The sequence below is a fragment of the Python bivittatus genome, unplaced genomic scaffold (assembly GCF_059951505.1).
Source record: "Python bivittatus isolate LINGU-HERP-01145 unplaced genomic scaffold, Pbiv_v1 ctg000330_np1212, whole genome shotgun sequence".
Lineage (NCBI taxonomy): Eukaryota > Metazoa > Chordata > Lepidosauria > Squamata > Pythonidae > Python > Python bivittatus.
In genome coordinates, this window is record NW_028277058.1 from 37,468,420 (window position 1) to 37,598,053 (window position 129,634).

Genomic DNA, 129,634 nt, shown 5'->3' on the forward strand with positions numbered 1-129,634 from the left:
ATCAATCAATAGATCTCATGCTGCTAATGAAAAGCGTCAGTGGCTGAGTAATTGCTGGTGCACCCCATAGACCCCTCTGCCTCTGAGCAAATTCTTCGGAGTGGTACCCTCCCTTGCTCCGAAAGGAAAAAAGAAATTGCTCCTTGGCCATCCTCACTTCTTTGAGCTGTGAGCATTTTCAAAGTAGTGCCACAGTTTATTTTACATAAGGCTCAGTGGAAACTGTGTGACTTGTTACATCTGCTTTCATTATAAATATTCAGTTAGCGTTTGTTAAAAGCACCAATAGCTATTCTAGGTAAGAAAGCAAGAAAACCCGTTTCCAGATCCCTGGGTGGTCTGGGGCAATTTGCTCTGTCTGACTGGTGTGAACTGGAAGAAACAGTACCAGATATATGAAACCTTATGCACTGAAGGTAAACTAGAAAAAGCTGAAAGAGTAAACTTAAAATGTCATATGAATTCTGAAATTCAGTGCACAATAGAAACCACAGCATTCCTTCGCCACACTAATGCAGAGATCAAAAACAGAATCTCTCAAATAATTTGAGACATTTTTGTTTCTTGTTAAAAAGATACAAACATTTGAATGGATATACATAATTCAAAGTTACTAATTTAAAAGGAAGTAGACCTTAGGCTTTCCTCTGAGTAAATATACTTAACATTATGCTGTTAAATATCCTAAAGAGTTGAAAAAAGTAACAATAGTGAAAGACAAAATGCACCCAAGGCAAATGAAAGCCCCTTTAGATTAAGATCACAATTTGCATATCATGGCCATCTGAAAAAGAAGGAAGTTTTACTGGCCTCCCTGAACACTGTTCACACTTTGATTAATTAATAGGGGACTATTGTCTTTCAGTTTTCAAGAACATTTTGTTATATACCTTTGCTGATCTAACTGATCTACAGTGTTGGACTAGGGCTGGGAAACTTCAAGTTCACCCTCAGTCAAGAAGACTTACTGGTCGTCCCTCTCTCAGCTCAACTACTCACACAAAGTTGAGTATGAGTTTATGTTGTGGGGACAAAATAAAAGGAGATTCCAGGTGTCTCCATTGGGGTTGAGGTCGGACATGACTGCACAACTGAAGCCCTGCCCCTTCTTTATGTATATTGCACAATATGGAAGCTGCTTTGAGAGCTCAAGGAATAAAGGTGGGATGTATAATGCAACCAATAAATAAAATTTAAAAGTCACCTCAAATGTTCACACAAGCACAGAGACAGGATTTATATTTAATAACAAACAAACCTAATAAATAACTAAATAAAAATAATGTATGCAATTACTACCATTTAAATAGTAATGTATCTCTGACTATAACAGGGAAAGCTGTAATGAAGTGTGAGAAAAATCAAATTCTCCCCCATCCCATGTCAGCTGGAAGTCAAAGCTTCCCATTTGTCTCACCCTACCATTGTTTACCTTAATAGCAATGAAGGCATATGATTCAATTATAGTAAGAACGGGCTCACCTAAAAAGACAGCAGGAAGAATGAAGAGTCTTCCACCCCAGCCCAAAATTAAATAACTAAAGACCTAACAGGAAGGGCCAACATTCCTTGAAGGCTTAATCAAATCATAAAAAGATTTCTTCCCCAAGGGGTCTACATTCCAATTAGACCAGGGTTCCTCAACCTTGGTAACTTTAAGACGGGTGGACTTCAACTCCCAGAATTCCCCAGCCAGCCTTGCTGGCTGGGGAATTCTGGGAGTTGAAGTCCACCCGTCTTAAAGTTGCCAAGGTTGAGGAATCCTGAATTAGACAACACCAGATAAGGCAAACACAGGAAACCCCAACTCAGTAGAGTGCCTGAGCTTAGAAAGCTCCCTTTTAAAAATCTAGTCAGTTTCACCAGAGAGCGCTCTCTCTTGGAATCCCGGCTAATTACTTTTTCTAAGAATTCCTAGAGGGCGGGCATTCCTTGCACCTTGGAACAATAGTATCTACCCTATAAAAGGAACTCCTGATGAAATCCTGAGCCCCCACAGCTGATTGTCTTGTGTGTCTGGCTCTTGGAAATAAAATCTTCTCTCTCCTTCAGGTAACTGCCTGGGTATTTCTGGCTCAGAGAGGAACCTCCTGAGCTTGCTTTCTAACAGAAGTGATCTTTATATCTGTTAGTTTGTGTCTATCCAGGGGCCGTTGGGCTGATCAGCGCAATGCAAAGTCCCTGCTCTTCATCTGATTATTTTCCTTAAACCAGATTTGAACTGAGCAGCCCTATACAAGATGGAGAATTGTCCGCTCAGGTACATCAAATAGCACAGGTCTTTTGGTGAAGTAGGACATCTGAGTATTCTAATGAGTCCTCTACTCTTTGAGGATGAAGAAGTCACTTCTGTAGTTCATAGCTTCATGATAACATAAAAATGAAGACAACATGGTTTCTTGTAGGGCCAAACTGCTAAAAGCTTTATAGGTCAAAATCACTACACTGAACTGTACCCAGCACCCTAGAGAAAACAAAATCCCAGCGTATTGCCATAATGAACTTTTGTGATCTACAACAGCAAGAGAGTGGACCAGTGTTTCTCTCAGAACAATAACAAGGGTAGTTCCAAGTGTCTAGTTTCAGAACAGATATTTCAATAAAAAGGAGGACCCCTAGTTATAATCAATATTGGATTTGTTCTACTTCTAAATTCCAAAATATATCAGACATTCTTGGGGCTTCATCTTATAAAGCTGTTTATGGGAAACTGGTTCAACAATAACAAGTTTTCAGAATGAGTGGGCTGTTTTCCAAAGGACTGCCATTTACTTCTAAAGGGCTTCTATTGCTTCCTCTGAAAATATTTGAATAGCTCAGGGCTTGGCACTCAGACAGATCTATTTGATTCTACTTTTTCCAGTGTTTGAGAACAGTACAACTGAAGCCACCATGCCTATCATGGAATACTTTACATTTTTCTTAAAGAGGACTGTGGTCTTTCATAGCCCCAGAAATGACATTCAGTGTTAGGAGGCATGAATAGGAATATTACATGGGTAAACATCTAGTATTCCAAATTTGCACTCAGACCAGCCTCACCTCTGGACATGCCTAAGAAAATGTTGGTATTTAAACTCAACCAACAGGTTCCATTTCTCCATACCAAACCAAACTAATTCATTTTTTTTTTAAAGACTCATCTTCATTCTTACATAATAGGAACATAAAGTTAATGATAGGAATATGTGCAAGTAAACTCTGGCTTTTTTGAAGGATAAAGGAGAGCTTGCAAGTCTTCAGGTGCTAAAAGCTGGAGAGGCTATAATTTTTATGACTAACATTAGTCCCTAAAATGAGTAAGAATCACCACATCATATATAATCATGCACTATCATCTGTGTGTAGGACACCCATTCTTTTATCACCCTTTAATTAGCCTGATTAAGAGAACAAAAAATGGATGGTTATCCAAGCTGTCTGAATGGTGCTCATTGGTACTAACTTGGATAAAGTGATATTAAATATACACTGCATGATTTTTAAACACAGTTTGTTGAGTAAAGCTAAGTTTAGACATCACAGTAATGTTTATACATATACATATTCAACCCACAATGGTTGGGTGCACACAACACAAACCATATTATGTCACAGTACACTGTGTGAACCCAAGCTATGTCTTTATCAATATTGCTGGATTGCTGTTTATGTAACATAAGATATTCAAAATTGTAGAATTTAAATACAGTCACTAATAATTACAGTGATAAGGATATAAAGAGCAACTCTGCTAAATTGGTAACAAAGCTCGTCTAATCTACCTCCTATACCAGACAACCAGCTCCTGTGGAAAGTAGTTCAACAACCATAACTGGTGGAACTGGGTTTGCAAAATATTCCATCCTGAAAGGTGATTGGCTATTTTATCATGAGAACCCAATCAGCTTAATTAATCCAATATACTATGACATAATTACCAAGGATTAATGTGTTGTGAAGCACATCCTTTGATTTTTGGAAATACATAGGCACCATTGATAAACCTTAAGCTCAGTAAATGTGAAGTTCTTATCAACATTAATATCAATCACAGACTTTCATTAGGTTTTTTTTTGTAATTTTCAATTACAGTTGTAAACAGCTATTCATGAGTTAATTTAACTGATACAGTTTATAGACATTTTGTTTCTCCTTCAATACACCAATGTACCATATGCAAAAAAAGACAAAATACACTTAAATGGAAAGTTTATTCCACTTCTTATCATATGAAGATACAAATATAAGATAAGCTACTCTTCAAATCAGGCTTGAAATTAATCTAGTAAAGGTTAGTTTACAGCCAAACATATGTATTTGTTCAACAGTAATATGACTGATTAAAGTAAGAACCCCCAATGGATTAGACTAAAATTTAATTGAGCCAACCATTATTTTTAGATTTTTTATCCTGTCATTATTATTTTTATAAATAACTCAAGGTGGCAAACATACCAATTCTCCTACCTCCTCCTATTTTCCCCACAACAACCACCCTGTGAAGTGAACTGGGCTGAGAGAGTGACTGGCCCAAGGTCACCCAGCTGGCTTTCACAGTTCCTAGCCTGGTGCCTTAACCACTAGACCAAACTGGCTGTTTTCTTCCCTACCAGGGCCCCTAGATGCCTTCAGAAAACTTAATAAAAGGTCGTAAATTCAAAAGCAAGCAAACCATGCTCAACAGTGTATGGCCACCGGTAACTAGTACTCCATTTCACTGGGGTTACATTATTTTCAAGAGGGTCAATTTCTTAAACAGCTGAACAGGCCCTTGATTTGGGTCCAGCTCCATCCATATCGTTCGCCTTGCAGCATTTTAGAAGCATTTTGCCAGTCTTTTTACTGCCCATAAAAGAGTGCACGCTGCCCTTAATCCAAATTAGTTTTAGGTTCTTTTAAGGCTGTTTTGGGTGTTGGCTGACTTCTGGCCTGAGTGAGAAATCACTGTTTCTGTGTCTCCATTTTGCAGTGCTAGCAGGTATTGCATTCAGTGGAATTTAGTCTTTGCAACCTTCACACCAATGAGAAAACTTTATTTTTATTTATCTACATCACATCTTTCATTCTGACAGTCTTTGTTTTCAATAGAAGAGAATATGTGTAGCTCAGGGTTGAACTGTGGAGTCCTTGGGGTTCTCTGAGCTTGGTTGTTTTCTTGCAAACGTTTCGTTACCTGGCTAGGTAACATCTTCAGTGCTTTTCTTCTCGGGCTACTTCTTGGGCTAAAAAGCAGGAGTCATCTACAACATACAGTGTGAGGACTATGTAGGACAGACAGGCAGAAGGCTAGCAGAGCACATCCACGAATACCAACTAGCAGTCAGAAGACATGATGAAAACTCCTTAATCTCACAACACATGGACAGACTCAACCATAGTTTCAACTGGGAAACTGTCAGCATCTTAGACCAAGCTAAATCCAAAAATATGAGGGAATTCCTGGAAGCTTGGTATTCTGACAAGGCAGCCATCAACAGGCACATAGAGATAAACAACATCTACACACTATTCAAAAGAGACAATAGAAAGGAAAACAAAAGACCAGAACATCTCCTCACTGGCAATCATCCCCTAGATGAGCAGAGATTAACACCAAGATTATCACTGGACATACAATCAGTAAACAATACCCTAATCAAAGAACTACCAGAAGGGGAAAAAATAAAACGAAACAAAACCCACACCCCCACCAACACTGGCAGGGCAGGCCACAGCACATAAATAGAGAGCAAACCCCATCCCATTTTAGCACTGAAGATGCTACCTAGCCGGGTAACGAAACTTTTGCAAGAAAACAACCAAGCTCAGAAAACTCCGAGGACTCCACAGTCTTTGTTTTGCATCTTCCCAATGTGATCATCTGCACATATTTACACCCATTGCTTCTAATCCTAAATATCCTTTTATTATTTACAGACGACTCAACAAATCGCCAACGTTGCAATAAACACGAGCGCAGGACAAGACGGAAGCACTACTCTACGCCCTGCATCCCCCTTTACAAAGATGGCGGCTACGGTCCTACTGTATCGCGTTAACATCCGCCCGACACAAAGATGGCTGACCCGCCTCCTCCAAGTTGAGGCGTAACGGTCGTTCGCGCGTTAGTACGCCGCTCTAGTAATCAGATCCTGTGCGTCGTCAGTGAAGTAGCAAATCGTGATTGGCAGAGAGGCGATCACGTGAGGCAATTGGGACTTTGTTGGCGGAAATAGTAGCGGGGTGAATAATAGCTGGGTGGAAGGTGAGTGTGAGGTCTTGCAGGAGAAGGAAAGTTTGGGGGGCTTTCCCCCCTTAGTCGTATTTTGCTTGTTGAAAAACAGTTCTGGAAGCAAAGGGGATCAGAAATGGGAATGAAGAAACGAGTACCTCTGAGCCCAAGCACAATGGAGGAAATTAGTTCAGATGAGTTTTCGCACAATGTTCCTGGTCTCCTCCCAGCTTTCCACTTCAAAACCCTCTAAAAGAGTCTTTTTGAGTTAGGAAAAGGAAAAATTGTGTTAACCTACTGCAGTTTATCTAAAGATGTCTTAATACTCTCTGACTGACTTTTATCCCGTTATTTGCTTCTGTGGGGCTGGAGAATTGTAATACTTCGAGGTAGTCCTTAATTTCCTACAATGCGGGCTTTCCTCCCGGAGGAAATGCTGTGTAGGGTTGTTTCTTTGTAATTTTACGATAAGCAGCCGCTCTGGGGATGGGGCTTTCAGTTTTAACAACAATGAAAGCTTTCGTGGTTCAAAGATTTTATGTCCTGCAAAATCTTTAAAAAAAAGAACCCTGCCAAGGAAAAGGGGTTTCCTTTTCCTACATAAAACTGCAGAGATTATATCTGCATATTGTGGTTAGCCAGAAATTAGGTTATTTGGTTGTCTGAGTGAGCTGTGTGAATCTAGCTAATTGTATTTTTTGAATAAACAAAACGTGGCTTTATTTCAAGTGCTTTTAAGTCACTTCAGTCATTCTAACTTTAAGCACAGTGTGAAAAATAGGTCACTAAACTAGAGGAAAACTCAAAGATTAGTATTTGTCATGCCTTTGTTTGAAATGTTAAAAATATTGTAATCAGCAGCTGACAGAATGACTAAAATTTTGCACTGATAATCACTGTTTCCATATATATCAGTCTGTTTCTGAGGTGAACGTCTTACTCAATTTAGGAACATGTACATTTGCTTCATTAGACAAGACTTACATAATTCATCTTGAAGAAATTTGTTAGACTTTTGTTTTTTAAAAGGGACACAGAAAGGGACATTAGTTTAACAGGCTCTAAAAGGGAGTTCTCAGCCTCCATTGGAAAATCAGGTTTTGTGTAGTGGTACAGAACCTGGATTCCCAAATTCAGTAATAGGAAGATATAGCTCACCTGATGTGGAAAGCTTTCCATCTTGTTCCGTGGTAATTCTTTTAGCAGGAAGAGCAAGTTTGAGTTGCCATAATAAAAACATCGATATAATTCAGTATAATGAAATAAAGACAAATGGACGTATTTGTGATATAGAAAAATGCTTTATCATAATGTTCCTTAAATGCTTTTCCTTGTTCCATTGTGATGCAATAATAATCTTCCCCTAGAAGGATGCAAGGCTGGGTTAATAAAGTGAGAAACAAAACAAATGTTGCTCTAAAAATTCCAACTACAACTTTCAAGACTTGCTGGCTTTTTAATATTGTTGAATTGGATTTCAGTTCTTCTTTTCCCATGTATATTTATTTATAGATTGAGTAGAAGACTGCTGCTTCTCTCTTTCTCTCTTTTTGGTCTTGTGCAAGTGAAACCATAAAAAAGGAAAGTCTGAATAAAAATTAGGCACGCTTCTTCTTGCCATCCATTTGTAGACTCAAAACAACTCCATACTATGAATCTTTGGCATGGAATCACTGAGGAAAAAGAAGCCAAGCATAGATTATGTTATGTTGTGCTACAACTGTAAATAAGTATACAGAGCTGAATTTGTTCAAATATACTAGAGACTGGGTATGGTTTCCCAGTGTTTGCATGCCAAGGAAGTGTGTTTATATGTAGCGAATCAAAATTATTTGCCATTTTTTCTTACAAAAATATGTACCCTGAAACCAAATAGAAGAAAGCAGAACGTAATTATGCAAACATAAACTACAGCAACTCAAACAATCTATAACATCATTTCAAATAGTACCTCTATAATCTGCCAAAATGTTTTTGGTTCAAAATTTACTTTCAGTTACGGAAAGAATCAAATTATATCTCTTAACAGATCAAATAATATTTATATAATAGAATCTACTATTGATTGTGTTCTTGTAATGAAGAATTTTGCCGTGCTACAAAATGCACTGATATCACTGAGAAGTCTTTGCAGCGGAGAGTAATTTTGTGGGGAGCTGCTCCCATGCCAAGTGAAAAAGGAAGTTCATCTGTTGAATGGCATTATGATCCAGTAGAGTATAATACAAGGAGAACAGACATGTTTTCTACAAACTAAATCTTCCAGAGCTAAAACAGAACCCCCCCCAAAATCAGTACTACTGTGTTCTTTGCACAATAGCCAGTGCCATAAATTACCTGTAACTGTAAAATATTTAATCTATTCAATATAGTTTGGTCTAGTGGTTAAGGCTCCAGGCTAGAAATCAGGAGACTGTGAGTTCTAGTCCCGCCCTAGGCATGAAAGCCGGCTGGATGACTTTGGGCCAGTCGCGCGCTCTCAGCCCAAATCACCTCACAGGGTTGTTGTGGGGAAAATAGGAGGAAGGAGTATTAGGTATGTTTGATACCTTGAGTTATTTATAAAAATAATAAAGGTGTGATAAAAAAAATCTAAAAAAAAAATTACAGATGACTCACATTGTATTAAATATTTTCTGTATTAAAATGGAATTGATGTGTTAACCTCTCTTAATAGGAGTTTGACTTCACAACCAAATTGTTAGATCTATAAAGGATGCAAGGACACTAACATTTCTTTTTTCTTTTTAATTAAATCCTATTCAATGTAGACTTATAATATGGAAATAGAATGCGCAAGCCAAGCTTTCCTGTTCGCCTAAGCAGCCTTTATGTCATAAAGGACCATTTCTCAGCCTGTTGATCTCTGGTCCTCTTGTTTTGGTTACTTAGTTGCTTCAACATTGAGTGAATTTATACCTAACCAGAGTTCCCCAATTTGGTGCCCTTCCAGCAAGCATGTATAGCATAAGTCATGGGCACCAGATGGGTAAGACTGATCCATTTTCCATCATTCCACTGATGGAGAGAATAAGGAAATGGTTGTGCTAGATCAGAGTTAGTGAATGTCAGCGATATTGTGTGAATGAAGAATTTTTCTTTCTTGCCAGCGTATTGAAAGAAGATTGTTTAGGGCATATTTTAGAGGCATGCAGTTCTTTGGACGACTTATGCATACTCTGAACAGTGTCACCCACTTGTTCTCAAACCCTTACCGGGTAAAGGAGGTACCTCTAGCAGAGTATACATCTCGGAAGCAGGTTAAACAAGACGATAGGATAGTCCTGTATGAAAACAGTTCAGCTCGATCTTGGGACTGTCTACTCATTAACCCTCAGAATCAAACTTCTGCCTTCCGGTAAGTAACTGAGATTTTTTTTTTTAAATTATTTTACCTTTTATCTGTTTGTATGGGGGTTGAGAGCAGAGAAATATGGAAGTTCTCAAGCTCTCTGGAAGAAGATCTGAATGATGGCTTGGAAGGCATGTAAAAGAAGGGAGATATGATTGCTTTTTGTTCCTGGTTGCTGTAGGTGGGTGAACTGGCTTTCTCCATAGCTGACACAGAAATGAAAAGGACTGGGTTTGTTCCTAACTGCTTGATAAAAGGTGGTTTGTTTTTTGCAAGCCTACAAAGAAATTAATAGTATGTGCTTTAGTGCTACTAGTTTCTTAGTGAGATACTACATAATTTTACAGGCTAATAACTTTGGGATTATGTACAAAGCTGGCAGTGATGAGAGAACATAATATTTTTCCTGTGCCTTAGGAGGGTTACATTTTGTGAAAGAATAAAGAATGAAAGTATTTTAACGTCCTGTTGCCATGCAATTTTCTCTTTATATTTGTGAATGATCTGTTCTGCTTCCTTGTTTCACATTCTTTTTATTTAGAATCAGCTTTTTGTAATTCAGTCTGTGTGGAACTGCCCTTGAAATAGATTGTGAGGTGCCTCAATTTCTCTCCTCTGAAATCTCAGGAGTTTGGGAGATTTTTTTCTCATTTTGTGGCAGATGCATTGACTGCCAGTTTATTTAAGCCATAGAAAGGCAGATTATAAAAGTTCTAAAACCATTTCCTTTGTAGGCTTTTTCAAGCTGACAGTGAAGCAAATGCAACTGAATATTTTGATCTGTACACGAAGCTGTTGCGTCCCTTTTATGAGAGCTATCACGATCCTTTGCCTCTGGAAACTTTGCAGCACCTGACAGACTGTTTTCGAAGTCACCCCAGTTGGTCACTAGCACACATAGCTGTAGAGACTGGACTTCTGGGAAGCTTCCGACACAATCTCATTCTGAGGTATGATGTGGGATAGAATTTTTGTGCCAAACTTATTTACATAGGCACAAAACCCCCAGACTTCATATATAGAGTAATCAAATCTGAGCTTACCAATAAAGGAAGAGATCTTAGGGTCATGGTGTATACCTTGGTGAAAATGTCAACCCAGCACACAACTACTGGGGGAAAAAAAGACAGATATCATGTTGGAATCATTGGGAAGGGAATTGAAAATACAACAGCCAATATATAAATCTGTAAAAAAAAAAAAAAAAAAAAGGAACTAAAATGTAAATAGTTAGAGCAGCTCCTCTACAAGGAAAAACTACAGTTTGATTTTTGTTTTTTCACTTAAGCAAAGATGGGTCAGCAGAGGTATGACAGAGTTGTATAAAACCATGCTTGGAGAGAGAAAAGTTTTTCTCCCTCTCTTTTAACCTTAAAACTCAGGCTCATCCATTATAACTAAATATATAGAGATTCAAACCTAATAAAAAGAAGTATAAATTGACTTAAAACATATAATTAAAATGTGGAATTTGCTACCATGAGTTGCACTGATGGCCACCAATTCAGATGGTCTTAAAAAGGGAGGGAACATATTGACACAAGAATGGGCTTTCAGTGATTACTAGGTTTGATGGCTGTTCGCTATCTTCATCACCATGGACAGCGCACCCTTCAATGCCAACTGCTAAGAAACAATGGTGGAAAAGGCTTCTGTCCTCCTGTCCATGCCTGTTAACTTCCTGAATGCATATGGTTGGGCAGCATGTGATAGAGAATGCTGGACCGGATGAACTAATGACTTGATTGAGTAGTTCCCTTCTTTGTCTTTGGTACAGACTGTTGTATGAACTAGTTGGCTGTGATTTATTCAAGAAACTATGTCCAAATCAACAGTAGTTTAGCATGACGTATGAACCCAGTTGTTATAAGCTCATTTAAGCCAAACTTTAAGCTCATATATTTTACTTTTTTTTTAGTGAAATGAAATAAGGTAGCCCAGAAAATGTAGCAAATTGCCTGTTTGAACAAATCCCCTAATATGTTACACTGATACATGGTAATAAATATATTAAAACAGTACATTATACTATTATCTGAATACAAATCTGAGTTACTGTAGAACAGGGTTTCAAACAATTGAAGTAAGATCTAAAAATTGCTCAGAAAAGTTACAAGTTCCCAATTGTTGATTGATTGCAGATTAATCAGAAATCTACCAGTAAATAAAAATGTGTCTTCTGCCTATGTGTGGTTCAGGATATTTCAACAACAAAGTTCTAGAGTCTGTTGTATTTTAGCTCTTAAATAAAAAGACTAGAATTTTTAAAGGATCTTTCTATCCTATTGAGTTGTAGTGGAAGCACAAATGCTTTACAAATGCACAGCAATTAATTTTGTAATATGCCCTGTATTATAATAAATAGAAGAGCAGCAGCATAAAAAAATCAAGTAATGCCACAGCTTTTGAAAGAAATCAGTTGGGTAGGCTCGCTGGTTTTGTACCTATGTGTCTGACTGCATACACAGCATTACTCTATCTTTGTTGTTTTAGCTGCATAAATAGCAACAGTTCTGACAATGAATGCACCCCGCTTCACTTAGCCTGCCAAAAAGGTGACCTTGAATGTCTGAAGGAGCTGCTGGAGGAGTGCCATGCCCATCTTGATCTTACAGACAAAAACGGAGAAACTGTCTTCCACTATGCTGTTCGAGGAAGCAACCCAAAGATTATAGAGGTGAAGGTTTAAAAGAGTTTCCTGCTTGCAGGAGAGAAGCATAAGGTAGAATGAAATGGTATACAATCTAAGAAAGAGGGAAATGGAGCTTTCCAAATGTGGAAGAGCTGAAACTGGGCTGTTCTACTCTTCTTCCCGATGTAACCTTGTTCGTAATTTGATAAAGTACAGCAGAACTGCAAAATATGAGATGCACGACCCTGTTCTTGTCTTGAATTGTTCTGTACAGGGAGAGTGAAATTGTTTTGGGGGAGTGACCATGAGGGAAGGAAATGCTTAACTCTTTTTCTTGCCCACAACCTCTTTAATACTTCTCAATCTATCTGAACCACAGGAGAAGAAGTTTGCATAGAGAAAATGTTTAATTTTTGCCTCACCTGTCCAATGTCCCCTCCTGTCCATCAGTTCTGTTTTCAAGTGCTCCCCAATCCCCAAATTCCCATGATGGGCTTAAGGGTCTGTTTGTAGAAATAATGTGCCATTCTGAACACTGAAGAAAAGTAAGTAGTAACTGTTTTAGATGATGAGAAGCGTTTGATGATTTGCAGTGGAGTTCTGTTTTTTCAGATATAACATGAATTTCATATAGGACCAACATTTAGGTCTGATATGGTCAACAAACAGTTCATTTAAAGCTAAAGTGCTTAAAAATAGATATCAGATATATTTGAACCAAAGATGTCCATCAATATTTGCAATTACAATAAATCCTTTACTAGTAGTAAGATAGAATAAATGAAAATTAAGTTTATTTTGCAAAATAAATATATTTGCAGGTGATGCACTAGTAATACTTTTATAATCATCATTACACTTTAGGAGACTTTTCTATCCTATTTTTAGATGGATAATGGAATACACAGTAAAAGAAAATATTTATTTAGCATTAAAGTGGAAACTTGGAAAATGAAGTATTTATATAAACCATGAAGGAGAAACCAGTTTAGCATTTAGAAACTACAAATGTTCTTAGAATAGCAATCATCTGTAAAATTTTGAATTATTATATGAAGAGATTTATAGAATATATAAAATAATGGGCAAAAATATAACATGAAAAGGATAATAATGCTTACATACCTAAGAAGAATATACTACCAGACTGTTTCCAGAACTGCAAACATACCAGTGTATCCTACTGTAAAGAATGCATATTAGTTGATTCATTCCCTTCTTAAAAATTGGTGACATCCTTATCGAGATAAATGCTTTCTCTTGCTTACATTTCAAAAGGTTTGAAATGACTATGAGTAATTCTAAAGCATTCCCTTGGATAAAGATAAAATGCTGACTGGGAAATTTGGGAGAACACATCTTGAAGGAGGAGGCTGCTTCAGAGTTGAAAATCACAAAAATTGTTTAATTGTTCAGCTCCTGGGCAAGAAACCAACTGCTGCTTTGGACCATCTGAATGATGAAGGGCAGAGCGCATTGCACCTGGCCTGCCAGCTGGGCAAAGAAGATGCAGTCTTCTCTCTTCTTAAGGTTCATGCCAAGTGCAATAACTTGGGAGCGCTGGGCTATCCTATCCACACTGCTATGAAGCATTCTCAGAAAAGGTAACTTTACTAGCTTTGTCAAGATCAGAATATAAGGAATTCTGTAAATAGAAACACTCTATATGCTATCCAGCTGTACTGCATATGCTCTCATTCCCCTTCACATTAGGGTCAGGTGAGGTATATCTTTATTCAAGTAACCTAAGTCATCTATGTGATATTGCTTCCAGATCATGCTTGCTTCCCCAGGCTTGTAATTCAGGCTTGCCTGATTTTTTTGAAGCTGGTCTTGATTTGATTCCCCAATGTAGACTGCATATTGAACTAATGGTGATTTAAAATACTACTTGTATTCATCATGTACTTGGCCGGACACTTTCAGATTCCATCAACTAAGACCTTAGAGAAGGAATGCTGTGCTAAAAACAAGGAACAGAATATCACTGCCTTCTCCAAACTACCATAGGTCCTGAAGAAAGAAAAATTATTCCCCATTCCCACTCAGTGCAAAAGGGAAATAAAATATATGGCTTTTATCCCTCTCCACCTCCAAATCCATGTTTTATTTCCTGCTGAGGGCATTTGTCTAAAACCTGAGTGATTCCTGTGAAAGCTTCAAAACCATCAAACCAGCTTTTCCACTGAAATATCTGGTAGGCCAACTGAAATCACAGAGCCAAGATTCAGAGTGAGACAAGAGTTACAAATAGGGAAATGGACTGTCTACAAGCTCAGCAGAGTACATCTTTGCCAAGAAAACAGCTTTTCTCTGGTTTCAAAGCCAGGAAAAATCCGAAGCCCTCCAATCCAGCCAAAGTCATGCAATTGCATACTTCCAGAATTGGTTTCAAACTGGAAAAAGTTGTTGCATGGAAGTGTCCTCAAAATATACATCTTTCACACAGACAAAACTGGCAGGAATTTGTCTGAATTAAAACTGGTGCTTTGTAGGATGCTAATCTTGTACCCATGTTTGTACTTCTGAATGTTGCTGCATGGTGGCAGAACACCCAAGAGTCCTGGGAGTGTCCCTTCACAGTTAAATAGGTGGAGAAATGCCACTGTTGCCTTAAAAGACTGCTGTATAACATGCCAGCTGAGGGGGAAGGGGCAGGGAGGAGTGAGATGTGCCAAAGAGCACCTATTGTGCACAGCCCCATCAGTTGGGTCACAGGAGTGGAGGGGGGGTGTTGTCTCCACAGGAAACATATTTAAATATGTCTATGGTCCCAAAGGTTTCAGCAAAACTCTTTAAGATGGTCAATGGGCTCCAGGAGATTGTGGCAGAAGACGTAGGCTGACAAAATCTGTGGGGCAAGCAGTGAAGATCCACGGTCAAGGTAACAGTGCAGCAGATGGTACAGGAAGGCAGGGAGGACAAGAAGAATCAGCACATGAGTGAGCATGAGTGATAACAATGCAGTGAAATCAGAGAATATAATTCAAAAGCATGGTATTACAGGGTTGCTTAACTATATTATGGAATTGGCTATACCGCATTCCCACCTATAGTCTTAGGGCTCATAATGTACCTTGTGTGCTTGCTGCTGGACCTTTGGAAATAATTCCATTCGTACTGAAAATGCAAATATTTATAAAGCTGCCCAGGACATCCTTGTTGCATTTTTTGTTTACTTCTGCTTCTTTTTTCTTCCAGGTGTGCAGAAATCCTCCTTGATAAAGAAATCAACCAGATTCAGTTTCTGGACCCACGATACGGTGGTACACCCCTTCACTGGGCCAGAAATGCAGAGGTGAGAAAGTAGAATATCATTGGAGATGACAGAACATTTATTTTTAATTTTGCTTTTATTAACTGGGAACCTTCTTTTCCTGGGAATTCCTGTGGGTAGAAGCTCTTTTCCCCATTCCATTGCTAACTTTCCATTATATACAATCTTGATGGGTTCTGGGTCATTAATATCTGTGTAGAACCAGGAGACTTGCAAACATTTCCCCCCTGCCATTGTGTGAAGCAGCATTTGTTGAATTTCAGCCTTAAGAATCCTCCTTCCAAAGCAGCCTCAATGACTGGACTTGCAGAAGAAAACTTGCAACCAAGATGTGCATAGAGTTATGCTTAGAAGTACAAGAGAATTCTTGAGATCCTTTAACAGTGAAAACAAATACAAGTGTTCAGTGATCCTGAGTGTGCTTTTTTACTTAAAAATATCAGTGCTCTGCTGAAAAAAATCAATGTCCATCTAAGTATGCAAGAATAGCATATTGAGCAGAAGTATCGGCAATTATATATATTACTATATATATAGTAGGAGTAACATCCCTCCTTCTGTATGGAACTCCTGTTCCTCCTTCTTCCTAACACCTATAGAGAGAGACATACCTAGTATTAACCATCCAAAAACCACAAATCAAATATACAATAATGCTTGCTTCAAACAAAAATGCTACTTGATAGAGAAAAAAAAGTACCCAAGAACGATAGCTTAAGAGAAGATTGTAGAACAGTCAGCTAAGAAATTTTTAAAAATTTGGCTATATTTTTCCCACTGAAGAAAATGAAAAATAATCTTTTTTAAAAAAAATAAAAGTGCCATTTTATGCAAGCGTTCCATCTTTTTATAAAAACTAAGAGGAATGATTGATTGATTTACCCTTGTAAGTCTTTTGATACTGATATGATACCTCAGTTTTCTTCTTGGGGTGAATTCTTGGAAATTTCAAACACAATGTATCTTAAAATTAAGCAAAATTGATATCTAAGCCAAGCCCATGAATTACTGAAAAAAAATCTCTTATGTTATAGACATCTCCTTGATTTCATGTCTCAGATAAGAAAGACTCAGTGCCTGGGTACACAGTTGCTAGAAACCATAAAGGGATTTGTTCATACCTGGGATGAACAAGATTGGACTGTTACAGGGCTGTTACAATTAATTTCCCTCTTCCTTCCCTCTATATCCTAGAAGGAATAGGAATATCCTATTCCTTCTAGGATATAGAGCTGGGAATTTCTACCAGCTCTATATCCTAGAAGGTTCATCACATTAAGGAACTCTATATTGGCAGACAATATAGAGCTTTTACTTCTATGAGGTTTTGGGGCATGCAAAAAGTTGTTATACAACTTGAATAGATGGAAGATAAAAGTGCATCTTCTAGAAAATCTGAGTGATTTAAAATCCATTGTGCAGACCCATGACTCCTGATTATTTAATTTAAGCAGTGATAAAATGAATTCCTTATCCACCCAGTTATATTGCTCAAACACAGGTGAAAGATCTGAAAAACGGGGAGTGGATTTTTGTTTTGAAGGATGGTGAGCTTTGTTCAATTCTGATAACCAAAACAAATTCCAAGGCATAGGATTTATTAAATGTATGTCTTTTGCATCAGAATTCAGTAGGCTAATCTCAGAATTCTGGTTAAAAAAGTAAAAGTAAAATTCATAGGTGTAAAACTGGTTAATTTGGTTGTCCAAGGGATAAGTACAGTGTCTTTGGTTCTTGTTGTCAGAAAGTGGCAGAAATAAGAAAGGTTGGGCTTCTGTGAAAAATTTTCAGAAAAGTGTTGCTATTGTCAACTCTGTTCTTCATTTTTACACACTAAACCCTATAAAACTAAGTATGAAGTGAAAAGTCAATGGAACATGCAAGAATAACTATTTTGTAGGTTGACTGAAATGCATTTCTGGATGCCTTTCTTCTTGTTATGTAAATAAGCCTAGATAGTAGTTTGGAGAGAAATTTTAATCTTACCAGTCGAAGTGCTATAAACTGACCACACTTTTGGAGATGATGGTGATGATGATGATTTATTAAATTTGTATACTGTCTGATTCCAATGACTCTGAGCAGTTTGCAGCTATGTGCTGGCATTTTTTTTCCTAAATGGATTATTCCACTAATGAGAATACAGGTAGTCCTCAAGTTACAATGGCAGTTGGGACTGCAATTTCTATCACTAAGAGATGCGGTCGTAAAGCACAATGACACATGACTATATTGCTTAGCAATGGCAATCCTGGCAGTCCCCGCTGCTGTTGTTAACCAAATCCCACCAGTTGTTAGCTGAGGACCCACCCCGATCCAAGCCATTCCTGGCTTGGTCCCTCTCAGCCCTGAGCCTTGGTAAGGTAAGGGACTGCCTCCTATTCAACTCCTCCCACCTGCCTATCTCCCCCTATCTCTGCCCTTTCCCCTGTGGGCCTTGCTGGCCTTGCTGTCCCCAACTGACCTTTGCCATCATCCTGCCGCTACTGACAAGGTGTGCCTGGCCTGGCCCTTCAAAAGGCAGCTGCTAGCTGCACCCAGCCTTCTTCTGGAGGCCGTGCCCACCTCTTATCCAAATTATGTGCAGCCTTCTCGCGAGGTTCTGGAGGGCATGCGCATGAAATAAGAACTTCTTCCATGTACCTGCCTTCCAAAACCTCATGAGAAGGCCACAGGCAATTTGGACAAGGCCATGCATGATTTGGACAAGGGGTGAGTGCTGCCTCAGGAAGAAGGCCTGGTGCCGCCAGTAGCTGCCCTGTGAAGGGCATGGCTGGGCGCACCTTGTTGGCAGCAGCAGGAAGAAGACAGTGAAGGTCAGCTGGGGGTGGCAGGGCCAGCAAGCATAGAGCAGCCAAAAGGGCAGAGATGGGGGAGATAGGTGGATGGGGGGACTTGAAGCAGCCCTGCAGTTGTAAGTGCGAGCAGGCTGCCAGGTGCCTGAATTTTGATCACATGACTGTGGGGGCACTGCAGTGGCCATAACTTCAGGGACTGGGCATAACTACCATTCATTCAGTGTGGCCATAAGTTTGAATGGTTGCTGAATGAATGGTCGTAACTCAAGGACTCCTTGTATAGGTGAATGGTCTGGTAACTACTAGATGAAATTTCTGTAATGTACTACAAATATTTAAAAGGACTGTTGGACCAACCTATGATCTTTGTCTCATCATGAAAAATATCATAGAAGAAGCTTTTGGAAGAAAAGAAGGGCACATGCTGCAATTCCTATTCGTGATTTCTCCCCTTATGGCTTTAGATGACCCGGTTGCTTATTGAGTTTGGCTGTGAAGTGAACATCCTCAGTGCAACAGGAGAATCAGCCCTTCATATTGCTGTGAGGCGTGGGCGTTTTGATTGCACAATGGTTTTGTTGACACATGGAGCTATGCCTAATACTAAAGAGAAGGATGGCAACACACCACTTCACCTGGCCATGCAGGTGGGCCTTTCATCATTTGGATATTTTTTCTAGCAGATGGGATATTGGGAGAGGAGCTTTCTTTCTAAAATGCAGAGAGCAGACATGTGCACAAGGTAATTCTGGAAGAACTTTGAATCTTTTGCAGTAGAAAGCCTAAATTTCTTACTCCCAGTTTTCTAGCAGTAGAAGTAACATGTTTAATCAATCCAATACTCTTTTATATTTGTTTATCTCATCACCGCCATTCTAATCTAGGTAAACCAGCTATTCTCCCCAAAGAAGGTTGGAATTCCTGACCTGTTTGGGATGGATAAGCCAGTTGTCAGTTTGTAGTGTGGCTGCTGGAGAGGAAAGTCTATATCTAGTCCTCCCCAATTTATTTGGCTTCTGAAGGGCCATAAAGACCTGGCTATTCAAGAGGGCTTTTGAGGATGTGGAAGTTTAGCCTACCTCCCCAGGGATGGCACTGTCATATGATGTTGATGAGAATAACGCAGTGTTTTTAACCCAATGTTTGATATTCTTTAAGCAGCTTTAGACCTACAGGAACTAGTGACATAGAAGCACAAACAAACAAACAAACAAACAAGATGGTAAAATGGGCGAGCATTTCAGTGTAGCCTAGTAAACTATGGATGGAGAGAACTAGGATAATGTGCTTCCATTAACAAGTTCCTTTCTTCCCAATAGCAAGATCACATAGAAATGATCAAGGCCCTTATTGTGTTTGGAGCAGATGTGGATATCCCCAATGATTTAGGGGAGACACCTGGCTTGGTGGCAGCCAGGACAAGCAAAGGTAAGAGGAACTTGTAGATAGAAGAAGGGGGATGGGAGGGTCAATCTTGGTCTACTCAACTGGATTCTGCTAACATTGTGAACAGAATCCATGTGTACATAAGCTGTGGATTTTGGGGTTGGGGCATAGATCTGTACTTCCCAGTGAAGGTCTGCTGTGGAATGGAGGTTTAGAATCATAGACAAGTCACCAACAGTGGAGGGGAGATGTAAGAATCAGGCCCTAGAGCTACCTCAGTGAGTTATTAAAATTGCTCTCTATTGCCCGTAGCAAGCATATTTACCTGTCTTTCAGATACAAGCTCTTCCCAGGTACGTGAAATTGGTGACATAATTTTTATTTATTTTAATAATTTTCTATCTAATGCATGTGATTCCTGCCTCACCCATGCAAGGTGCCAACCGGAAAGTTCTTTTAGATCTGCTGCAAATGATAGGGATTGAACGCTGCCATCCACCTGGCATACCTACCTCATCATCATCCACTTCCATCTTCCCAGAAAGACCACCAGCCCCACGGAGTTCTGGCCTAGGTAACATACGACCTAGCTCTGTGCCTTTCTTTCCTTTCACTCTCTTGGACCACTTCACATCTTAGGATTTCCAATATGGGATTGCACTTAGAATAAGAATTCTTATGTGTAAATGAATGCCAGTGTACACATCCATGTTGCCACAATCATCATTCCTGATGATTACAGGTTTTTCAATACTGTGTGGATGTGCAAGAAAACTGGTCATTGCATTGGAGCAATCAGGCAACCAATCTTGTCACTACCTACCATGTTCTATGGTAATCTACCCTGTGATACATCCAGAGACTTTTCCTTCATGTTCTTACAGCTATAGAAGAGATAGATTAATAAGTAGCTCTTGAGCTAGCAGATAGGATTGCTATATTCAATAGGAACAAGGCTCTTATAAGCATTGCATACAGGGAAGGATTTGGCAGGCATGACTTCCTGTCACTGATTATGGTGACTCTGGAAAGGTATGCCTGTCACATCACTTCCTTCTGTGCAATGCCTTAAGAACCTTGAAATCTATTGAATCTGGCCACTGCAGTAACCAAGAGAATACATCTTAAACTTTTAGTTCTAAACTGTGTCTGTTCTATCCTGAAAATTAGAAATTTTATGTTTTGTTTGTTGCTCTGTGTCTTTCTAGAATTCCAAGACATCATCCATGTTTCAGCAGCTCTTGGCAACTTGCTAAAGAAACCAGATGTGGTGGACTCTGCCCCTCAGAAGAGCAGAAAGTAAGCAAGTAGAGTCAGTGAAAGTTACACTGGTGGTCTAGATCTCCCTGCACTGAGAGGATCCAGTAAAGATGCACTGAATTCCTGGAAAGAAAGGATCCATGTCTACTTTTTCTTTTCTGTGGCTCAAATGTACTCTCAGGAACAATTATTTTTGTACATTAGATACATAATGTATATAAACATTAAGCTATCTCCCTGAGGCATCTGAATGTGAAGAACAAGGCAGAGCTATTTCTGGGGTTGACACTTCCCTTCTTTTCTCTTTTCCCCTTCTCTAGCCTGGACCGCCTCCTGAGTCTGGACGGTGGGGGTGTCCGGGGCATTGTGCTCATCCAGTTTCTCATCGCTATAGAGAAAGCTGCAGGGCGTCCCATCAGAGAGCTCTTTGACTGGGTGGCGGGGACTAGTACAGGGGGAATTTTGGCCCTGTCCATTGTACATGGTAAGGAGTGACGTGAACAGCAAATATTCCCATGTGAATAAGGAAGCCTGGGATGGGAATGGTCACTGAACTGGGAAGAAAATGGGGGATTGCTCTTCATAAAACCTGATCAGAATTGGGCTCCAGTTTTCTTGTCAAACCACCTAAATCCTTCTCATTGCTGTGTTTGTTTTACAATTTTGCTAGATTTATAAATAAGCAAGCTCAGTTATTTTCTAGTTAATTTTTATTTCTGATCTTTGGGCAGGTAATTAACATGCATTCAGCCTAGAAGAGGGCTAGAGATGGTTTTTTATTGATTAGGTGCAAAAGATCCAAGAGTTCCTGATCCAGAAATTGAGATTCAATGTAATGCTTCCATTCCTGGAGTTAGATAGAGTGCAACCCTAGTTTACCTTATGTTACCTCCACCTTAGATAATGTGTCATTCAGATATTTTTTTGGATTGGTCTGCCCATCAGACAATTCTTCAATTATTCTTTACCTCCCTTCATCAGAAGCTCCTATATTTAATCATGTAATTAAACCATTTAGTCCTCCTGGTCTGTATTCTAAATGACCAAGTATTTTTCTAGTTTTTCTACCAATATTCCTCTAACAAAGAGTAACAGAGATTGAATCTGGGATCTCCTGCATCCAAAGCATGCAGTATATGGATCTTTTACACATTTCCATGCAGAATGGCTCACGTTTTCATTGCACTTTTGCATCTGGCATAGCTTCATGTATTCCTTCCTGCTATTGAAACATTCTTTTCTGATGTCCCCTCTTCTATCACACATTTGGTGATTCCACACATTGCACAAAACATGGGTTTCCATGCTTCTACCAAGATGTTTAGATAATTTCCTGCCTGTTTCTATCAGTTGGATTGGATCTGAAGGGGTTCTCCAGGAAACCAATAATTCCGTTCTTCTTCTCAGAGAAGCCCATGGACTACATGCGCTGTGCATATTTTCGCATGAAAGATGAGGTCTTTCGAGGGTCGCGGCCCTATGAATCTGAGTGTCTTGAGAATTTCCTGAAGAAGGAGTTTGGAGAGCATACCAAAATGACAGATATCAAGAGTCCCAAGTAAGTCAAAATGAAAACTATTGGGAGGGCTTTCTGAATTCCAACCCCTACGTTTTAGTATTTAGCTCTGCTGGCCATCTATTTACCTCCTCTAGGTTTCTGTGAACACAAATCCAAGGCGTGACCTTAAGGTACATAGCTTAAACTCTTGCTTAATCAAAGTAGGCTTGGGATCTCATCAGTACCTAAACAGTAGATTGCCTGGCAAAATTATAATAGCACCTTGTGATTTATAGAAGAACGATAACATACAGACAAAGCTGTCTTAGTTTCAATGATCCATCTTTCTTACAGTTGCCTACTTGGTTTGGTAATGAGGCCATATTCTCCAGTAAAAGTATTTTTCAGCAGGTACTACCTGATCTCCTTTAACTAGGGGGTTGAGTCAGTCACCTTCTGCCTGCAGGGGATAAGTATTGCTACTGGGCTATGGTCTCTGTCTTACAATGAAGTTGAAATTTTGTCTGGCTTAACCTTTTACAGGGTCATGTTGACAGCAACACTGAGTGACCGACAACCTGCTGAGCTCCACTTGTTCAGGAATTACAATCCGCCAGAACGAAGAAACAAATCTCGTTTCAGGATGATAGGCTCATTTCAAGCAATGACCAGGCCAGAAGGTAAAATTCTCACAGGACAGGCACTGTTGTGCTGTGGGGGGGGGAGTGGTGAGAGGTAGGGGGAACCTGTGTGGGGCACATAATTCTCCTTATTCACCACCTTGTAAGGAATTGGACCAAACAGAATAGTTGTGCACTTAGCATATATCATATTTGGAATGAGTATGTACTACATATCCTAAATAAGATTGAAAAATGTCACTTTCCCATAATCTTCTGCTTATAACAAAGTAAAGACTGGTTGTATATGCAGCCGTATTTCTCTCCCATCACAAGGATAATTTCTGTGTAGGAAAAAAGACATTTGGAGCAGCCCTAAGGCTAAAAACATGGTGTTAGACAACTTTGCTAAATATTATAAAGGAAGATACGTTTATGAAGATTCTCAGTCATCCAGGTGGAATTGTCTGGAGGTTGAGTCATGGCAGTTGGACTTCTTTTCTTTTTGGTTAGAGATGTTTTGCTACTTGTCCAAGCAGCTTCTTGGACAAGTAGCGAAATGTCTCTAACCAAAAAGAAAGGAAGTCCAGTTGCCATGACTCAACCTCCTGACTATTATAAAGGAAGCATGCATGGAGCCATCAGTGTCATTGTCTCCTATTCACCTGCATTTGGGTTGCCAGCAATTTTGGGGTAATATTTGTTATGCACCATAATGTTTTAGAGTGTACTTTTTATTTTTTGTTCTTCGTTGGATCTGTTGGCTTCACCACTACCTCCAAACCTTTCCTTGAATTGGAATTTCTTTTGTTTTTTCCATTTCAGAGACAGGCAGATAGCTAGATAGTCTCTCTGTGTTGTGTATTATAATATTGATATACATTATTCTTGCTGACAAAATAGTCACTGCTTTTTGTTTCCTCCTCATAGATCAACTGGTATGGCAGGCTGCCCGCTGCAGTGGAGCTGCTCCAACATATTTTCGGCCCAGAGGACGGTTTCTAGACGGAGGGCTGCTAGCCAACAATCCCACTTTGGATGCCATAACTGAGATCAATGAATACAACAAGTCTTTAATCCAGAAAGTACGGGTTCATTCTGCAAGAATATTTGTTAAAGACATGCTCTAATTTGCAGTGCAATCTTCTAAAATGTCCCAAGAGTGAACCCATTTTTTTTGTCCAGAGACAGTATTTTCTCTTAAAAGGACCAGTTAGGTTTCTAAAGAATTAAGAGAGTGATGGATGTCCTGGGTGGCTAAAAGGTGAAATGTTTCAGTTGGTTTTGTTGCTGTTTAGCTGTGGGGCAAGGGGGGCATAAAGTAGCACTGCTGGAAATGAGGTGTTTTGCTGCCTAATTTGGCAATATAATATGTGGGTGCCCCAGATCACAAATGGGATCTAAAAGTAACTAGCAAACAGCATAATCAGAACATTTTCATAAAATCCCCTCAAAGTAAGCTGCATCAACCAATTTCTAATAGAAGCCACATCATATAGCCAGCACTTTAGTTTTATTGCTCTTTCTCTTTCTTGCTGTTTTAATATTTAATATTTAATCCAAGAAGGGAAAGATGATAAGGAGGCAACACTAAAATTGGTATTTCAAATTAAAAGCCTGTGCACCCTCAATTTCTGGCAAAAACATAATGGAGAGAGGGACATTTTTTTAATTGGAAAAGCATTCCAGAACCAAGGTACCAGCATAAGACCCTGTTGTATTTGTGCTCTGATAGGATTTCTGTATGAAAGCAAACAGTTCTCAAGGATACTTGATCCTAAGCCCTTAGGGCTTTTTCACACTATAAGGTGAGAATTATATGCTTTGATCTGTGATACATGGCATGAAACCTTGGTTGCTGCAGTTTGGAGCAACTGGAGTTTCAAAAATGTCTGCAAAGCTAGCCAGAGAATTTTGCAGTAATCTGCTCAGCTAGTAACTGAAGCATGGATTGTCATAATCAAGTCTGACTTTTCTACAAAAGATGTGTTGGCAAGGACCATCATATGGTCTCAGGGAAAGGAATGGTCTCCTTAAGGTTTACCAAGAAGGAAGTCTTATAAAGTTCAGTGGGATTTGCATTTTCTTTTAAAAATGGCAAGGCGACACAAATATCAAACAGTGATTTGCAACTAAATAGGTTCAAGCTTTGTGAAAATTTTTGCTGGAATAAATGTATAGGACTTCAAGGAGCTATTTAACTACCAGTCAGTTTTGTGAACAGGTTAAACAACTCATTTGCTAAATCTCCATACCTTTTTGAAGAATGGAAAGGAACAACCAGAATAATATTCCAAACACCTATTTCACATGAACTATGTATATGCCTCTTTAGTGCAAAATTCAAGCAAAATATGAGAACTCCTGCCCCCTTCATCCTTGGAGATTTGAAGTAATTGCTTATTTTTCTTTCCACCAATCCAGGGTCAGGGTGACAAGGTGAAGAAGTTGGGAGTTGTTGTCTCTCTTGGAACCGGCAGAACACCAAAAGTTCCCGTGAGCTCTGTGGATGTCTTTCGTCCCTCCAACCCTTGGGAATTGGCCAAGACTGTCTATGGAGCTAAAGAACTGGGCAAACTGGTGGTGGACTGTGTGAGTATGAGATGGAGAACAGGGATCATGATGCCAGACTTAAGGCAAAGATTTCCACATTTTGGAAACAAAAGGAATGTTTTGGGTAGTTCATAATATAATAACAATTCAAAAGCCCAACAAATGTGAAGAAAATGCTGCCCCTGAAGTGATGCTGACGAATGTCAAGGGAGATAAATCCCCTTCAGTGTCGTCCAGTCTGATATTTGTGGCATTTGAGCCAAGAAGGAAAATAAATCTGATTATAGTGCATTTAGTGTGTGTGTGTGTGTGTGTGAGTGTGAGAGAGAGAGAGAGAGAGATGCTTATGAAACTCAGCTTCTTTCATACATAGGCCTCAATATTCTTACCTATTCTGGTCTTGGCTAATCTTACTGTCCTTTGAAATTAACATTGCTGCTTTCTGAGATATTTTTTGCTTCTTCCTCACTATGATTAGATGGATTATAAATTATGTAATGTAATAGAACGTTCATAAATATTTTATACTGCTTTCCAAACAGTCCATCTGATCCACAGGATCTATTCATTTTTTAGTTTCCTAACAGATTTCCTTGCTTTTTGTCCAACTGATGAAAGCTTTCCTCACATATTTTTAGAAATTTGGGAATATAATATTTGCGACCATTTTTATCAAGAAACAAATGCTCTCCTTTATTATGTGTAGATTTTTTTATTTTTTTCTTTTCTTTTTCTACCTTATTAAGTAGGAAATTCTTTCTACTTTAAGTCAAAGCCTGCTATAAAATTATTCATCTATTTCTCCAGCTTTCTTTTAAAACTCCAATAGCCAGGCAGCAAATCTTCAATGTAATACTAAATCTATTGTTTAACACCCCCTTGGCACCCCCCCCCAATAACAAACTATGCCCCCAATATATGATATATTGGATTTTCTTGGGCTTTTTCAAAATTAGAGTATTCATGGTTCTGTCTGAATCCAGTATGCAATTAAGTCCAGTTATAGCACTAGATGGTTAGCAGTTTTGTCTTACAGGAATTGGTAGGAAGCTAAAGCTAGCTCCCCCCTACGTATATGATCTCAGAAAATATAGTATATTTTCATGTAGCTTTAATATGGTTTCTTGCTACTTGATTCTTCCTTGTAAAACTATAAAGGACATGACCAAATCCTGAATGCAAATAATGTATGGTATCATCATCTGATTAGCCCACCGGTAACACAGTATAATCATTAACAATTGCTTTGTTAATCTAAAAGGAAGGTCTTTAAATTTTAGTCTCATTCTCAAGAAAGCTCTGCATTATCGTATGTTTCATATCCAAGTTTTCCTTAGAATTACATTATCCAAGGTGTGCTTGTGTAAACCTGCTTGTTTTTTCTTTTGAGTTTATTTTACTTGTGGTACTAGAAATTTGTTTTGTGGAAAAAATGGCGTACTGTGAGTAATGCTGTATTCATTTGTTTTATTTTTGCAGTGCACAGATGCAGATGGACCATGTGTTGACCGTGCAGTAGCCTGGTGTGAGATGATAGATGCCCATTATTTCAGGTATGTGCAATGTACAAATAGGGAGGCGGCCGGGGTCTTGGACGGGATCGCGCCCATGCAACCTCTCTTGCCACATCAGCCCCGACACTCCCCGTGGTTTACGGAGGAGTTGAGGGTGCTGAAGAGGGTCAAGAGATGTCTAGAGTGCTGCTGGAGGAAGACAAAGACCCAGTCCAACTGAACACAGGTTAGAGCCATTATCAAGGCCTACATTGTGGTGATAAGAGTGGCGAAGCACCAATACTTCTCCGCCCTTATCGCGTCCGCAGAGTGCCGCCCGGTGGCCCTGTTTGGGATTGCTAGATCCCTCCTTGGTAAAGGGGATCTAGTGATTCATTTGCAGGGCTGCCTGGAGGAATTTTCAGAGCATCTGCAGGACAAAATCGCTCAGATTTGTTCCAGGTTAGACTCTGAGCATGGGGCAGGGTCTGGGGAGATACCAGGGGATCGTTCTTACCCAGTTGTCTGGGAACAGTTCGATCCTGTTGTTCCTGAGGAAGTGGACAGGATCCTCCAGACTGTGAAGGCCACCACTTGCCATTTGGACCCATGCCCCTCCTGGCTGGTGAAAGCAGCTCGGGAGGTGGCATGTGGTTGGGTCCAGGTGATAGTTAATACATCCTTGCGAGAGGGAGTGTTTCCATCTGCCTTTCAAGAGGCGTTGGTGCACCCCCTCCTCAAGAAACCCTCCCTGGATCCTACCATACTGGACAATTTCCATCCAGTCTCCCACTTCCCCTTTTTGGGGAAGGTGGTTGAGAAAGTGTTGGCATCACAGCTCCAAAGGGTTCTGGAGGAAATGGATTATCTGGACCCTTTCCAGTCAGGTTTCAGGCCCAGTTATGGAACAGAAACGGCATTGGTCGCACTTATGGATGATCTCCAGTGGGAGCAGGATGGTGGAAGTGCAACCATCCTTGCTCTCCTTGATCTCTCAGAGGCTTTCGATACTGTCAACCACGGTATCCTGTTGGGACGACTCAGGGAATTGGGGGTGGGTGGCACGGTCTTGTGCTGGTTCGCCTCCTTTCTCCAGGGCCGATCCCAATAGGTGGTGATAGGGAGCGAGCGGTCCCATCCTCGGCCCCTCCTTTGTGGGGTGCCGCAGGGCTCGGTTCTCTCTCCGCTCCTTTTCAACATCTACATGAAACTGCTGGGTGAGATCATCCGCCATCATGGGATGAGGTATCATCAGTATGCTGATGATATGCAGCTATACATCTCCATCCCAGGTGAGGTAAGTGATGCCGTGACCACCCTTTCGCGGTGCCTGGAGGCTGTAAGGGTCTGGATGGGGAAAAACAGGCTTCAGCTGAACCCTGGTAAGACAGAGTGGCTGTGGGTTAATGGCTCCTCTGTATCCAGGACTTTGTCATCTTTGGTGCTGGATGGGGTAGCACTGCCCCAGACAGACCCAGTGCATAATTTGGGGGTCCTCCTGGACTCACGGCTCCTGCTTGAAGAGCAGATGGCAGCTGTGGTCAGGAGGGCCTTTGCACAACTTCGGGTTGTGCATCAGTTATGCCCTTTCCTGGATCAGGATGCCCTTCGAACAGTCACTCATGCCCTTGTTATTTCCCAGATAGATTACTGCAATGCACTCTACATGGGGCTACCCTTGAAGAGTATCCGGAAGCTACAGCTGATCCAGAATGCGGCTGTGTGGGCTATTTTTGGAGCCCCAAGAAGGACCCATATAACACCATTGTTCTGTGAGCCGCGTTGGGTACCAGTTTGCTTCTGGGTCCAATTCAAAGTGTTGGTTATCACCTTTAAAGCCCTACATGGCATGGGACCAGGTTACCTGAGGGACTGCCTCTTCCCCATGACTTCAACCTGTCCCACCTGATCACACAAAGGGGGCATGCTCCAGACCCCCTCAGCAAAAGAGCTCCAACTAGTGGGGTTCCAGAAGGCAGGCCTTCTCTGCTGTAGCCCCCGCCCTTTGGAATATCTTGCCCCCGGAGGTGAGATTGGTCCCCTCACTCCTGGCCTTCTGGAGGAATTTGAAGACCTGGCTCTGCCATCTGGCCTGGGGTGGGGAGGGAAGACATCAAGTGTGGGGATGGCTAGCCCCTGAGAGGCCTGGCGTTTGCTGTTCTGAACCATCAGGTTCCTAATAAATAAATAAATAAATAAATAAATAAATAAATAAATAAATAAATAAATAAATAGTCTAGTATAATACTGTGTCAGAAAAATCAGAGTTTGAACTTGTGAATGTAGTTTCAGAGTATGAGCCTATATAGTAAACAAGGATCACTAAATAGTGGCTCTATCAGTCACCATTAGCTGAGGGTAAAGCTGCTTCACAGCTGAAGATTATTATGCATTTTGGCAGCCTGTATAGGCAAAGGTAGGCAAGTTCTAAATCTCAATATATGCTGCTGAGCCTGTAGCTCAGCATCTTCATCATTGGTCTTGTTGGCAGAGGCTGTGGAGAATGACAGTTCAGCAACATTTCAAGAGTCACAAGTTCCCTGTCCTAATAAATAAACATAATAGTCATTTTCTAGGGTATTTTCTGCTTTTCAGGTGTTTATATAAGAGGCCCTCATAACTTTTTAATGGGGCAGGATTCAGCTGAGAAGGAGGGAAATATTACCCAATTATCCAGTGTCTGAGCTACAGTCAGCATGTTTGGTATGAAGTCAGGTTAGTTTTAGTTGAGTAGACAAGACTGTGAGACAGGATAATGCAAGGACAGGAAACAAAGTTTAGATGCGGCAATGGCTCAGTCCTTGCTGTAGAGAACTTCTCAGACTAAAAACTAGGGAAGAACTCAAATATGTATATGGAAGATGAAAATTGTATTGGCCTCTTCTGTCACTAGGTTCTATCAATGGTATCCAAAAAACATTGGGGGGCTTTTGGAATCTGGAACTGAATGTCCTATGATGCACGTGTTGCACCACATTGTTCTCAGTGTATTTTATTTTATTTTATTTTATTTTATTTTATTTTAATCAAATTTGTCACCGCCCATCTCATTGAACGACTCTGGGTGGTTTACAAAACAGTTAAAATCAATTAAAATTACAAAATTACAATAATAAATAGAAAATAAATAGATCCAAGAATAATTGGCAATCACTCAGGGAGCGTCATCGAGGCACTAGCGACCCCCAGGATTGGGTAAGGTTGTTACTACCCCACGCAAGCTGGCAGAGCCAGGTCTTTAATTCTTTCCAGAAGAAAAAGTATTTTGTTTTCTCTGTTGTGCTCTCCTCTGTTGAACACTTCTTTGCCCTACATTCCCATCTTCAGTTGCAGTATATAGACAAAGTGCTGCTCTTGTTAACACCTTCATGATGCCCACAGATTCAACCCACCTTTGGAGACAGATATAATGCTGGATGAGGTCAGCAATACAATCCTGGTAAACCTGCTCTGGGAAACTCAGATCTACATTTATCAACACTGGGATAAATTTGAGCAGTTGGTAGAGCAGCTTCTAATTCAATAAAGCTTTGTAAAGATTTTTGGTACAAATAATGCTTGCCTTGAGCTGTGGCTTGGATTATCAACGAGAAGTAGCAGATTCTGCTGGCCAGCAGCTTGCCCCTTGTCTTCGTACCAGAAAATCAAGTGGAAGAATTTGAGGATTGCTCCCATCAAAACATCCCTCAGCTGTTCTATATCCTGTGACTTACCTCCCACCCCCACCCCAACGTGCTGGTACAGCAGTAACCTTAAAGCAGTGTTGTCCAAACTTGGCCGCTTTAAGATGAGTGGACTTCAACTCCCAGAATTCCCCAGCCAGCCATGCTGGCTGGGGAATTCTGGGAGTTGAAGTCCACTCAAAGTGGCCAAGTTTGGACAACACTGCCTTAAAGGGTTTAGTAAATTTCACTTTCCTTGTAGATCAGAATTGGACTATTCCTGCTCCTGCCTGGAATCTAAGACTAGTTGTATGCTGTGGTTTAATTACTGTACCTTTGTATCTAAGGATATACATGAGGTTTTGAGTATTTTAAATTGCTCTTTTCTTCCTGTTTACAAGTCATGTCCTGAGTTTCTGCTATGTGGAAGCTGGAGATTTTTTTTTTTCCACTTGAGAAAACTTACCATTCCCTTTCAACATTATTGGTATTAGGCAAGCTCCTTTGCTCATTCTAGACCAAAGCTGTTCCTAAATATTTGTTCTCTTACTTCAGACTCCTTTTTTCTGACTTCTCCTACCCCTGAAGGAGTCATTTTGCTACAAAGGAGTTCTGGAAGAATGGAGGACAGGGGCTTCCTCCTAGGAGGCAGGGTCTCACAGCCTTTGACAGTCTTCCCAAACAAAGACATTTCTGAATAAGGATGAAAAATGTAGGTATGGGCACAGATCAAATTAAACTACGTTTATGAGGAGACCTTTGATTGACAGAGTCAATAGTCAGGCACATGTTTTCATGGTTGGTTTTTGTGTTTTCTCATACTCTCCCTTCTTATTGCATTACTTTTTCTTCCCATGAATGTTTATTTTTCTTGTTTTGTTTTGTTTAGGCAAAAAATTTAAGATGCTGCTTATTAATAAAAATGTACTGTTTTTCTAAGTTTTAGCTGACTTAATAGGATGCACTGGAATTGTTGAAAAATATCCTGATAAAGTGAAACTAACAGGAAATACTCCATTCCCCCATTGTTTTCATAAGCTATTTCAAATGAAAATTATGTTGATGTTAAAATGTCCATTTTTTTTTCAAAACTGACTATTAAAAACACTATTTTCTGAAATCTGATCATTCTCTGTTTTAACTCTTCACATTTAAGATGTCTTAATAGAAGTTGCAATCTCCTGTTATTCTCAACAGGCATCAATGGCAATGCTCTCTGGCTTGATTTTATTGCCAATTGAGCACCTCATTTAAAAACCCCAGAAAAACCTACCAACCCTTAAGTTGGTAGTTCAAGATGTGTAGGGTCAACTTTAGCAATTCATAGCCAATATATAGAAGACATCTGACAGAGGAAGGCTGCTCTGTATGGCATAAATGAATTTTTAAATAGTTCTGTGTTGTGACAATTGCTGTATGTAACCTAAAGAAAGATTAAGGGTTTTTCCCCCAAATAAATCCTTGTGAGTGGCTGTATACACGTGTCATCTTGCATTCAGTGAGCAAATGATAAAAGGGAGGTGACGATGAAAGCAGATGGGTGGGTGGGTGGGTGGGAGGTCATGAATGTAAGTGAAACGGAACAAAGCTGATACTAATACTTCTTCCCATTCCCTTCCATAGGTAAAAGGCAGGTGTCTTCAGTAGAGAGCTTCTCTCTATCCATTGTAGATACTTAACCAAACTACATGGGAAGGAAATTGGTTAATATGGTGCCTGAAAGGAAATAGGAACCCCTGAACTCAAGGGGACCAACTACAGAGTAACTGTGGATAGGTTTCCTTATGCTCACAACTGAATACAAAGACTTTATTGATTTATTTCTTTTTTGCAAACAAGGGAAAAACAGCTCAATATTGCAAAGAGTTTTTCCCGAATTTCCAACTGATCTTACATAGAATAAGTTGGATGAAGGTGATCCATCCCCAGCATAGCATCACCAATGCATATAGATCTGGGAATAAGAGCCATGGAACTCAGTGAGACACACATAGATTTGCTATGCACAACAGTATGTGTAAAATAGTAGCTTTGTTTTTTGTTTGTTTTTTTAAAATGTGTGCAGCTCTTCCTGTCTGCTACCCTGCGTACAAAGTTGGCAAGATGTAGGTGTTCCACTTCTACTTTCACTGCCCACATTCAAGTTAATAAGGAAGACCCACATTTTTAATAATCAAGATGCCTTTTGGAAAGGAACGTTTAGTACAAGATTCTACCAACATTCTTGGTATTTCTTACAAACAGTACAGCTGAATATTTCTAAATCTCACCAGCTGCAACCAGAATTGACTCATGGTCAAGAGAGATTAGAGGTGCTGACCCCCTTCCATTTTAAAAGCACTTAACTTCTATAACCAAAATTGCATGCCACTGTAAGCTATGCCAATATTATGCCAATATTACACCAGGGCCTTTTTTGGATCACTATGGGATAGAAAGAAATATGTTGTTGCTCTTTATTTGGGAGTAATACTGATCATGTGTTGATGACACGGGAACTAAAGAGGGAACTAATTGACATGTGACGCTGCATTCCATGTGACTTGGGCATGGTGTTTATCTAAAAAATAAAAATCCTAAGTCAATGGATAGAATAGTTCCCTTTTGTGTCCAATGTGGCATGTGCTTCCTGTGAAAATCTCAACCCAGCTGCATTAATTAACCTGTTGTCCTTAAATCCCTTTTACCTACTAAAGTCTAACGCTAATCCAATTGTGCCTAATCATTAGACCTTCCCCCTAGTAAGGTTTTTCCTTCAGTTTCTGTATGTATATGCAGATGGGGAACAATTTTATGAAAGGGTGCTAGCAATCAGTAGTCAATAATTAATAATGGTGGGCCTTTTGTTTGTGTGTGTTTTTTAGGGAGGGTTGGAGAGATGGTGTTCACACAGCAGCTCCAGAGAACCTTTAAGGAACTGGATTATCTGGACCTCTTTCAATTGGGATTCAGACCTGGGTACAGGACAAAATGGCATTGACTGCACTTCTGGCAGGAGTGGGATGGGGCTGGTGCACCCATCTTTGCTCCTCTTGATTTCAGCAGTTTTTGATACCATCAATCATGGCATCCTGCTGGATTGTCTCTTTGGAAATTGGGAGTGGACAGAAGTCATGCTGGTTCTCTTCCTTTGGGGCTTGTTCCAGTCAGTATTGATGGGGAAAAGGTCTAGACCATGGCCCCTGCTTTGCGGGATTCCACAGAGCTTGGCATTCTTTTCACTCCTGTTTAACTACATGAAGCCATGGAGTGAGGTATCATCAGTATGCTGATGATATCCAGCTTTATATCTCCACCTGTGGCCACTAAAGCGATGCTGTGGAGGTTGGGTCAGTGTATGGAGAGTGTGGGCGTTTTGATGGGGAAGAACAGGTTTCAGTTCAACCCTCAGAAGATTGGGTGGCTCTGTGTTCTAGGGTCTCTATGTTCCAGGGACTTTCTGTCTTTAGTTTTGGATAGGGCTGCACTACCCCAAACAGAACCAGGGTGCAATTTGGGGGTCCTCCATGACTCATGGCTCCTCATGGCTCCTGTTAGAGGAACTGGTGGCATCCATGTCCAGAAGGGCTTTTGCACAGCTTTGTGTTGTGAGCCAGTTGCACCTGTTCCTGAATTGGGAAGCTCTGCTCACAGTCACTCATGCCTTAGTCACTCCTGAATGAATGACTACAATGCACTTTACATAGGATTGTCCTTAAAGAACATCCAGAAACCACAGTTGGTTCAAAATGCAGCAGCGCAGACAGTTACATATGTTCCTTGATCAGCATATGTTGCACCTCTGCTCTGTGAGCTGCATTAGTTGCCAACACGCTTCCAGGTTCAATTCAAATTGCTGATAGTTACCTATAATGGTCTTCATGGCATGGTGCCAGATTATTTGAGTGTCTACCCATCCCATCCAATCTGACAGGAGCGATATGTTACGGGTCCTGTCTATTAGTGCCATCTGGCAAAACCCAGGAAGAGAGCCTTTTCTGTCGTGGTATCCACTCTTTTTGGAACATCATCCCTCTTGATATCAAATCAGCACCAACCCTTTGGCCCTTCATAAGCCCTTGAAGATGTGGCTATGTCAGCAGTCATGGGGGTCAGAATATATGGCAGAGCCCATGAGATGGTTACAGGTAGTCCTCAACTTATGACCATTTGTTTAGTGACCATCCAAAGTTATGATGGCACTGGAAAAAGTGACTTGTGACTGGTCCTTGCACTTATGACCATCGCAGTGTCCCTGCAGTCACATGATCAAAATTGGAAAGCTTGGCAATCAGCATGTATTTATGATGGTTGCAGCACCCTGGGGTCATGTGATCGCCATTTGTGTCCTTCCCAGCTGTTTTCTGACAAGCAAAATCAATGGGGAACCGTGTGATTCACTTAATGACCATGTGATTTGCTTAATGACCACAAAAATGTAAAATTGGGTGCAGTCACATGATGCCTTGCTGAATGATGAATTTCCTGGTCGCCATTGTGGTTGTAAGTCAAGGACTACCCTTATTTTGGATGTTGATGTTTACAGTTTATCACAGTTGCTAATTATATATATTTTTGTTAAGCTGCTGTTAGGTTGCATTTTTAAATTGTTGTTAGCTGCCCAGAGTCATGACGATGAGATGAGCATTGATATACATTTAAATAAATAAATGTCTTCTGGCCAGTGCGTGTACAGGCATACATATATGCTAATGCTTATACAAATATATCACATTAACACATTTGTTGAGGAAAAAATCACCAGGAATGGGAGATAGCAATCTTAGTTGACAAAGAAAGTGGATAATATACAGAATTTTTGTCTGTGTTTATGAACCCTTTTTTCTAAGGAGATTTGATAGAATTATTCATTAGGGTAAATAGCGTGTGTGTGTGTGTGTGTGTGTGTGTGTGTGTATGTATGTATGATATATATATTTGGGAGAAAATGAGTTAGAATTGAGGTTGACAATACTGCATCCATGGCAGCAAGGCATGTATATTACCATAAATTAAATTGCTGACTCACAAGATAAAAATAGCTGAAATTTTGTGGAATTGCTAAATCTTGTAAGATCTCTGTATCTTTCTCTATTCTTGGCTGGGTTTCAAATGGAAATGCATGACTTCCAGTGAACATGTTCATCTCTCCTCTCTGTTTTTAAATCTATCTGTTGCTTGTAACATAATGTACAAAATATTGCTAAAGTGTCCACTGCTGGAGGTTACTGATGGAGGCAGAATATAATTTAGAATCTGCTGTAGGGAAACCTAGAGTTAGCCTTTTGAAATTGGAGGCAGATTTTGACATGGAAATTTCTATGATTTTGAGATTCCACATTTTCAGAATTGTTTTCAACATCTGATGAACATTGGATTAATATATATATATACATGAAATTTGTTCATGCACATTTCCATGAGGCAGCAAATTAGACTGGGTTGATCAAGAGCTAGTGTGCAGAAAAGCCACAGTCTGAAGCAGACCTCAGCGCGCTTAAATTTCCTGGCACATGGCAAATGTGTTTAATTCTATATTGGGATTTATCCTCTCTGTCATGTGGGCAGTGCATTCTTTGGGACTTTCCCCATTGCTGAGTTGGAGTGGCCTTCACCCATCCCTAAGTCAGCAGAAAACTAGCCAGCATGAAACGCCATGTCCCCACTGTTGATCACCACCCTGCATCTGTTTCTTCTATTTCAAGTCACTGCAGTTGCTTGACTTCCCTCCAAGGTAATAGATGACAAAGCCTAAAAAATGTAATGCACCTTCAGGCTACCCTTGGATGATATCAGAATAAAAGGGAAAACATTAACATGGGAACAGCTAAGGGCAACATAAGCTTCTCTCACTCATGGGCTGAAGATGAGATAAAGAAAATGTCATAAGGACACAGCAGGAAAAATGTACAGTCCACATGTTTATTGCCTGGTTAGGTAGAAGTGGAAAAGAGCCCTTTGAACCAAACCAGAGATATGTTGTAGAAGGTGCTCAACCCCATTATAATTATTTCAGTCAAGAAGATAGTTTGATGGTACTGTGCTGTGCAAGAAACCATATATGGAAATTGGCAATACATAATTAAGCGTGAAGATCATATGATCCTCATGGCTGTCACAGGATTCCGCCCTATCTGGTATCTGGTTACACCTAAAGATCAAGTTCCAATAGCACAACGTGAGAATTAATTATTAAACTCCCTGGCAGTGTGTTCTTTTTCAAAGTGAGCCAGCATCTGTGTTGTATCCTGTACTTCTAGAAAAGTATCTTCCAGCTACAATCATAGAGCTGGATCCGTAGGTGTTCCTTAGGACTGCATATCTTCTCAAATATCTCAATTTCTGGAGAAGTGATTCTTGGGTCCTCTTAAAATATTAGCGGTATGGAGCAATCCTACAGATCGACAATCACTATCTATAAGGTGAGGCTTGGTTTTCTTTGTACCCTGGATTGTAACAGCCTCTCTTGATTGGCCAAGGGAGACATGTGGTTTAAGAAGATTTTCCTTAATAATGGATTCTGCAGGAGGTAAAAAGGAAGTAGAAAGGAGTTGTTAAAAGATAAATGGAGAAAAAATGTTTGATTATTAAAATCTGTGATCTAGATTGCTTGACAATATAGCTTTTGAGTGCTATAGTTTTAAAAACTTGAATTGACAGTTAATAATCTCTGTTTTAAGTTGTAATATATTTAGAATAACTGAAGATCTTAATTCTTTGAATCCCAATCTGTTTTAAGACAAATTTAATAGTATTGAAATAGTTTATTCACATTATATGCAGCAATTGTGTTTGTGCCCAGATAGTTTGTCCTACATTCTTGGATCATGCAGCCATTCATAGGGGTAGAGACATACATTGCAGCATTGATTCCTTAAAGGCCAGGTTCATACATCATGCTGAGACAGTCTGTATTTTGTTTGTTTTGGCTTAGAATATTATGTGAACTCCACTAATTGTGGTTTATTCAAGAAAGCTAACAAACCATGGCATTGCCCAGTGTGCGCATCTAGAAAAAGAATGAGCCATCTTTCTAGTTTTTTTAGGTGGCAGAGGCAGAATTTGGTCTCCTGCTTTCACTTTAACACAGACCTCAAATTAATGGGGGGATCCTGAATCAAGTGACCTGCATACTATCTGTGGATGGTGAGAAACATAGGTCAATGTATCTGAAGGGCTTTGGGTTGGGAAAGACTATTCTAGAGGAATTGGTTGAAGTCCTCAGTAGCTCAAGAACAACCCTTTCTAACTTGGCTCATCAAGATGGGTTGGCTTATGCTGCCTGATAGTTCTGTGAATTATAGCCCAGCCCATCTGGATGGAGATGCCTGTTGAGGAAGGCTGTTTTTGATCTTCAAGCCTGAAGAAGATTGGGAAGTGAGGGAAATGGTTGCAAAAGTCAAGGAGATGTTTTGAAATGGGCAATACTTAGAAATTAGCAGGTTGTTTCCAACTGGAACTGTAATAAAACTTTGGAGGACATCTGGTTTAATCTCATGCCCAGTGACATTTGGCCTAGCTAAGCTGAAAAACATTAGAAGCCAAGATATTCAGTTTAGAAGAAATGAGAAGGTAATCCAATATGCAGGGAAAACTGCTAGATGAAATTGAAACTATACTTGGCTGCACAGCACACACAAAGGTTGAAATCTTTTGCACACTTACCCAAGAGCACACTCATTGATTTGCAACGGGATTTACATCTAAGTAAACCTAGTGAGGCAGTGTTTGTGCAACATGTTGGCTCATGGTTAACTCTGCCCAAACATACTAGTACTTTCCTTATTGTTAGCAGAGAATGCTGCATATGGAGAGGTATAACTGAGGCTGATAACCTAAGCTACATCTTCTAGAGAAAGTGTACAAAAGTATTATGTACAAGCTTCAATTGATGAAAGCCATACTGGGCAGCAGAGATCAATAGCTATGGGCTCTTCTGGTAATGACCACAGCATATGGAAGATTGCAACTTGGAATGTAAGAAGAATAAATGTTGAAGTGCACAATGAAATGAAATGAAATGAAATGAAATGAAATGAAATGAAAATATGTTGTAAATTTGAAACTAAGGGAAAGGACAAGGATGTGATTAATTTAAATGAAGGTGGTCTGAGGTTGTGGAATGGAACCGATGAATACATACAGGGAAACAGAAGGTGTAGTTTTGATTAAGAATGAAAGGGCCCAAATTTATGTCAGAAAGTATGAATTTGTATTTTCTAGGTTGTTTAGGTAGACATGATAATCCCTCAGATTATGTTTAATTAGATCCAGTTGTTTCTGTCACTGAGCTAGAATAGCTCACTGCTTCATTGTTCCTGATGTCTTTTCCTATCAGCAAATTCAATTTTTTTCCATTTAAAAAAATTAGGGAAAATTAATTAAATAATTATTTTTAAATAATTAAAATGATTAAAAATGATTAGTATTAGGAAAACCATCATTAAATTTTAACAACCATCACCACTGAGTTTTTGGTACCATAATTACCTCCCATCATGTGGCTCTAGGCTAAAGCCAAGTAGGCACCGACTAAGGGGCGCCAAATTTTAGAGGGTGCCAAAATTGAAAAGACTTTTAAAACCACAATAAAAAAGTGAAAAGCATTAATGACACACTTTGAGCTAGCATGCCTGCTCAAGGGTTAAACATAATTTCACAGAATTGTTGTGTGCTGATATAATTAAAATTACTTACTGTGTAAATAGGGTTAATGTGAAAATGTTCGAAAAAAGAAAAAAAATGGTCAGGGCTGAAAATCGTAAGTGTAAAGCTCAAAAACTCAAAGAAAAAAAGAAATAAGAGGGTGCCTTTTTGAAATTCCTAACAAAATTGAAAGATAAGCCAAACCGTAGAAGGCACCATAATATGACTTTGCTTAGGGCGCCAAAATATCTAGAGCCAGCCCTGCCTCCCATTGTATTCTTGATAAGGAGGCTCATTTTGGAATTTTGTCCAGCTGTTTATTAGTGCTTTTAAGAAATCTTTAGCTTTTACAGGTAGTCCTTGTTTAGCAACTGCCTCGTTTAGTGACTGTTCATAGTTACGATGGTGATGAAAAAGTAACTTTGTGACCAGTCCTCGCATTTATGACCTTCGCAAGTCTGTAAAGCAAAGGAAAACTGAAGTAATATCGTGAAATTGTGATGTTTCACTTAGTGATCGCTTCACTTAATGACCAAGTTGCAAGTCCCAATTGTGGTTGCTAAACAAGGACTACCTGTACTATATGCCAGCTTTGAATCTTGCTCAAAGTTCACATACACAAAAAGAATATTGCAGCACTCCATACTTTTGCGTGGACTTGAAAAATCACCAAAATCTACACTCAGTACATGTTGAGTATATAAGGGCCTGTGGTTGGTTGGAGCAGATACTTTACATGCAGAATACCCCAGGATTACTTCTTCAACATGACCCTTTCCAGAAGTGTAGGGATAGCAATTTTTAGAATCTCCAGGCAGCATGGGAATGATCCTAACACACCTGAACATTGTAAGTCTCACAAAGGTTTACTGGACCAGATGACATATGGCCTGCTGTGATATAAGAATGTTTCTTACATGTGACTGAATGGAGCAGCTGAACACTATCTGCCATCCTCTCACATGATCACCTAGACACAAATTATACTTGGAAGGTGATAAACTTATCTGGGACAGCTTTGTGTTATCTGCTCCAAGTTTTTTTTTTTGCACATATGTAGAGCTCTCACGTGTGGGGGTGAGAAAGGAATTTGGCTAAGGAATTCGCAGTAAGACAAATTGTTGGAGCTGGAAAAACATAGTAGAAGATGATGGTTGGCAAACTAAGCTGTATTTAGGCAGTTCTGGCTGCTGAAGAATAGCCTGATCCAGGATGGACCAAAGACATCAAAGAGCTCCTGGGTTAAGGGAAGATTATCAAAGTTGGAGAAAGATGGTATGAAATGGGATCATATTAACTTAATGAACAATCCCCAAGGGAAAAAAGGAGAAGATCAATATTCTACGAGCCATGGAAGATAGCTAGCTAAGCATAATTAATGACCTTGATTAACTCTAAGGGGGAGATATAGTGTTATATCTACCCTCATTTTGCTTACACTGGGTACCATCATAACACCACCTTATATTGGCTGGCACCAATTTTCTTCCAAATCTGGGCCAGTAACTGCGGTCGAGGTATTTGCAGCACAACATACTTTTAAACCTTATGGATGGCCCACTTGATTAGTTGTCTAGAATATAGAAAATAATGCCTGAGCTACCAACAGTGTTTTCTTTAAAGAGACCCAGATGTTGTATGTATGTTTGTTTTTATTCTTCCTTCACCTGGATGGATAACAGAACATTCTGGAACAGTTTAATCCAGCTTTGGAGAAGTTGATATATCTGGGTAACAAGTATCTGCGGGCTTTTCATGGTAAGTGACAATGCTAGCTGTCTTCCTGCTTGCTTACAGTCTGAAGCCACCTTTCTGACCCTGTAGTACATCCACCCTGCTGATATTACAGAAGTCCTTGAACACCTGGCTGTCCTCCTGGACCTGGAGTAGGGTGGTTTGATAACCCAAAAGTTCTTTTTTGATGGTATATATTGTTCTCTCTTCTGCACTTGCATGATCTGTTTCATTATTTTTTATTGTTTCTTGCTTTTAAAATATAAGCCACCCATAATCATATGGAGTTGGGCAGCCATAACATAACATAACATAACATAACATAACATAACATAACATAACATAACATAACAACAACATAACATAACAACAACATAACATAACATAACATAACATAACATAACATAACATAACATAACATAACTGTATCAGTATGTCCTCAGTTCTGTAGAATTTCATATATGCACGAGACAGGAGGTGATCTTTCTCACCATGCATGGATAGAAAAGAATATCTGAGCAGGCAAATGCATCTGTATAATCAGATGCACCATAATTAGTACAGAGCATAACGTGTATAAGAATTGCACACCTTTGCATGCTCTACTTGTGGACAACATGAAACTAATGGAGTTTCCTGACTCTTTTCTTTGCCCAACAAATGTCAAAAGGTTTGCAGAGAGGCAGTCTGGGAGTTGACCTAAATCTTTGGCAAGGGAAAACCCAAGGAGAGAATTACTGAAAAATGCTTTAATAATAATTGAAGAATAATTCTGAGTAAAATGAATTTTAAAAAGAGAAAGGGAATTCCCAGCCAAAAATGCATTCTAATTTTCTTCCTTTAAAAAAAATTCTGTAGCATTATCTGAGGCCGCAGATGTATATTTTACAGCAATTCAAAAGATTGGAGAACAAGCTCTTCAGAGTTCTACTTCACAAGTTCTGGGTAAGACTTCTATCCAATCTCTCTTCTATTTGGCAATTTTATATGCCCCCCCCCCAATGATGGCACAACAGTTGTCAAGAGAAGTGTTTTTGCGCCTGTAAAAGTGCTGCATGCCCCTTTTGTACTTTTTGCGTGAAATAGGAAAAAAATGAAATTATGATATATGGGTTTGATGATTAGAAAAAATGAACATTATGTTGTAATCGCAGAGTAAGAGGTTAATTTAAATTTATACCTATAACTGTTGTAAAAGAAAATTGGAAGTCATTTCTTTATATGTCCTCCTTTCTTTTCTGCACTTTTGGCTTTGTTCTCTCTTTCCTTTTACGTCTTTTTCTCATCTTAAATATTAGTTTTTGTTAGTTTTTATCTTTCTTGCTTGAGATTTAATAAAGTTATTATAAAAAAATTACAATTGCTGCTTGCCAGCTTTCTTCAACTTTGTACTGTGCTAGATCGCAGCTCCCATTGTTTCCAGGCAGCTTGAACATACCTTTCAGAATTATGGAAGTTATAATCCAGCACACTTGGAATCAGTCTAAAGATAGATTGACAGGTTGGGAAAAGACTACAAGGCACCAAATATTAATCTAATTTTCCTATTACTGTATTTACTAAAAAGAGGACTTGTGGGTCCCCTCCCCCCCCCCAATTTATCTTTAAAACTGGAAGGTTGTGTTAGATTCACTGAGAATATGACAATGGAGGCTGATCATTTTTTTTTTATTTAATTTTCCTTTTTTAAGAAAAGCCATCTTAAGTTAAGGGTTGTTTTCCTTTCAGGTATATGCAGTAGTGCACAATATTTTTAGTCCTGCTGGTTACTATATAGATCGAGGTGTAGGCATTTTGAAAAAAATACAGTAACTAGAGGTCAGTATGGATTTGTTGAGAAAAAAAACCTTGCTATACTAATTTAATCTCATGTTTTGATCAGGAAATTTTCTTAAAAGATTGTGGGAATGCAGAATATATCTTGACTTCACCAAAGCATTGAATAGAGTACCCTGTGATATACTGATTACCAAGCTTGTTAAGTGTGAGCTGGATGGCATGACAGTAAAGTGGATATGTATCTGGCTCAAAGAGTGCTCACCGGTGGCTCCTTATTAAAGAGAGGTATCAAGTGATGTGCCCCAAGAATCTATCCTGGATCCTTGCTTTCAATATTTTAATAAATGATTTGGATGAGGAGGTGGAGGGAATGCTTTGTAAATGCCACAAGATTGGATGGGATAGCTGATACTTAGAAGAGAAAAATAAAATTCAGCATGACTGATAGATTGAAGAAATGAGATGAAGGTAAGGAATTAAATGTAAGAGAGATGTAGTTGCAAAGAAGACAAATGCCATTTTTGACTATCTCAACAGAAATATTATTTCCCACTTTTGGTCACCACACTTTAAGAACAATTCAGAGAAACTGGAACAGGTTCAGGGAAGGGCAAGGCCATCCCATGAAGAGAGACTGAATGACCTGTTAGGTATATTTAGTCTTTGAGAAAAGGCAAATTCTGTGATATTGCAAAAGGACTCTGATTTCCCCCTCCAGTTACACAATGGTGGCAAAATAAGGTCTTCCTCTCATGGGACGCAAGAGCTACTATGTATATTTATCCGCTCGTTGCCCATAATCAATGAAACCGTAATAGCTGGACTTTTGTTCCAGTATTAGATAACACTTTGCATGAGATGATACATGATTGTCACCTAGTGATAATAGCAATTTATATTATTGTATAATATAGGAGGCTAAATATACTACGTTTGTTAATCATTCCGTTGGGGTTTTTTAGAGTGCAAAGTTCTTTTGTGAGTTTATATCTAGCCATTGTTCCATCCTCTCTGACAACATACTCATGTTTTAAACTGATATGATTCAATCTATGCAAGAACTGTGTAGATGAGCTAGAATGTGAACTTGTGTATCCTGATTCAATATATCGATCAGTTTATTTCCTCCTCTGTGGTTCATGCATGTTCATTTATAACGCTAGTCTGACTCATTTCTGCTTTTATGTGCAAGTTTTTAAAGTTCCTTTTTTTAAAAAAAAAGTCAACTTAATTGTCTGACAAATTACATACATATTATATTTTATTTCTTAGTTTTCATTCATTTTTAAATATTTTTCTTAAAATCTGGGTTTTAAAAATGCATTTGGATATGTGTTTTGGGTTGAGAACTGCATTATGACATTTGGAGAAGTATGAAATCTAAGTAATAATTTACCTCCAGTCTGTACTCCAGGTAATGTAGATCAGATCAGTGTCCATTAGAAATCATGTAGAATTTTCAAGCATTGTTATTTCACGTTCAATAGTTCAAGCGTCTCCATTTGATGCCTTCCAAATGTGCTGGAACTGTGGCCGCCAATTTCCACTTGAGAATTCTGGGATTTACAATCTTACACCCAGTGCTGCAAAACTGGTTGATCCAAGGGTTCCTAATAGCAGAAAAGCAGTTAAAAAGCAATTTCTGAAAGTGATTAGAAAAGGAAGTATGCAAACCCAGTGTCCTTTCAAAGGCACTGACTGCAGTTTGAGCAAAAAGATGGTTGTTCCCTTGTTTCCCAGAGCTCTAAACCTGCAGGAGACCACTATCTTGCGGTCTCCTCACAAGAAGCAAATGCTTCATTTGTGGGCGATCTCAAGTTCTCTCCTTGTCGGGAGAGGGATTACGAAGAGTTGGTCTACTCGCTGACTCTTCATTCCGACGTGGTTGTCAGTTCTGCTTTTGGTGCAGCCATCTTCAGTTTGTCATTTCTGCCCCGGAAGTCAATAATATCACTTTTCCAATTCCTTCTTTTTGCCAACCCCCATGCTCGATACAACCACAATTCTTGATCAACAGTAAAATTTCAAAGCTTTTGGTATATATTTCAACATTATATTAACATCTTTAACATTTAAACATTTAGTATCTTTTTGGGATAGTGTATTAATGTATATTAGTAGAATTATAGGAAAATCTTTCCTCCCTTATGGACTTTTTGCGTAAAACAGAAAAAAATGAACTTATGATTTATGGTTTTGATGATTAGACAGGACAGATTATAGAAAGAAGAGAATTATGTTGTAACCATACAGTAAAAGATAAATTTATAACTGCTGTAAAGAATATTGGAAGCAACTTCTTTATATTTTCTTTATTTCTTTTCTATTTTTCTTTTACTTTTCCCCCCCTTTCTTGCATTTATAGCTTTCTCTTTTATTTTTTCTTTTTCTTTTCTTTTTCTTACATTATATTAGTTTGTATTAGTTTTTATCTTTCTTTTTAAAAATCTTTAATTATATATGAAAATCTAAATGCTACAAGCTGAATGTACATTGCAAAATAGGGAAGTGTAATTTTAAGCAGCATCAAAAGAAGCATCGTTTCCAAATCACTTTGAGTACTGTGTCCATTCTAACACCACCCAAATTTAGAAAGGATTCAGAGAACCTGAAACAAGTTCAAAGATGGGCAAAAAGGAAGATCAGGGGCAAGAACCTAAATCCTATGAGGAGGGAATGATGGTCCCAGCTTGTTCTCAGTGACCTGAGGTTGGCAGGGTATTGCACATCCAACTTCAAAAGGCTTTGGAGGAACTGGAAAATGGAAACAATGCCATGTAGAAGGGCCCCAGTGCATCCCACCTTTTGATTGGAAGATAGCTTATAGCATCATGATGAGTATCCATTCATATCTAACGTAAGTGTGAGAAAAGACTTGTTTATAATCAGCATCTTTCTTCCAAAATCAGCAAAGAGTCTTACCATACTTTAAAATAATCAATGTTTTAATCCCATGCTAAATCTTCATGCCCCCCTTAGTAGGTGCTACCTCCTATGCATCTCTAGCAAGTAGCCTTCAGGTTGGCTGCATGCCAGCTTTCTGTGCACCAGCTTTCTACAGCTTGGCACCCCCTGAATGTATTTGGAGGGACTACATCTCCTAGAATTCCCAGCCAGTGCCAGAAGAAAAATAATTAAATATGTTTTTTCTTTTCCTCCTTGAAGGTGAAATTTTGATACAGATGTCTGACACCCAAATGCATCTTAACCGCAACTTGGAAGTAGTTGTAAGTATCTTGGATATATCTCTAAGAACAGGAAGATGCAGGAGAGAACTGTGACAAAAAGTTCTGACAGTTATTGTTTTTAACATATTTTTCTGATGTCCTAAACAATAACAGAAAAAGAAGGATTTATTTTCTCTTGGTTGCTTGCTAATCAAATTTTACTTATAGGAAGGCATGGGGGGGGGGCGGGGAAGCATGCAGAGGCATATGTGCAAAGTTACGTAAGGTATCTGAATCACAGCTTGATTATGTATCTCCATCCTGTATACATACAGTAACTTCTCTCAACCTGGTTCCCTCCAGATATGTTGCATTTCAGCTCACATAATCCCCATCTAGCATGACTAATGGCCAAAGGTCAACAATTTATTAATAAAGTTTATTTTTTTAAAAAAGAGGAAATAATATTGGGTGTGAAAGGTTGAGCCTTATCTTCTTTTTATGATTTTATAAACCAGTCTAGCAGCCTTTCATGATGAGGAGTGGAAAATAAATGCTTTACATTCCTAACTAAATACATTTATGCTTTTTAATTTGCACAGAGCTTTGAGAGAGGTCACAACATGGCGTATGTAGAGATTCTCAGCCAACCACACACAGCATTGCCTGAATACAAAACTACACTCATATTCACATTTCCATCCAATATACCTCTAACATCCCTACGAATATTCTTTATTCATTTGTCCATAAATACATTCAGTAACCAAGGAGAATGCACACATCCTTGTCTTACTCATCACTCAGTGTTGTACTAGTGAGTGTTCCCTCACTTCAGTTTCATCCCAAATCATTTCATCACTGTATTCTTAATTCTATTCCCTTTGCTTGAGGCTCCTTTTTTAGTCCCTTTCACCCATTTCTATAACATTTTAAAATTATTTCCATCAAAATCACTCTGTGTATTCTGTGCCTGTTTTAACTGTAACTGTCCCTTGCTATCTTCCCTACATTCTTTGCAACTATTTTTATCTCTTTCTCATTCTGCAGCAATCATTGTCTTATATGCATTTTTTTTTATTTTACACAACCTCACTTCATCATTTCACCAAACATCCTTCTATACTTCCTATTAGCATAGCTCCAGATTCTTCTGTGGCCTTCTGTAACATAATTCTTTTCACTCTATTATAAGCAGCTTCCACATCATATTTCCTTACCTCCACTTTTCATTCAATCTGTTGGGAAATTAATTTATTTTCTGCTACTATTTCATACACGACTTGTACTTTCTCTTTTTGCAAACATTCTACTTTCCCTTTCATTTCTTTCACTTTTCTTCTATGTCCATTTTTGCCCAACATCTGCTCTTGGCTTTACTAAATAATGGCCCATCCCACATTCAGACCCTCTCACCTTGCATCCTTCACTAATTCCTCCCATGTATCATCATAAACAATCAAATCAGTCATGCTCTTGGATTTATTGCTTTGTTATATGTATGCATGAATAGATTTATGTTTAAGCCACATATTCAAAACAGATCTATTCACTGAACAATTGCATTCTCATTCATTTCTGTGTCTTCAAATGGACTCTCTCAACTTGTTCCCAAGCTAATTAATCTAACTTAATATTTTCCCCCTGGTTGGCATTCATTCAAAATTTTGCAGTTTTCACCAAAATCGATCCCTCATTATTCCATTATCATAATTCACATTATCATAATTGTAACATTTAAGAATCATCAGCCTATATGTTACTATTTCATATGCACCCACAATAGTCTACATCAGTGTTTCTCAATCTCAGCAACTTTCAGATGCGTGGACTTCAACTTCCAGAATTCCCCAGTCAGCTGGCTGGGGAATTTGAGGAGTTGAAGTCCACACATCTGAAAGTTGCTGAGATTGAGAAACCCTGGTCTAGATGATACCAAGTCATAGTTTCTGCCATGCAGCTGTTTCATTTGTAATTAAACCTAACCCTTCACTTTACTGGAGATATTCACCAGCTCAACTCCACAAGATCAGACAACCATCATTCAAATCTATTGCATCCTTCAACCTTTTCTTAATTTTACAAACACACCCCTATTTTTCTCCCATTTCATTCATTACATTATGCTGTTTACCATTTACTACTTTTACATTCCAAGTTCCAATCTTCCATATGCCTTGGCCATTATCAAAAATAGTGAACTCTGTCAACCATCATGGCATTGGTCAAACAAGGATTTCACCTAGGCTTTTTTGATAAGATAGAGGTGTCACCTAGGTTACTAGTCCTAGTCATACCTATGCTACATGCCACTTTTCCTGCTAATAGTTACGTTTTGACATGTTTTGGCCAAGGCATAATCAAGGCACAACCAGTTTTACCTGAAGTTCTGTTTTACATTATTCTATACAAGCTAGTCCCCTTCATGGATCACTGCCTTGTCGTGGCGAAGGGGCTTGTGTAACTCAGTGAAGCCATGAGCTATACCGTGCAGGGGCACCCAAGACGGACAGGTCATGACAGAGAGTTCTGACAAAATGTGGTCCACTGGAGAAGGAAATGGCAACCCACTCCAGTATCCTTGCCAAGAAAACCCCATGGACAATGTTAAAAGGCTAAAAGATATGACACCGGAAGATGAGCCCCTCAGGTCAGAAGGTGTCCAATATGCTACTGGGGAAGAGCGGAGGGCATTTCCAAGTAGCTCCAGAAAGAGTGAAGCGGCTGGGCCAAAGCCGAAAGGACGTTCAGCTGTGGATGTATCTGGAAGCGAAAAGAAGGTCCGATGCTGTAAAGAACAATATTGTATAGGTACCTGGAATGTAAGATCTATGAACCAAGGCAAGCTGGATGTGGTCAAACATGAGATGACAAGATTGAACGTCAACATCTTGGGAATCAGCGAATTGTAATGGACGGGAATGGGTGAATTTAATTCAGGTGACCATTATATCTACTACTGTGGCCAAGAAACCCTTAGAAGAAATGAAGTAGCCCTCATAGACAATAAGAGAGTGGGAAAGGCAGTAATGGGGTACAACCTCAAAAATGACAGAATGATCTCAGTGCGTATCCAAGGCAAACCATTCAACATCACAGTAATCCAAGTCTATGCCCCAACCACTGATGCCGAAGAAGCTGAAGTTGACCGGTTCTATGAAGACCTACAACACCTTCTAGAACTAGCACCAAAAAAAGATGTCCTTTTCATCATAGGGGATTGGAATCCTAAAGTAGGAAGTCAAGGAGTAATCGGAATAACAGGCAAGTTTGGCCTTGGAGCACAAAATGAAGCAGGGCAAAGGCTAATAGAGTTCTGTCAAGAGAACAAGCTAGTCATAGCAAACACTCTTTTCCAGCAACACAAGAGACGACTCTACACGTGGACATCGCCAGATGGTCAATACCGAAACCAGATTGATTACATACTTTGCAGCCAAAGATGGAGAAGCTCTATACAGACAGGAAAAAAAAAGACCAGGAGCTGACTGTGGCTCAGATCATGAGTTTCTTACTGCAATATTTAGGCTTAAATTGAAGAATGTAGGGAAAACCACTAGACCACTCAGGTATGACTTAGATCATATTCCTTGTGAGTACACAGTGAAGGTGATGAATAGATTTAGAGGATTAGATTTGGTAGACAGTGCCTGAAGAACTATGGACAGAGGTCTGTAACATTGTACAGGAGGCAGCAACTAAAACCATCCCAAGGAAAAAGAAATGCAAGAAAGCAAAATGGCTGTCTGATGAGGCTTTACAAATAGCTGTGGAAAGGAGGAATGTGAAAAGCAAGGGTGAAAGGGAAAGATATAAGCAACTGAATGCAAATTTCCAGAGAATAGCAAGGAGAGATAAGAAGGCCTTCTTAAATGAACAATGCAAAGAAATTGAGGAAAACAATAGAATGGGGAAGACTAGAGATCTCTTCAAGAAAATTGGAGATATCAAAGGAACATTTAGTGCAAAGATGGGCATGATAAAGGACAAAAAAGGCAGGGACCTAACAGAAGCAGAAGAGATTAAGAAGAGGTGGCAAGAATACACAGAAGAACTCTACAAGAAAGATCTTAATGTCCCTGATGTCCATGCTGGTGTGGTCACGGACCTTGAGCCAGTCATCCTAGAGAGTGAAGTCAAGTGGGCCTTAGGAAGCATTGCTAACAACAAAGCTAGTGGAGATGACAGTATTCCAGCTGAGTTATTTAAAATACTAAAAGATGATGCTGTTAAAGTGCTGCACTCAATATGCCAGCAAGTTTGGAAAACGCAACAGTGGCCACGGGATTGGAAAAGGTCAGTTTACGTTCCAATTCCAAAGAAGGGCAATGCCAAAGAATGCTCAAACTATCGCACAATTGCACTCATTTCACATGCTAGCAAGGTTATGCTCAAAATCCTACAAGCTAGGCTTCAGCAGTACGTGAACCGAGAACTACCGGATGTACAAGCTGGGTTTCAAAGAGGCAGAGGAACTAGAGATCAAATTGCCAACATTCGCTGGATCATGGAGAAGGCACGAGAGTTCCAGAAAAACATCTACTTCTGCTTCATTGACTATGCAAAGGCCTTTGATTGTGTGGATCACAACAAACTCTGGCAAATTCTTAAAGAGATGGGGGTACCAGACCATCTTACCTGTCTCCTGAGAAATCTGTATGCGGGCCAAGAAGCAACAGTTAGAACTGGTCACGGAACAACCGATTGGTTTAAAATAGGGAAAGGAGTATGACAAAGCTGTATACTGTCACCCTGCTTATTTAACCTATATGCAGAGTATATCATGAGAAATGCCAGGCTGGAAGAATCACAAGCTGGAATTAAGATTGCAGGGAGAATCATCAATAACCTCAGATATGCAGATGATACCACCCTAATGGCAGAAAGTGAAGAAGAACTAAAGAGCCTCTTGATGAGGGTGAAAGAGGAGAGTGCAAAAACTGGCTTGAAACTCAACATTAAAAAAACTAAGATCATGGCATCTGGACCCATCAATTCCTGGCAAATAGAAGGGGTAGAAATGGAAGCAGTAACAGACTTCATTTATTTGGGCTCCAAGATCACCTCAGACGGAGACTGCAGCCATGAAATTAAAAGACGCTTGCTCCTTGGGAGGAAAACTATGGCAAACCTAGATAGCATATTAAAAAGCAGAGACGTCACCTTGCCGACAAAGATCCGCATAGTCAAAGCTATGGTTTTTCCAGTAGTAATGTATGGCTGTGAGAGCTGGACCATAAAGAAGGCTGAGCGCCGAAGAATTGATGCCTTTGAACTGTGGTGCTGGAGAAGACTCTTAAGAGTCCCCGGGACTGCTAGGAGGTCAAACCAGTCAATCTTAAAGGAAATCAACCCTGATTGCTCATTGGAAGGATTGATAATGAAGCTCAAGCTCAGATACTTTGGTCACCTAATGCGAAGAGAGGACTCTTTGGAAAAGACCCTGATGCTGGGAAAGATTGAAGGCAAAAGGAGAAGAGGACAGCAGAGGATGAGATGGTTAGATAGCATCACTGAAGCAATGAGCATGAAACTGAGCAAACTCAGGGAGGCAGTGAAGGACAGGAAGGCCTGGCGCAATATGGTTTATGGGGTCACGAAGAGTCGGACACGACTTAACGACTGAACAACAACAACAACATACAAGCTAGTATCTCTAACCTAGAGGCTTCCTTGAAAGCCAACATACTCTACTGAAATGCACAAGAAAAATTGGGTGAATAATTTCTCCATATTTCTCCAAGTGAAGAAAAAAACTGTCTAACCATAAATCAAGAGCAGGAGCGTCCCTTTGTAGTAACAGCAGCAGTTACTGAAAAAGGCCCATGAGAATTCCCCCCTCCCCCATACCTTCCCTCAGGATTTAACTGGAAAGTAGGAAGCCAGGGAGACTGCAGGCAACTTAGGAGATGATTGTTCAAGAAACCCAGAACATTCACATACAACACTGCTGATTTTTGTAAGCAGCATTAATCATCAGCTGATTTTCAGTGCACTATATATGCTACTTGATCATAATTGCAGATGTGGCCTCCTATGTGTTGACTAATAATGGGAACTCAGGAAGTTGGACAGAAAGATGCTTGCTACATGACTCGTTTCAGGAGCTGGAGATGCCTGATATAATAGATAAAGTGTGTCCTCTACTACAGAATGATGTTCATCCCCATTTAATGCCCAGGTAAACTAGATGAGTAAGACATGATTTCTGACAATGTCTTATTTTTTTGAACAGGCAGAGACCTTCCATGTAGATTTGTTGCAGCACATGGAGAAAAACACCAAGCTGGATGTACAGTTCATTAATGTAAGAGTCAGACTGATCCTGGCCTGTTTTTTCTTATCTTCCTCTCCTTATTCTCTACTTGGCCACCACTGCAGATACTGTGTCCCTTGCATTATTCTTGTCTTTTACAAGCTGCTCCGTATACCTATTATAACAAACAAGCTATTGTTCATGAACCACATAGAGCATGCTCATCTGGGCACATAATGACTGGTGTTTGACATTAGATGCCCAGACAATCTAACCAGCCTTTATAGCTAGCACCATATTTATGCTACTTGTGCACATACTAATTGCTGCCATTAATTAATGACTGTGTGCAGGGATCTGGGGTATTTTTTCTTCTTGAGTCCAGAGTAAATATTTCATTTGTTTATTTTAAACATGTTCACTTGTAGGATAGTCGCCAACGATATGAGAAGGAATACCGGCGCAGAATAGCCAGCATAGATAAATGCATGATGGATCTGCGGAGAATGGAGAAGAGTCGAGAGAAGAATGCCTGGGAGATGAAGGTGGGAAGCAGGCTGGCTGGGTCTGGTGGGAAGCTGAGGAAGGCTAGAGTTGAGGGTCCAGCTGTGGCAAAAAACAGTGGAGTAATTCCAGAATGTTGGATTACTATGGAGAGATTTTGGTTTAAATCCCTACATCCATAAAGTGCCCAGGATGGATATATCCCTATAGGAAACTTTAGTGACTCCAAATTTCTTAGCCAAATTTGTTTCCTGAGGGTTTTTTTTTTCTTGGTTCTTTCTTTTAAAAAAATAAAAAGAAAGGATCTTCTTAGTTGCCCTGAGTTTTTTGGAGAAACGGTAGAATGCAAATGTATATTAATATGTATCTATATCTGTCTCCAATTTCCCATAAGGATGGTTCTTACATAATTTATACCAGAGGGATCCACAGGAGGGGTCCAAAAAATCAAGATGGTAGCTGCAACTGTATTATCATTTTTGTGTGTATGTTACTCGCAGTCACCATCTTGACTTTGGACACCTCCACTGTGGATACTACTGTGTCCTACCCTTGCAGGCTGTTCCCTATGAGGCAAAACATCAGGCAATGTAATGGACTGTGAGAATAACCTTGGGAGGCAGGAGGAAGACCCATAGCCTAGACAGTGGTCTGATAAACGAAATCTGAATCCAAAGGAGGGATGGGGTGGAGAAAGTGTCTCAGAAGGGGCCCTCCCTAATTCTCTGGAAAGCAAAAGCAAGGGAGGGGAAAGTGCTTTCAGACTTGCAAAATTCTGTTACTGTTACCCTACAATAAAGGTAGTGTTAGTACTCATGGTTTTGGTTTCCTGTCTGTCTGGACTACCTCAGAGGGCTGACATGCTGCTTCTTGATTTGTGTGACTTTTATTCCCAGTGGTTGCAAGGTATTTTTCAAAGCTCATTCTTGTAGGCCGAAAATGGAATTTGAGAACCAGTTGGTGTAGTGGTTAAGGCACCAGGCTAGAAACTGGGAGGCCATGAGTTCTTGTCCTGCCTTAGACACGAAGCCTGCTGGGTGATCTTGGGCCAGTCACTCTCTCCCAGCCCTAGGAAGGAGGCAAGGGCAAACCACTTCTGAAAAACCTGGCCAAGAAAACTGCAGGGACTAGTCTAGGTAGTCACCAGGAGTCAAGACTGACTTGAAGGCACCAAAAAAAAAAAAAATGGAATTAACCTTACATTGCAATGATTCAGTGACTGCTGTGTAGGCCCAGCCAACTGTAAGGACTCCAAACACCTGGGATCTGGAAGTGACATTCCCTATTTGACATGTTGACAGGGATCTTTTCTCTCCACCCCCTCTCTTTCCTTGACTCCAGGATAACATGATGCGCTTGAATACCGAGATGCAAGTTTTCATCACTGAGAGCCAACAGGCTGCTGAACTGGAGGAGAAGCGCCGGTATCGCTTCTTGGCTGAGAAGCAGCAGTTATTCTCCAATACCCTTCTCCAGTTCTACACCAAAGTAAGGAGCAGTGGAGGCAGATACAGCATGGGGAAGAGGTAGAGTCAACTGTGTGCATTGGCATAGCTTGGTTTTGATGGGAGCATTTATAGCCTGCCTTTCTGCCCCTAGGGCACGTGAGACTGCAACAGGGATGTTGCATGGGGATCAAAAAAGTCAAGATGACCGTAACCATGTCATCAATATACGCCCCCTTTTAATATCACCCTGCTCCTCCCTGGGAAACCTTTGCACACTTTAAAACAGTATTTCTCAACCTCAGCAACTTTAAGATAGGTGGACTTCAACTCCCAGAATTCTGGGAGTTGAAGTCCACACATCATAAAGTTGCTGAGGGTGTGAAATACGGTTTTAAAAGAACAAGCTTGCGTTTCAAATGTGTTCTTTTGGCCTGAGTCTGGGTTTGTTTTTGTTTTCATTTTAGAAAACGTACTTCTGTATCTTTTAAATCTTCTACAGCTTTTTACAATTACATTCAGCATGAAATCTCTTTTCTTAGCCTGGCTAAAACTGTGTGAAGTATGTCTCTTCCCTTTCTTCACACCATGTACAGTGGTACCTCGGTTCACGAACTTAATTCGTTCCACGATTCTGGTTGCGAACCGAATCAAATTTCCCCATAAGGTTCAGTGTAAATAAGGTTAATCCGTTCTGAACCATATGTTTTTTTTTTTTAACCACAAAAATATGAAACAAAGTACAGGCGATCTCACCTAGAGGAAGGCCCGACCACGTGTCAGAGCAGGGAAGATGGCCACAGGTCGTGTTCGTCACCCGATGCGGAGTTCACGAACAGAAGCAAACTTTTGCGAATGCTGCTGTTCGTGAACCGAACTGTTCGTGAACAGAAGCGTTCGTGAACTGAGGTATTATTGTAATGTTCTAAATTAATTTGCTTCTGTAGGCTCGGACCCTCATCCTGAACAAGGCACCACTGTGGAAAGAGGAATTGGAGGCCTCCCACAATCCTGTGCAGAATGTGCTCAACACCCCACCCAGCCAGAGACACTCATCTGGCCGCCTTACTCCTACTCACTTTGACAAAGTAAGAGAAAGTGGAGTAACACAGGAGCTCTGGGTAGGGAGGAGGCTTCAAATGAATGACCTTTGGGGTAGAATTAGCAAGGACTGGCGTTAACACCACACCACAACAATTTGGATAATTCCCAAAGCTCTGTATATGCATTTGCTTTTTGTGAACCTACTTTCGCTCCAGTTCTCTTCACCTACTGCAGATCAGAAGCACCTGGATCTGTTTTTATCCATATGCCAGCAAGTCTGCAATTCATAGACAGCACCGTCATCCAATTCACACTCAGTTCAGTTTAGCCAACAGAGGACAGAGCCTCTGTTGAATCAGCCAACTGGAGACTCAGCCAACCAGTGCTCATTCTGCCTACCTCAAACATGATGCTTGTCAAATTTATTGTCCTCCCTACTTTCTGTGTAATGATAAACAACAAAAAGTCAAACCAAAGCTTAAGGAAAGGCAAAAGGAGCTTCAAGCACTCATCTCTCCTGCAGTCCGTGAATTTGCCCCCATGCGTTTGGGTGCATATATTTTGTGAGTGCAGTTGGGCAGATTGCTTTGGGAACCTTTGTCTGCCTCAGTTCCTGCTGGCTTTTCATCACTGCCAGCAAACGGTGCACGGTGGCTTTCATATGACTACAACACCACTTCAAGGCTTATTCCCGGGCTTGCTGGGACTGAGAGAAACATGAACTGTGAAGTGGAGGTGGAGGTGGTGAGCCCAGTCAGAAATCAGGTGCCTTCGGATACTGGAAGAATGCACGTTCATATATGGTGGAAGTGAGAGGCGGTTGAAAGAAGTGCTGAGGAACCAGAATCTTTGAGGATTAACTAATCTTTTGCATCGGGAGACATGCACTGGCTGGAGACTTAAAAAGAAGGAGATAGCCCTTGAAGCCTTCATTGATCTTATGTGCGGTTTTATTGGCATATTTTAAGCTGATGGAAAGATGAAGACATCAAGCCAAATGATCGCTGGGCTAATCTAAATGCTTTGAATGTTTTAGATATAGAAAATAGAAAAGGTGGCTTGGGGAAAGCATGATACATGAAAGCATGATACATTATGGTTGGTGCTCTCAGAGGAGGGGACTATGGATGAATCTCTTGTGCAACTTGTATCCAGCAAGGAGGAAACACGCTTTAAAAGTTCATTTATGCTCTCCTGAAGTATCTACCCCTAGTGTGTAGACTCTGTAGCCTTCCAGATTTTGTTAGACTATTGCTTTTTTTCAGCTTCAACCAATATGGCCAGTGGTTAAGAATAATACTGTAGGAGTGCATGGTAACTCCACAGCATCTGAAAAACTAAAATCTACTAAGCCTAAATTGTTTTTGTAAGATATTAGATACAAAGCAAACACTTTTTTTTTTTTTTTTTGGTGAGAAATGAGGCTTTTCCTGCTTTTCAGTATCTTTTTAACCGCACAGATTGTTGCACAGGAACTCAGTTGACAGGAGACAGAAATATAAAGAAGTTAATTAGGCAGGTGTTATATGCATATTGCTCTGATAGCATACACATTTTATATTCATTTATAGTTTTTTCCATTGGGATGTGGTGGGAGGAGAGATATATAATGCATGCACCGAAATGCTGTTGATGCTCCTGGGCTTCATGACAGGTCTTCGTTCTTTCCCAAATATATATAATTTATAAATGTAGCTTTTAGACAAACAAATGGATTACCTTTCTGCACACAGAGCCCTGTTTATTATTAACTAGTAAGTTTACTATTGTACAAGCTCATTTTACTTAGATTATATTTAGACTACCAAGTAGCAACTGTTTCTACAGCAATAAAGGGGTGAGCAAAACCATTTTATAGTTTGTCACTTGGTGACACTGGATTGAGCCATATCCTAGTAGAGTTAGGAGTTTCCTGTACTGAGAGAAACAATAATATTCATATCCTGTTTCCTGATTGGTCCACCTTCTAAATCTTACTTACTATATATGACTGTGCATCCTGATTTTCTATCTTGTCATTTGTCTAAGGTTGTAGAATTGTTAGGAAAAAATGTAGGGAATTTATTTTCCCAGCACTAATGGAAAAGTGGGAACATTTGCAAGCATAAGGGAAATGGTGGGCCTGAACTTCCTAGCCCAGACTGACAGAAGATATGGCAATCGTGTGTGTAAGAGCGTATCAATTGCTGCAATGGGACTTGTCTTCTAGAACCCTTCACTCCTGCTCTCCTCCTTTTGGTACAGTTTCAGAGGCCTCCAAGTGATTTTGGTTCACTTATGGCAGGACAGAGCTCCAGCCTCTTCTCCCAGGAGACTCTACGGATGTTGCCAACCTCTCAGCCAGAAACAAAAAGGAAACCAATGCCAAGAACTCCTTCCGTTGGTAAGATTGTAAAGGAATAATGTAGGGACAGATTAAGAATCTCTGCTAAGACACATTTGCTAGAGATGCCTGTGACAAGTGAAACACGAATGTGTATGTTTATTCTGAGCAGTGCTAGAATTTGGGCTGAATCCTGAAAAAGCCATCTTCAGCCCCCCAGGGAGTTGTGACACATCTCTTGGGTCAGTCAGTGTGTCACAATGTAGATTACCTTACAGCATTATTGTGAGAATCAAATAAAACAGTTTGGGGTTATGTAAAAATGAATATAAATAAAGCAATTATGACAAATTAATTGTACTTACAGAGAGAGTAAGTACAGAACAGAGATCCAAAACAATTTTGCCCCAGGTGGCACACTTTGTGAATCAGTCAGTATGGAGTTTGGCTCACTTCGGTAGCGGCAGCGGGATCTTGTAGCGGCAGAATAACCTGACAAAGAGGTTTGGTCTCTTTGTTGTAAATTACAGGCTCAGCCTCCCCTGGCCTTTCTCGCTCCAGCTCCTTTGGAGAGCAAGCAGCACGAAGGACAGATGCTGCTGGTAAAGAGGGAAACAGCAGCAGTCTGCAGAGGGTGCAAGCAATTGTGTCTCATGTCGCGGGTTCAAACCAGACGCTTTTGCAATTCAGTGCTGGAGACGTGGTCACTGTGCTGATACCAGAAGCTCAGAACGGTTGGCTGTACGGCAAGGTGGAAGGTACATCAATGTAAGTCTGCTCAGATCTATTTCTGTCAAACGGGGTTGGACGGCAGACAGTGGGCCCTGCAAACTTTGATGCGGCTCCCAGATCTTCTCACAAGGTTGCCACCACACAGTGATTGGTAATGGGTCAGAAGGGTGAAATTATTAAAGGCATTTACATTGTTCATGCTTTATTTAAACAATTTGTGTTTTTGTATGGAAAACAGTGGTGACTCAAATGATGTAAAAAAAAATCCTGGAAATTTATATGATTAAAAAATTCCAAAAGCTTTGCTCAAAAGTTGTTCTTCTTGCCCTCTGTCAAGAAAAGACTAATTCAAAATTTTGTTTTAGAAATCATGTATGTAACACAGGTATAGATTTGTCATTTCAGCATTGCATAATAATGTAGTACATAAAGAAGAGGAATATCAGCTTTATTTATGTAATTCAGTTTTAATTAAATGTAAATTTACATCTCATTTGTCCTGGTTCCACATAAAAAGTGACTTCTGCCCTGTGCTTTTGATTTCAGGAGTGGCTGGTTTCCTGAAGCTTTTGTAAAGTCTTTTCAGGAGTCAACCTCCAGGTAATACAAACCTGAATTGTATCAGTGGTGAAGTTTAAGAGACACACTAAGTAAAGAAAACTTGGCTAATGAGCGTGAACGTATAGCCATCATATCTCATATCATGGGCTGCTGTATCACTTCAATCTGAAGTTGCCACGATGTTGAGTTGGCACAAAATGGAATTTGTAACTAAGCCCATTTCAGAAGCCAGCCTGTGCAAAGTAACATTCACTCCAGATTGAGACAAGACAGTAAGCCTCAAATTGTGGCTAAAATGTAGTGTGGGACAGGAGATAAACTGGAAAGGGTTTGACCAACATAGAGTATTATGGAACCTCAGCCTAATACTGGAAATGTCCAGGTTCAAATCTCCCCTCAGTCCTAAAACTCATTTCCAACTGCCAATTACTGCATATTAACTTAACTTACCCTACAAAACTTTTGTGATGATACAATAAGGGAGTAGGGGAAGGGAAATATGTATTTCACAATTAAGTGGCAGGATTTTTGGAGGTCAAGACTAAATAAAATAGCATGTTTACTCATTTCTCCCCTTTCTTGCTTAGAGGTTTCCCCCTGAGGAGCAGTCATAGTGTGGACAATCTTCTAGATCAGTCTACTTCTCCAGTGCCAGATAATTATTGGCAGAAATCCAGCAGGCCTCACTCTCCAGTCCCTTCTCCAGCTTTGGTGCGAGCAGGCAGCCTTCAAAACAGCAAAGTTAATGCTACAAGTCCCAGCATGGACTCCAAGGTAAAGGTTTATACTAATGAGTAGGTATTTGAGGAACTTATTCACAGATCAGTAGATTTGGATTGATGATAGCTTGCATCCTGAACCTGGCTTTCCAAATGGGTTCAGGAATGCATCCTGGTTGGAAACCCTGGCAGTTTTGGCCCCCGACACCAGGTTGGAGAAGCATATTCTACAGAGATCTTTCTAACATTGTTTGGTTGAAGAGCTGGCTCGTGTTCAGGTCATATGATTTTCTGTCTTTACTGAAAATGTGCTAGAACCAATTTAGCTGCAGCTGTACTGTAAGTAAGGTATCCACCACATGATTAGCCCTCTTTATTAGAACCACAAAAGTATAGAAAGAAAACCCAATCTGGGCAACATTTTTGAATTGGGCTAAGTAGAAGTGGGCGTTTTAGCAACCATTGTATTGTAAGAATTAGTCTCCTACTGTTTTCTTCTCCCTCCAGCAGCAAACAGCTCTGTGGGTAGCTTGGTGATGATTGTGGGGCTGAGTAGGGCAGGTATTGTGAGCAAGAATGTTCTCCCACCTGGGGACAAATAGCTTGTGACAGGAAACGTTTTCACTGTCCCTTCCTTGTGCTCTCCTACAGGAAGAAGCTGGTGGATAAGGCAGCCAGAACATTTCCTGAGCATCCCATATTAGCCTTCTTATTTGAGATCTTTAAATGTACAAGTAGAAATTAGGCCACATATCAGGGAATGGCGATGCATGTTTAATAGAGTTTGGTGTGTAAAAATAGTTATTCATCTATTGTACATGGCACGCCAGACTGTCCTGGAGTGAAAGTGGGGCAATAATGTAAGCATCCAGTACTTCCAGAATGTCAGGGCACAGCAAGCTATGCTTGATCATACCCCAAAGGCTGTAAAGTGGTATTACACCATATCCTTTTTTTAAATATTATTTTTATGGAAACTTAAAAAAAAAGAAAAGAAAAGCTAATACAAACTAATATAAAGTAAGGAAGAAAAAAGGAAAAGAAAGAAATCAAAGAGAAAGCAAGAAGTGCAAGAAAAGAAAGAAAAGTTGAAGAAAAATAGAAAAGAAAGAAAAAAGATACAAAGAAGGGGCTTCCAATATTCTTCCCAGCAGTTATAAGTACATTTATATTTTAACCTCTCTCTCTAAAGTTACATCATCATACTCTTCTTTCTATAACCTATCCTGTCTAATCATCAAAGCCGTAAATCACACGTTCGTTTTTTTTTCATTTTGTATGCAAAAAGTCCATAAGAAGTTTCCAGTCACCAATACATGTAGATAGTGTCCTTTCTCTAATCAAAGAAGTTAATTTGTCCATCTCAGCAAAATTTGTCAGTTTCACCAACCATTCCTCCATAGTGGGTAGTGCTGAATTTTTCCATCTCTGGTATTACACCAACTCCTCAGTTGTATGCCCGCCACTAAACTCCTAGACCAGGCTGAGGAGAGATACTGCTATGGGTATATGATATCCAATTAGATTATGGACCCCACAAATTGAGGCAAAGAGAATAACTGCCCTAAAGTAATACTTTTTAATATGAGCTCTTTATTGGGCCCATTGCACTGAGGACAATTAATATGGGCATTTATTGAAAATGCAATTAGTACTTGCAGGGAGAAACCCCCCCCCCCCCCCGCCCATCCCGCAAGAGTAGCAGGCCTGCGAGAAATGGGAAGGGGGAGTTTATTCATTACTCCTTGCTGTGGCCCAAAATGAAAATTACTTCCTTAAAGCTGCTGTTTGCATTAAGGGACAGGTCTTGCATGTTGTGTTCACAAAATTACACCTAGTCTGACCCCAAATGGTTAAGGAATTTCCCTTTTCATACTCAGTGAACTCTGTCTGTCATAGTGTCACCAGATAGCCATGGTCTCCCACAACTTCTCCAATTTCTCCTGATACATTATAGTCCCCGCTCTGAGGAAGTTTTCAATTTGACTTCTTTGGAGCTGCTGTTCTCTTCCTTTTTTTGTGTAGAAGCATAGTAAACCATCCTTCCTTGCTTTTCTCCAGTCCCCCCTCATCCATATCAATTTTGATCCCCTGCTCTCCTATCCCACCAGGAGAGTCTCAGTCACTTTTCTTTCACTTCTCAGGGTCCCTTCAGTTCTCTCCTCTTCTCCATGACATCCCAGCCTGATTTCTGGTGGCTCCGGGGCAGCAGCTCTTTCTGCTAACAGTAGGACCCTTGAGTGGTGAACATGGACTGGGATGGTGGTGGTGGGAACAGGCCAGCTGATGGAGATGTCTTCCTTGACTTTCTTTCTGGGTTGAGCACTTTGGGGTACCTCTTCCAAAGGGGTTTGATTTTTAAAAGAATGCTAGTGTTATGGTGGTCCCAGCCTCCAGAAATGAAAAGCAGTGTTGTGGTTTACTGTTTGCTGTGGACTGAGAATTAGACCATGTTCACATGAATGGTTTTAAAAAATGTACTTAAATGTTCTTTAACTCTGACATGAAGAAAGCAACATTTAAATTATAAATTTTACACTCCATTGTTGCTGTAAGCCACAGACAGTAGAAAGTATGTCAGTGGTCTAGAGATATTGCAGGAAGCATTCTCATCCTTTTGCCTTCAAGAAAATAGATAGCTTATGACTGGTTCCACTGCCTCTGACTTTGTAAATGGGCAACCCTACTCCACCTAGGACATGATCTTAAAATGCCCCCCAAAGTTTGGGGACTCACCTTTTCCTTTAAGAGAGGAGTTTGGATTGCCCACATTGGGAACTTTTCTACAGGACTAGCAAGTGCTGTAGGAAAGGCAGGCAGTTTTTCTTGGGGTCACAAGAGAGGGCCAGATCTGACCTAGCATGGCTGCGTCCTGGTCATCCTTCACACCTGCTGTTTAGAATTAAGCATCGATCCATGGATCTGAAGTCATACATTTAGAACCATGTGCAGTTTGATCCCATGAATATGCTCATCTGCTCATTAGGAGATTTCTGTGATTTCTTCAAATAACTTCATCTAGCTTGTATGATGGGAGGAGCACACCAGAGTTTTCTGTTACCATCTTAACATGTGTGATGGTCATCTTTCCTGCACATCATAGCAAATACATCTTAAAAGTGTGCAGGTTCTGAAAAAAGGATATTTCCTTTTATATTCCTTTTAAATATAAAGGAAATATTTATATTTCTTTATTCAGCTTTTTAGCCAAGGTATATCCATTAAAAGCCATGTTAGCAGCGAAGCTGGGAAACACTGCAGCTCTAAGAACCTGGATTCCTGTCACTCCTTTGACTGAACAAGGAGCAATTGGATTGAAGCTGCCCAGTCTTCTGGAGTGGGCAGCCATAATAAAATTTAATAATAATAATAATAAATTTTATAGATCCATACTTGTAAAGGATAACAACTATTACAGTACACACAACTGTACATTGCATAACATTGGAATAAACCCAAGAACATCCGTGCAGACATTGGAATAGCCATTACCAAAGTATCTAATGCTGTTCATGTGAACATAACCTTGGGTGTGATGAGTGTTATTGAAGTGTGTTTAGGCATCTCAACAAAGTGAAACAAGGAGGAAGTTGTTCACAGAACCAAATCTCTCCATGTGAAAAGCCAATATTTCTGGCTCACCTGTGTGGTATGTGAAACCATCATTAAGCTAGTCTGTCATTTTAAAAATACTGAGCCTGTGTGAAGTTTGCAGACAGTCCAGAAATTCCTGCCTTATTGTGTCCCATCCTCTTGTCCAGATGTCTTTCAAGGGGAAAGGGTCCTTGATGCCCTTGTAAGAACAACTGGTTTTTTTGTTTGTTTTTGCACACGATCAGCCAGATGCACACAACATAAGAACACGGATTGGGCAGGGGCATGTATGTGCAAGTAATTCGCATTATTTCCTTCTCCCATAGTGTGGGGAAATTTTTATTCCTCTGGGACCTGCACCAGCTTGGGGCAGGATATGATCCATTGATTCTTGTTCTCAGGATAGCAAGACATGAAGACAATTGAGAATAATCTTCAAAACTGTCTTTCAGGAACTGAGGAATAGAAGCTGTGATGATGTGGAGGTGGCCTTAGAAAATTCAAAGAGCAGTTTCCTTTCCCTTTAAAAAAAAGCTCTGAGAAAGGTGGCTGGTCCTACACTGGGGTTTAGCTGGACTGAGGATGCCTCTCTGGACTATATGTATGGTATGGAAGGAAGCAGCAGTGGGGGTTCATTTCCCGGATAGCAGGGAATGGTGATGGCTTGAGCAAAGTGCGTGATGAAACCACTCATTCCCGCCAGTCCAGGGGCAGAGTCATATTATAGGTCCCTTGAGCCAAAAATAGACTGGCCTCCTAGAAAAGCAGTTCTGGAGTTGTATGTGTGTATGTATTTGCTGTGTTCATTCCCTCGTCCTTTTCTCTCTTCTGAAAATTTATTAGGGAATTTCCTCCCAGCCTTACCATACTTTTGATTTATTGCAGAAGCCAGCAAGGTGGGATCATCCTCCAGAACTTTTCCCCAGGTACATTTTCTCTACCTTTGAGCCTGGTTCAGTACTGTCCATTTTTTCTTGAGTCATCTATTCGCAGGATACACTAAAGGCCATCTTTCTAGAGACAGTTTTCACTATTTTTATGCCTGTTTGATAACGGCATATCATGCAAGTAGCTAAAAAAAGTCTGCCTTCATTCTTTTGCAGATGCAATCACTTTAAAATAAGCCAGGATTTAAATCATTCTAAATGATCATTCATTTAGATTAATGTTGGTTTAATATCCTGGTTTGTTCCAAGAAAGGGAGGCATGGAGAGGCTGAGTAGACAATCAAAAGGCTTGTTCCGCTCACCCAGACTGCATCACTGTCCATTTAATAAAAATCATAGATCCATTCTGCAATGTTAATTTTTAAGAACTATTCCCAGTGCTTGACTGGTTCAACACATTTGAAAGTGAAGTAGCAGATGGGGTTATGATCCAAGCCAAGGTGCATAGGCCCCGAAGGCAGCCAAGAGGCAAAAAAATAAAATTAAAAATTAAAATTCCCACGTGTGTTTCTCTCCATATCTACCAACAACGTTGTATTAACAATAAGTGAAATATCTAACGGACTGTAAAGTTGAGTCCTTTAAGTAGAGCCACCAGCTCCAGAGTGCAAAAATCTGGAGGGCCATTAGATTGAAGCCAACTCTTTTCTGTAACTCTTTGCTGCCACCTAGTGTCTATCTAGATCTTTGGTAGCTGGAAGTGTCCATACAGGTGATTTGCTGCCTGAAATAGCTGCTTTAGCCTACCTAATGAGATTGCTGGCTCTGTCCCAGCCTTATAATACCACCAACATGTCACAATTATTTTGCCACAGGATCCAAATACTTCATGGAACCCCCCTCCCTGTTCATCCTGTTCTACTGAAGATCGCCCCCAAATTCCTTCTACTGCATAATGAAAGTGCCCTGCAAAACAACATCTAGCCCCATGTTCCACTCAGAGAGACCTCTTTAAAAATAAGTGTCCTAGGCACACCTTTCAGTCTTTTGGGACTGGGTTAAGACTTTTTTTTTAAATCCAGTTTCCTTAAATCAGGCTAAATGACTTAGCCTGCTGTATATTTTTATCTTCTGTCCTATTAAGGCTATGGTTTTGAAGATCACTTTAATACATTTAAATAAATGTATTGAAAGTATGAAAGTATGAAAGTATGAAAGTATGACAAGTATTAATTTATTGTATTTATTCACTGTCTTGGCTGCTGGATGAAGGGTACTGTACCATAGCTATAGGGTTGCCTTCTAAAAGATTTATATCTTGTGTTTTACACTCCATGGTAGGAATAGGCAAATGTACCATTGTTTTGTATATGTGTGCTATAATTTTATATTGCTGAGTGTTTTAAAAATGGCCACAGTCACTTTCCCCTGTTTCCCAAACAATTGTCATTCATTGTATGAATTGACACCTGCTTGGTAAGAACATAGTTTGATGGTAGATCATTCTCTAGTCTAAGAGCTTTGGGATGTTAAAAAGAGAGATGTTTAAATATACATCAGGAGAACCTGGACCTGTTATGAGCATTTCACAGCCACCTGGCTATAAATGCCACAGGAGTCTCCAGGAAGGCTGAGTCACTCGTACATTTCTTACACTTCAGTGCAGTGTTTTTCAAACTTGGCAACTTGAAGTTGTGACACATCTTTAGTGGTATCCTGGATAAAGGTCACAGACTAAAGTTATTTGTGAATAGCTTGCATTATCCCTTGTTTTACGATGGTTCCAATGATTGAATTTGTTTCATTTTCTTTTCATCCATTTAGAGGTACCAACCCATTTGCCACTGTCAAGCTGCGCCCAACAGTGACCAATGATCGATCAGCACCTGTCATCCGATGAAAATAATCTACAAATTTGCGTGGGTGGGTGGTGGCTCCAGGAACTGAAGAGGACACTCTTTCTTATTTCTCGGTATTATTTCTCCCAAAGTGGGCTCAGCTGAGCAGAGAACAGCTGTTGCCTCTTATTTCCTCCACTTGCTATGTCACAATGAACATAGGTCCCCAGGTTATTTTATCAAGTCACAATGGCAGGCATGGACAATCCAAGACCTGTTGCTCATCTTTTCTCCCTTCTCCTTCTCCTTCTCCTTGTCTCCAAAAATCACACAACTCAAATACAATAACAAATTGCCAAGCAACAAAGGAATTCTTTTCTGCCATTGGAGGGAGCATGTGGGAGTGACATTGGAAATGATGTGTCATCTATCTTGTCAGACTTGGATCTGCCCCAATATAGATCACAGCCATCTCCCCAAATAAAAATAAGAAGCTGTAGTTCCAGGTGCAGAAAGGTTGATATCTCTGTCTACAACCTGATGTTTTATATCTCTGCATTAAGTAAACTTTTTTCTCATTTCTAATGCATAGCCTGCCATTCAGTTTGCCCAGGTTCTGCTCTGTTGTCTAGGAATATCTGTGAGCAATTAAATATTTCCCAACCCCACCACACATTCCTTGTCTGTGGAGTCCCTGGTGCTCTCTGAGCTTGGTTGTTTGCTTGCAGACATTTCATTACCTGACTAGGTAACATCATCTGTGCCAGTGAGTGTGGGGTTTGCTCTCTGTTTATATACAGTAGCTTGCCCTGCCAGTCTTGGTGGAGGTGTGGTTTTTCTCCTTGGTAGTTCCTTGATTAGGGTACTGTTTTCTGCTTGAGTGTTGTCTGGTGTTAATCCCTGCTTATTTGGGTGTCAGCTGCTGGAGAGGATGTGTTCTGGTCTTTTTGTTTCCTTCTTAGCTTTTTTATTGTCTCTTGAATGGTGTGTAAATGTGGTTTATCTCTGTATTTCTATTGATGGCTGATTTGTCTGAATGCCAAGCTTTCAGGAATTCCCTACCTAGCATTTTTGGATTTAGCTTGGTCTAGGATGCTCAGTTTCCCAGCTGAAACTATGGTTGAGTTTGTCCATGTGTTGTGAGATTAAGGAGTTTTCATCATGTCTTCTGACTGCTAGTTGGTGTTCATGGGTGTGCTCTGCTAGTTTTCTGCCTGTCAGTCTTACACAGTGGCTGTTACAGTCCTTACACTCTATGTTGTAGATGACTCCTGTTCTTTCTTCTTGGGCTGCTGGGCCTTTTGGTTTACTTAAGATGTTTTGGAGGGCTTTAGTTGGTTTATATGCTATGGTGATACCATGTGGTTGTAATAGTCTATTGGTTGTTTCTGAGATGTTTCTGATGTATGGTAGTATACATCAAGCTTTTCATAGCTTGTGCTGGTTGTGCTGTAGCGGGCTGAGTGGTCAGGCACTTTGTGATAAAGTTGCGTGGGTATCCATTTTGTTGGAAGATGTTGAATAGGCAGTCTCTTTCCTTTTTCTGGTGTTCTGGGTTGCTGCAGTACATTTGTATTTGTTTGAATAATGTTCTTACACAGCTCCTCTTGTGGGAGGTTGGGTTTTTACTTTGGTAATGGAGCACTTGGTTAGTGTGAGGTTTTTTTCGATAGACTTGCATTTCTAATTTGCTGTCATTTCCTCTGCTGATGAGGATATCCAGGAAGAGTAGTGTGTTGTTGTTTTCTTCTTCAAAACAAACAACCAAGCTCAGAGAGCACCAAGGACTCCACAGTTCAACCCTGAGCTACATATATTCTCTTCTATTGGGAAATTCCTTGTCTTTGTATAGATTGTAATCACAAGAGTGTGGTGAATCCATAATTAATATAACCTGCAACATAGTTTTATGATCACATGATTCATTATGCGGGAGAGCTATGGTTGGACATTAGGGCATTTTAAATGTTATTTAAATTCAACTTGTTGGGTAGAGGGATTGATACGGAGCACCAGAGAAAATTGAGAAGTAAAATAATTTCAATCATGAAATGATGCAGATATTATCTTCCATATGTTTAGATTATCCACATGGGGGAAAATCAAGTTCTACAGATCATTATTTTTTTTCCTTTGGTGGAGTCAAACTTTATGGGAGAAAAAATTTACACTGGGAAAATGAAGATTAAACTTGTCTTTCTCCAGAGACATTGATCCAGTTACATTCTGATTCTTGCAGCTGTTTTTAGATAAAAATAAAAACAGAGGGAGATCAATCATATAATGCTTGCATACTATAACAATTGGCCTTCAGATGGAGAACAATATAATATTTCAGTTCCAGACACATTCTGTTAGATTCTGTCCCATTTTACAGCATGATTTTGTTCAGTTGTTTTATTGGGGTGCGGGCATGTTGTATGACAGTGATATTTTCCAATTTGGGAAGAGTAAAATACCCTTTTTTAATGCTTAAGGCTTTAAAAATAATTTGGAGACTATGCATGCAATTCTTGCCTACCCTGTAGATTTTCCTTTAAAAAGTGTGATAAATAATAAGACATTCTGTGCCTCCAGCAAAGCCATTATGACTAAAATTTACAGCCTGGTGTAGCTGCTGTGGCTAAAAGATTACCTGTCTCATTGAAGAAAATCCAGATGTCTATATGCAATATGAATTCATGTAGCATGCAGGTGTTAGTAGGATATACATCACATATAGGATACATTAGACCAAAAGCCGATGTTGCTTTTTGCTTTCTACTTGGTGGAAACTCTTGTTGCTCTGTAATGTGCAGAGGGGTTCTCAGAATGATTAGACAGGAAGAAGCTGTTCTCTTGCCTACTGATGAACCCCCTTGGGGAACAGCAAGTCCTACGTAGGTAAAATCTAGGACTTAAGAGAATCCAAGTACATTGTGGCTATAGATAAAATTACCTGTTTAAATGGTTTTATTCTGAAAAAAATGTTCATGTTTGCTCAGTGGTGACAAATCACCTACCCAACAATCTATATGGGAACAGTCCTGCCACTATGAAAGTGTTAGTGTGTGCAACTTTTTTCCTGTTTCATGCAATCTCTGCAGTTTGAAATCTTATTGTTGAAGATGATATGTATCCATCCATCCATCCATCCATCCATCCATCCATCCATCCATCCATCCACATGCCACAATCAAGAATTGGACTTGTTTTGATAAGAACTAGGAATAATTCTGGAATTATTATTAGAATTTTTTTCTGTAGATATCAACAAAAGAGTTTTTTTTTAAGTAAAGGTAAATGGATATAGTTTTTAAAAATCACATCTGACACTGGTTGCTGAATACCTAATTCATACATAGGAGACACAGGATGACAGGAGAAATATAGGAGGCATAGTCTAGATCAATGCACCCTAACCCTTCTTTTCTCTACCTCTATTATTTTGGGTTGTATGTTTTTTTTCAAGACAAATTAAGCCATGCTGATAGAATTAGTTCGGTCTTTCCCAATCCAGCACCCTCCCAAATTTGATACTGCAACTCGTATTTGCAAATCTCCTTAAGGATTAGCACAAGGGGAAATAACTGAGGGCATTTGATACCACCACCGTTTCCACTCCCCAACCCATTAGACCAATTTTACAAAGCAACCCACTCGCCCCAATGCAGCAGTTCCTCCAGCTGAACAGGGAGTGAATAGCCAATAATCTTCCTGCTGATGCCCCACCCCTCTGCTCCCACTTCCTCTGCTTGCTGGTCGGCAAATGGTCACGGGCCACCCTGAACCCTAATGCAAGGATTACAAAGGCAGTGTGTCAACTCCAGGGAGTGGGAGGAGAGCCAAGGAGCTGGGAAGAATGGGTTGGTGAGAGTTTCATCCAACGAGAAATTGGCTCACACCCAAGGGCCAAAGAGTTCTACTATCTCCAGTGCAAAATAGAAGTTTTGTTGTTGTAATTTTGCTCAGTGAAGCTGAAGGAACCTGGCTTGGCTGCTCAACCAGGGTGCTAGTGTGGGAATCCAATGGCTGTTAGACCTTTAAGATCACTTAAAGCCCCATGTGGAAGGATCCTGGCAAGATGCTGCAGAAGACGAATCCTTTCTGGGAGTGTGTCCTTCTAGTCAGTGCTGTGGACCTCCTGTCTATATGTTGCCGAGAGAACCCTGTTCCTTCTTAAGGCTGGAAATACTTTTATTTGGTTTATGTTTTTAAAGATACCCAGAGAACCAAAATTGTACAAACGCACAGGATAAAAATCTATTTGCTAAACCAGTACCTACATCTTACTAATGATTTTAATTTTGTCATAATTTAATCTTGGATTGCTGATTCAGGTTTTTCCATGCTTGTGTGAATGTAACCAACCCTGCTCCCTCCACACACACAAGGAAAGGTTGCTATGGTATAACTCCAAGGTTTGTTGGAATATGAAAAATGAGAGTACTGAGTTCCATGAAAAACTCAGTTGAAAATTCCACCCGATGTTAGCAAGGTGATATTTGAACAACATTTAATTAGCCATAATAATTTTAATGCCATAATGGAATCTTGGTATTTCTTTCAGAAAGAGGTGCCATATTCTCGCCATTGACTGAACAGAGCGGACTTCCAGTTTCCTTGTCTGGTGTTCAGTCTAATGGCCACCAGGTGGCAGCACCAGCTAGCAGCCAAAGGGGCTTGCAGGTGTTCAACTGTTTCCAGATCTCAGGCCTGAGCCCCATTGCTGGAGTGAATGAGTCGGCAATTGTATAATTCAGCCTCTAGAATATGGCCCTGAGTTGGTTCAGGCTCTTGACCGGTTGGCCTTTCTCTGCCGTTCAGTTAAAGTGCTACTCGCCCACGCCTCTCTGTGAAACAATGCTCACATCATATTTGCTCTCTCCCTCACTAATTCTTGTCCTGCTTCTGTTACATCAATCCCAAATCATTGCCAAGTACTGTTGTCATGACTGGTGTGAGTGTGCCACTGGTTATAGGCAAGAGAAGGGATGAGTTTTCTCCTCCAGTTTTGCTGCATCTTCCGTATGTCACCCACCAGCAGGGAAACATCCACCGTCACTGGAAATAGGAGAGTCTGACGTTAGGACAGGCTCAAACGCCTCATTGGGTATCTCCCAAGTTAAAATAATGTGAAATAAAGAAAGATATGGGAAGTCATTAGGGCAGAAATAGCTTCAGAGTAGAGAGACAGACAGACAGACACACACACACACACACACACACACACACACACTGCCACTTCTGTCTGTTGTTTCATTGCTCTGGACTTAAAAAATGTTTCAGCCCCTTTGGCTAGGTAACAGTTCTCACATATTTTTATTTTCCTTACTCTACAGTGCCACGTTGAGGCCACATTTTTTTTAAAAAAGGTAAATGGACTGATAGAGGATCTCTCTTCCAAGTGCTCTTATGATAGGATGGCCTTAGTGCTTTGACTTAAAATGGAAATATGTGTCCCTGCACAGAGCAAAATATTGATCTCATCTACGTATATAGATGTATGTCCCTAAATTATAAGCTTAGTCTTTCATAGTAAGTACAATCCTAACCAATAAATATCCATCCCTTCAGATCAGTAGCCTTCTTAATCCTCAGAAAAAATAGTTTTCCTACCTAGGTTAGCTTCCATTATTTACTCTCGCTCATCCAAAATCCTGCTGCAGAATTTCCACTGTTCTCTATTAATTACAAGCAGAGAAGGGGAAATGCTTGTTGGGAATTTCTCCCAACAAATTCATAGGTACTAAAAATGAAGCAAGTGAGACAAGAGGGAGCTTTGAAGTAGAGCACAAGAGACCCTCCAGTCCCATTGTCTGAAACTGCCCCTCCAGAAAGGATCAGGATCACCAGAACATCATCCCTTCAAGTTCTAGCTGGAGGAACAGCTCAGAAGTATTCTATGACTGAAGGGATTGAAAATTGCTAAAAGGTCCAGGAGCATCAGCTAAAGTGTATTTTCCCATTCTTCCATTATATTGGGACCACAATATCCAGATTGATAGTCCAGATGGGGAATACTCCTAATATATTCGCAATATGCTAGATTGGAAAAGACTGCAAGAGGGTCACCAAAGCTATTTTGATCTGAAATGTTGGTTGGAAACTGGAGAGCAGTGAATCTAAATTTTATTATCCAATATTTCAGAAATCACCACTTTCTCAAATGATGGTGCTCAGAAATGCTGTATTAGACACAGTGAGAAAATTAACCCAAATAATAAAGACCAAACTTGATTGGCAGCTGCTATTTTCTTCAAAGGAAATTGGATGAATGGATAGACAGACAGACAGACAGATGGCATTTACCTCCCTTTGCCCTCACTCTTGTCACACAAGCCTGTCCCTTGTCCATCCACCTGTATGGAGTTTGGTTTCTACTTCAGTTGTGCTGGGCAAAACACCTGTCAGTCACCTTTTAAACCTAGTTTAATTGAAAATATCCCTGGCCTTCATGGTCGGGGGTTGCTTGTTTTGATCAGGAAAGCTTGTTTTGCCTTCCCTCGAAAAGCCTGCATCTCAAGGCCTCATGTGGGCCTCCACATAAATGCCGCATTGTTTCAGGAGCTTGCATAGGTGGGAGGGAAGAGGGGAAGCAGAGAGAGACCTGTTGTGGCTCTTTTAGCCGATTAGCCTTATTAAGAGAAATTAAGCCCAGTCTGCAGGCTTGGAGAATCTCTCCAGGCTCCCTTCCCTACCTGCGCTCTTATTCCTTTTCTATGACAGGAATGTATAGATAAAGGAAGGGGGTGAAGGTGAGAATGAAGTTAAGAAGCTTAGCAGCTTAAAAGCCAAGACCTTTCACTTCTGGGAGGGTAGGCATTAAAAGTCCCTGGATCACTGGTGCCAGGAGTGCCAGTATGGATTTTTCTACAGTGATCTAACCTCACTCTCACTTACTTTTCCATTTACTTTTCCCTTTTAATATTGTCCCATAGAATCCTTTCATAATTATTTGCTTTAGGGATACAGTTTTCCCTCCTGTAGGGACAGCTGATTATTTGACTGATTGGTTATGTTCCATCAAGTTGGTGACAACTGTTAGCGACCACATAGATTTTCTCCTTGGTGATCTGTCCCTAACCTTCCAATAGTGTACCCACTGGAGCTGTAACTGAGTCCATCCACCGTGATGCTGTTCATCCTCTTCTCTTTCCTTCCACCTTTCCCAGTATTAGAGCCTTCTCTAGAGAGCTAGGTCTTTGCATAATGTGTCTGAAGTAGGATACTTTGAGCCTCATCATTTGTGCCTTGAGTGAGAAAGAGTTGATTTGTTTGATGATTCATTTGTTTGTTTTCTTGGCTGTCCACAATATTCTCAGGAATCTTCTCCAACACCAAAATTCAAAAGCCTCAATATCTTCCTATCCTACTTCTTCAAAGTCCGGCTTTTGCTTCCACAGAATGCTGGCTGGGGAATTCTGGGAGTTGAAGTCAACACATCTTAAAATTGCCAAGATTGAGAAACACTGGGATAGATTAACGAGCCTGCATGAGACACAAGCTAAGACAAAACAAACTGGGGAGGACTGGGGGCAGAACAGGACCGCCCCTCTGCCCCAGTCAGAACAGCCTCTTCTCTTGTTTTGGAAAGAGAAATATTGTTTTTGGAAAGAGATGAAGATTTTCCTCTTTCACCAGGCGTAAGGAACGCAGGTGGTTGCATAGGATATCACTGTACTTTGGGCCTGGTCATTGCTTTTTTGCTGAGCCTTTGTTAAATTTTATGGCTTTTAGGTTGATTTTATGGTTCTTATGCTTGGAGGCTTTGTTTATACTAATTGTTTTGAGCTGCCCAGGGTCTACGATTGGGGTGCCATGTTGAAAATAAATAATTATGCCTCTCCTAAGAAAAGGAAACAGGGAAAAATGATTCTCAGACTTAGCAGTCCTCAGAAGTCAAGCATGACTATTGTGCCTGAGGCTAAATTAAAAAAAAAAGAAACCTTAAATTTGTGACCTGTTTTATAAATTTCTCATGACCTCCTTTCATTAATGGTATCTTTAAGTGCATTTGCTTTTCTTCTAGCATAGCAAGGTGAATGTGAAATGAATGAAATAATGTGAAAGAATTTAAATTACCTGCTGGTAGAACCATTACTTTACTTATCTTTGCTTTAAACTTTAGTTAAATAGGGAAAATCAGACCAAAATTGTTTGGAACTATTGCTTTACTTATATTTAAGTTCTTCTAATTAAAGAGTGAGAGAAAATCAATCCAAGTCTAAAGTGGTTTGGAAGTAGAGTTGAGCATTGGAGTGATTATCTGATGCTTCCTGTAAATCAGGTAACAGATATGAGCTCCTTTGGCATTTCAACAGAGCTCTGAATTTGAGTTCCACATCCTGCTCATATTTCCATTTCTCTTACTCTGGGTTTGTAGCTTGCTGTTTCTTCTCAGTGCCATGCTATTTTATTGTATCTTATTAGCAGCACTAGTACAGCTTCATTATATTTCGTTAGTTTATCCTAGTCTGAACTCAAACCAGTCCCCCTCCTCAAGTCTTCTAGAGCAGAGAAACAGGATCCTTAAGTCTTTGGGCCTTCTCCTGCTTCCTCTTTTTGGAGAGAAAGCAAATTCCTCAGGGGATTCTGGCCCAGTTATACAAGATCTGTTCGTTCCTGTTGGCTGGGAAAGCCTCTTAAAAATAATGAAGTAGTTTCTTTCTGCTAAAGAAACTTCTGGTCCTTTAGCAATTTTACAGAATAAGCATCTGCTGACCCACATCCATGCCCTTTAAACAGCTTGGTCCTTGAGCTGCAGGTCAATCTGGAGGAGTCTGGCTAGAAGCCACTGTAGATTATCACTGCTGTTGGCCATTGAGACCTTGAGAGCCTAGGCTGAAGAAAAGCTTTTGCTGGCTAGGAAACTGTAAACAGAAGGCTTCTTCCAAGAGTTATATGGATATTGTCGTGGAGTGAACCCCTTAAAGAATTGTCCCATCCTTCCTCAAATTATACCTGGCAGAAAGAGGTGCTTCTCAAAGACTTTTTTCCCCTGGAAAGGAAAGGCACAGAGTATCCAGGTCTGTATATTTATATGGGCAACATTGTTTTATTTCATTGTATTTACTTAACTGTTGTCTTGTTAATTCTGATTTGTTGACTGATTATGTACCATCAAGCTGGTGTCAACTCTTAGTGACCTCACAGGTAGATTTTCTCCATGGTGATCTGTCCCTAACCTGGTCTTTCAGATCTTCCAGCGGTGCACTCACAGCCACTGTAACAGAGTCCATTCACCATGCTGGGCAATGGAAGATGTCCAACCTGTTTTCCTTAAGGACAAATACCGATCCGATACCTTAGTAAGCTGATCAATATGTGTCAGTAGAGACCAAGTTCATTTGCCTTAAAAGCTTTTAAATTGAGTTGCTGTTGCTTTATGAAACTTAGATAAAGAAAATAATTTAATAATAACTACCCCAAAATTGTTTTTTACACACTGTCTGCTGTATGGCTTCAGGTGCACAGCTTTCTAATTTCCTTGGAGTGTGAATGAATTAGTCCCCTGGCTTGTCGATTCTTGTGTATAGAAATGCATACAGAAATGTGTTGCTACTACTAACTCTGCAATATGCACATGTCACATTCATTTATTGATCTGAGAATAAATTCTGTTAACTCAGAGTCTATTCATTGTTAGGTCATGCCATCCTTTATCTATGCATATGTGCAAGCCAGCAGCAAAGAGAGGCGTACAAAGTATATAAAACTATAGGTTATGTGCCCGTCAGTCAGTCCTCTTGTTCTCAATTAAGTGAATCAATTAAGGTCACAATGAAGATGAGAATCTTCCTCTCCTACTTATTCAGGGATAATCTTTATTCTTTGGTAAGAAAGGATTTTATATTTTAGAATGTTTAGACATGTTGCATGGATGCATATATATAGACTTAAAGAAATAATGGTCTGAAAACAGTTTATGGCATTCATTTTAATGCTATTGTGAGTTTCTGAATGTCGTCTTTCCTGCTGTGTATTTACTCCATCGGTCTGTTAATTATTACATTTCTCTTTTCCTTCGTGGCTTACCTTTTGTTGCCTCTCCCTCTATTGACGTTCAGGCTGTAAGCTTCTTGAAACAAGGACGTACCTTCTAGGTTTTTTTCTTCTTCCTACCGTTTTCCTGCACGTGCAGGGTCTGCTTTTTTTTCCTGGGTCAACTGAATGTTGATCCGTTGGTTGCAACAGGAATTGACTGGCTGGCTTGTCGCCTGAGCCTGAAATCGTGGGCTGAGAGCGACTGGCCCAAAGTCGCCCAGCTGGCTTTCATGCCTAAGGTGGGACTAGAACTCACAGGCTTCTGGTTTCTAACCTGGAGCCTTAACCACTAGACCAAACCGGCTCTTGACTTGCCTTCTGGTTTATGTTTTACTATATGTATTGTACATCAATATAAATACATAACAGGTTTAGCAGTGAAAAAACTCGGTGTGTTGAATTTGAAGTTATTGAATCTATATGATTTACAACCTGAAAGAGAAGAGGTCTGTATGTTTGTGTGCACGTGTATTTCTGTTTAGCAGCGTCTTTAGAAAGATGATGTAGGGAAGCAACATAGCTCAGTAGTAGGACCTACACTGTTCCCAGGTAGTAAATGTTGAAAAAGATGATTGAGAAATAGATGGACAAATAGGTTGATGTTGTATAACGAGATCAACTCTTTCAAATGCAAGGGCTAATGATCCAGTTACTGTACTGCATTATGCCAGCATATGGAGCAGTCTCCCACAGTCTTATTTTTATTTATGTTTAATTGGCTTTAATTGTTTTGGATTTGTTTTTAACTGTTTTTTTAATGTACACTCACCCAGAGTCAAGTCTGTGAGATGGGTGGCTATATAAATTTGATAAATAAAATAATAAAAGAGCAAGGCTAATAGAAGTCCAGTGCAGGCATCCAGAAAGGAAGGCAACAACAACAGCAGCAACGAAAAGAACAGAGTCTAATGGCTGCTGCATTTGCTCTGCAGATACTGCATAGCACTGTTGAAAGAAGACTACGCTACGATAGGGTTTTGTCTTCAGGGTCAGCTGCGAAAGTATTGGAGCAACTTAATACTTAGAAGTGGCTGGGAATCAAGTTTGAAGATCTGAACATCAAATGACAAGAGAAAAGAAACCAAAGGCCATTTAAAATAGCTACTAATGGAGCCAGGCATATTTCTCAGGACCAACTTCCATGAGAGATAGGCCACCACTGAGAAGGTTCTATCTTTATTATTGCTAGTATTACTAATCTGATTTTTATTTATATTTTTTTGGTTTCTTGGTCTTTATATAGACCAGTGTTTCTCAACCTTGGTGGCTTTAAGATGGGTGGACTTCAACTCCCAGAATTCCCATGCCGGCTGGGGAATTCTGGGAGTTGAAGTCCACACATCTTAAAGTTGTCAAGGTTGAGAAACACTGGGCTAGCCTATCGCTTTTAAGCCTCTGTACTTAGCACTGGAAACATGACACAAAGCCAGCATTCTGTGAGTTACACAGTCCATTGGCCCACTTGTTAGTCTTCATGCCCGAGTAGAGGCAGGTATTCTCAGGAAAAGGTTCTGAAGGCTCCAAGAATTTTGGTTTGGGGTAATGATACACATATAAAGCTCCCTCAGCTGGAGTTCTTTGGAACTTCATATTGATAACCAGAGCATGAACAGCAAAAGGCTCAAGGTAAATATCTTTGAATTCAAGCCAGGACCCATTAACTGGACATGCTGTTACCTTGGTGATAGTGGCAGTGAAAGCTTGGAGGTCTGCTCTGTTCAATTTACATGACCTTTTACTGGTAAGGTCACTTGCATCTGCACATGCTATGGCACAGATGGACATGGTCAGAACACTGTTTGGAGGCTGAAGCCTATCATTAGCTCAGTGGATCTTTACCATCCATGACTATTAAGATTAGCCAGGGCTGAACTTTTAGTATGGACCTCTGAGATGACCAATGCATTTTCAAGGAGGAGTATGAATTTTACTGTCCTGAGGAAGACATTTGTAGAGACTAATTCAATCTTTCCCAATATTTGGTTTTAAAAAGTGAAATTTTAAAAATGAAAATTACCCCAAACAACAATGTCCGTGCTCTGCTTTTTTAAAGAATGACACCATCAATTAGTAATACTAATACCCAACTTATCTGGAGGACACCAGGTTGGAAAATACTGTTCTAAATTTAAGGGGCAAGAAATGATGCAGATAATCAGAAAGGAAGGGTGAAGCCCAAAGCAACTGATGGTCTGTTGGCTGTCTCTGCATTCTGCTCCTGTGACCATTCTTGTTTTGTCTTGGCTACAATCTGTGCTTTGCTTGCTTTCAGGTTCCTTCTCTTGTTTAGGCAATGGGCAGAGATGATGTGGAGCAAGGGCAACTGCCTGAGAAAATGAAGCCTCCGGATGGTGGCTGGGGCTGGATCATATTACTAGGCTGCTTCATCATCACTGGCTTTTCTTATGCTTTTCCAAAGGCAGTGAGCATTTATTTCAAGGACCTGATGCATGATTTCCATGTGGGATATAGTGATACCGCTTGGATCTCATCCATCATGCTGGCTATGCTGTATGGAACAGGTAAGAATTCCACAGATCCAGAAATGAAGCTATTTCCACATCTTTAGAACAAAATGTATACAACCACACTAATGCCATCAAACATTTAGCTATTTATTGGGAACGGCTATGCAAAAATCAACCCTCTCCATCTCTCTTCCCTCATTCCCATTCACAGGCCACTGCTACCACTACTTTAAGTTTTGCAGAGGCTTGTGATATCTACTGAGTTCTTTAAAAGCCTTCAATCCCAATATTTTTTTGGGGGGGGATGTTAAGGAAGAAAACCCCTAGATCCACCAATATGCAAATAAGTGAATGATTTTTTTTTTAAGGTTGAAAAGTTTATCTCTATTCATTCTATTCAGGACACACACACAAACAGTAAACCCCACAAGCTAAAAATAGCTTTCCCGACCCTGCCCTAGATCATGAGTCATGTTATGTTTTTAGCAACCACCCCAAGGGCTTCCTTGCATTTTTGAAAAGTCTAGCACAGAAGGCCTTATTCCAGGCCAAACATTAAAACAGCAAGACAACCTGCAGCCTTTGGCTTAACTGCCTGCGAGCCTCACCCTATTAAAAAAATCCTTTATGAGCGCTACATTCAGATCTATACCAAAAATAGGTTGTCCTTTCTGTGTAAGGAGAAAGAAAATGAAAGGGAAGACTATGTCAGCAAAATAAAGTGAGAAAGAAAAGGGGGTGACACAAGAAGAGTTTAGGTGGCTGTGCCCACCGTCACACGCAGTGCAGCTCCCAGCAGTTCTTCCTGTTGGAATTCAGCCCGTGACAACCAAAACTGACATTCTTTCTCACACTTTAAGTACACCCAAAGACAGGATAAGATACCATCCAGCATTCCAGGAAGCTCTGTAGCAAACAAGACACTTTGCAGCTCTTTCAAATCTCTTACTTTTTAATATTTTTAGCATAACCCTACATTTTAAAGCTTGCAGTTTTTCAGTCTTCCTGAATTGGGTGACCTCCAGTGATGTTAGTCTACAATGCCCAGACAGCAGGGACTTTAGCCATCTAGCAGCACCTGGTTAGGGAAAACTCTTATCCACACTCATTGCTAACTCATGAAAGCAACAATCTAACACCAGTTCCACAGCTAGCACTCCTGAAGCTATGTCATTTTTTTCTGCATATGCAAAGCTTACATTTCTCAGTCTCCACAGAAAACTTGTAAGTAGTGATGGCAAAGGTGCCTTCACCTACTCACAGTTCCAAGCCAGCTTAAGATCATTTGCCATTTGGCATCAGGAAGTTGCTGCAGTCGTGCATTCATTTTATATCATTCTGGCCCTGCCTCTTTTCTGATTTCTTGGATTCCCTGCAGGACCTGTGAGCAGCATTATGGTGAACCAGTTTGGATGTCGGCCTGTGATGCTTGCGGGGGGCCTCCTGGCTTCCTCTGGAATGATTCTGGCCTCCTTCACCACCAACATTATTGAACTGTATTTGTCTGCTGGAGTGCTGACAGGTTAGCATTTGCAACATGGGAAAAAGCTTTGTTGTGCAAGTCTACTTCAGAAAACAATAGGGGGCATGAAATTGCTGAGGCATTGTCAGGATGATGTTTAAAAATGCCCATGATACAAAAGTAGTCTTAAGCCCCTTTCCTGTTCTTTGTACCTATGTGAGTGTTGCTCTGATGTATGCTATAAAACGTGGCTCTAATATTTATACTTCAAATTCTATGCTTGAGTGAAGCTCATATATGCTCCTGCTGATTCTAAGTGGTACTATCTAAAGTAGAAATTGCTGCAAATAAGTGATGAAAGCAGGCATGGGGGACCTATGGCTCCCTAGATATTTCTGATATACAGCTGTCAGAAGGCCCACTTAGCACAGCCAGTGAGAAGTGATTCTGAGAATTGTAGTTCAGCAACATACAGTGGGCCATAGTTTTTTAATCCCTTGTGTTAAAGGACAACTTGCATAGATTAAGTTAGATTAAATAGCATATTTTTGTGGGGGCGGGGAGCTTCACTTCAAATACAGGGACCTTGAAACTTTCGCATCTGTTGAAAGCTGATGTCTTTCCATCAACTGCTAACTCCCTTTGCAATTTTTTCAGGGTTAGGAATGGCTCTCAATTTCCAGCCTTCTTTGATTATGTTAGGATCCTACTTTGACAAGCGTAGACCACTAGCCAATGGGCTAGCTGCAGCTGGAAGCCCAGTCTTCCTTTCAGCCCTATCTCCACTGGGTCAAGTCTTGCTGGAAAAGTTTGGCTGGCGAGGGGGATTCCTCATCATGGGGGGCCTCCTCCTAAATTGCTGCACGTGTGGAGCACTCATGAGGCCCTTGGCAATTGGCATTAAGAAGACAAGGGAAAAAGTCATGGACACATATGAAACTAAAGAGATGTTGCCAATGGGGGGAAGAGCAGAAGAGGTAGCCAGCACCATGGACAATGCTAAGAAATCCAAGAAACCCAAGAAGAAAAAGGCCAAGAAAATGAAAAAGTTATTAAATTTTTCTATCCTCAAAAGCCGGGGTTTTATCATTTACACCATTGCCAAGTTCATAATGGTTTTGGGCCTCTTTGTGCCCCCAATCCTACTGGTCAACTATGCCAAAGACATAGGAGTGCCTGACAAAGAGGCAGCATTTCTCTTGTCCATCATTGGCTTCATAGATATCTTTGCCCGTCCATCCTGTGGGATGCTTGCTGGGCTGAAGTGGATACGGCCCCATGTAACCTACTTGTTCAGTTTTGCCATGCTCTTCAATGGCCTGACTGATATCTTTAGTGCCAGGGCCAGCACCTATACATCGCTTGTCATCTTCTGTGTTTTCTTTGGTATTTCCTATGGAATGGTGGGAGCTCTGCAGTTTGAAGTGCTCATGACTATCATTGGATCACAGAAATTCTCCAGTGCAATCGGGCTTAGCTTGCTCATTGAGGCCCTTGCTGTACTCATTGGACCACCCTCGGCAGGTAAGTCTTACCACTTCTCTTTCGTAGAGTTTCTTTTGAAGTAGGGCATATCAAGGCTTAGTCCTATTTATTTATTTTATTTCTCACATTTATATAGCCACTCATCTCACAATAAAGGTGAGATTACAATAAAAAAAACTTTGACTCTAGGTGGCTTACAATAAAAAAATCATAAAATCCAAATGTTAAAAATATCAGCAATATTATTATTAACAAGATAGTGGAAAGAACTGATGTTAAAAACAATGCAGCCATCTCATCAACTCACCATTGCCTTGAGATCCCCAGACTTGCTGGCACAGCCATGTTTTAAGGGACCTCTGGAAGGATGTCAAGAGTGGGGCCAATCATACCTCAGGGGGGATGATGTTCCACAGGGTGGGTGCTATGGCAGAAAAGGCCTGCCTCCTGGGTCCCACCAGATGAAACTCTTTTGCAGACGGGACCCACAGCATACCTCTTCTGCCAGACCTGATGGGACAGGCAGATGTAATCAGGTGGAGGTGCTCCCTCAAATAGCCTGGCCCCATGCTATGAAGTGCTTTAAAGGTCAAAGCCAGCACCTTGAATTAGACCTGGAAGCAAACTGGCAACCAATGCAGCTTGTGGAGTAGAGGTGTAATGTGTACCATTCTAGGGGCACACATAACTGCCTGCACCACTGCATTTTGCACCAGCTGAAGCTTTTGGATACTTTTCAAGGGCACCCCCATGTAGAATGCATTACAATAGTCCATTTGGGAGGTGACCAGGGTATACATGACTGTGAGCAGAGCCTTCCGGTCCAGGAACACGTGCAACTGGCACACAACATGAAGCTGGGTAAAAGCCCTCCTAGCCACAACTGCCACCTGCTCTTTGATTTACCTTGTCATGCTCAGTCTTTAAGGTGATCATAAATGAGTGATGTTGAATGTGGGTGGAATGTCCATTCCATTAAGTAACCACCAGGAGCCTTAGTATACCTGTGGTTAGAAGGCAAACATTTGGGCCTTATTTTTTAATATTGTGTATTTCACCAGTTGACATGCTGCTGGGAATGAAGAGGATTATTGCCTAATATACCTAAAAGGCACCAGGTTGGAAAGCTGAGTTAGATCCTAGGAACTTGATGCTGGAACTTAGAAATGAAACCTGTGAATCTGAGCATATTCACAAATCAGTCCGAGTTAAATTCTGGCTAACTAAAGCAGAGTGGGCAATCTGCATTCCTCCAGCTCTTGCTGGACTGCAACTCTTATTAGCTATTAAGATTGTCCAGGTTCATGGATACTTTTCAACATTTTGAAGGTCCCATATAGTTCATCTCCACATTACAGAAATGACATAGTGATTCTATCTCTTCTATAGTGATTCCAGTGGAGCCACAGTCAGTAATTCTGTGACTGAACACGGGGATGTATGAAAAGGTGTATATGTGCATGTTTAAGTTCTATATTTCTAAAACAGCAAACTTCCAATTAATACAAGCTGCAAGTTCAAGCATCTTATATGACATCCATATGAAACTGTTGGAATCCATTATAATGCAACTATGCTATGCTTGGTTTCAAAATTGCAGGACGACTGGTGGATGCACTCAAGAAATATGAGATTATATTCTATCTGGCTGGCTCAGAAATTGTGTTGTCTGCTCTCTTCCTGGCTGTTGCTTCATACTGCTGCCTGAGCATGGAGAAAGAAACTACCTCTCAGCCAGAAAATCCTTCTGTAGTTGGAGGTAGCAGTGAAATGGAAGAAGCAGAAGCAGTTCTACAGGAAGCAAAGGATAGCCTTGACAATGACCAACATCTGACCCACAGTGCTGACAGTGTTGAGGTGACCGAGTGAATCATATTGCAAAATACAAAAATGTTGGACAGCCAAAAGGGGAGAATATAGCTCTGGTCCCAGATGGCTGCCGTATTGATCGCACAGAGAAAGGAGAATTTTAGCAATGTAGAGATCCATCTGGGGTAAACAGAGACACAGTGACATCAGCACATGGGATCTGATTTGCTTGAGGATATGAAAAGAATAAATCCTTGAATGGTATGAGGGCAGGGAGAGAATCCTGAGGAAGTTTTTTTAAAATATATATACATATAGTCAGAATGGTACTGTAAACAAAGTGATATGGAATCCAGACCATAGTATACCTCTCCCATGGATAAAGAATTGCATAATTCTCTTTGATATTCCATGGGTTTGCACTCATGCATAGATCAACACTGACATTAGCGACTGCTAATTCAACATAACATCTATCCATCTACCTCTACAGTTCTAGTGCTCAGCAAAACAAAACCATGTGATTATTCTAGCTTGTACATGTGTTTACTTGTAATATCAAAGAGGTAGGATGGAAGAATCCTCATAGCTAGGATTGAAGAAGGAACAGTGTTACAGGCTGGCAAGCAGTATGTTTCATTTTAAAAGTGTGACCTGATATCACATCCTCATTTACTGATAGTAAGAAGATGCTTGCATTTCTCTTGGTCAGCGTCAGCAGCTTTTATCCCTTCTAAATTAGCATTAGGTGACAGATGGGTTGGCCAGACTGTAAATTTTAGAATATGCCTGTTCAATAAACATGACAGGAAACTAGAAACAATTTTTAGCTATGCCTTGAATAGGAGATAGTCTAATGGTGCTACTGAAATTACAGTTTTTGTATGCCTAGTGCAAATATATCAGATATGCTATGGCTCAACACTCAAACCAAACTTGTAAACTGTGAGTGCCTATCTTTTGTGGGAAAGATCTGCTACTAGAAGCTAAGAAACAATCATCATCATCGTCATCATCTAGGTCCTCATTGGACTGTATTCAACTGTATGACCTAGGACTTGGGGGCAGAGGTTTAAAGCCAAAGTAAACGCACAAATTTATTACTCACAATTTGTCAACAGAGATCATAGGACTTGTATCCTAATATATTTTTAAAGTAGTAAAACTATAAGCATATGTGACCAGTATGTGACTGAAAGTCAAATTATGCCATAAATATTTATCTTATTAACAGGCCAAGTTTTTGTATGTGGTTAGCTTCCATTCTGCTGGAAAAATTAGTCTTGGGAGCTTTAAAAGCCTAAACACACCCAGAAGGATCCAATTTAAAAAAACACCTTATCTAATCCACGTGTTGCTCACATATTAAACCTATAAGTTATTTATACATATATGTATATTATACAGTCTCAGCTGTCTTAGATTAAGGGCCATGGACTGGCTAGGCTGAGATTTCTGTGGCTTTTGGGATGCGAATTTGGAAGACAAGAGATTTTTTTTTAAGTTTATTGTTTTTTATAGTTTGAATTTTATAGATGCTTTTAATGTGTTATTGCAGGCATTGTAGGACAGCCATGTTAGTCTATGTTTGCAAGAAATCAGGGGCATTGCCGCCTGGTAGCACCTTTTCCAACTAACAAATTATTAAAAGCCATAAGTTTTTGTGAGCTGCAGCTGAGTTCATCAGATGCACAGAACAGCAAGATTGATGTACTGTCAGGTCCAGAAATATTGGGACATCGACACAATTCTAACATCTTTGGCTCTATATACCACCACAATGGATTTGGAATGAAACAAACACAATGTGCCTTAACTGCAGACTGTCAGCTTTAATTTGAGGGTATGTACATCCAACTCAGGTGAACGGTGTAGGAATTACAACAGTTTGCATATGTGCCTCCCACTTGTTAAGGGACCAAAAGTAATGGGACAATTGGCTTCTCAGCTGTTCCATGGCCAGGTGTGTGATATTCCCTCAGTACCCCAATTACAATGTGCAGATAAAAGGCCCAGAGTTCATTTCAAGTGTGCTATTTGCATGTGGAATCTGTTGCTGTCAACTCTCAAGATGAGATCCAAAGAGCTGTCACTATCAGTGAAGCAAGCCATCATTAGGCTGAAGAAACAAAACAAACCCATCAGAGAGATAGCAAGAACATTAGGCGTGGCCAAAACAACTGTTTGGAACATTCTCAAAAAGAAGGAATGCACCGGTGAGCTCAGCAACACCAAAAGACCCGGGAGACAACGGAAAACAACTGTGGTGGATGACCGAAGAATTCGTTCCCTGGTGAAGAAAACACCCTTCACAACAGTTGGCCAGATCAAGAACACTCTCCAGGAGGTAGGTGTATGTGTGTCAAAGTCAACAATCAAAAGAAGACTTCACCAGAGTGAATACAGAGGGTTCACCACAAGATGTAAACCATTGGTGAGCCTCAAAAACAGGAAGGCCAGATTAGAGTTTGCCAAACGACATCTAAAAAAGCCTTCACAGTTCTGGAACAACATCCCATGGACAGATGAGACCAAGATCAACTTGTACCAGAGTGATGGGAAGAGAAGAGTATGGAGAAGGAAAGGAACTGCTCATGATCCTAAGCATATCACCTCATCAGTGAAGCATGGTGGTGGTAGTGTCATGGCGTGGGCATGTATGGCTGCCAATGGAACTGGTTCTCTTGTATTTATTGATGATGTGACTGCTGACAAAAGCAGCAGGATGAATTCTGCAGTGTTTCGGGCAATATTATCTGCTCACATTCAGCCAAATGCTGCAGAACTCATTGGACGGCGCTTCACAGTACAGATGGACAATGACCCAAAGCATTCTGCAAAAGCAACCAAAGAGTTTTTGAAGGGACAGAAGTGGAATGTTATGCAATGGCCAAGTCAGTCAACTGACCTGAATCCCATTGAGCATGAATTTCACTTGCTGAAGACAAAACTGAAGGGAAAATGCCCCAAGAACAAGCAGGAACTGAAGACAGTTGCAGTAGAGGCCTGGCAGAGCATCACCAGGGATGAAACCCAGCGTCTGGTGATGTCTATGCGTTCCAGACTTCAGGCTGTGATTGACTGCAATGGATTTGCAACCAAGTATTAAAAAGGGAAAGTTTGATGTATGATTATTATTCTATGCCATTACTTTTGGTCCCTTAACAAGTGGGAGGCACATATGCAAACTGTTGTAATTCCTACACCGTTCACCTGAGTTGGATGTACATACCCTCAAATTAAAGCTGACAGTCTGCAGTTAACACACATTGTGTTTGTTTCATTCCAAATCCATTGTGGTGGTGTATAGAGCCAAAGATGTTAGGATTGTGTCGATGTCCCAATATTTCTGGACCTGACTGTAGGATTTCAATTCAGACAAGGTGGGGGGGGGAAGGGGGAGACAGGTTGGTTGGTAGATGTTTCCTCCACCCCTCCCAGACACCCCCCCCCTCATATCTCTTCATTTCCTTCCTAATCCCTTTAACATTTCCCTGAGGGGGAATGCAGGAAGGAAGGAAGGAAACATGCAGGAAGGAAATGAAGAGATAGGGGTAGCATAGCACTGAATATTTTGAAGCCCAGTAACATTGTTCTGCTCAAGCAGAAATAGTTACGTGACCAAGGAGTTACCATGTGAGCTTATGACTACCCATAACATTAATCTAAATTCAACTGTAAGTATTTCCATATATTCTGAACAGTCAATATTATCCTTCTCCAATTTGCTGTCCTTCAGATTATAGCAATGCCAGTGCTGGCTGGAGGAGGATAGGAGTTGTAGCCCAACAGATTAGGAGTACAGTAGGCTGCACACATTTGATAATGACAGAACTCCAGAAAGCAACTTTCACATTCAAGCAAGGCAATGGGCATGGAAACTTTATATTTCCACTCTGATGGCCAGTCTTTTCTGTAACAATTCTGCACAGAAAGCAGGCAGCCTATTTTGCAGACGTAGAACTGCACTGAACCTACAAACACCATGTTGGATGTGGACCAAGGAGAGAAATTCACTTGGGAAAGTTGTTGCAGCTGCTTTTTGATCAGGCAGGCCCAGGATATGCCACCATAGCTATCTAAAGCCTTTCCAATATTGACACATCCAACGACAGTGCCTATCGGATACAACTCTTATTTTCTCATTCCTAGCACAATTGAGGGGTTCTGGGAACTCTACTGCAGTAGCTCTAGAAAGCTCTAGAAAAGTTGCTGATCAGGATGATAAGGGAAAGTCCACCTGGGTTTGTCAGTTTTGTGGTTTTGGTTTTCAGTTTTGGAGCATTTCCTTTTTGGAGCCAAATGACTCCTGCAATCTGGAAGCAATTTGAGTCTTCTGCCATTCATACTTTTTACTTATGGTGTAAGCCGAAAGATTAAGGAGACACAAACCTAATGCTTAAGTCAGAAGGAAAAAGAGCAGAAAGTTCATATTTTTATTAGTCATTCCATTTGACACATAAAATCCCACTAAGATCATCCTGACCCTAGCTTGGCTTTCTTTTGGTCATTCACAGAGAAAGAGACAACAGGAAGCAAAAACAAAAGCCACAGGGAAACATGCTTCTCGTAATGCTCTCATGTAGTTTTTCTTACCAGTTGGCACAAACTACACCAATTTAAGGAGGAACAAAAGCCCTTTTTCCTCAAAGGCAATGCTTTATAATCAGACTATTTTGTTTAAAAACTCAATGAGATTTTGAGCAGCTTTAACTTTGTGTTATACTAGTTGTGGGTGATGGGATTTGCATCTGGAGGGCAGGAGCCTGTGGAGACTGAGATATAGGATGGGGAGATTTCTTCACAGAATATTAGTGGCAGTGTCAAATTTGCACACCATTGATTAGCCATTATGTAATATGTCATATTAATGTTATTTCTGATAGATTGTCCCCATTGGCATAAATGTTATTTTGGACAATTTTTCTTCTTTTTGATTTTATTTCTGGCTTATTTTTGTAATTTTGAGTGTGTTTAGATCATGTCTGAATATTGTACTTATTCAATAAAATATAAAAGAGAGAAAGAATATTAGTGATTCCCCCCACTTCCTTTGACAGTTTATTTATCATTCACATTTCAATGGCTGCTGAATTGGTGACTTGAATGAGAAGGAGCAGGGGCACCAGGGGGATGCTCATAATAGTCCCTCTGTCCACAAAAGCAGCATTCAAAAGGGGAAAAATGTGTAGGTGTAATGAAAGTGCATTGTATGAATTAAGAACTTAATGCTTAAAATGGTTGTCTTATTGTTAACCTCAATAATCTTATGCCTCCCTTTTAAGCTACCATTTCCTCCTTCCTGGTACAAAGTCTCAAATTTCACAACTTGTTAATTATTGGATAAGGCTTGGTTTTAGAAAAGTTCATGCAACACAGCACCTATGCAAGAGAGCATATAAGGCTGGCTGAGTGGTCCTCAAAGAGTGTATTTGGTTACAGCCAATCATGACTCATTGCATATGAAGACCAGTGGGGCTGAGAATACAAAGAGAATGATAGTTCCATATGGAACTTGATGCTATGATTAAAATGTCCTTGCTTTTATTTCTAGCACCCACTGGTCTTCATCCTGACTTGATGTTACTAAGGATAACTCTGTCATTCAGACAGATTATCTTGGCCAATTCTCTTTAAATTATCATTCTAAGGCTGACCTTTCTGATTTCACCCAGTTTACCTTGCTTCTCCTTTTGTTTAATAAGGGCCACGGCAATGCAGAGCAGTCAACACCCTTAATGTTATATTCACCTGCTAGCAGCAATATCATTCAAGATTAAAAATGACAGAAAAGTGATAGAAAAAGAAAACCCTAAGAAATCAAATATTCAGCCATTTTTACATAAGGATACTAGGCTACTGAAGGAGAGAGAGAGAGAGAGAGAGAGAGAGAGAGAGAGAGAAAGAGCTGTACATTTAATCATAGTCCATCTGCACAGGAAGCCATGTTGGGGTGATGATTGAAGGCTACTTTCAAGTAGTCATTTCAATCCCACCAGCTCTTGATGAGGTCAGTGAGATTTTGAGAAAAGCACATTCAAAGGGACAAGGACGGAATATTTTTTGCATGATTTTGCATACATCATACCCAAATGCCCCTATTCAATACAGAATCTTGATTCCCTTGGGCTTGTACAAACAGAAGAGTCACTGTGGACAAGCTGTCTAGAGAAATAGAATTTATCAGTCTCTGCAGGGATTTTGCACCTTGCTAAATTCAGATGTTCAGGCATCATCAATGAGTTTCTCTCCATTTTCCTCCTCTTTTTTATTGCATTCTCTACTTCCACCACTTTCCTCTTCCTCCTCATCCTCTGCCCCATCTGTGAAGACATCCTTTTGGCCATAACTCAATGTAGTACGTGCTAGGTCCACTTCAATTGGGAAAACATCTGCATCCCTCAGCACAGCATAACAATCATCATAGTACTTGGAAAGTGTGGACACAAAACGCTGGAGCTGGAACACAATGTCTTGCACTGCAAGGGAGGGAAGTCAATGAATGAAGAGGAACAAAAATACACATTTTTGGAAATACACTCATGGAAAACTATTGCCTATTAATCCATACAGGACTGTATTATGAGAAATCCAGAATGCCTGAGTTCAGCCAGGCAATCTTAAAAAGTAATTTTAGATTAGAATAGAATCAAATAGGAGAGACCTCAGGTGAAGAAGTCATGACAGAAAAAAGCTTCAAGACTATATTATCTCATTCTTTTAATTTAGTCTTGTTAGGTATAATTAAATATAGGCTATATTATGGATGTTCTCCTCCCACGCATCCTTCAGTTCAAGCATTCTACCTTTTCACTCTTCAATTCTTTTTAAACTCTAAAGACTTACTCTACTTAAACTCTAAGAAGGATTCCCCTACTGACATCTCAAAGATGCCTTGCTAACCATTCACTAAGGTTTTCATAAAGCAGCCTTCATCTCACCCCCAGCCAACAGCCTAGGCTGCTAACTGCATATTTATCTGATCCAAGATCAAAGTGGTGTTTTCCATTTCTTCCCCACAAAAGTCTTACTTCATGCACAATATTTAGTATTTCAGTGGCAACCATGATGATGATGGAGCAGGGTCTGTAATCTGCCCAGACTCCTACTGACTGTATAATGCCTGAATGGTACTTCATAAAGTGAGACTGCTATAGGTATCTAAAAAAAAGTTCCCCAAATGACATGCAGCTCACACAGTACAGCAGAAACAAAAGTAGCAACCCCCTATTCTAACATCACCCCATATTATGGAAAGCTATTGGTGGATGTGTTTCCCAGTAGCAGGAAATCCACCAAACACTTTCCTTAATTTGTTTCACATTAAAACTGTAAGGATGACACCACTTGCTGACCGTGTTATTGAGACAGATTAGACCTCAGCTGTTGGGACAGAGCAAATTATTCCAGCATATTTTTGTGCCACATCAGACTGGAGGATAGCATGTTAAAGCAACTGTCTGGATAAATCCTAAGATACTCTGTAAAAGTTTTTAAACCCTCCACCCCCACACACACTGCATACAATCTTATTCTTTTAGCTTCATCTCAGAGAATATACTGCAGTACAAAAGCATTTTTCATCAGACACAGACTCTCCCCGGTATCCCTCTTTTCCCATACCCTCACGTGTTTCACAAAGATATCTGGATACCCACAGCCTATAGCCTAAGGTGTGTTTGTCTTCCTATGCAAGACAACATTCAAGTACTTTACAAATGGCTAAGCTGATAGTTTAGTCAAAAAAGTTCTCTTTTCATCCAGTACTCTTGTTTCTATGGAGCTTGATTCTTTTTCTTGATAGTTTTCATCTACAGATGTAGGTCACTCAACTTTTTTGGAGGTCATTTGGAAACAAGGCTTTGGATCTAAAGAAAAGGCAACTACACTTACCATGTTTCTGATCTAGCAGCTCCATCTTTTCCAGCACATCCTTCCTCATTTTGGCAAAACGTGAACGTGCCTCCTGGCGGCAGCGCAGGATTAAACGATATTCATAGTTCCCAGTTCCAACCCGGTAGAGAGGTTCTCCCATGGCCTACCAAAAATACTGTGTTACTATAGCAACCAATGGGGTAGATTGTGGAATATATATTTCAACTAAAGCTTCTTTCATGTATCCCAGCAAACTCTGAGCTCCTCACATGATGATACTGCATCTTTACTTGGCCAACAGCCAGACATTAAAGATAGCTTCTGAGGCAACTTTTGCTAAAGAAGGAGCAGATGCTTAGGACCCTGAGGGTAAGCAAACCAACACTTCAGACGATACTCATCACAAGGTCATCACATGGTAAATGAGGTCAAGGAACAAATCAGGATGACAGTCAGTTTTTCCATACCAAATTAATTGTGAATCTATTCCATAATTTTAGAAGCTTTAGTAAAAATCAGTATTGACAGAATATGTACAGCACTCCCTGGAGCTATTTGCTTGAAATGTTAATCTTGAATCTTAATCTTGAAACTTGAAACTTTAATCTTTGTAATTTGCATTAGCTATAATTTTGTTCAAATTCTTGTCATACACTTTTTCAAGAAAGAAGAAAAGTCCACTATGGGCTTGATCCTCAAAATTCCTCAAGAAAGCTTTTCTTTTGCTCAGACAAAAATAATGGCACACCAGATGCTCACCAAATGATTTGGCCTTTCCATCTATGCCTGAGAAAGGATGATGTGCTGGAGGATATAGTCATCATTAGGGGAAACAAAAAGCCACAAAATACATCTCTGTTTTGAGTCCACTAGGTATATTACCTACCCAGCTTCTACACAGTGGCAATCAAATGTTTGACCTCTTCAGTTGGACTCATTAATGCTTATACAATCTATGCTTGTGGGATGCAAATGAGTCAATCTCATGTTACTGCACTCAAAATTCCAGCCAGACCCAACACTTTTAGAAGGCATCAAGATGGGAAGGCTACCCTGCAGGGGGTGCCAGATGGAAATGATGGCTGACATCAAACAATTAATTACCAATCTCAATTTGAAATAAGTTATAATCTTAATTCTTAAGCACCTTTAAGAGTCAGGGAAAAGAGACATCAAGAAGGTTCATTTAGTAAGACTTGGCAACACAATGCAAGATCCAACACTGAACACTTTGATGAGAATGGACACAGGAGACTTCCCTGAATTGAAATCTTTGAAAACAGGCAACCATCTGAGTGTGTCTATAAACAAATCTGGGATCTCAGTGGAAATCTGACTGCATATGAGAACTTCTGTACTTACAATGCAGCTGTATTCTTCATCATCCATCTCTTTCACCTTAAGACAGTATGACTGAAAGGGAACAAACAGTGCACCGTGTTACCAGTTATAGAATGATAGCTAACCAGCCAGCTATAACAAAAACAAAAATAAAATGACTGTAGTCCATCCCATTAAATGCAGTAGTGTTATCCTGAATTGTTAGACATGTTATATACACATAAAATTAAAAAAGAAAGCAGAAAAGTTTGATGTTTGATCTGTTCAAATTCAGGCGAAGCATGGAGTAAAGAAAGACTGAAATTCTTTTGCAAGGAATATGTATTTTAAGCCCCGTGCTTTTCTAAAAGGAATAATTAAAACAAAAAGAACAGCTCACCAAATACTCAAACTTGACATCCAAATACTTCTTGATAGTTAGCCTGGTATCAGGAATTGCTTTGTTCAGGTAGGTGTTCAAGTCAGTCAACATCTGTAAGGAAATGCTGAGAGTGAAAAGTGAAGATAAAACAAAATAAAGCAGACAAGCTTTTGCACATGAGAAGGCTAGTAATCTCAAATTAACTAGTATATGATTTGTGGACATTTCTACCAGCTCTCAGAGTAGAGTCAAGCCATTTGATGCACAATAGATCAACCTTCTCATTATATGGACCTGATGATAGTCATATTTCTGAGCCAATCTGATAGACACTCTGAATACTAGTGCTGCTGTTGTTCCAGTCCAAAACAACACTATTTCTACCCTGCCATTTCCATATGCTGTCCTGTCACAACTCAAGGCAAGGCAGGCTAATGAACCTTATCTCAAGTTTGACATGTGAAAGTGTCTCGTCCTTAATTCTGACCTAGCTGGGAACGGACTGAGGAAGCCAATAAAGAAGTCATGTGGAAAGCCCCACAGATTAATAAGCAAAGAGTTGCAGATCACTGAACTAGTGTAGTCAGATGAAACCATCTCACATTCTTATGCCTTTTATCAAACCCTGTTTGCCCCTCCATTTTTGACCTCCCCAGAAACAGTAAACCTTTAGCATCTGCATCTAATTTTGTGTGAGTTAATAAGCAGAGAGAAAGAGGAGGGGGAATATATATAAGATAGCACAAAGAGCTAGAACACTATGCAAGACTACAAACACTGTTTGCTTTTGGCCGTCATCACTCTGTCACTACCACAATCTGCAGCCTACAACTATTTTTTCCCATGAGTCAACAGCCATTCAGAAGGAAAAGGTTCCCATCTATTACTTTGGGGGCTGACAGTGCTACACTGGAACTCTGTACCTCAGACACAGTGGTATAAAATTTGTCAACTCTCAAATGGATGTGTTAGCTACCTAGATTATCATACTAAAATGATAAACATAGTTCTTAACTAAGTATGTGTGTAAGAAACTCCATGTAATTTTTTATATAAAGAATTATTATTTTGAGCATAACAGACAAAACACATATTCTTACTGGTTTAATAGTTTTTAAAAGATGGATTCCAAATTTCTCAATACTGCGATGAGCATCAGCAAACTTCACAAATGCTTCACTGGCTGCTGGCTGAGGTTCTCGTACACCGATAACCGAAAAAACATCACCAAATGCTGGTCATCATCCAGCAAAAACATGCAATAGAAACTGGAGTCAAAATCACAGATGTATTTTCTGGTATATTATATTATTACTCAATAATTTTTCACCACTTCAGACAATGACTGATACCATGAGGATTATAGAACTTGAAAATGACATGTCAGGAGGACACCAGAATGCAAACAGTGGATTTAGACTTTATGCTGTCCCACTTTAAATCTCATTCTAGCCAGTAAGCCAGAAGATACTTCTCTAATAGTTTGCCCTAGATAATGGCTCACATATACCTGATACTAGCCGTGGGTGCAACCCCACAGACATTCTAGCCCAAATTTTGAGAACCAGTGGCCATATCTGGAATTTGGAAAGAATATTATGGCCATTCTCACAAATTTTTAAAATTAATTAATTTATTATTAAATTGATATGCTGCCCATCTCCCCCAAAGGGTGACTGCCATGATGGGTATGGCCAGTCATAAACCTGAGATTGCTCCCCACAATACTCTCTATTTCTTTAGTTTCCTTCTGTTTTTCTTCTAGGTAACTGAGTGTACTTCCAAAAGACCATTGCAGACTCTTATCATTTTTTTTTTTTTACACTTTCTATAAGTGCGTCTCAGACATGTGCAGGATGCAGAAGAATCTTGGAAATATAGATTATGTTTACTTGGCTTTTCATTTTGTACCATGCTAGCTTCCAATTTAATTTAATTTAATTTAATTTAATTTAATTTAATTTAATTTAATTTAATTACAATGAACAACAACAAAAAAAGGTGGAGCACACATTGGCATCTCCAATATCCCCTACAAGCTGCTACGTTATCTTTAAAGAGGATATGGCCATAATTGGAAATGTTCTATTTGTTTACCTCTGTGAGTCTGAGACAGTTCAAAGAAGGCTCTGAGAAGACACTTGGTATGTTCTGTCATCCCTAGGCAAAGGTGAAGGACAAGCATACTAGTAATTCAGTAAGTTCTTGTTTATGTAGGAGCTTCTGTTACTTTTCAGTCTACATTTTAACACTAAAACATATGTTTGGTAAAAGAAAACAAAGTCAAAATATGGCTGGGGACAAGTCAACATTGATACATTCCAAAAGTCTCATTCTGAGACTGTCTGCAGAAGTAACTGAGTGACAAAATTGTGCTGACCAAATGCAAATGTCATTCTTTGCTCTTCACTGGTCATGTTCTGTGCACAAATACACAAGTGACAGAGCTTCTGGGAATAGTTTGCTCCCCACAACTGAGGTATTCTTAGTAAACCAACCAAAAGCACCAACTCTTTGGATGCCCATCTGATGTAGGACAAGGAAATTTGCTTGTGGTTCTAGGGAAGGAATTCTATATACAGACCAAATAACTTGCCAGTGAGACTGAAAATAAATCATTCTGCAGATTTTACTGATGGTACACCATGTTATCAGTATCTTAAACAAACAATAGTGCTTCAAGATGCTTCTGTACAGTAAACAGGATAGAAGCAAGTGAATGGATAGTTCCACCAGTCACATATAATCCTGACCTCAGGGTCCACTTGTAGCTCCCAGATATTCTCTCCTTCTCTCTGCTACTGCTTGTTTCCTACTACTAGGAAACAGCTGAGAAACATTCACCCTAAAGTTCCTAAACTGTTATTGCACTAATCTGCAAGATAGCAGAAGGGAGAGACGATACAATCTCAATACATAGGAGGGGAGTTTTACTGTTTTTCAATTCTTGGGTGTTAACAGGGGTGGGGGAGACTTATACCATCTTCATAGCATCATCAGCCACTGTTGATACGATATAAAGCCTATCCTGATTATTGTTATTTTGGCACAATGATGGTTGAAATGTTCTTGAAGATGCTGTAAGTTGCTAGTGGGGAAATTAAGTCTGGGTGTTTGCATTAGAGCAGGGTTTCTCAACCTCAGCAACTTTAAGACGTATGGACTTCAACTCCCAGAATTCCTCACCCAGCTTGCTGGCTGGGGAATTCTGGGAGTTGAAGTCCACACATCTTAAAGTTGCTAAGGTTGAGAAAGCCTGCATTAGAGGATGTTTATATTAAAAAGCCAGTGGGTGGAAGAAGGCCTTGTAGATGTGAGAGGAAAGAGAGACAGTCCACATCTGCCCATCAAACATTCCAGATGCAAGTGGATCTAACTTGCCACTGCATGTATGCCATTAAGGGCTGAAAGCCTGCACATGTATACACAATGCACTTGTACAAATCAATTGATCTCCCAAGAAATCATCCTTGATATGAGCTGTGAGAAGGACAACATCTTTCCAGATTACAAAGAGAAAAAAGTATGATTACCTTTATATAGTTCTGCAGTCCTCTCCAGCTCTTCTAATCGCTTTACTAACCCATCTATAACAACAAAGATAAAGAGCAGGGGTTGATTACCACGGTGAATTATTTCAGGAACATAAAGTGTTATATCTGTTATTTCATGTCCTGCACTCTGGAATGATAGAGGACAGATCTTGACCTTCTTCTTTTTAGGTAGTTGCCATTGTATCTCCCTCAGTCTTCTCAAGGTTAAACAAGCCTAGCTTTTTCAATATCTTTTCATTGGCCTCAGTTTCTAATGCCCTGATTACCTTCATGTTGTGAATCTGTTTCAGTTTCTCTGAAAAGATTAGTGTCTGGAGCCAGACATAGTACTTGAGGTGGGATTTGACTGTAGCATAATAAAGTGGAACACTTATTTCCCATGATTTGGAATCTAATACTTCATTGATACAGCCTAAAAATGTTTTTACCTTTTTTGCAGCACCATCATATTGCTGACTCATATTAAATTTGCAATCAATTATTATGCCAAGATCTTTTACCAAGCCAGATATTCCTGTGCATTTGATATCTGATTCCTAAGTGAAGAATTTTGCATTTATCTCCTTTAAATTTCATTGTGTTATTTTTCAGTACATTTCTCTAGACAACCAACTTCGTTTTGAATTTTGTTTGCTCAGATATTATCACATCCAATTTTCCATAAATCTGATAAGTATTCTCTCCACCTCTTCATCCAGGTTCTTTAAAACCATACTGAAGAATAGAGGATATCCTCCACTTGAAAACCTCTTTTCAGTGTGATGAGGAACCACTGATGAGCACTCTGAGTATGATTTCCAAGCCAGCTGTGTATGCACTTAATTGTTGTGACAGCCAGCCTAAACTTAACTAGCCTATTAAACAGAATGTTATAGGATACTTTATGGAATTGTATCAAAAATATTGTATCAAAATATATTACATTTACAATATTGCATGATTTATTAAGGATGTCTTCTGACATAAACTGAGATATGGTTATTCCAAGAAAACCTAATTCTTGACAAATCCATTCTGATTTCTGCAAATTACATTGCTTTCAAAGTGTTTTTGAACCATCATCTTTATGATCTCCTCTAGAATATTCCAGGTATCAATGCAAGTTTGTAGTTCTCTGGGTTTCCTCACCCTCTCCTTTTTAAGGACAGGGAGATTTGCTTTCTTTTAGTGAATTGGGTCTTCATCTCTTCTCCAGGATTTCTCAAAGAGAATGCATCAAGTTTCAGTGAGACAATCAACTATTTCTACAGTGCCCTAGAATGCAATTTACCTGGTCCCATAGATTTAATCTCAAAGTAAAAAGGTATTTCTTGACTATCTCAATATCCAGATTCTTTCCCAGATCCCTTTCTATGGGTTGGATGACATAATGGGACTGGTAAAAAGCTTAAGCCCTATGTTGCCCAGGGATGTCATTTCTCCTGGCAGAGCCATGGTTTTATTCACTTGACACAGATATATGGAGAGGGTGGAAAGTCTGAGAGAGGTAACAGAGTTCATCATGAGACCCACAGATAAGCCTGGCAAACCAGCTTATATTTCTGAGCTGCAGTATAAGGAATGGCTACTGCCCCTGTCTTACAACTGGGGGGCTAGGACTGAGATATACTAGTCTGCCTGAGGAACACCCTAAAGAGGCGAGGCTTTGGTATTTAACAATTATACTACAGTGGCTCTCAACTCCACAGTTATGAGCCAAGTATAGACATCTCCAACTGGACAAGATTCAGGTTCAGGAGAATGTACACTTTGTACTTATGTGAGAATGCTTAATCCTTGATGATCCTTAGCTCAGCTAGCACAATGGCCAAACTGCTTCTTGTGTATTACTTACCATTGCAGAGGATAGCTCGGCTCAGCCCTAGGGCATCTGCTGTCCCTGAGCTCATGTTCTCTACCAGGCGGTGCTTCACTTTCTTTAGCACTGCATTCCAAGAAAGAGATATACAATCCATAAACAGCATTTTCCAACACACAGCGCAATGCCTGCATTTCACAAAATCAGGCTAATAAAAAAAAATCTTAAAGAGAGTCAAAGTCTTTCATACCAATGTCTAAGGTTTTCCCCTGCTTTGGATCTGCCTGGAGTTTGTTGTAATGAATTGTCACCTCTCCCTAGGAGACCAAAATCAAATATTATTAGTTTGTAATCAAGAGAAAGGGACTACTATTTGCAAAAAGCAGAAATCGACACTTTACATTCCAGCAATCCTTGAAGCCTCTCACCTTCACCACCTGTATCATTTTGGCTACTTCTACTTTGGTTTTTCCTTTGACTGACTTCCCATTCACACCTGTGATTTCATCACCAGCTGCCAACGTTCCATCAAGAGCTGCAGGAGTATTATCAAATACCTGAGGAGGAATACATGATGATGATGAAAGGAAGGAAAAAAAGCCAGAGAAAGTACCAGAGTATCCACGCACAATTGCTAATTTTCTTGCCACATTTGTTATTTATAAGAAGCCTTAATTCTCAGAAATATCATTGATAGCAACTTCATGATAACCTTGCTGCATATATGTACCATGTATGCAGAAGCTATGGAAAAGCTAATATTTTCTTGGTTGAAAAATGCCATTCTAGAGGAGATTTACTTGATATCCATTCCTCTATAATAAAAGCTGCTAGCTGACCTGAAGTGTTTTTAAGTCCAGAGATTTCAAACCAGTTAAATCACTGTTGTCCAAACTTGACCACTGTTGTCCAAACTTGACCATGCTGGCTGCGGAATTCTAGGAGTTGAAGTCCACTCATCTTAAAGTGGCCAAGTTTGGACAACACTGAGTTAAATGTTTTTCACTTTCCACAGTTCACTAACTATTTGGGATGCTTCCCATATCACACTTCATTAGGCATGGAAAGAAATTTTACTGCCACTTGTTCATAGTGTAACCTTTCGAAATCAGAATACAATCATAACTATGTCTGAATTCTCCCCCTACCCCCCATGTTTAACATCCATGGCAGGATTTCTTTTAAATTTTGAGATGACATATATAAGATTCAGTAAATTAAAAGTATCCTTCTTTTCCAGGCCATGAACTTAGCTTTTTAAGAAAAAGTGAAATGAACTAGACCAGATCAGAAAATACATGCAGTTCAGTTGCTTAGTCACATGCGATACATAGATTGACAGCCCATTAAAAAATAAACTATTTATTATGCCATAAGCCTTCATGTACTGTAGTCCACTTTTCTTTGTTACTGTTACTATTGTTGTTGCTATTGCTATAGACTACAAAGGCTGGATCTTCAGAAAATGTTCTCATAATCAAAACTCTGCTCTCGGGATGTTGCCACTGACTTGCACCAATTCCCTCTACCCCAAAGCCACTAAACAACTATTTTGGGAGATTGGAGGACCCTCTGGCACAATAAACGAGGTGGCAGCGATTGATAGCTTCTGCTGGATTGCAACCATTCATGGAATACACACTTCAGGCAGAACTTAATATTGCTGTGGGGGTTTTTTGCAACAGTGTTACTGTCTGAGTTCCAGTGTGTTTGACTGAGCACAGTGCAAACCTGTAAGGTTAAACCATACCATCATGCAATTTTTATTATTATTTTCTTCCTGAAAATATGTTTCTCTTCCGTAACACTAACCTGGACAATATACAGGCAGGGACAATATTGGGCTCCTCCACCTATACTGATCCCAATCAGATTCTGAGAGTCTTTCTTCAAGGTCACTGTTCCAGGTACTGTAGGAATCCCCCTAAAACAAACAGAGATAAAAACGCAAACATGAAACACCTGCCAATTGCAGTGAACCGCTCCTGCTTTCACCACCAAAGAGATATAGATATGAGAAACCAAGACTATGTCAGATGTTCATTTCCTAAATATCAAGGTTCAGACTAAAAAGACAAATGCAACAGAATGAAATACATATAAACTATATCTTTGTTTATCGTGATTAAAACATGCACATTATTTGCGGTAGCATAGCAGGTATCAAAACACCTTGCATGAATAAACCGTGGTCTCTTGATGGTATTTTTAGCCTCAAATTACCAGCCTTAATATAGCACTTCCAGATTTGCCAGCTGTAAATTTACAAAGTTCAACTTCTTTCATTCCATTGTCTTCCAAGTTTTAGCACAAATCACTGCTTCACTTTACGATTTTACTTCTAGGGCTTACACTCTTTTTAAAAATAAAAACTGATTGTTTTTCTTATGGGCAATAAAATTTGGCACTTTCAGACATGCATCACAACCTACTCCTGTAATTTTGGCAGTACAGTATATATCTATATCCTTAATGCAATTTATTATTTTTTCACCAAGTCCTCTTCAAATCTGTTGGATTCTGAATTCACAATCTATGTAATAAGACTGCCAGGAGAATATAAATTCAATCAAGCAAAAGCTGAAAAAGAGCAATCACAGAATAATAATAGAAATTAATGGGGACTGTATCTGTAATTGCCTAGTTTACATGTTTCTTTTCAGCCACTTAACCCAGGAAATACTGAAGCTGCCAGAATGGATTGCAAAAAAGTTGATTGGACAAATAAGGTCAACACTGAATTAGCACTAAATTGTTCTACACCCTGAAGTGGGAATTCTTTTATTATACTGGCAGTGAAAGTGAAATCACAGAAGAATGTTAATCATAGGTTATCATTTTAATATATCTATCCCTTCTCCAATTCAATTACTCATTCTGCTACTCTTGTAAAAGTAGAAATAAATAAGTAACACAACCTTATTAACTCCATCAGTGGCTGACAAAGAGATAAAGCAGCCAAATAACAAAGACACTGATTGCTTTGAAGACAGGATTGTAAATAAACAATGTAATAATCCCTCTTTCAGAAAACTAATTTCTGTACATGCATTAAAAGAAAGAAGAAAGCTATGGTAGGAGTGGAGCTTGATGTACGTGTTTAAACTTCTGAACTGTGGCCGCAAATTCCACTTTACTCACTTAAAAGAGGCATCTGAAGTAACAAAAGTTGTTTATTTGCATTTGCTTACTTCAGCTAAGTGTTCCATTTGTTAGGCGGAATAGCTTCTCTACCATTCTTGACATGCTGTCCTAACATCACGTTTGTCCCACATACAGTCGTGTGAAAAAGTAAGTACACCCCATTGAAATGTTTGACTTTTTCAACATATTTCAACATAGATATTTGATCTTCATTTCAACAATACTGATAAAGGAGATATAACAAATATCATGCACCATTCACATGTTGTAGTCCATTATGTAATTTAAATAAACATAAATACAAAATTTTCCATGTGGAAAAAGTAACTACACCCCTAGATTTATCACTACCTCCAAGATGTAATATTGATATGTCCACATATATTAAAAAGGAAAAACATGACATGGGGTATATTTACTTCTTCACATGACTGTACCTGCTACTGTCAGATTATCTCAAGATTATGGTGTAGCTGCTTGAAGCTCCCTCTTACTTACTGAGCATATTTGTAATTACTTATTTAAACAAAAGTAAGATGTATAGATTTCTAATATTTCATGTATGTACTAAATCAGAACTGATAGCCCCCCCCAAAAAAATTGGCTCCATGGTTGAACACAGACAACACTGTTCACAAAGGCCCAGAAGTGATTCAGAAGCAACACAAACACTTTGTGTGCAGGCATCCTTAGTCAAAAATTCTACAAATGTTTTAGTTTAGGGTTTTTTTGCTTATTTTCTTGCTCATCATGCATTTCCTGATCTTGTCGATGTTCTACAGCCTTAACAGTGAAGGAAGCCACAGAACCCAACAGTTTTATCAAAATGATGAAAACAATCTCATACTGTTGTGACAACAGCTCCACCCCTTATAAACATGCATCATGACATTACATTTATGGACCTAAGGGGCAGAGCTTGGATTTGCTTTTCCCCGCCCTTCCCTACAGAGGCCCATGTTTAGCAGTTACTGAGACCAAGATGCATAAATTCAGTCCAAATAAGAACTGCCTTTCCTTTACCCAGCTCCCAATATGTGTACAGTGGTACCTCGGGATACGAACGCCTCTACTAACGAACTTTTCGGGTTACGACCAGCTCCGGCCGCAAAAATTTACCTCGATGTGTGAACTCCGCCTCGGGGTACGGTCATTTTTCCGCCCTGACATGTGGTCCGTGGCCATTTTTCCGCCCGACAGGTGGTCCGCGGCCGTTTTCCTGCCCCGCCGCGTGGTGCCCGGCCATTTTCCCACCCTGCCGTGCAGCGCCCGGCCGTTTTCTCACCCCGCTGCGCGGCGCCCGGCCGTTTTCCCGCCCTGCCGCGCAGCGCCCGGCCATTTTCCCGCCGCGCCGTGCAGCGCCCGGCCATTTTCCCGCCCCTGATGCGTGGTCCACGGACGCCAGAATGGATTAACGGTAATTACGTTGAACCTTATGGGAAAATTTGCTTCGGGGTGCAACCAAATTCGGAGGGCGGAACGGATTAACTGGATTTACATTGAACCCTATGGGGAAATTTGCGTCGGGTTACAACCAACTCGAGATACGCCCAGAGTCACGGAACGGATTAAGTTCGTATCCCGAGGTACCACTGTACTTGAGGTATACAGTCTTGCAAGATTTTGACTTGACTTTTATAAAATGCTCTTCCCCAATCCAAATCAGAGAAAAAGGTCGTGTAAATGAATAAAGATCCAGAACTAAGGCATTTTGACTCAGCCCTAAATCTACTAGTATTTGGGTGTGTTTTGTTATTTTTTTTATTCTTGTTCCTTCTTTTTTTTTCTCAGTCAAGAAATTATTGTTGTGTGCTTTCTACACAATTCTAATTCCAGTTTCATTTTTCCCCGAAAGCAAATATAAAGATATACATATGTAAACTCATACACATTATTAGCAGAAAACATAGCGAAAAAGGAAAAAAAAATAACTTACAGCTTGTCTTCCTCAATGTCATAGTCCAAGTCTGCAAACATTGTTCTAAATTATCAGTGGCTTTGTGAAGATTCTGATTTCTCCAGACTACCTAAAAAGAAGAAAAAGGCCATCAATAGAGAGCATCAATCACCTCTTTTCATACGCTTACCAAAATCTTTATCTTTTCTAACTTCTATCTGCTGAACAGTAAGAAAAACTGTCTGCCTTCTCAGGTTATTATCATTAAACAATCTATGAAAGCTTATAATAAAATATGAAACATCTCACAAAACAATGTAAAGTTCCTAACTCTGAAACATTTACAGCTAAAAGAGTATAAATTATAACAAATGTTTGTAATAAATTAATTCATGGTGATTCAATTATTTGAAAATAGAAACAATGTGGCATGCATTAAGCATTAGGAATAATTTGTATTAGTCTCTCATTTTTATACATAGAGGTCTATACTCATGTAATTGAATGCATGGATATTGTGGACATGTTCATTGTTCAAGTGTGGACAAGTCAATGTACTTTTTGTATCTATAGTATATCAAATATTTTTCATGAATAAAGCATCAGACTAAAAATTCTAAATCAGATTCACTGTTCTATCTAACTTTGTACTGTCTGTTCTGGCTGGCAGCAGTTCCCAATGTTCAGCAGTCCTGATTTCCCAATCCTGCTTCTTGAACCTTTCAACTGGACACACTTCAAGTGGAGATGTCAAAGCTTAAGCCTGTTTTTTAGCTATCAGTATCATTTGTGCTAGCCACCCAACACATAACTCATGGGTAATAGCTGTAGCAATAGGTATTAGGTAACTGCATTCTCAAAAATGAATGCGATTTGTAATGAGGGAAATCTGCCACGAAAGTTCAAGTGTTTGCTTTGACAACTGTTATCTCTTATCTTCCTATTTGCCATCTCTTGGAGGTGTCATTATGACCTGTAACTCAAAAAGTCTGCAAAATATTGGGGGGGGGTGTTGTTTTTTACAAAGATAAAGGCCTAAAACAAAAAGCTTGGTGTCAGTTGCTTTCAATATCCACTTGATAAGTAAATACAAACCGGTGATAAAGCTTCTGAGAGCTGCAAATGGTCACCTATTGCTTTCTGAAAAAAAAGACGATGACAAAACAGTCTGGTATAATATATATAATGTGGTGTAAAGGTTAAGGTGCTGGATTAGAGCTGCAGAGATCCTGGTTCAAGACCACCCTCAGCCACAGATGCTCACTGGATAACTTTGAGCCAGTTGCTCTATTTCAGCCTAACCCACTTCAGGGAGTTTTGTGGAGAAAAACTGGAAGAGGCAGTGCTATGTATCCTGTCCTGAGCTTCTGGATGAAAGGCAAAATATAAATCTTATAAATAATGGTTAGAATGTTGAGCTTTGAGGACTGAAAAAGTTGGACTTAGATAGCACTGGGCTGCAGAGTTGACTTGGGCTTAAAATCGCTTGCAGACAGCCATTTTCACAGGGTGGTTGTTGCAAGACACTGATGGATGAATGAAAGGAACCCAGTCTTCTCTCTCTCCCCCCACCCCCACCCCCCAATTCATCAAAGCAGCAACGAAATATGCAACTCAGCAAGCTGGTCACATTTTCCCCATTCCCTCCAATCTTAGGAAAAGGAGTCACCTGTCCCTGAGGTAGGACTCTGGACCAGCAACGCTACCTGTTTTCAGTGGCAGGGCTGGGGAGAGGCCGGACCCCAACACACACACACACACACACACACCGTCCACGAATGTCAAGATTTACCGACGAAGCCGGGCGAAGAGATTACTGGGATGCGCTGCTCCCAGTAGGGACCTCCCCTTCCCTACAAAATCATCCCACCCTCCCTGGCCCCCTCCCAGAGGAAGAAGGACAACCCCTCCCCAGAGAAGCGGAGCCATTCAGCCACTGCCCCACCGGAAGCCTCTGCCTCGAGCTCCGCACCCACCTGCCCGTTTTCCCTTCCCGTCAGGACAGCGGGATCCGGAGGGTCTCCCACGTCACCGCCAGAGCTGCCCGGACACCTCCGTCCCCGCAGCGTGCATAGACCCGCCTCCTCCCACTCCGGGAGGCTTCGGGCTAGGGAAGGTACAAAAGGAGAATCACCTTAATAACGTCTCGCGATATTAAGCCTGGACGGCGCGATCTAGTGTTAGAAGAGAAGTGAGCCGCCTCGATACAGTAGTAAGATGCTCTCTTGACGTCACAAAGGCGGGGAGGGGGAGTGCGGGAGGAGGCCCCGTTTCGTTTAGTTAAGGTGGGCAGGTGGCGAGCGGGGCGCAGCGTTTTCAGCAAAACGGCAGAAAGTCGTAGAAGTACTTTCAGAGCCGGCAGACTTGTCGTAGCAGAAGCTTTCACGGGTCGGGGTCTGTTTCAGAGGTATAAATTGGCAAGTTGCTTAAACACTTAAAGCAGTGACCCGTTGGCGCGTGGGGTTAGAGATCCCATTATTTCCAGCCAAAGGAAGATGGGAGCATGCTGGCTGGGGAATGCTGGGAGTTGAAGTCCACATGTCTTAAAGTTGCCAAGTTTGAGAAACGCTGGTCTAACACATTTGAAGACACCAGGTTGGAAAAAGCGTTAGCTGGAAGAGGATAGAAGGAATGAAATGCAAGAACAATAACAGATGAGCTATGCTAACACTGGGAAGCTAATTACCATCTGTAATAAAAGGCAAATGCATTATTTTCTCTGTTCAAGCTCACCACATTTAAGGCAGTTAAAAGCAAAGAGAATGCGAGGGCTAGCCATATGACCCCACTCTTTATCTCTTCTCATCCTCACTTGGTTTAATACCCTGGCTAAGAGGCTCAAAGTTTGTTCATTAGGTTTAGTTCTAAATTAATAGAAGCAGAAACATGGTTTAGTTCTAAATTAATAGAAGCAGAAACATACTTTGGATTTAGGATTCTTTTTAAAAATGGACCAGTCTAAATACTTCATGTGTACTAGCAAATGACAAGATTTAACTATGTAGCACTGCTGGAATTTATGTACTGACAATATAATAAAACAAGTATACAGTGCTCTCCTTCAAGCGTGAGCTCTAGCTTGACAGACAAAACATTTTATAGATTTTTAGATTTTTACCTCTGCAAAAGAGTTCAAGTCTTAAAAGGAGGATTTGATTTAGCAAATCAAGAAAGAATCTTATTGCATCATGTGCCATTTTTTTTCCAGCTGCTGTTAAATGTCTGAAGAACCAAGAGTCTTCTGACCTGACTTTTGACATGAAGAAGAGAGACATTCTTTTATTTAAAAATGTGCCTGTGTGGGACATGACTTGGTTAACAATTGCTTCTCTTTCCCTTGCTGCTCTAGGTTTTAAGTGCACAGTTAAATGACATGAATGGGCATGCTGATCAAAGCATCTGAAGTGAAGCCACCCATGTTGAATGGGCAGCATGTCATGCGTAGGAAAGAGTTTGATGTTCATATCTGTGAAACAAGCAATAGATTCTTCCAAATAATTGAATTATGGTGAGGGACCTATTATAAACAACAGTACTGTGAGAGAAAAACCGCCATACATTAGAACTATATCTCCTTTGTATGCAGAGTTCCAAATTCAAGCCTTGATATCTTCTAGCTAAAAAAATCCAGTGGCAGGTGATGGAGAAGACCCCACCTGAAATCTGGGAGATGCCTTGGAGCTTCTGCAAATCAGAGTAGACTAAATGGATTAACCATTTCATCTGGAATGAAGTGTCATTAGGTACTTTGACTGGCTAGTTGGACATGTTTGCTACAGGAAATACTATGTCTGATGACTAGATAGGAAGACTGCATGCAGAGGATCAAAAGTTCCAGCTGAGCAACTCTCCAACTAAAAAGATCATGTGGCGGGGGATTGGGAAGGCCCCTTGCCTGAAGCCCTGAAGAACTGTAGAATGCCGTACTCAACATGGTGAATAAAATCTGCAGGAAACAGTTTACCATGTTTCCATCCCTGTTATTCTGGGAAACTCTTAAAAGACAAATTTGGCTGTTCCCTCAGATACTGTCTTCACAACAGTATCCCTCCTAAACACTGTATCTTCACATTGGGATGCAGTGTTATCGATCAGAATAAAGTTTCTCAACTTACTTCCCTCCAGAAATGTTGGGTTTAAACTCTAATAATCTCCAGCAAAGGCTAATGAGATTGGGAATTATTGGAGCTGAAACCCAATCCAGCTGGAGGGTCTTTAACTGGGAAAATGTGTATGGATAGGAAGCAGATCCTCTTGACTGTGCTTCCTTCTGCCAGCTGAGGGATTTTGTTTTTCCTAAACCCTGTCCCCAAAATAAGAGTGTCTGAGAGTGGAGATGGTAAGCTTTTCTTCATTGGACATTTTTAAGCAGAGACTGGATGCCTAACTCTCAGATAACGCTGCTGTTGCATTGTATATTAAACAGCGGATTGGAGTAGATTACCTTCAGAGTGTGAAAGCCTGTTGTGTCATGCTGAAGAGGAAGATTAGTTGTGGAGATTTCACAGGAAAGTTTGTCTTCAGATGGTGATCTTCTCAAGATACCAAGCTCTAAGATGTCAAAATAAAGTTTGAAATGCACAGTGTTAAATAACATCTGTAAAGTTTTAAAGGAATCTTCTAAATTACAGGGTAGATCGTTAAAAAAAACCTGCCTTTCCAGTAAAGCAATTTAAATATTTTTTCAGACACTGTTTATGGATATGAAGGATTTAATGAAGAATCAGAGTTCTCCAACCTACAAAAGCAAGTCTCTTCATTTCAGCAGAAAAGGTCTATGAATATGAAGCAGATCTGTACCACCCAGTGAGATGAGCCATGTGTACATTAGTATGTAGATAAAGTTGTATCATGCATGATGCTTTCCTCACACATCCTGTGTTCTCCTGGAATTACTCTGTACTCTTTTATAGGAAGTGTACATAAAAATAATAATAAAAATATCCTGAAAACCTTATTAGTGAATGTTGTTATTAGGCCAGCTCAAGTTAGTAAAATAGTGTACATAGCTTTATTATGCTCCTGAACTCTTCATCAGATAAATGGTAAGCAGAGTAAAGGTATGTGTAAGGAGAATAGCAGTAGGTCAACATTTAACTGCATTCTTAAAATATGGAAATAGGTTGCAGTCATTCAAATTCAGTTCAGGCAGGTGTCAAAATGACTTAGTTGTGCTTGTCCCAAGGACACTGAATGAAGAAGCAAAGATGCTTGATGGATTTAGATTGGCCTATGAAAATGAGATGGAAAGAACAGCACTGAGAATACATAGCTGCAAATTGTGGGTCTTGATTTGGAGAGAAGAATGTCGTAGAATTAGTAGATACACGCGCAGTTGCTTCTCTATAACATCCAAACCCACCTCCATAAAACAAGACCATCTGTAAGAGGGAAACCCATCCTGCAGGCCACCCTTAAGCTCTTAGGCATGGGCCCTAGAACTTTTTCAAAAGTTGCAGCTGATTTTTTTTTCCAAAAACCAAATAGTTTATCCATTTTCAAACAGACATACATAAAACACAATAAAATAAAAGCAATTTACCATGCACAAAAACAAAAGGAAAAAAGAACTTTATACATCAAGAAAATATATAAAAACAAGCAAACAAAACCCCTAATTGCAATAATATCCCAAGTTCACCTGATTTTGTAAATCTTTTTTTAAAAAAAGGAAACCACCAAGCTTTCAATGTTGAGCAAGCCTGTTCAAAAAATTTTCCCAAAGGGAGAGAGAACATGACATTTTTGGATTAACCAAATATATAATTTTGTCAAAAACTGCTAAATCACATATCTGTGAAATCCAGGATTTTATATCTGGAAATATAGTATTTTTCCATCCAAGGATTATCCTTTCTGCTATTGTTAGAGCACCAAAAACCCATCTTTAGTCAGAACATGCTGAACCCCAAATAGTATTTAATTCAGTACAATATACACATCTTTAAAATAAAAGTTTTCTCCATAATTATGTGTTATGGAGAAATGTATTATGTAACATTACTCCAAAAAGGGTGTAAAGCAGAATGTGAACATGCAGCCATTCAGTTGCAGCTGAATTTTAATTTTCGTAATAGCATAAGAGAAAATGCTTTGGTATGTACAGTGTATAGGTAGTCCTCATTTACTAACCACAACTGGGACCAGCAACTCTGTCACTAAGCAATGCGGTCATAAAGTGGAAAATCATGTGACCATGCCTGACCTAAAGCAGCAGATCATCAGTTCCAGTTGCGGTTGTTAAATGAATCACCGCAGGTTGTTAAGCATGACATCATGACTTCAAATGACTTGTGACTTCCTGCCGACTTCCCCACTGAACTTTGCTTGTCAGGAGCTGGCTGTGAAGATCACAAATGGCAATCATGTGACCTCGGGATGCCGTGACCATTATAAATGTGTGCCAGTTGCTAAACTCCTGAACTGTGATCATGTGATCGTGGGGACGCTGCTATGGCCACAACTTCAAGGACCAGTCCTTGTCTCGTTATTCAGTGCCATTGTAACTTCGAACAGTTGCTGAATGAGTTGTTGGTAAGCAAGCACTAGTTGTAATATATTAAACATATATTTAATGTAATGTTTGCCATGGGCCCATCAACTTTTTGGAGCTCAGCCCCCATTATGCAAGTTAAAGAACTAAGTTGGATCTCAACTTGAAAACATCTGCACATCCCTGAATGTCTAAGTAAATGGTAAAAAAAAGCACAAGAGCACCATCATGTGGTTAAGTGTCAAGATTGCTTTTCATTCATCTGATTACAAGGAGGAAAATATAAAATGTAAATCATAGTCATGCATAATTATTTTAATGTAGTAATTAATAGGATTATTGGTATGATTTTTTTTCTATTTATCACTTTAATAAAGGTCAGAAAAGCAGGCATTGGGCTGTTCAGCCTGTAACAGGTTCTACTGATGAGATTCAAATGGCATCTCTACAGTAGATTAATTCCTATCTAATTTAGTCCTTATCAAGGAGGAAGTAAACCCTGCAGGTACTTCTGGTAACTTTTCAATTAAAAATTAAACTCCATATGTATTGTGAATCTTTTGACAGGTCATATCTGACATATTTTCAGTAGCAATACCTTGACTGGGCTTGGACGTTAGGCAGGGTCAGGCCGAGTTAGCAGTTGGATGGGACATAATCAGGAAATACCAGAATTAGGGGCTGAATTGGGAGGTTGAAAATCATACTGGAAGAAGATAATGGCAAACCACTGTATTACTATGAACATGAAAATTGTGTGGATATATCCATGAAGTCACTAGGGGTCAAGCTTGACTCAAGGGCATTCTCTTTTTTAATGTGAAAAGGCTTTTGTAAGAGTAACTGAAATTATGCATTGATAAATGCTGACCACTATCAGTACAATTTATGCAAGTTATTAAGAATTACAGTATAGATCTAATAGATCAGCATAGGCAGTTCATACTAGTCTCAACGCTTGAGGCTCATTCGTATAATTGGCATCCTCAGAAAAAAACTCAAATGTGTGAAACGGAGGTATCTGAATCAGCATATGATGAAAAACCAGAGAAATGGTACACATGGTTGGTGCTAGAGATGTGAATATCCCTCTAAAGTGGGTATTTTGTTAGTGTCCCACTTGTTCACCTATTATTCCAATATATCTTTCTCTGTGTGTGAATTAAAAAAAAACAACTAGAAAATCATTTGCAATTTTCCATAATGGATCCAGTTTTGTATGCAAGTTTCCCAAATGAATGTAAATTCCGCACAGAACTTTTTACTAATATATGGAGCTTTGTAGTATCCTTATTTACTTATAATACACAAACTAAAAAAGAAAGAATTGCCCCAGCACACCTTTAAATTACAACTACTCCTAATGTAGTTTTGCAGTGGATTTCCCCTCAAGCAATCATTCTGGATAGCTTTATCTGAAAAATATAGTCCAATAATTGTTATTGGACAGAAAATGACAAATGCTCGCAAACAACTGCCAGTTCCTATCCAGAGACCGTCCCCTGGGAAGATCCTGCCATTTAAATCTATGGAAGATTTCTTCTACATCTCAATTCAGTGCAGACATTGTCGGGAAGTTGTCTAGGCTTACTCAGCAGAATCAGCCAGAGGATTCCTAGATGCAGGTGAACTGCCTTGCCACATCAGAAGTAAAATAATATAAATTGCCATGTAAAGGATAGGAGGCTGTGAAAGCATTATACATAAAATTTAAAATTATCTAAGTCTGTCAGTGGTCTCAGACAGGTGTATGACCTGTCCCCAGAGTTTTCTACTTGGAAAAGCCTCAATCTTTCTGCATACAAAACCTATAGGCTACCATTGAATTATGGCCTTATTTGTTTCAGCTGCAACAGTCATGAAAACATACACGATTTTAAGGCCTTGATATTTGTCTCAAATATTTGTGTGCTTGACTCCACTTTTTTATGTAACTTTTTCCTCGCTGGATTTCTTTTCATTATTTATTTTCCTAGTCTATTGATGTCAATCATCATCATCATCATCATCATCATCATCATCATCTGCCTATCCCAGGTCCTCGGGAAGGACTCGATAGGTGGATAAAAATGCCAAATCCAGTCTAAACATCTGGCTGACTGTGCGACCAAGCATAATAATGAATTAACACTTAATTCTGTCTAAATTTGTTGTAGTGCTTCCAGTTTTGTACCTGGAAATTTGGGGTGCATGCAGTTCGCTTCAAGGGTGTCCACTGGGTCAATATGGCAGCCATGACAGTGTGATCACACATAAAAAACAGGGAGAGTTTTGATCACCCCATCATGGTTATCATCTTAATTTTTTTTACCACGCCCTGTGGACACCCCTGGTTCACTTTTTCCTTCCAGTTACTGAAACTGTCACCAAACAGTTTATGCCAGTCTGATACTCTCCTAAAATTTGGAATTTTTAGTGTGTGATGTCAAATGATCTCTGGTCTGTGAATCCATAAGAAATGGTTGGACTCAGAACTTGGGGCAGAAGAACAATTTGAGAGCCAGCACTCCCTCAGGTATTTGTTTCCTAGGTATTTGTTAAGAGTGTTGTGAGTCAAAGAACAATATTTGTGGCTTCACAATATTTGTGGCTCACAAAACTGATGAATCTGAAACAGCCAGCACTCACTTTTGTTCCTTATAAATCAATGTGTCATATTTTCAACCCCCAAATGTAAAAAGTTTCTTGTTAAAAGCAGCTGTTATTCACAATAATGCCACTCTTTTATTTAATTAACAGGGGGAATATGTAGCTGATTAAAAAAAAAAAAATGATTTAGTCAAAAATTCCCCTCATAAAATAGGACCCCTACCCTGGGTTACCCCTTGCCACTTCCCGACTCTATTTCTGGTTAAAAATCCTGAGTTTAAGTAGGATGACCTCATGACCTGGCTGCCCCCAAGGGTCACTGATGAAAGCAGATGGAAGTTTCACAGTCAGGTCCCTTGTGTGTGAGCCTTTTGTTCAGGGGGGTGGAGTGCAATGGTTGGGGACAGTGCTGAATTGTTCAGAAGCATTGCTCTACCCATCATAATTTCCCTCTGTGGCTCCCACACCCATTTCATCCTTCATAGGAAGGAGGCAGCTTTTCTATCCATGCTAAGAAAGAAATTCCCTCTCTGTCCATGTAATTATAAATCATTTATCAAACTTGGGGTAGTTAGCTATGCCCCCAAGAAAGGTCCCAGAAGCTAAAATTTCTGCAGCTTTGTCCACCACCTTGAGCTTCATAATAAGACTCCCCCTTTTTGTTCTCCCACGTCTGTCTCTGAAGGAAATGAATCAGTGTGTGTTCTCATGACCAGGCTATTGCCAACCGTGGCATAGCTATGAATAAACTGAAGAGGGAACCTATAAACCAGCTTACATCAAACCACAGGTTCCTTCTCTGTCTATTGTAACTGAAAATAATTATTGTGTGCAATGATCGCATAGCATGGCCACTGAAAAATCAATCATTGATGGATAGTTTGCAAACATGCCACTCAGAAAGAAGAGTCACCTGGTTGGTAATAGCTGTATCATGTGAAGAAAATCAATAAGGGAAAAAACAATGATCTTATGCCAAGTCAAACCATTGATTGGTTCTCTAGGAAGCTACCACTCTTAACTTCACCAACTGTCTTCAAATAGAGAGTGGATAGACATGGACCACAGATACTTTGAGTTGAATTCCTGCAATGAACAAAAGGTTGAACTCAATAATCTAAATCATCCCTTCCAGCATTATGTTTCTATGAGAAGCTAAATGTAGAAAATGTTGATATGTATTTAATGCCATGACAAAATGATACATTTATAATTTGAAAATGTTTTGAAAAGAAAAAGGGAATAGCTGCTCAGTGTCTTCTGTCTGGAGTTACTTGTCTGAAAATATGCAACACCACAAAACAGCTTCCTTGAGGAGCCAATCTCCCCATTCCCCAGGTAACTGCCCATGTACATCAACAAAGGTGGAAGGAATCATCTTATTCCAACAAAATAATATGAGAGATTAAGAGCCTGCTGGTTTTTTTTTTTAAAAGCCTTTCTGAATTAATTCTAAATGTGCTCAGATGTGGAGGTACTTGCCATGATGACTGTCACCCTATTTACTCTCCTTCAAACCAAATTGATTGATTTTTTTTTCTCTGAAGAAACTAAAATGGTCTGCCTGTCCCATGGTTCTCCTCCCTCTGTTTGCTTTTCCCTACAGATTACCAACTGCACACTTCTATTTCTACTCCGCTGGCTATAGACTGTTACGTTGGTTCATAGAGAAATGGGAAGAGAAGGACTACTGGTATTTGCGTGCCAAGAACTGAATAAGGAGGAAGGCAGCCAGAGTCCAGGAGTGAACCTGCCCTTTTCCTGTTGCAATGTCCTAATCGGTGGACGTTCCTCTGGAGACATTTCTCTGGAGACAGACTTAAAGACAAAATAGCACTTTAATTCAATAGTGGGGAAAGGTTACTGTCTCTGTGCCAGTCAATTTTTCCCACTCCCAAATTTCTCTCCCTTGCCCCTCTAAGCCCCATGGCCCATCTATTTATTATTTTGCACATCCCATACTCTCTATTTTCACCCTTTCCTTGTAGCCAGGCATCCCTTGCAGTGTCCTCTGCTCATTTCTTCTCTCCATATGCACGGTCCCATCCATTCTATTCTCCACCTTCCCCCATGGTTTTTTTCATGGGCTCCACCACTATCCATTTTCAACCTATCACCAGCCAGAGTGGAAAATGTCCACTAACCAGGACGCTGGAGCAGGAAAAGGACAGGTTCATTCTGGACTCTGGTTGGCTTCTTTAGGCTGATTTGTCTGCTTCTCTTCCCACATCTCCCAAGGTAAAAAAATTTGAAATATACAAACATATGGGAACCCACCAAAGCAGAAACAGCCCCAAATAAGAGGGAGGGAGATTTTGCCGTAATTGTGCAATGTGTAGGATCCTTTAAAGGGGAAGAACTGCAACTGGCTAGCTGCTGAACAACCACCTCTCTTATTTCGCAATGAGGAGGGAAGTGAGTGAAATTAACTAATAGAGAGAAAGGGATAAGTAAACAACAAATTAAACAATATCACTCATTATTTTCTGGACATTGCAATGCAGAAAAATGGGGTTGCTGGATTTAAAGGTAAAGATACATTTCAAAATACTGTTAAAGTGGACTAGTGCAAATATACCTCCTTTTTTTCTCTAGCTAAAATAGCAGACCAGCTCTTCTTAGAAGTCTGGAGATATGTTGTCTCAGAAATAGGGATGGGCATGAAAGAAACTCAGGAAACAGTGCTCACTGTCAAAGGATGAGAGAGAAATGACTGTAGTGGATGCTGGTTATGACCAGAGGGAAAGGGACATATCCACAGCTCCCAACACCTTGTCAGCTGACCTCACCTCCAGGATAATGAGTGACAAAGCATTTTACACTTTTACGCTTAATTTTACACACCTTAAAGCTGTCATTGGGTTGTTTCAGCTTCAAGGGGGAAAGTTTACTTTAATATAGATACACCTAATGATGACTTAAGATCATTTCACTGATGGGCTTGGATGGAGATGATGGCAATGCAGGAGACTGGTGTTGTCAGGTCATTATTATGCCATGTTAAATCCAAGTGGGGACAAGGACAGATAGTTTAGGGTGAGAAAGAAGAGAATATTGCACTATTTTCAGTATTTGTGCTAAATGATCTTCACAGATCTGGGAATGAATTGCCAGGAATATCACAAACCTATTCTGGCAAACTTTTTTTTTTTTTGCCACATCCTCATGACACAGCCTTCATCTCATCCTGAACCCATATATGAGGAAGAGTAAAGTCATCTGTAGCTGTTCCAGTGTTCAGTAGTATTTTCCCATTTAAGTAGGCAACAAACTCTGATTTTTCATTGGATTGCAGTCTGATACATTTCATTGACTATCCTGATGAGCCCTAAAGAGTGGAATCACCCAACACATGTTGATCACTTGAAGCTGATACAAGCACATCCCACTCTTCCAGTACCTGAGCGCTGCCTTCCAGGACAGGTCTGTTTGAGCAGCAGGAGAGTCTTGGTCTTTCAAACTAGGCTTTCCCACTGAATCCACCAGATCACCATGCTGGCTCAGACCCGGGATCAGCCTGGGCATCAGTTGACTAACAGTGGTGGCAAGGGAAGTTGCACAATGAAACACAAGAATGAGACAGAGAGAGAAAAAGAAACTCTTCCTATGTCTGTCAGCTGTTGTTTAGGCTGTTTTTGAACCCAGGTTTAGTTCTCTTCTGAATAGCTTCTGAATGCACCTAAACAAAATACTTGGGCAAAAACAGAGCAAAACCTGACAGATGGCTGAACTTGCCAGTCTACCCACTTATTAAAACTCATCTCCCCACGATCCCAGCCCCATTACACTTTAAGGAGAGTGATTGGTGGATTTTTTCCCACCAGGTGATGAAATTTGTTGGAGAGGATGGAAAGACAGCTGAGGGAATCCACCAACCTTAATGTGGCCTGTACACCATAAATCAGGACAGCTCCATTTGCCAGTATCCTGTCTGTGGCAAGATAAGCATTGCCAGTGGGAGTAGTAAACGTTATGCAATTATAGTTTTCTGCTGGCTTAAGAGCTGATGGATAGCATTTTAACTTGGCTATGGAGAAGAGCCCAAGCAAAACTAAATTTCTGGGGTGAATTAACCAGAAGTGAGAGAAAGAGAATTGGGCTGAGTTAGCTAGCTCACAGAGAGAATTGGGGAAGAGATTGGAGTGAATATTGGACATAGAGAAATTGGGGGTGGGGGGTGGGGTGAACTGCTTGCAGACAGAGTTTGCTTTCTGTGAAACAGCTATGTTGTGCTTTGTACAAATATTTTGCTGGAATGGAAAACTAGAATCAAATGAATTCGTTTGTGTTTGGGGATTTCAGTCCTACTTCTACCTTGTAATCTGGCTCTTAGAGTATAGTTATGCTTTAGCCTCCCCAGCTTCCAGCTTCCTTCTGTGATGGTTGATGCCAATCCTGCCCTGCCCAGCTGCCACTTGGGAATGGAAGAGTCCCCAGATTTTGGGTGATAGCACAAGCAAACCTTCTTTAAATGTGGTTCTACGGGTTGCCAAACACATCAAGGTTAAATGGTTATTTATGGTCCTGGTATGATCGTGAATCACAGTTTGAACCAAGTAGAATGCCATGAGTTCCAACACAGCAAGGAATTCTTCTAGTTAGTTTAAAAAGCAGCAGTGGTATGTCCATCTTCTGGTAGCTGGAGTAAAGGAGGAACACAGGGAAGGCATAACTGGGAATTTTGCTGCTGCCTAATGTTAAACTAGGGTGGCTGGGCAGGCAGGTAGACAGTTTGTTGTCTTAAAAACCCTCTGCAAATGAAGAGGTCAGACCTTTGGCAAAAGTGGTCTGTCCCTGAGCAGATACTAGCAGGGAGACAGAAAGAAAGGGGCTCTGCTTCCATCTCCATCCTCACCCACATCTGCTTGCCGTTCTCTGCAGCTTATCCCCAAGGGTATGTGGCCCTCAACAGAAAAAGAATTCTCACTTCTTTTTGGTGGAATATTATTTCTGAGCGGGATAACTACAGAACTGTAATCTGCTATGGGGAGCCTAAGCAAAGGAATACATATTAGTTTTGAAGAAACCATAATCTCCTGGAGTGTGGGGAAAGCCAGTCAAGATCATGACAACTAAAACTGTGACTGATCTCTGGCACCCATACCCAGAAGCCAGGATTACCAGAAAAATAAAGGGGCAAAAATGGAAAGCTTTTCGATCTAGTGATGTGGGAAGCCAAGAGTTTTTGCTGCATTCTCAGAGTGATAGCCTTTCACTTCCTCTTGGGTTTTATGACTCTTTCTGCCTTCCTTCCTGAGCTTTCCATCTTAATTAAATAGAAAAAATATAAAAGATAGCTTCTTCCCTGCACCCTCTTCTATAATGGGGAAGCTACTGCACTGAGGATATGGGTACAAAAGAGCAAAAGGTCAGAGCTTAATTGCTGTATTGTACTCTCAATTGAACAACAGAAAATTTGTCATAAGGTCACCTAACAGTTGCTGTACCAAAGGGCTATGGAGAAAGACATTCCCTTAATCAAGCATGGTTTACTAGGCAGCCATATTTGGGCTGCAGAAATCAAACCACCACTAGATGCAGCAAAGTTTTCTCTATCTCTTTGTTGCCATCTAGTGGTCTTCAGAAATTTTACTGCCCAGATATGCTAAGCAAGGGTAAGCAACCCATGAACCCACTGCTGTATGTTTGTGCCCCTCCAAATTGCAGGAGAAGTGAAGAGGTGAGTGTGAGTAAGAGATTCTGTTTCTGACGTTGCAATTCTATGCTGCTTCAAGTGTTGCTTAGAGGAACATGTAGTTTCTAGTTGTACCCTAATGCCTAATAAGACTAGCAATGGTGTTTTCATTTTTTATATCAAATGAGCATGAAGTCAGTACTCTTCAGTGCACTTACAACCATTGAAGCACATCATAGCCGCCATCTTGCCTTCTCAACCATACCCTGCAGACATTCTTGTAAGCCGCTCTGAGCCTTACTGGACTGTCCACAGTTTGAAGAAATCTTGGACCTGCCATCAACAGCTTCATCAGGAGAACTCAAGTTCTAATATTTTGAGGGACAACATGCAAATCACAGAAACAATGGCAAAGGATTGAGAAAAGCTGACAGCTTTCCTCAGTTTGTGGCAACATATTTCTGAGATTTGCCAATCTCAGAAATCTCCCTATTTGCCAGTTTCATCCCACAATCTCATCTTTGCCTGTTTTGTTTTTCTTGGGTTAATAAATCCACAAGTTCTTTTGTCTTCTGAGTTTCTTAATGTTTGTTTGTTTGTTTGTTTAGGAAGGGTGTTCACATTTCCTGAAGGCTCATATTATATTATTTGTGAAAGAAAAACTATCCCAAAGACCTTACAGGTAGAAAATCATGGTGCAAAGTGCTTTTTGAAATACAGTCGCATGCAGTGTATAAGTATTGTTGGGTAGTGCCAAATATGACTACATATGTCCCTCGCACAAATCAATCTTGTGCCATTTTGAGAAACTTTAAAATATTTTATTTACTCAAGCAGTGACTAATAGCCTTCTTGGTACACCATTGTATCACAGCTCTCACATAATTCTTCATAAATTAAAAAAAACATCTAGTAATTGCTAGGCAACAGTTTGAAGTTTATCAAGAGCAATCTTTGCCAGGTTAACCTTACTTTGCTTCTTGATCTGGCAACATCTTTAACAGATTAGAGAATGCTTTAGATATAATATATTTTGATTTCAGCAAAGCATTTGACAAAGTATCCCAGTGACATTTTGATTAGCAAGCTAGTTAAGTGTGAACTGAACCATGATATGACAATTGAGTGGATATACAGAGGGGCCTAAAAATCGTATGCAAAGAGAGCTCATCAGTGGTTCCTCATGAAGCCAGAAAGAGTTTCTTAGGTGGCTGCCACAGGCTTCCATTTTGATCCCTCAGTAATATTATTAACAACCTGGACAAAGAGGTGAAGAGAGGACTTATCAGATTTGCAGACACAAAATTCTTCACTTGGGCAACAAAAATCAAATGCATTGGTATAGGTGTGTTGGAGGGGGGAATTACCCACCTGGGTAATATTACATACAAAAAATTATTGGAATAGTATTGGACTGCAAACTGAATATGAATCAGCAGGATGATGTAGTTGAAAAAAGGCAAATGCAATTTTAAACTGTAAGGATAGATAGTTTCTACATCATAGGGAGCAATGGTTTCACTTTATTCAACCTTGGTAAGATTCCATCTTGAGTATTTTGCCCTGTTCTGGGCATCAGATTTTATGAAAGTTTCAAATAAATAGGAACAGTTAAAGAGAAGAGCAATAAGGATAATCAGGGGACTAAGAACAAAATCCTATGAAGAGAGAATGAGGGAACTCAATATGCTTAGCCTTGAGAAGGGAAAATGAAAGGGGACATGATAGTGCTCTTCTAGTATCAGAACGGATGTCATACAGAAGGCCAAGACATGTTCCGAATAATCCCGGAGGGCAAGACATTGAATAAGGACATTTAAGTAACAGGAAGGCAAAATCCCACTGAATATTTGGAAAAAATCCCAACAGTAAGAGGTTTGACAGTGGGACCAATTACTGAGGGAAGTGATGGGTTCCCCTTCACTGGGTGTCTTCAAGCAAAAGCTGGACAGCCATCTGCCATGGACGCTTTCATTTGGAACAGAGGATTGGACTCAGTGGTTTAGATGGCCCCTTCCAAATCTAGGAAGTAAAAAACAGGCAAAACCTGAGGGACAAGCCCTCCTCTGCTTCAATTACAGCAATGTTCTACCATTTTATGGAGATGGTAAGTGTCTATATATCTGTTCTAAAAATAAATTATCTGAAATATTATGTCTATTCCCTTGTCTATTTGACCTCTTGGATTTATTATCTAAAAAGTAGAAAACAAGATAGGCCTGTTCTGTTCTGTGATGAGAGACTGTTGATGCAGGATGGATCTTTATTAATAGTGTAGATTTCTGTATTGCTCGGCAAGTCTCTAATCTTTCTTGGTCTGCCAGCAAGTTGTCCAAATCTTTTCACTTATCTGTTTATCTCATTTTCCCCATTTGTCATCACAAGGATCTCTCCTTTTGTTCCTTTTTTCACTCTACTGCTCCCTGTGATCTACTTGCCACTAATTTTGGAAGTTCACCCTTCCGCCTATGCACCTGTCCTTTTTCACTCATTTCCTTCATCTTCTTTCCTCCTCCTCCTCCTTCTGCTTCTTCTTCTTTTTTTTTTTAGTCTACATCTCTTGGTGTTTTTGCATGAATCAGTTTTGAAATCATGAGATCATTCTGTTTTTCAGCTTCAGTGTCGATGGGAACATCACATTAAGGAGCGTGGAGAAGTGACCGGGGGCCATTGGGGTGACACTGACACCCCCTTTCCTCTGCCCTCCCTATCCTTTTCCAACTGAGTATCAATGGAGGCCTTGTTGTCCAAAAGAGGAATGAGAGAAGCAAATAAAAAGGCGGAACATGTGATCTCATTGGCTTTATTTAGCCCTCCTGCCCGCCTTTCCTTATCCATCTACAGTCATCTAAATAAGAACTCGTAATCTGCCTTCTTTTTGCTCTGAAAATGAAAGGATGTCATTTTTAAAATTTGTTTAAATATTTGGGCAATGAAGGCATTTTTTATCCCATTCGTTAGCAAATTCCTGTTGAAACATGTATTTTTCATACCTCTGAGTTCATTATGTGATACCACTCAACCCAATAAATCAGAACCCTACTAACATTCTGATTCCTGAACAATAATGGGGAAACAATTCAAATGTACAGGCAGTCCCTGGGTTAAGAATGTCCGACTTATGGATAACTCATACTTACGAACGGGCTGCCTGTTACTAAAAATAGTGGACAGTGTTCTCCTTCCTTGAGCTGACAAACCGCTGAAACCACACAGTGTTTTCATGAACCGCTGAAGCCATGTGTTTTTTATATATAACCTGTATATTTCCTTACAGTCCCTGTATCTAATTAACATCTACTGCTAAGTGGAAGCAAAATCTTAAATAATATTCTGATAGTAAGGAAAATGTCACTCCATGTCAGATTTGCTCCATGCCCATCAGAGGACAAATATAACTTTATTACTACTCCAGATTTATTTCTGGCTAAACCAATCTTAGTAGGAAATGCATCACCAAATAAGAGGACATGAGGTTGCTAATTTGCATAACATTTGCTTGCATTTGTTTATTAAAAATAAATGGCTACTTTAGATGAGAAACACAATACATCTTACCAGATATGAGAGTATGGTCAGGATTAAAGTCAGGATTGATTCTTCCTTTAGAAAGGGTACACTGCTTTAGGCACATAGGGAAAGACAGCAAAGGACAGCAGGTCAGACAGGCCCCATTCCTGCAACCCTCCAAACCAGCCTGCCTACATGTCTGTCTCTACACTTTTCTTACTTGGAGTTAGGCATTTGGGGGTGGGGTGGAGGGGGAGAAGTAATGCTCCATGGCAGCCAGCCAGATGGATTAGAAACTCGCGTGCAGGTGGGCTGGGAGCAGGGCCAGGCACAGATGGAGACATGATAGTGCCTGCAGGTTCATCTACCTCAAACAGTGATTCCTCTAGTCCAATGTTTCTCAACCTTGTCAGGTGTAAGATGTGTGGACTTCAACTCCCAGAATTCCCCAGACAGCGTCCCAGGAATTCTGGGAGTTGAAGTCCACACATCTTACACTTGGCAAGGTTGAGAAACACTGGACTAGTCACACCTCATTGATGGCCAAGTTCAAAGTTCTTTTCTAATATGACTCTTTAATCTGGATTCTCTAAAGTGGATTTGGATGGGAGAGCCCCCAAATAGAGGAAAATGGTTCAGATGATGCTCTCATTTTACAATTCTTAAATTGGCAATTGTCTTCTTCAAGTGGTCACTCCAAATCCTGGAATAAACAGGAAGGAAAGAAGGGAAGTCACCTCTGGATATTTCAGACTGCTTGCTATTTCCTTATCAATATTTTCCACACAAACATACCTAAATAATAATCCATTCTGCATTCTTCATGGATATCAAAGTCTGGTAATGTCGATCTATTAATCTTGCATTTTTAAAAATGATTCGTAATTCTGAATGGCAGTAGACCAGTGGTGCATAATCTGCTACCCCAGGGCTGCATAAATCCTCCAAGATAGCCTTGGCTGTGGCTCTTACAGCCCTTCCAAAAGTTGCCACAAAGCAGAACAGTCATGGGAAATAACCAACAATTAATTTAGGGTTTTTTTTTCCTGTCCCCATATATTTATGGAGTTCCACTAACCAATATACTACTTAAGAGATTGAGTTTGTTCACAACAGAACCAACAGAAAAGGATATAGTTGAGATTTCTGATTGTACAGAGTAAACACAAATGTCAAATTCGAAGGGTTGAACAATAAGGTGTGATCTAGGCAGAAGCATCTGCAGGACTAAACGCTTTTGTCAAAATGACAAAAGGCGCATCACAACACCACCTTCATCATGTGCCACCCCCTTGCCACTTTCTGCAGATGCCTCTGGATCTAGGTATTAATAAAGACTAAGTTGTACAGACATCAGTCACAAGCTTGTCACTCAGTATTATTACTCATCCCAGCTTCAAACTAGAAGCTTTTACACAGAAAACCATCTAGCCTGTACCAGAAACCAGCTGGTGCTAATTATTTTGAATCAGAGTACAGGACTATTAGAAGGAACTCCTGTTTTTCAAGTAGACTATCAGTCTCAAGGTGTATGTCCTTGAACTCAGGCACTCCTTTGTCTTTCTGCTCTTTGATTCTCAACCCAGTGCTGCTTCTGTGGGCTAAAAGGATATCCTAACTGAGATCAGACAAAGTCTATGAGGAAGCCCAGTTTTCAGGATTAGGTTTAGCAGACAATCTTCATATTTTAGGAGGAATCTGAATCTGGGTCTTCCATGCCTTAGCTCAATCTGTGCTCGGAAAACAATTCCCATAAGCCCACCCAGGTGACTAATAGCCCGGTGTTATGATCAGTTAGTCCAAAGCATCCAAAACTCAGAAAACTACTCCCTGCTCTTTCCTATCCCAGTCTGGTTCTGATTGTTTATCCAGTTCTGGATACTGTTTGTTTGTTCTCCCTAGGAAACATGTCATGACATACAGCATGTGCAAGAAACACTTATGCATATATTGGATTGAGTAAATCTGTTTCCATTTTGACTTAGCCACTAATGGGACACTCCCATTGCAGAAATCCTTAAGATCCCACTCAAATAATAACCAGAGAAATATTTGCCATGACTATGGTTTGGTCATTTTTTGCCATTCCATAGCTAGTTGGCAGCCAAGAGGGGAAGAGGCGAGAGCTGGAGGATGGGGGTGAGGAAAGGAGTCTGGGAGGAAGGAACAAAAGATTCCTTTGTAGTACAAGGAGAGAGGGAAAAAAGGGAAAGCATCACCAAATGCCCAGAAGCCATGTTTGTAACAAGAGAACTATTCTCTTTGATTCTTAAAAAACAACTCTGAGCAAAAAGAGCCTGGCTGAATTAACCCTTCGTGAGGCCAGCGCAGTAGGACGTAAGAGGAAGGCGCCATAGTCCAAGGCTTTCCATATTTTTATTGTTGGGAATATTATTTGGGAATGAGGCAAAGCAATATGGATTGGTTTGACCATGTCTGACCTCAATCAGGATGTGAGGGTTTATTAAGTAAGGCAAGACTTAGAGCTGATTCCACAACTATGAAAACCCCAAGATACTGTGTTTTGTCTTATTGTTGCCTGAAGCTCAGATGACAGATTGTTCCTAGCCAATCTGAGGATTTCATTATTGGCTATTGTCATCAGTGTTACCACTCAAAGCTTCCAAACATTAACTGATGGAGGTTGACCAATCTTCAAAATAATGTACTCTGAATATATCTATCTATAGTCTATCGTCTATCTATCTATCTAGAACTACTTGGGAGAAAAATTGCTGGGGAAGTGGTAGCACTAAACTGTGGAAAACTTATAGGTAAGAAATCCTCACTGAGCCTCCCTCCGTGAAAAATCCATCTCTTTTTCACTGCCCCCACTACCTGTTTACTTGCTTTCTTCTCCTGCTGGGGCCAATCCATACCATTGCTCAGAAAGAGATAGCAAGGCAATTTAATGCAGTGTCACTCTTCCTATGCATGGAAAGGACAGATAAAAAGTTCAAATCATGCTCTCATGCTCATTGATTTCCACATATTTGGCAAAGGCCAAACTTGCAGACCCCAATTCTGAACATTGAATTGTACTTGCCTCTGGAATACTAAATGGTGATGTCCATGATATTTTATGTCGATGATATTTGACACTTCAGTCCTTGAAATGTAGAAATGGTTAGTTCTAGCCAGTTGTGGGGTTTCCCATAACCACAAAGCACAACTAAGCTGGACTATTTTTTGTTCCATGGCTTTCCAGTAAGATCCACATTTTCAGAACTGAATTTTTAGTGTCACACATTTCAGTACAATCTCACTATTTAAGGCTTATGTTCATGGAGCAATCCTTGTAATCCAAAGGGATGGGATGCAGTCAGCAGGACCTATGCTGAATATCCCCATTATAGCTGCCCTAAAACCAGGGGAGAATTGCTCTGCTGTGTGGAGCGATGAAAGAGTGAGGAACAAGTCAGACATGTGACAGTACTGATTATTCAGACTTCTGACCACTTGGAGTGAAGCAGACCAAGCCACACATTCTGTACTTTAAAGTTTCCAGGAAGCCAAGCCACTGAGACACGATATCCTGGATGATGATGATGATGTTGATGCTATCCCTGGAGATACCCTTGAACCTCGACAGAGGGGTATGAAAATAGATAGTGACCAGACTAGCAATTTCTCCAAAGGAGCTGTGTGATATTCCAGGGTTAGTTGTCTCTATATTCCGGATGCCCTTTGTGCCGGAAAGCCAGTAGATGTTCCAGAGACATGTGGGTTGGGTGGGATGATAGGCAGATGATGATGCACTTTGATTATGCCTTTGCTGTCGTAAATACAAGATCACATGGGATGTGAGTGTGTATAGTTCAGCAGCACTTTGAAGCAATCATGTGGAAGCATGACCCTATAACTCCCTTTGATCTACTTTGCCTCCTCTTTATGCTTCACAAATGCTACCAATCGCAGCTCTTGCAAGTGTATTAAGGGGATCTGAGATGTTTTCTTGCTACATATCTTTGGTCATCAATATTTTCTCTGCCCAATTCCCTATGAATCTTTTATAGTTTTATCACTGAGCTCAGATGATCTCTGTACATATTGCAGTCTCAGGCCCAAATTAGATATGGAAGTTAGTTACTCTGTGGCCTGTTTCATAAGCAACTACAGTGCGATTTTTCTGATTTGTACCGCAGTTTTATTATTATTTTTTAATGTGTCCACCAAGAACCCCAGGAGGCCTGTTGATGATGCAATGATATTATTGAAAGGGGAACAACAAAAAGTTAGAGCCTTCTTTGTGGGTTTTCTGTGGGTTGCAGGGGCATCCCCAGGGGAAGGTGGGGGATTCCAAAAGATCGCAGCCCTCACTGCATGATCAAAGCCTTGTCTCTTTTTTTAATGTGTGTTGCAACACATGTAATAAAGGGGCAGGGCTTCAATCACGTGGTTGCAGCTGCCTCTTTCTGGATACCCCTGGTGGGTTGGAAATGATGCTCAAAGCAAAAACTATTTTAAACTCTTACATTATTTTTAAAACATGAACCATTGCACCAACCCAAATTGGTGATTTGCTGGTTTATTTTGATGGTGCTAGGGGGTGGAGTGGGGGCTGCAAAAATGAGGCTTAATGGCTGCAGGAGGCTAGTGAGCCATGGAAAACATACCATATTGCAAATCAGAAATTATGGGCTATCACTGGGTGAGCCTAGCCACTTGGGGCCTTTTCAACAAACCAGGAGCAAGCAAGTAATATCTTAGTGCAAAGTCTGAGCTGTGTCTTGAGAGGTTTTGAATGGGGCCATGATCCTTTTTTTCCAGACTTAAATATGCCCCCTCCTTAGTTGCTATTAGGTGCAGGGATAGAAAGAGAAATAGAGAAAGAAAGTTCTCAAGCCACATTTTACCTATCTTCCCTTTTGTAGCTAATTAAAATTGAGAAGGTGATTTAAGTCAGAGAACTGGTATAAGGAGAAATAGATTGAAATCTGTCTTTACAGCTACAATCCTGCCCCAGCTTCTGCTTCTTTTTCAAATAACCTATGGCCTAAATTGAAGGTTTTTTTTTATTAGGCTTGGGTTACATCCTGGTATACAAACTAAATTTATGAATTTGTCTGATGAGTTCATGTTGTTGTTGTTGTTCAGTCGTTGTGTCTGACTCTTCGTGACCCCATGAACCATATTGCGCCAGGCCTTCCTGTCCTTCACTGCCTCCCTGAGTTTGCTCAGTTTCATGCTCATTGCTTCAGTGATGCTATCTAACCATCTCATCCTCTGCCGTCCCCTTCTCCTTTTGCCTTCAATCTTTCCCAGCATCAGGGTCTTTTCCAAAGAGTCCTTTCTTCGCATTAGGTGACCAAAGTATCTGAGCTTGAGCTTCATTATCAATCCTTCCAATGAGCAGTCAGGGTTGATTTCCTTTAAGATTGACTGGTTTGACCTCCTAGCAGTCCAGGGGACTCTTAAGAGTCTGTCCATGGGGTTTTCTAGGCAAGGATACTGGAGTGGGTTGCCATTTCCTTCTCCAGTGGACCACATTTTGTCAGAACTCTCTGTCATGACCTGTCCGTCTTGGGTGGCCCTGCATGGTATAGCTCATGGCTTCACTGAGTTACGCAAGCCCCTTCGCCACGACAAGGCAGTGGTCCATGAAGGGGGATGAGTTCATACATTTGTGCTAAACCATAATTGCTTTAATAATGGTTTGTTGAACACAGCATTAATGCTAAATAAGCAACAACATGTGTAAATCCTACTGTATTTAGTATTTCCTATCTGAGAGCAGGACCATAAAGCATGTATGATTATTAATCAAATAAACTATTTTTGTTGAAATTTAATTGCAGAGAATGAAAATCAATGGACAATCCAGGAAGTCAGATATGTCTAAAATAGAAAAATTAATATCTCCCTTTACAGTATCTGAATAATCTGAAGACGTTTTGTCAATAATTGCAGACTATGAGCAGGAGGACGATAAGGATGAATTTTTACAAATATTCCCTATTGTGCAATGAGATTTCTCTAAGGGAACTTTCTATTTAAACTGCAATCAAACTTGCAAAGAGGACAACTTTAATGAAAAATTAAAGATCTGGAAGACAGATCTAAATACTTTGGAATACAGGCTTTCTAGAAAGTGAATTGTAAATGCAAGAAAAAATTACAAGAAAATATTTCAAAGGCTTATAAGAAGATATTTACTACAATCTGAAAATAAAACCCAGGCCACTCATGTCTATTTGATGTCAATATTTATTTGTACATTTAAGGTGCTACTTAATAGAGTGAGCTGTTATCTTTTTGATGTATTGCTTTAAGTGTGCACATTTAATACAGATTTTGGAGACACCATTGTGCATCAAATATTCATCTAAATCAGCTTCCCCTGTCTGGCCACCCTCCCCAGTCTGTGAGGTGGAAATTCTGAGAACTGGTCTACATATCTGAAGATGTCCCAGTTAAGAAAAGCTGATCTTAACCAAACAGCTCATAACCACTAGGGAAGCCTTCTACTCCTAGTGCCCTCCAAATGGATTAGGTTACAGTTCCCCTCATCCCACCCAACCTGTTAATTGGGTATTGTGGGGGTTGTAGTGCATCAGGAGTGCATTGAGTTGAGGAAGGTTACAGTATGAGCTTTCCATATTTGCTAATATACTAACCCTCACCTTGCCTTTACAGCACTCGTTTGTCTTGAGTGTGGTTTTATGCCTCTATGAACTGCATAACAGGCAGAAAATACAGCTTTTTCCTATCATTTCATTTCAATGTATGGAGATAAAATGCTGCATATCTTGCATTTTTGCCTTTTCTACAGGTCTCAAAGCAAGATTCCCTTATATAGCCCTTCCTCCATTTCTGTAGCACAACACAGAGTGGACCTGAATTTGGAAATTCCTGAACATGCATACCTTTCAATACACAGAATTTATTTTACATGTAAATATAAAACATATAGTATTTTACACTGGTGAGAATTACATCAAAATAGAGAAATACGGTCAACAAAAATATTGCAAAGTAATACATATCCTATTGATTACTTAGGAACATAGCTAAATTGAAACCAGTGATGTACTGGAAAGTTTTGAAATATAGTAACTTATTATGATGATCCCATAGTCATGTTTCCAAGCTAATCGGTATATCTCTCCTCAGGGGAAAGTGGGATTGAGAGAGATAAGAGAGAGAAAAGTCCTCTTAGTTATACCTCAGGTGAGTACTGCTGAAGGAAAAAAACTTCAACTTTTCATCATAAAACATAGACATCCCAAAGAAGCAAACAACCATTACACCGAATGTGTGCATACACCATGTAGTACAATTTGAATCACAACTAGAAAAGTCCAAACATGGCCTTGATGGGACAGCTAATGTGATATCACTGGATGAAAACAAGTTTTACAGCTGCATTCTCTCCTCTGCCACATCTAACTGTGTTAGAAAAAATAAAGTAACAGAGAGGTAATTTAATAATGTAAAAACTGAAAATAAATCCTCCCCAGCTGAAATGCTTATTTCAGATATATTGAAGTCACCCCATCAAATGAATCATCATTACAGTTAATTTCTCTTTTTCTGCTACAACTGAGATTTTTTATCCATCATGGCTTGTTAGGATTTTGAGTGTTTTCCAGTGCTTTGAAATAATAATTTTAGATATCATTAAAAATAATAATAATCAAGGTCCTGAGTTTACACTGTACTAAATCCTTCAGTGTTGGACACAATATAATAATAGGACCAGCTGGGAAAGACTGCTTAGTTCAGGAATTATTACTCCTACAAATGCCCATCTAGAAATTTATTTTATTTATATATACACACACACACAGTGCATTCGGAAAGTATTCAGACCTCCTTCACTTTTTTCCATTTTGTTACGTTGCAGCCTGATACTACAATAGTTCAAATTCATTATTTCCTCAATCTACACTCAATACCCCATAATGACAAAGTGAAAACAGAATTTTAGAAATGTCTGTAAATTTATTTAAAAAACCCCTGAAATATCACCTTGGCATAAGTATTCAGACCCTTTATTCAGTACTTTGTTGAAGCACCTTTGGCAGCAATTACAGCCTCGAGTCTTTTTCAGTATGACGTGACAAGCTTTGCACACCTGGATTGGGCAGTTTTCTGCCATTCTTCTTTGCAAATCCTCTCAAGCTCATTCAGGTTGGATGGGGACCGTTGGTAGACAGGCATTTTCAGTCTCTCTAGAGATGTTCAATAGGGTTCAAGTCAGGGCTCTGGCCAGGCCACTCTAGGACATTTACAGAGTTGTCCCTAAGCCATTC

The 129,634-nt window shown here is 40.0% G+C and overlaps 4 protein-coding genes across 9 annotated transcripts; 3 read left to right on the plus strand and 1 right to left on the minus strand.

The window, feature by feature from the left end:
• The first annotated feature begins 6,105 nt into the window (after positions 1 to 6,105).
• Positions 6,106 to 31,172, plus strand: PLA2G6 (phospholipase A2 group VI). 3 transcript variants are annotated; one of them, XM_088141039.1, is made up of 17 exons: positions 6,106 to 6,226; positions 9,304 to 9,551; positions 10,280 to 10,495; positions 12,039 to 12,222; positions 13,594 to 13,781; positions 15,379 to 15,475; positions 18,717 to 18,899; positions 19,572 to 19,680; positions 20,075 to 20,212; positions 20,847 to 20,937; positions 21,219 to 21,382; positions 22,306 to 22,456; positions 22,940 to 23,076; positions 23,947 to 24,101; positions 25,441 to 25,608; positions 27,049 to 27,122; positions 30,444 to 31,172. In XM_088141039.1, the coding sequence occupies exons 2-17, from the start codon at positions 9,343 to 9,345 to the stop codon at positions 30,586 to 30,588; spliced, it is 2,409 nt and encodes an 802-aa protein (XP_087997165.1). In that variant the 5' UTR covers positions 6,106 to 6,226; positions 9,304 to 9,342; the 3' UTR covers positions 30,589 to 31,172. The 3 variants fall into 3 exon arrangements, with proteins under 3 accessions (XP_087997165.1, XP_007433520.3, XP_087997166.1); XM_007433458.4 differs by having other exon boundaries at positions 27,049 to 30,573; XM_088141040.1 differs by lacking the exon at positions 20,075 to 20,212 and having other exon boundaries at positions 27,049 to 30,573.
• Positions 31,173 to 36,890: 5,718 nt separating this feature from the next.
• Positions 36,891 to 77,148, plus strand: BAIAP2L2 (BAR/IMD domain containing adaptor protein 2 like 2). 2 transcript variants are annotated; one of them, XM_088141042.1, is made up of 14 exons: positions 36,891 to 37,125; positions 41,032 to 41,107; positions 41,942 to 42,028; positions 46,028 to 46,089; positions 52,265 to 52,336; positions 52,714 to 52,830; positions 54,131 to 54,277; positions 55,182 to 55,322; positions 57,523 to 57,661; positions 58,132 to 58,369; positions 58,880 to 58,933; positions 59,482 to 59,668; positions 64,093 to 64,133; positions 65,919 to 77,147. In XM_088141042.1, exons 1-14 carry the CDS (start codon positions 37,087 to 37,089, stop codon positions 65,992 to 65,994), a joined length of 1,476 nt encoding a protein of 491 aa, XP_087997168.1. In that variant the 5' UTR covers positions 36,891 to 37,086; the 3' UTR covers positions 65,995 to 77,147. The 2 variants fall into 2 exon arrangements, with proteins under 2 accessions (XP_087997168.1, XP_087997167.1); XM_088141041.1 differs by lacking the exon at positions 36,891 to 37,125 and adding an exon at positions 37,343 to 38,680 and having other exon boundaries at positions 65,919 to 77,148.
• Positions 77,149 to 77,274: 126 nt separating this feature from the next.
• SLC16A8 (solute carrier family 16 member 8) lies at positions 77,275 to 85,031 on the plus strand. The gene is given in 5 exon segments (XM_007440891.4): positions 77,275 to 78,480; positions 79,805 to 79,948; positions 80,546 to 81,412; positions 82,974 to 83,225; positions 83,228 to 85,031. Coding segments are annotated over 5 exon segments (1,611 nt in total). The 5' UTR covers positions 77,275 to 78,251; the 3' UTR covers positions 83,347 to 85,031.
• A 2,534-nt stretch (positions 85,032 to 87,565) lies between these two features.
• Positions 87,566 to 105,391, minus strand: PICK1 (protein interacting with PRKCA 1). Of its 3 annotated transcripts, none has more exons than XM_025174830.2 (13): positions 105,287 to 105,391; positions 103,192 to 103,282; positions 99,924 to 100,035; positions 98,540 to 98,668; positions 98,362 to 98,428; positions 98,148 to 98,237; positions 96,293 to 96,346; positions 94,857 to 94,919; positions 93,860 to 93,993; positions 92,778 to 92,870; positions 92,420 to 92,470; positions 91,076 to 91,220; positions 87,566 to 89,661 (listed from the first exon to the last, which is right to left on the minus strand). In XM_025174830.2, the coding sequence occupies exons 2-13, from the start codon at positions 103,230 to 103,232 to the stop codon at positions 89,408 to 89,410; spliced, it is 1,233 nt and encodes a 410-aa protein (XP_025030598.1). In that variant the 5' UTR covers positions 103,233 to 103,282; positions 105,287 to 105,391; the 3' UTR covers positions 87,566 to 89,407. The 3 variants fall into 3 exon arrangements, with proteins under 3 accessions (XP_025030598.1, XP_087997169.1, XP_007440952.1); XM_088141043.1 differs by lacking the exon at positions 105,287 to 105,391 and adding an exon at positions 105,129 to 105,258 and having other exon boundaries at positions 103,192 to 103,278; XM_007440890.4 differs by lacking the exon at positions 105,287 to 105,391 and adding an exon at positions 105,129 to 105,268 and having other exon boundaries at positions 87,568 to 89,661.
• Between the last annotated feature and the right edge of the window lie 24,243 nt (positions 105,392 to 129,634).

What these genes read in the sequence shown, in the direction of transcription:
- PLA2G6 (XM_007433458.4), top strand. Translation starts at nt 9,343, where the DNA reads ATGCAGTTCTTTGGACGACTTATGCATACTCTGAACAGTGTCACCCAC. An exon ending in ACTGGGCCAGAAATGCAGAG is followed by an intron (nt 15,476 to 18,716) that starts GTGAGAAAGTAG and finishes TTATGGCTTTAG; the next exon opens with ATGACCCGGTTGCTTATTGA. An exon ending in ACAAGTCTTTAATCCAGAAA is followed by an intron (nt 24,102 to 25,440) that starts GTACGGGTTCAT and finishes CCACCAATCCAG; the next exon opens with GGTCAGGGTGACAAGGTGAA.
- BAIAP2L2 (XM_088141041.1), top strand. Translation starts at nt 38,630, where the DNA reads ATGGGCTCTTCTGGTAATGACCACAGCATATGGAAGATTGCAACTTGG. An exon ending in GTATCTGCGGGCTTTTCATG is followed by an intron (nt 41,108 to 41,941) that starts GTAAGTGACAAT and finishes AAAATTCTGTAG; the next exon opens with CATTATCTGAGGCCGCAGAT. An exon ending in TTCTCCAGTTCTACACCAAA is followed by an intron (nt 54,278 to 55,181) that starts GTAAGGAGCAGT and finishes TTGCTTCTGTAG; the next exon opens with GCTCGGACCCTCATCCTGAA.
- PICK1 (XM_025174830.2), bottom strand. Translation starts at nt 103,232, where the DNA reads ATGTTTGCAGACTTGGACTATGACATTGAGGAAGACAAGCT. An exon ending in GGGGAAAACCTTAGACATTG is followed by an intron (nt 98,238 to 98,361) that starts GTATGAAAGACT and finishes CTTGGAATGCAG; the next exon opens with TGCTAAAGAAAGTGAAGCAC. An exon ending in CCGAGCTATCCTCTGCAATG is followed by an intron (nt 96,347 to 98,147) that starts GTAAGTAATACA and finishes TTGTTGTTATAG; the next exon opens with ATGGGTTAGTAAAGCGATTA.